Source organism: Python bivittatus, unplaced genomic scaffold (assembly GCF_059951505.1).
Source record: "Python bivittatus isolate LINGU-HERP-01145 unplaced genomic scaffold, Pbiv_v1 ctg000850_np1212, whole genome shotgun sequence".
NCBI lineage: Eukaryota > Metazoa > Chordata > Lepidosauria > Squamata > Pythonidae > Python > Python bivittatus.
The window spans coordinates 6,124,630-6,245,843 of NW_028277112.1; the positions used below are offsets into that span (position 1 = coordinate 6,124,630).

General features: G+C 38.5%; 2 protein-coding genes across 3 annotated transcripts; both read right to left on the reverse strand.

The window, feature by feature from the left end:
- Positions 1-1,214: 1,214 nt before the first annotated feature.
- TMEM171 (transmembrane protein 171) lies at positions 1,215-14,018 on the reverse strand. Its single transcript, XM_088130173.1, has 5 exons — positions 13,898-14,018; positions 12,441-12,763; positions 7,029-7,524; positions 5,270-5,411; positions 1,215-3,012 (listed from the first exon to the last, which is right to left on the reverse strand). Coding segments are annotated over exons 1-5 (1,083 nt in total). The 3' UTR covers positions 1,215-3,011.
- Positions 14,019-15,131: 1,113 nt separating this feature from the next.
- On the reverse strand, positions 15,132-114,484 carry FCHO2 (FCH and mu domain containing endocytic adaptor 2). 2 transcript variants are annotated; one of them, XM_088130116.1, is made up of 25 exons: positions 114,327-114,484; positions 101,113-101,204; positions 88,647-88,721; positions 87,809-87,950; positions 87,570-87,722; positions 86,443-86,547; positions 85,952-86,050; positions 84,086-84,182; positions 78,936-78,980; positions 69,862-69,934; positions 68,053-68,077; positions 55,421-55,477; positions 54,443-54,619; positions 51,741-51,765; positions 48,953-48,995; positions 42,988-43,082; positions 40,537-40,640; positions 40,307-40,436; positions 38,421-38,532; positions 37,330-37,485; positions 30,915-31,047; positions 27,414-27,613; positions 24,233-24,297; positions 20,361-20,525; positions 15,132-18,060 (listed from the first exon to the last, which is right to left on the reverse strand). In XM_088130116.1, exons 1-25 carry the CDS (start codon positions 114,357-114,359, stop codon positions 18,038-18,040), a joined length of 2,424 nt encoding a protein of 807 aa, XP_087986242.1. In that variant the 5' UTR covers positions 114,360-114,484; the 3' UTR covers positions 15,132-18,037. The 2 variants fall into 2 exon arrangements, with proteins under 2 accessions (XP_087986242.1, XP_087986241.1); XM_088130115.1 differs by lacking the exon at positions 15,132-18,060 and having other exon boundaries at positions 20,040-20,525.
- Positions 114,485-121,214: the final 6,730 nt, after the last annotated feature.

The window sequence follows — 121,214 nt, forward strand, 5'->3', positions numbered from 1 at the left end:
CAGGCCAGCAACTGACAGCATGCCTGTTTTGACCTCCTCTGCATGTGCCACTGCTTTTTTCCTTCCTTTTTACAATGTGTTACAGTGCAGTGAAATCAGAAATAAACTTGCTCATCGGCTGAATTCAGCCAACTTCTTGGGAACACAGAACTGGCAGAGTCCTAGGGAAAAGCTTTGGGTTAACTAGATGAAAAGCATTTTCATTGGATTTATGCTAAACACAATCTATACGCAGGCAGGAAGTTAGGAAAAAAACCAGGAGCTTGAAATTCTTAGAAACGGCAGTAATTATACTGTATAAATGTGTATCTTGTCTAGTACCATTTTACTTCTATTGGTGTGTTTGTGAGATTACTCTTAGAGTCTAACCAGTACAGGGAAAGCGGTTGGCATCAAATATGCATAAGGGAAAACACTGAATGTATATACTGTCTCCTTGTTATGCTTGTTTTGTCACTTTGTCAGAAAGATGAGGGGTGTGCACACATGTATTCGGTAATACTTTTATATAGTATGTACTGATATCGAAGCATAGTACAAGACCTGTTTTTCCCCATCATAAGAATGCTGTGAGGTAGGCTGGGCTGAGAGTGAGCGAATGGCCCAAACCGCCCTGCAGATGCACTTTACCAGTTAGCTTCCAGATGTAATTCAAGCTGCTGTCACCTATAAAGCCCTTTACGGCTTGAGGCCTGGAAGGTACCACCATTTCCCCATTGTTTTTGCCTGTCCGGTATGATCTGGCAGGATTGGCACGTTCCAGGTCCCATCAGCAAAGTGGATCATCTTATGGGACCCTGGAGCCACTCTTACCTTCTAGAATAGCTGCTGAAGCACACACGTATTGTAAGAAAGCCTTGAAGACCTGGGTTTTTCAGCAGACTCTGGGGCAGGGAGATTGGTGACTGCACTTGTGATGCATTTGTACATTGTACTGTTATGTTGGTTTCCAGAGGCGATTTATCTTTTTTCTTATTGTTAGATTTGTTTTTAATCTATTTATATCATTGTACACAATCTAGAGTTGGTTTGGTAGCTGAGGCAGTCAGTAATTCAGACTTGAACTTGGATCTCCCCACTCCTGCTCCAACTCCTCAATCCCCACACTATGGCGGCTCTCACAATTATTCTTCATGGCTATGGTGAGGCCCTTAATTCAGCAAGATGAAATGTGTCATTTGATGCACGAAATATTTAAGACACTGTATGCTGTCTATTTTGCATTGTGATATTTAATAAATTAAAACGTCACACAGTATTGGAACATGAGCATCTACCCAGACACCTTCAATATCTTAAGTCTCCTGGGCCTTTACAGAAGGGGAAAAAGAGGAAAAAGTCATATAAGATCTTCAGAATTATTTCTTCCAGTCTATGTTGATCCTAACACTTGTCCAGATAGTGGTTTTCTCTAGGTATTTAAACCTCATGCAGGGGTGTTTACGATGGTTCCCTACTTGAATACCTCTTTGGAAGTAGTAGTTCACCAGTTATAGGCATTCCATCTTGGCTTCTGCCACAGCTTCCTCTATGGTTTGGCCTCTAAAATGAAGGTGTGTGGTCTGTGGTTTATGGGCAGTGTGCTATGCACCCTGAGTAAGGCTTTCAGAGCCACCAAGGGTTGTTGTTGGATGTTGACAGTGGCACTAGCATATCCCAGCACTGTCAACACTTCATGTCAAAGGATTGTCAAGTGCTTCATACTTCTTTGCTGTCCTTTTTCTGTGCCCTCTCCTTGCTGAGAGCCAAACCTTTGAAGCATAGCACAGTAAACCAAGAGACCACAAAATGTACCTGTTCCCTCACCCATTTCCTAATCCTCTATTGCAGCCAAGCCTATCAAGTACCAATTTCTTCAAGCAGCATCACCATAACACCTTTCCACTGCTGCTACCGCTGCACCCCTCTTCTTCCTTACTTTCCATGGAGTAATGCCTCTTTCCCTTTACTTGGCTGCTTATTGAGCAGTCAGGTGACTTTTATGGCAGCTTCCAAGTCACTTGTTTGCTCCCTCAGCAAGTCCTTGTTTGCTCACTCAGCAAATGAAATTTCCAAAACATCTGCACAGCTTTACACTTGCCTCCCCTGACCTTTCTAACACTGATGAACTGCTGGATTCTAACAGCAAGCAATAAGCTTGTAAAACTACTGTGCTGACCACTCCCCCCGCACCCCTCCCCCCCCATTCTGGCTTTCTATTTCAGGCAATGCTTCCAGCCAACTTCCTGGTTCCTTCTAACTCGGGATGCCAAAGCATCCTTCAGCATTTCCTCTGGACTTCTTAGTCAAGGTCAGGCAGCCTCCAAGAAATTGAGCTGCTGCTGCTGGTACTATCCCTGCTATAGGAACAATAAGAAAAATGGATGTGTAAGTTAACAGATATACACTTGTTGTGGAAATGGGCAGGATGGCAATCAAAGTATATTACCAAAAATCAACCTATTTTACAGGTGAAATGGATAACAAATCACTAATATTTCCTTTGCCTTGTAGGAAATAAAGGTAGCCACTTGTTCCTGGACAAGCCCATTTCCCCCATGCATATTCCAGCCACTTTCTTTGTAAAGCCCCCAACATATTCTATATGCCTAAAGGAAGCCTTTGACTTGAAAAGGTTGTACATTCCTGATGTACAACTTACTGTTCTCTTTAATGCATTCTGAGGAAAGGCAGGTATAGCCTTTTTCATTCTCCTTTCAGATTATTTTTATCTGGAATTCCTGTGGTTTTTTCTTTTCTTGTCTTCATTTATACCTACTCCTTCCCCTGTCTTTCTGCTTCGCTCTGAATATTTCTTTCAGTTGGTGATAAGCAGATGGTAATGGATTAGCTAAGTATGGAAGGGAGAGGAAGACAAGACACATTCATTATTTACAGCTGCTTCTTTTGCCTTGTAATTCTGAGATGACTCAGAGGAATGACAGTGAACTGATTACATTTTAGAAGGCAAACTGTTTCCTGATACTGCAGAGCTCATTCTCTTTGTGGGCCTGTTATTCACAATTCAATACTCTGCAAAAACAATAACAAAATAAAAACGTTAGATATAGACATATTACATTTATCATCATCATCAGTGTTAGCCATCTTGGATGACAATACAAACAGTATAATAACTTTATAATGTTAAACTTAATGTTAAGAGCAGTTTGATAGTGAGAAAAGGTGTGAGAAGTTAATGAAAATGTGGTGAGCTACTCTTCCTTGGAACTATTCAGGCAATCACTGACAAGCATTTACCAGGGATGCTCTAATTTGGATTTCTACACAGTGCAGGCAGTTGGACTTCCAACTCTATGATTATATGCACTGTATGGTAGAATTGCATCTGCCACAGATATTGTCATTTTAATACTCCTCTTTTCTAGCATGCAAAGACTAAATATAGTTTTATACATGATACATTTATCCATGTACAACATCATCTATAATTCATATAAAGATGTCTTTTCACCAAGTGAACTTGACTTACACTCATATTTTTCCAGGAAGGTCACAACAGTATTGTATGCAGGTACTGATTAGACTTATAAGTACCTTACATTCTATAAGGAGACTGTAATATTTACTGTATTTATCAGTGTATAACACACACTTCCCCCCCTAAAATTCGGGGCTGAAGTTATACGCTGATATGCATGTTATACGCCAATGTATAAGCCCTGCAGCTTCTCACCTCAAGCAGCAGGGCTGGGATAGCGGAGCCTTCATTTGAGCCAGGGCCATAATTAGAGCTGAAACCGCATACTTCCCATCTCCTCCTCCGATTGATGGCACTTCAACCATGCCTCCTCTGTTTGCAGTCTTTAGTAACATCACCTGCGCGTCTGGCACTGTTGCTTTGCTCTGACTCATTACTACACACCGGACCACACAGGTGATGTCACTAAAGTACCGCAAGCTTCCCTCCTCTCTTTGCAGCGTTCCGCCATGTAGTAATGAGCCAGAGCAAAGCGCTGGTGCTTTGCTCTGACACACTGAGTGCCGGACCGTGTGGGTGATGTGAAACGCTACTTGTTTCAGTTTCTTAAAACTACCGGTATCCCTAATGGAATCAAGACAAAAGCGTTTAGCATATACAGCTGGTTTCAAGTTAAAGGCTGTGGAATATGCCAAGCAACATGGAAACAGGGCTGCAGCAAGGCATTTTGGAGAGCCACCAACAGAATGCACAGTATGAGAGTGGTGAAAAAATGAAGAAAAAACCAAGACATTATCAAAAACAAAATGCAATTTCTGCAGCAGTATTGCCAAATGGCCAAAATTGGAAGAACAGGTAAAAGAATTTGTACTTAATCAAAGAAAAGCTGGCACTGCTTTATCAACAAAAATTATAATTATTCAAGCAGTGAAAATCAGCAAAGAGTTACAAATACATGATTTCAAAAAGACAGCATCTCGGTGCCAAAGATTTATGAAGAGGCATGAGCTTCAGATGCGAACAAGAACCAGGATTGCCCAGCGTATGCCGGACAATTATGAAGAGATGCAGTTAAACAAGATATTGTTATCAAATCTTTTAAGAAATGTGGCATAAGCAATGCTTTGGATGGTAAAGATGACGAACCGGTTTATGAAGACAGTAGCAGTGAAAGTAGCAGTGTTCAGTTTGATTTTGAAGACAGCAGTGAAGACAAAGCGTTTCATGGTTTGCAAGATAGTGATTCTGATTAAAATTTTTGTAAAAACTTATATCTTTCATATTATGTATTTACCTTATAAGTGGTATAAATATTAATAAACAAAAAGTTCAGAGCTCCATTTATTTTGCTTCCAAGTCAAATATTTTAAATTTAAGTTTTTTTTTTACTCAAACTTCCTTCTTAAAATTAAGGTGCGTGTTATATGCCTGTGTGTGTTATACGCCGATAAATATGGTACTTTTGCCTATATCTAACTTTATAATATTAAGACCAAACCAGACATGATGTGAGAGATCCATTAGTAGATATTTCAATAATTTTTAAGACTTGAAAGCAGGTGCACTTAACAAAGATTTAATAAAGAATTGGGGTTGTAATGCTAGAGGAAGGTAGCTACTCTGTGCTAAAATCTCTACATGACTAACAGCTGATCGAGAAATAGATCATAAAGAAATAGGAATTAATAATTACTGCTCACACCAATCTAATCCCAAGCCTCCCCATGGCTTCTTTTAATTGGTAGGGGGAAACATTTGTCTTATTAGGAATCTTCCATGTCATGCCTCCTTTGTTGCTTATTTTTTAAACATTTAAGTATCTAAAATTAAAAGCAGAAGTGCACTTACCAATTCATAAAAATACTGTGGTATGGTGGAGGATTTTCATTTAAAATAAATTCACTTGATACCAAGCTAGGAGTTACGGTCTGTAGTGAACAATCAGAAAAATAAGGTGGTGGTGGTGGAGGAAAAACCATTACAGTATCACCTGCAAACGAAAAGACATGTTTTAAAATCAAAATCTTCTGCAGATTTCTTTGGAGCAGTAAATAAGACAGCCATGCTTCCAAAGTGTATTTCACTAGAAATTAACCATGAGTTGGAATATTTACTATGTATCTTTAAACTCTTTTCAGTTTTTCAAAATAATTACAGTATATTTTATACTGTATATTTTATAATGTATTGAATATTACTGATATATAACCATAAAAATGTTCTACCCACTAGAGATACTATAAGAAGTAATATTTATATAAAAGTATTGTTTATTTATGCTTATAAGATCAAATTATGTCCATGTTTAAAATGCCAACATTATTTTACATTTTAGGTTTTACAGCTTTTTAACTGTACAAATATGGCTACAGATAGAACCTTAATCATCCTATTGAGAGAGCAAGCAGACTTACATTAATTAGGTATAAAATACCTAAAATCAGTGAATATACCCAGCAGAAATATAAAGCAACTTACAAGAGTTTGCCTACAATTGTTAAAAAATAAAACAAGCACACTGTGCTGGTAATTAAATATTGAATAGATCCAATACAGCACTGGTAAACTCCATATGATGGATCACAAATTATAGTGTCTAATATATAGAGATGCAATACCTCATAGAACTGATATAAGGATGTTTGACTGAAAAATAGAATATAGAATTGAGTAATTCTTTCAACATTCCTTAAAAAGTAATTTCAGTGTATTGTTTTTAAAAATACTATTCTTATAAGTCACAACAAACATGCTGACTATTTTATCTCTTATAACTTTAAGCTTATAAGATTCTCATTGCAAAGCACTCTAGGTAGCTGTCATCCAGTTAATGGCATTTTAGTTTATTAATCATATTTTTAGCAAAATAAATATTCAGTTAAATTTCACTATTGTTCTAAAGCAAAATATGGTATCTTTGTGGGAACATCATGTAAAAACAATCTGCATTCTTCCACTCCCTTTTTCTAATTTTCTTCCACCCTTTTCCCAATGCCTGTCCCAATCTTTGAGAGCTGAGAAGAAATGGAATATTTCCCTTAAGTAATTCTTGTGAAGGGACGCTGAAAAGTAAATCTGACACAGAATTTAATTCAAACTGGAAAACAGTCCTAGACTCCAATTCAATATATGGATTTGTATCACTTCTAAAATATGAGTTTCCTTCTTCATAAAGTCTGTATTTTAATGTTATTGGACTTCTAAGTTAGAATAGACTTTTGGTAGCATGGACAGAATTTATTGTAGTTCACAATTTCATTTTTTATGATTTATAGTGTGCTGACCATAGTTCCTGATATTTATGCTTTGGTTAGAGCTTAATGGTGATTTTCAGACTTTTAAAACAGTATAATATATTCAGTTACTCATAATCAATTAATGATATACTGGAAAATGATAATCTCTATGACATTTGTAAATCCTTGGTTTACTTATTTGTATCCTACTCTTTTATCCCTTTCTTTTGTTCTTTTTTCTTCCCTATTCATATATTTTTTCTAAAATGACTAATAAAGATATATTGGAAGGGAAGGGAAGGGAAGGGAAGGACATGATACCGGGAGCTACAGATAACTGATAAAAACATCTGGCTGATTTATTTACTTACCGACTGTAACTTGAAATGATTCAGAGTTTAATTGTTCTTCTTCACTGACAGAAGATTCTTGGATAAGGGTTAAGTTTTGTTTCTTTTTAATGTGAGCTATCACAAAGAAACATAATCCAATAAGCACGATTAAAGGACCCATAGTTTGTACAGAATGAAATCCACAGTCCTGGAGTTCAATACTAGATGTATTGCTATGGTTAAACTGCTGATAGCGCCATCCTGGGCTGCATCCAGGAATCCATATGCCAAGGACACTAATAAGCATCCCACTTGTTAAAAATAAAAACCCAAAGACAAGGAATTGAGCAAACTGACAATTTCCTCGACAAAAAACAAATCCATATACCTGATCGTCTTGCAATTGCACATTTCTGAGATAATCTTTAGCTCTCGATTGTGCCAAAATTATACAAACTAATCCAACAACTGCAAGCAGAGGCCCAATGATTTTGAAAGCTCCTTTACAGTCACCGAAGGCTCCACTTGGACATGTCTGCAAAACAAACATTGATAGCAAAAATCCAGCACATAACAATGTAATGCCAAAAACAAAAAGGAAAGAGATAAATTTCCTAGGATGTCCATTATCTCCTTCCATTCCAGGCAGGGAACGAGGAACTGAATACATTATTATTATGTGAAATCCTCCTTCAAGATGAAGTAGAATATGTTGTCTTCTATGGAGATCAGAATGACATAACTCTTCAGCAGGCCTGGGAATTAAAACAAAAAGATAAATATAATTAACAACTAGAGGGCATAAAAGGAAAACACACTTATTAACTCTATCCTTGACATAGAATTGCAAAGTTGAAATAAGGTTATTCTGTGCCTGCTTGGTTTGGTGGAGACCAAGGATGTTCCAATGGAACATTATTAGCCCAAGAACAAAAACTAAAAAGTAGAAATATAAGATAGGAGAAAAGAAAGTTAGTGGAAACCTTCTGCACATTCTGGAAGTGATCCTGCTTTTAATAGCAGCAATAAAAGGGAGCTCAGATTAAAATAAGTTTTACAGTGAACAGGTACTTCCAAATGACTGCTTCCTTCCCATTCTCAGCCCCACTAGGAAGATCAGACCAGGAAATCAATTTCACAAAGGGAGGCTAAAACCATTTTTATTGAGATTGGCTATAACAAAATCTTTCAACTCTGATTTTTATTAGCAAATTCTTGGGTAATCATACTGAAATTAATCTAACTCAAAGAATTACTACAAGAGTAATATTGGCCAACTAATTAGATACACAGTTAAAATGCAAGTAGGGAAAGAAATCTTCTGGACTGGAAGGGGAAAGAGTTGAAATGAACTTAAATGAGAAGTCAGAGGACCATCATCTTATTTGGACCTATTAAAATAAAATCCAAGAACTTAGTTGTGTGTTAGTCACAACACTGGTTAAAGCCTTTATGTCTTTCAAGATTTCTTATCTGATAAAGACTTCTTTGGGTCAAGCTTGGTAACTGCTCATGTAGTTTTCTTAGCAACAATATGGAAGTAGTCTGATACTGCCTACTTTCTGTGTTGATGGTTTTACTTCCCATTTTACCGTACAGCTCTGATGTTTCCTGGTGGTCTCTTATCCAGGCCAGTCACTCAGTCTGTCAGTCATTCAAGAACTAATCAGTCTGATCCTGCTTAGCTTTTTGAGATGAGCCAAGATCAACTAGATGCTGTCACCTATCTGGGCACCACTGTGTGAAAAAATTAAGAAATCACAGATCTCTTCAGACAGAGAGACCCTTCAGACAGGGTCTATCTGTCTATTTTGTTGGAAAATATAATTTGAACTAAAGGGTTTTTTAACTGGTACTATATAGAATCTCCATTAGCAGTACCAGCTTAGTTAGAGATGGTTACACCCTGTGTTAACTACCAAACATGCTATAAAAGGGGCTGTCCTTAAAAACTGTCCAGAAACTAAAATTGTGCAAAATGCAGCAACAAGGCTCCTAATTGGTGCAAGATTCAGGACTGTATGATTCATTGGTTGGCAATTGTTTAGCAGACATAAATCAAGCTGCTGGCACAATCAGATTACTTTATATGCTATGCAATTCTATGAATATCTCCTCAAAATTAAGTCTGGAGGCATAGGACTGAAGCCTTGAACTATTATAAAAAGTAAAAAATAATACAGACTTCCATCCAGTTTCTTCTAATCTAAACATTTCTTATACTGTACTTTCTCTGTATATTGGCAATTTTTTAGTTCAAAATTGAAAACAAAGCATTCAATGAACTTTTCTACTCCCCCTTATAAAAAGGGATATAAAGACTAAGACAGATTAAAATATAGGTAGTACCCAGTTTAAGAATGAGTTCTGTTCCCAAAGTCTGTTCTTAAATCAAATTTGTATGTAAGCCAGAACAGTATTATATAATATTGTATAAGTAGTATTGTATAATTAACTCAAACCATTTAGTTCAAATCATTGTGTATTTAACTCAAATTTTGCTACAATAGGCTCTGTTCTCAACTATGAGCCATCTGTAAACTGGCTGTTCTTAACCCAGGGACTACCTGTAATAGCAAAATTACCAGAAAATAAAGGAGAAAGCATAGATCTTTTAATTATATTTATAAAATGGTCTTTTCTATGCCAATCTTGTAATGCAATTAAGAAGATAGACAGACAGACAGACAGACAGACACAAACCTGAATCAATCCATTGAAGGATGAAGGCCTCTTCATTGAAGTTTATGAACCATAATCTACCACACTGATTCAGTATGGATTGGTACATAGATGTTTCCAACTTCCCAGTCTAAGTTTGACAGAGACTGGCCACAAATCACCCAGCCAACTTCCATGCCTAAGAGAGGACTACAATCTGGATCACTCTACTCCTAGTCTAGCATTTTAATTGCTACACCACACTGGCTCTCCTACACATACTAATTATCTATCTATCCATCCAATCATATTTTCTTAAACTTTCAAAATTAGGGAAAAAAGAACACAAAGAGCTCTTGGTTGTGGAATGAACTAAACTTCTATGCTTAAAAAACAATGTATATGTTTATTATGAATTTTAAAAGTGAAATCATTGTACAATTAACATTAATTAGTTTGAAGTTCTGTCAAAATGTTAAATATTCACTTTAAGAGTTTAATACCATTCTCAAAGCTATCACCATTTCAAAACAATTAAGTTTCAATAAATCCACTGAAATGATCTGAAATATATTCACAGTTTTAATGGCATTACACCTGTGCAAAGTATTACAGGTGAATTATTAGGTGAATTAATGGTAAAAGGAACAGATAGAAACTTCTTGTGGTAGAATGCCATTGCTTTATCTTGACTGTCACTACATCCCTATACATGGTTATTCAGAAATAAGTCTAGTGCAATTTGCTCCCATGTAGGCAAGTACAAAATTGCAGCTTAATTTAGCTAAGAACTAAAAATATGAAACACTATTATCCTGAAGAATATAAATAAAATTAAACTCAAGCTTTAAAAAACTTGCAGACCATAGTGCCTATACATGCGTAATTGTAATCAAAGGATTTTCAGTTTGCTCAAACTGTCTGAAATATTAAAATAATGTAAGCCAAAGAAAGTATACAACACCCTACAACAATTAAGTATTGAAAAGTGATTTTTATTCCATCTAGCCCCCAAAGTCTAAACAGAAGATTCAAATGACAGAAGGGTTACTATACACTTCTATCTTCAAAGAAAGCAGAAGAAACAGAATGTGTACTTTTCAAAATAGGTAGTAAGTTAGACTTATATTGTCATAAGCAAACTAGTTGTCTAAATCAGGGAGCTATGAATATGATCAAAATGCTACCAGCCACTAGTTGCAACTGTCATATTTAGTAAAGGTAGTTATTAATAAGATCTGAAGGGGAGACTGAACATGGGGGAGAAACAGAGACAGTTGTAACAAGCAGTTGCACACAAACTTAATTTTGTTCTTTAGAAAAATGTGCATGGGTATATGCCTGATAGCATCTGAAGCTATTCTTAGCTACATTTATAATCAAACATATATTTGTTTTATAAGTCAGCAAGAACAAGCCACTTAAGAGAGAATTCCTGCCAGCAGAATTTTTTGTAAACTCACTGACAAGCTTGCATATTTTCCTGCCTAGGTAACATTTTTAATGTAACACTACATACCTCACTTTATCCCATTAAGATGGTAAGGACGTCAAAATTCAATCTGTGTTTGTAGGACATACTGAGCCACTAACTAGCCAACCAAATTTTAGTCTACTATGCTGGATGAATTCAGTCTGTATGTATTTATATGTGTGTGTTTACGGTTCAGTGTGTCATGGAAACTTATAAAACTGGGTTATTCCAGTTAATCATTGTTAGGTTAATCAAATGCAAATATCTGGGAACACAATCTCTTTTGAATAATTTTAGGGTAGTCATGTCAGCTTTATAGAATAAAATGAGGCACCTTGTGGTACTCTATGTAAGTTATTATGACCTACATTTTGAAGGACTGGCATCCATTTCATGAGATGTATAAAAAGCAATCCTAGTGTTTATACTGGCACAAGCAGGAGATCCAGCCTCTGAGTAAGAAAGGCAGCCCTTGCCATAGGTATTGCAGGAAGCAACCATACATACATACAGTGCATACACCACTGGCAGATAGCAGTAGCCCAAAGGCACGGGACAAGCAGATACCACAGCTTCCTGGAATAGTTGGTGCAGGATTTCAGCATGAACGTTTGCAGAGAACTGGATCTGCAAAATGGGGTACTGTATGTTTTGATGTGGGAATTTTTTCCTCACTGGAACATCACCTGTGCTGAACGAGGGTATCCACCCACACAAGAGTGGAAAAACATCCCTAATTTCTGGCAGTCCTATTTAAAAGAACCCATTTTACGAATCCAACCCTACCTCCAAAACATCACATTGACAGCCAACTGCTTTCTCCTTAACTGATGCTCTCCAGATGTGCTGGGCCAAAATTTCAATTTCCATCACCCCCTCCCCTCTCCAGCCTGCATAACCAATGGCTGTCGTAGCTAAGGACGAAAGAGTTATAGTGCAAATGAAATACTTGTGGAGCGGAGATCTGCTTGAAGACTAACTTGCACGTATGGAATAAGCTCCTCACGTTTAGAACAAAACCAAAATAAAAAAACCCACCGGCGTAAACAGGCTTTTCTTTTAGTGGCAGGAAAAGGGATGGCGGCGCCGCGAAGAAGCCGCAATCAAGGAGTTACGCCGACACCGGAGCAAGCATCGGCCTCGGTCTCAGTAAAAATCCTGAGGGGCAGGTCCGAACGGAGAAAAAAAAGCATGTCCGTACCAGCCGCCATTCCTGCCTGCAAAAGCCCAACCGAGCATCCGCTCGTTTCTCCCACCCTCCTTTCCCTGGAGAGGAGTCGCCCCAACACTGGAACCAGAAGCGTGGCTACTACTACCTTACACCAGAGAGCCTCTTCCTTTCTCGGCGGGCTCTGGGTTGGGGGGCCGAGAAGATGGTAGCCTTCCTCGGGCGGCGAGCGCCGGCTTGCTGGCGCCCGGAATGACCTTGAGCCGGAACGCTCCCGTAGTTTTCCTCCCCGCTCAGGTCCTTCCTCCGCAGCCGCTACCCCGCGTTTCCCCAATCGGCGAGCCGCGCCGGGAGAGCAAAGCGCGCGCGCCCTCTGGAGTGAAGCCCCTTCCCGAAAAGGCGCGCAGGGAGGGAGCCGCGGAAATGACAGAAATCGGGCCTTGGAGCCCGCTTCTCCCTCTCTCTGTCTCTCTTAGGACGGGGAAGAAGTTGGCATTTTAAAGCGTGACGCGTACGAGCAGAGTTTGCAGGTGCAAGCTGGCAATTTCATGCCCAGGGGAAAAAAAAACTCTTCAAGAAGGTACATCACTTCCATTAGAAACAGACGCTTCCACATTTTCCTTTTTTTTCTGGAGGGATTAAACGTTCACTACGTTCAGTGCAGCAGGAAAGGATTATATAACAAAATACAAAAATTCTTCCAACTTTTCTTTGCCTCAGGGTAAAATACATAAACCTTTTAATATCAAACAATGGCTAAGCATTAAAACTTGGATAATTGTGGAATCTTGGTTTCTTTGGCTATCATTTTAGAAATATTAAATGTTGGTATGACAGATAAGCATATGCAGATGTGTGCTTGTAATTGTGGCAGGAACTTCTTTACAACTACAGCTGAGGAATCCCAGCAGGAAAAAACCCCAATGGTAGAGCTGAACATAAGGTGAATGTTTTGTCTGTCTATGTGGGCCCCATGAAATTGCTTCTCTGCCTGGAAATTGTAAGCATGGCATTGATGCCTAATTTAGGGGATTTTGTTCTTATGCTTAAAATCATTCAAGCCATAGGTGAACATTCTGTATTTAAGTTTGTGTTCATGGGGAAACTATCAAGACTTCTATAAATCAGAACTGCTGCTTTGAATAATAGATTGAAATATTTTCCTTGAGTTTGGATAGGAAGATATGACATATATTTAATAGATATTAAAAACACAATTCATTAGGAAGATACAAATATCTGATGTTTACCTGACCACTACAGGTCTCCAATTTTACTTCAACAATAATTGTACAGGGTTCACCATCAGGTAAATAATGAACACTTTTCTAATATGACAGGGATATAGATACAGAAACTATTTAGCACTAGGTAAATCTAGAGCACTTTCTGATTGATAGATGTTTTCAGGACAGTTATCGGATCCAATTATTCTCAAGAAGACTGTTTTGGGAACTTGAGTTTAATTTTTCATTTTGCTCTAGTTTTTTGGGAAACTGCAGCAAATTTAGTTTTGAACTGTGAGTGATCCATTTTTCTACTGGAGGTAATTCTTGCCATTCCCCGCTTCCTGTGTTTGTCACTCATTATCCAGAGGCTGCATACCTGCTTCTCTACTTCCAGCATGCTCACAACCTTGCCTAATCCAGCCAGCATAACAGCTTGTATCTATGGCTTCAGTAGTTGGAGAAAGTTCTTGATGGCAAAACTGCTCACATGCTTTCATACCAACTTTGTGGGTCACAAATTTTATGTTACTGGATTACAGTGAGCGTTACAGTGAGCAAAAAAAAGCCTCCCAACAACAAAAAGCCCACCGGGGAATTACAATAATTAGCTTACATTTTAAAAATTTATACTCTATATTCTCTTCATAGCTACACCTCCATTTTTTTCCCCAAATCACAAAGGAACACAAATACACGTAAAGAAAAATATGGGTCAGGAGGGTGGTGGGAGTTTAGCAATTTCTTTCTTTCTGTATGCAATGGGCACGAGGGGACTTTTATTATTCCACAAACCAGCGACAGGGAACAGGAACAGACTGGATGTTTTTTCCCCCCTTACATTCTGATACCAATCAACTGGAAGAGAGAGTGAACACTAATGTGCTTTGGAAGTGCTAGACTCACAAACCTATAGCCATAGTAGTGCTCAACAAATAGCAAAGACAATGGTAGGTTGATAAACAGTTTCATGAGGAACTGGGAGGTGGAAATGCTAATGGCTTAGAAGTGCTCAAAGACTAACAGCATTTTACATCACTTGTATATTTGCTTTAAGGTATCATACACTATATGTATGTTATCATGGTCTCACATGGGCTAGTTAACTGAGTTGCACTTACCTCTACAGTGGCACAAAATAAACTTGTGACAACCAAAAAGAATACTTTTGATTTGCCACAAGATTTCACAAGTAGGTCAATAAAAGCAAATGCTGAACATCAGGGGACTAAAAAAGCATACCTTTAAAACTGGCTATACTGTAATACATATTCCTTTCCAGTTATTTATAATGCTGCTATACAGCACTGATAATGATATGACTACTAGTACTTAAAATTAGTTATTGTGAAAATACTTGCTTTCTAAATCAGCTTTCTCAGAAGTAAGTCTCACTGGTTTCCATAGAATCTACTTGATGGAGATCAGCAGGACTACAACCTCGGAACCTTTTTTGGAAAGTACTTGATATAATATGTGGCCTTGATGGTAGAAAAGGAACCAATTCTAATGGTGAAGCAGAATAAAATGCATCGCCTTATTCATAAAATCTTACATTTTATCTGAAGACTGCCCACAGAATACTTGAGGATAATGTATGATAGCATATAAACAGCAACAACCAGATTGTAAGTTATATATTACATGTTTATTATAGGTGCAATTTTTAAAACATTTTGTAAAAGATCAGATGTATTTACAATTTCTCTAAGATTTATACTGCTCTAATTTACAATTTGTAGAAACTGCAGACCCTTCAGATTTGGGTTTACAAATTCTCCCAAAAGGCAGCTACAAAGGTGATCTCTTTATAAACAAGCAAGATCCAGCTTGCTACATGAAATTTCCATCAGATATGTTTCATTTATATACATCTATATCTATATTTAGATATAGATATTTCTTTTAAAAATTCTATATAAAGTTGCATGGCTTCAAACTGATAACATGCAGCCTTTGTGAATGTGTATTTGAGGATATTTGGTAGTAAGGCTAGAAAGTGCTGAAATTTAGCACTAATTTAGAAAGAACACATGATTAAAATGGAAGATAAAACAGGCTGACTTTCAAAAGTAAGGTATTAAACTGTTCAGACAGTTGTGATTGCATTAGCACATTACAAATAAGAGTCCATTAAAACTCTGTACCATCTGAAATGCCAATTTTAGTTAAAAATTCTAATAATTCCATCAAAACTATCATTCTACAATATAAAAATTCATTGTGTAGTGCTGTAATGGAATCTTAGTTAAGATTTTTCTAAAATAATGCAAACATGTAAAAAGTAATTTTTGATTGCAATTCTATAATCAGTTATTAATGTATGAATTATTCATGCTTTTCAGTATTTGGGTTTATGTATGTGTGACAACATCTACAATTGGATTAATTTTTGGTAAAAAAGTGAGACTGAAGAACTTTGAGCAACAGGCCAGAGTTGACCATCAAAGATAAAAGTGTGTTTTTTTCTTCTTAAAAAGGAAAAAGCTTAGCTGCCATTTTTTTCCCATCCCAATAACGTGCCAGAGAATTATACATCACAATGTAATATCTTTCTGAGAGACATTATATGCCAGTTAGAGAATGAATGTTGCTGGGCTGCTGAGGGCAGCGTATCTGTCACATGAAGTGAAGGAAAAGGTTTTATTTAACTTTTAAAGCAGAGCAGAAGAAAATAATTGATCCTTGTATCTTTAAAAATAAGACAACCACATCTTAGGTCTCTGATTTTGCCCATCCTGAAAGTCACTGATATTTTGTAGGAGATTAATGGTCCCACAAAAGGTGGGAAAGGGCTTTTCCACTTAATCCTGAGTATAAATTCCTTTGATGCCAATAGAACACATATAGCTATATTTGTAGTGTGCTTAGGATGCATCAGAATTTAGTGGCTATATAAAACATATTAATCCACTATTTTACTCATTAGAAGTATTGTACACTGAATTAGTGATTTTAATATATGCTTTTGTTAGGAACTGGATTTCAGAAAAGTACTTAATCTCTGGTACAGCTACTGACTATATAATTCACCAGCCCCAGTAACTTTTGATTTTTGTATTTAATGTCTTAAAAGCATAAGGCATAAATTCTAAAAGCAGGACTTGTATTAAAATTATCTAAATGGGTCACTTTCATTTTTTTAGGGCTATTATCTGCCTCTGTACTAATGTGGCCATAAAATATTTACTGAAATTACTATCAGTAATCGTTTTTGTTTTGCTCAAACCAGACCTTTAAAATAACATTGCCGCTCACAAGCAACACTTACATTCATGCTATATGTTTGAAAGCATGTGAAATTCAGCTTTTTGTAGCTAGCAAAGGAAATGCTGCATTTTAATATATTATTATTATTTTAAAATTTAATACACTTTCAGGATTTTGCACATCTTTGGTGATATTTAAAATTTGTATACTGTAATATTAACTGACAAGAGTTATAAAGTTTCCTTTGTAATGGCTGCATTTATTGCATTTAACCCAACAGAAGTTATTTTAAATGCTATTTTATGCTTCAATTTCCAAATGCCAGGTTATGTCCAATTGTGCCTATCTTCCAGTGAAAGAAATTGTAGTGGCTGATTGGCTTCTCCCTCCCACTTGAAATGCCTCATGCCCCCCCCCCCCAAAATCTACATCAGAAGTCCTGAGGAATCTCCCTAGCAAATTTGAGGGATGCATGGAAGGTAGAACACAAGTGATTCTTCCATTCTGTAAGCAGAAGATCATTTGCATCAAGTTTACTGTTTGGAAGATCTAGATAATGAAAAAAAGGTAAAGAAATGAGAAGCACATAAACATTTGACAGGCACAGTTTTGAAAAGGCACAAATATTACACATTTCATATAAAAATAAATAATCTACAGCATTAATTAAAATTACAACTCCCATCAAGTTAACTAATGGCAGAAGCAAATAACTCTGTTGTACATTGCAATTAAAAAAAAAACATTGCACTTTACATTTTTAAAAACCATCTCCTATAAAACACTGGTCATTTAATTATGTATGATGTATGGAAATAAAGTTATTTTTATAGATATCTCTAACAAGATATGACACATGAATATACAAGAGTGAAAACAAAAAATACTTTGCCACTGTTTTGTTTATGGAATGGCAATATTGGAAACTGAAAAATATACTTCAGTAATATTTATAGAAAGTTAAAATATAGTTTTGTTTAAGGTATCACAAAGCATCACACACTTTAAATACCACACAACTGCTATTTTGGCTCTGAGGCTACATCACTACTAAGTATTTCAGTATCTTGTTTCCCAGTATTGCAACTGATTTTCTATACAGTTGGAGTTCACTTCAGTGCTATTTCAAAATAGAGTATTTTTTAAACTGACTTATTTTCAAAAGTGCATTTTGTTGGGTATAAACTCCAAAAACGATGCAATGTGTTTTCAGAAATTAATGCATGTTAAAATAGTGTTGGAAAGATAGCAAGAGAATGAACAAACTTCTTATTCATTGGAAAGAAAAAAAACTTTCTTAACAGGCTGTTCAGCAGTCTGCCATATATCGTCCTGAAAGACATAAAAAGTTCCACAGTTATTGCCTTAAGAAACATTAATAGAAAAGTAAGTTTTTAAATCAGGCTTCCACATTTTTGGCTATCATGGGCTGTGTGCTTCAGTCCTCTGGTAGAGATGATCCCTGACCTTCCTTCTAAAATTGGGATTTCAAGAATTGCATGAATCCTCCCACTCCCTCCCTAACTCCAAGGATGAAAGACAGACTGGGAACTGCTGGGTTGCAGCCAAGGAACCTGGTGTGCTTTATCGTGCAAGGCCCAACTGCCAAGCTCTTTGCTGCCCTTTCACAGAGGAGGAGAGCTTTCCTGGGTGTAGAACTGTTAAATGAACCAGAAGAATTGGCAGAGAACTACAGTACTTGGCTAGGTCCCAAAAGCCAGACAAAAATTGTGGACTTTTAAAGGCTGAATATATTCCCTCTGTGTGTGTATCTACGCATGCAGTACTGTGCAAAAGTTTTAGGCAGGTGTGAAAAAATGCTGTAAAGTAAGAATGCTTTCAAAAATATATATTGTAATTGTTTATGTTTATCAATTTACAAAATGCAAAGTGAGTGAACAGAAGAGAAATCCAAATCAAATCAATATTTGGTGTGACCGCCCTTTGCCTTCAAAACAGCATCAATTCTTCTAGGTACACTTGCACACAGTTTTTGAAGGAACTCGGCAGGTAGGTTGTTCCAAATGTCTTGGAGAACCAACCACAGATCTCCCGTGGACGTAGGCTGCCTCAAATCCTTCTGTCTCCTCATGTAATCCCAGACAGACTCAATGATGTTGAGATCAGGGCTCTGTGGGGGCAAACCATCACTTCCAGGACTCCTTCTTCTTTACGCTGAAGATAGTTCTTAATGACACTGGCTGTATGTTTGGGGTTGTTGTCCTGCTGCAGAATAAATTTGGGGCCAATCACACAGCTCCCTGATGGTATGGCATGATGGATAAATATCTGCCTGTATTTCTCAGCATTGAGGACACCATTGATCCTGACCAAATCTCCAACTCCATTTGCAGAAATGCAGCCCCAAACTTGCAAGGAACCTCCACCATATTTCACTGTTGCCTGCAGACACTCATTATTGTACCATTCTCCAGCCCCTTGGTGAACAAACTGCCTCCTGCTTCAGCCAAATATTTCAAATTTTGACTCATCAGTCCAGAGCACCTGCTGCCATTTTTCTGCACCCCCGTTCCTATGTTTTCATGCATAATTGAGTCACTTAGCCTTGTTTCCATGTTGGAGGTATGGCTTTTTGGCCGCAATTCTTCCATGAAGACCACTTCTGGCCAGACTGCTCTGGACAGCAGATGGTGTACCTGGGTCCCACTGGTTTCCGCCAGTTCTGTGCTGATGGCACTGCTGGACATCTTCCGATGTCAAAGGAAAGTAAGCATGGTGTGTCTTCCATCTGCTGCATCAAGTTTCCTTGGCTGACCACTGCGTCTATGGTCCTCAGCGTTGCCCATTTCTTTGTGCTTCTTCAAAAGAGCTTGAACAGCACATCTCAAAACCCCAGTTTACTTTGCAATTTTTGCCTGGGAGAGACCTTGCTGATGCAGTATACCTTGTGTCTTGTTGCTGTGCTCTGTCTTGCCATGGTGTATGACCTATGACATGAAACTGTCTTCCACAACCTCACCTTAGTAGCAGAGTTTGGCTGTTCCTCACCCAGTTTTAAGCCTCTTACACAGCTGTTTCTGTTTCAGTTAATGACTATGTTTCAACCTACATATGAAATTGATGATCATTAGCAGCTGCTTGGTATAATTGGTTAATCATACATATGACTCTAATCCTACAAGATCCCTGACTTTGTGCAAGTAAACAAAGTGTGCAAGTGTAAGAATTGATGCTAGTTTAAAGCCAAAGGGTATTCACACCAAATAGTGATTTGATTTGGACTTCTCTTCTGTTCGCTCACTTTGCATTTTGTAAATTGATAAACATATACAATTACAATATATATTTTTGAAAGCATTCTTACTTTACAGCATTTTTTCACATCTGCCTAAAACCTTTGCACAGTACTGTATATAAACATGTCACTATACAACACACACAGAGTGTTTTTAACCAAGATGCAAAATTAGTATACAGATTCTCATTAAAGTAGAACACACTTTAGCAACTGAGGGTTGTTGTTATGGAGGGTTATGGAGGGTTATCGAGTTAATTTGCTGTACACACCCATTACAAAAAGTTTTACACTTATGATTCTGACTGCTATAATGATATACTGAATGTCAGACATTGCACATTATAGGTTATCCTGAAAAGGACATTATCCTTACCAGTGGCAAACCTCTTCTTAATTAAGGAAAGCCGATAGCCAGTGCCTACTAATTCAACATCTACTCCAGAAAGAGTGCTTCCCTCACTGATAAATTGCACTGCAAGTGTTGTTGGCTTACTGGGTCCTTCAGAAAGGTCAAATTTAGCTCTGAGGGAGCCAGAGCCTATTCAGAGGAGAGAGAGAGAAAAAATAAAGGAGTTTGCTTATTAGCATAAGTACAATTGATACTTTGATTACTTGATAATACAGCCAAAACAAAGATCTACAAAAATGTATCCAATAATATTTCTTTTAATGTTCAAAGTGCCACAAAATCCTTCATTATAGTTGCTGCAAAATACTAACACAATCAGCCAATTTTATTATAGCAGGCATAACAGTGGCTGGAGTTTAACATAGACTGTTACTATAAACTGATGATATAGTATGCATTGATAATTATGTATTTTTCTATACCAAAATATATTGTCATTTTACAATAATTTGTTAATTTACTAGGCTATTCGATTAACTGCAGTAATTTCAAATACAGTGGGGCAAAAAAGTATTTAGTCAGCCACCAATTGTGCAAGTTCTCCCACTTAAAAAGATGAGAGAGGCCTGTAATTTTCATCATAGGTATACCTCAACTATGAGAGACAAAATGGGGGGAAAAATCCAGAAAATCACATTGTCTGATTTTTAAAGAATTTATTTGCAAATCATGGTGGAAAATAAGTATTTGGTCAATATCAAAAGTTCATCTCAATACTTTGTTATATATCCTTTGTTGGCAATGACAGAGGTCAAACGTTTTCTGTAAGTCTTCACAAGGTTTTCACACACTGTTGCTGGTATTTTGGCCCATTCCACCATGCAGATCTCCTCTAGAGCAGTGATGTTTTGGGGGCTGTCGCTGGGCAACACGGACTTTCAACTCCCTCCAAAGGTTTTCCATGGGGTTGAGATCTGGAGACTGGCTAGGCCACTCCAGGACCTTGAAATGCTTCTTACGAAGCCACTCCTTCGTTGCCCGGGCGGTGTGTTTGGGATCACTGTGATGCTGAAAGACCCAGCCACGTTTCATCTTCAATGCCCTTGCTGATGGAAGGAGGTGTTCACTCAAAATCTCACGATACATGGCCCCATTCATTCTTTCCTTTACACAGATCAGTCGTCCTGGTCCCTTTGCAGAAAAACAGCCCCAAAGCATGATGTTTCCACCCCCATGCTTCACAGTAGGTATGGTGTTCTTTGGATGCAACTCAGCATTCTCTCTCCTCCAAACACGACGAGTTGAGTTTAGACCAAAACGTTCTACTTTGGTTTCATCTGACCATATGACATTCTCCCAATCCTCTTCTGGATCATCCAAATGCTCTCTAGCAAACTTCAGACGGGCCCAGACATGTACTGGCTTAAGCAGGGGGACACATCTGGCACTGCAGGATTTGGCAGCATAGTGTGTTACTGATGGTAGCCTTTGTTACTTTGGTCCCAGCTCTCTGCAGGTCATTCACTAGGTCCCCCATGTGGTTCTGGGATTTTTGCTCACCATTCTTGTGATCATTTTGACCCCACGGGGTGAGATCTTGCATGGAGCCCCAGATCGAGGGAGATTATCCATTTTCTAATTATTGCTCCCACAGTTGATTTCTTCACACCAAGCTGCTTGCCTATTGCAGATTCAGTCTTCCCAGCCTGGTGCAGGTCTACAATTTTGTTTCTGGTGTCCTTCATCAGCTCTTTGGTCTTGGCCATAGTGGAGTTTGGAGTGTGACTGTTTGAGGTTGTGGACAGGTGTCTTTTATACTGATAACAAGGTCAAACAGGTGCCATTACTACAGGTAACGAGTGGAGGACAGAGGAGCCTCTTAAAGAAGTAGTTACAGGTCTGTGAGAGCCAGACATTTTGCTTGTTTGTAGGTGACCAAATACTTATTTTCCACCATGATTTGCAAATAAATTCTTTAAAAGTCAGACAATGTGATTTTCTGGATTTTTCCCCCCATTTTGTCTCTCATAGTTGAGGTATACCTATGATGAAAATTACAGGCCTCTCTCATCTTTTTAAGTGGGAGAACTTGCACAATTGGTGGCTGACTAAATACTTTTTTGCCTCACTGTATTTCCTATAGGATCTCATGTGTCTATTGGCATTTGTATTAATTGGGGTTGCAATTGTTCTTGAATTCTTTTACGTATCTGAGACTACTTATTTTATTTTATTTTTTATTTATATATCAAATTTGTCACTGCCCATCTCGTTGAAACAACTCCGGGTGGTTTACAAAACAGAATTAATTAAAATTACAAAATTACAATCTACTATTAATAAATAGAAAATAAATAGGTCCAAGAATAATTGGCAGTCACTCAGGGAGCATCATCAAGGCACCAGCCACCCCAGGATTGGGTAAAATTGTTATCACCCCATGCAAGCTGGCAGAGCCAAGGTCTTTAATCCTTTCCGGAAGGCCGGGAGTGTAGGGGCCTGCTGCACCTCTGGGGGGAGAATGTTCCAAAGGGTGGGGGCAACAGCAGAGAAGGCTCTCCTCTTGGGCCCTGCCAGCTGACATTCTCTCGCTGATGGGGTCTGCAACATGCTCTCTCTGCCTGATCAGGTGGGACGGGTTGATGTGACAGGGGCGAGATGGTCCCTCAGGTACCCTGGACCCACGCCATGTAGGGCTTTAAAGGTGATAACCAACACTTTGAATTGGACCCAGAAGCAGACTGGGACCCAATGCAGCTTGCGCAGTAAAGGTGTTATACATGCTGTTCTTGGGGCATTCAAAATTGTCCGCGTGGCTGCATTTTGAACCAGCTGTAGCTTTCGGATACTCTTCAAAGGTAGCCCCATGTAGAGCACATTGCAATAGTCTAGCCGAGAGGTGACCAGGGCGTGAGTGACTGACCGGAGAGCCTCCTGATCTAGGAAAGGGTATAACTGGGGTACCACATGAAGGTGGGCAAAAGCCCTCCTGGCCACGACTGCCACCTGCTCCTCAAGCAGGAGTTGTGAGTCCAGGAGGGCCCCCAGATTATGCACGGGGTCTGTCCGGGGCAGTGCAACCCTATATAAAACCAAAGATGGCAAATCCTTGGATACAGAGGGGCCTCCAATCCATAGCCACTCTGTCTTACCAAGGTTCAGCTGAAGCCTGTTGCACCCCATCCAGACCGCCACAGCCTCCAGGCACCACAAAAGGGTAGTCACAGCATCACTCACCTCACACAGGATGGAGATGTATAACTGGGTATCATCTAAATATTGATGATACCTCATCCCATGGTGGCAGATGATCTCACCCAGTGATTTCATGTAGATGTTAAAAAGGAGCAGAGAAAATACTGAGCCCTGGGGCACCTCACAAAGGAGGGGCCACGAGCTGGACCTCTCGCCCCCCAATCAACACTGATTGGGATCGAGCATTCTAAACTGACGGTAGCTTAAATCGACTTAATTTTTTTCTTGTGTTGTTAAGGCTATTCTGTACTGAGATAAGTTGGCAAAACTATTATTTTTCTGCAACTCAATATAGTATGTACTTTTATTCATAATTTATTATGGTATAATTAAAGCAAAAATTGGATTATATGATTCAATGCCAGTTTTCATATTGCAAAATATGATAGTGTTGATGAGAAAAATCCATCATAAAATATGTTTGGAAAGAAAAACAATTATTTACATTTCCATATACAGAATATATTTGGATATCTTCTTTCTAAAAGGCCCCTCAAATAATAACTTATAATATATATTACAATTTACAAGGGCACCGCAGGATACTCTGTGTTAGTTTTTAATTGATTATTTGTCCAACTTAAAAACACCAGTGGTAGTTTTCTTATCTATAATAGTTAACTTAAAACATTTCTTCTTACCGCCATTTTCTGATTTTTCTGAAATACTAGCTAATTTCCACAAAGCTTTCATCTGCTCTGAGTTCCTGTAAGGAAAAATAAAATCTTCATATATTGGCAGTTCTCCATACTGCTACTCTGGATCTATTCTCTTAGGCAAGTTTTCAAGCAATTAAAAGTGTAATAAGCAAGTATGTATCGGACTCCATTCTCAAACAGATATTAGATATTCCACCTGGAAGAGACAGTCTTAAAGGTAACCTGGAGCCAAGGCATACAGGGCTTTATGGGCGATAAACAAGACTCTGAATTAGATTCAGAAACTAAATGGTAGCCTATGAAGCAGCCAATTAACTGGTATTATATGACAAAAATAGTTCTTATCTGCTAACATCCTGGCTGCTGCATTTTGCCCTAATGCTGTTTCCAAGACATGGTCAAAGGCAGCCCAATATAGTTGATATGGATGGTAATGTGGGTATGGACTTCACGGTCTTAACAGGGCTACAACTGGTTCATCAGGGCTACACTGACCATGACTTCCACCTGTTGTTTTAATAAGAGCCTCAGTCCAGGGTAATTCCCAAGTTGTGGACTTGCTCCTTCAGAGAGAAAGTGATCCCTTCCAAAGCAATCACCAGGACTGCCAATGAGCCAAGATGTTTCTGCACAAACAGTAATTCTGTCTTGCTGGAATGGAGCCTAAACTTGTTTTGGCCCATCCAGGCTCTCACAGCCTCCAGATACCAGCTCAGCATTTCCAAAGCATCTCTGGCTCAGGCTAGAGTGTTGATGTATAATTCAGTGTCATCAGCATGCTGTTGGTATCTGACCCCAAACCAGTGGAAGACCTTTTCCAGCAGCTTCATACATATGTTAAATAGTAATGGGAAGAGTTGAACCCTAAGGAATACCACAGTGGAGTAACCATAAACTCAACTGCTTATCTCCCATTATTATTAAGTGAAACTGCTCACTAAGATAGGAGCAGAACCACTGCAAAACAGTGCCTCCAACTCCTAGTCCTGAAATAAGAACATGGTCAATGGTATCAGAAACTGCTAAGATGTCAAATATGTTCATGGGACCAATGCTGTCTCTGTCCTATGCCTAGACCTAAATCCAGACTGTAGGAATCCAGATAATCGATTTCATCTAGGAACCTCTATAGCTATTTCCCCAATACTTTCTCTAACACCTTTCCCAGAAAAGGAGGGATGGATACTAGGTAAAAAATCTCAAGTATACCGGGATTGAGAGATGACCTCCAAGAGAGAGCACCTCACACTGCCTTTTTCAAGACCAATTGCGCTACACCCTCTCCTCTAAAAAGCATTCAACACCTCTTGGATCCGACCATACAATTCCAACACCCTTCCTCACCCCGCCATTCCCACAACAGCCCAAATTTATTTATTTTTATATTTCAAATTTAGATACCGCCCATCTCACAAAAAGAGCCTGGAGTGGCATGGATTTAGCCTACTCATACTACAAAGAATCCTATTCACTTTCTCAGCTCTACAAGTTCAACTCCCAAATAACATTGCAAGATTACCCCAATCTCCAGTCTCAATTCTGCCCAAGGAGCATTCTGCTCTGAATATGAGAAATTTTATCTGTGAAGAATTTCACAAACATGACACAGCGACCAGCAGAAACACTGTTCCATCAGTTTCTTCGCAAAAGGAAACAAGTAATGAGAACAGGGCCACTGGATGTGAGTTTGTAGGGGCAATAAGAACACTTGACACTCTTATTGTTGTAGTATTGGCCTTAATATGGGTTCATGTCTTGATCAAATTCACTGCTTTTTTCCAACTGTGCTTTAGGAATCTCTTCAACTGTTTCATTTCCTAGAGCTACTTGGTAAACCGAGGAACACCCTGGTACTAACAGTTACAGAGACCATTCAGGAAATATTACACCCAAAGCCCTATTCCAAAAGGTTATAAGCATATGAATTCATCCATTATCCTTGCCGAGATCAAGAATAGCAGTATTTGCAGCTTCACAAAGTCGTGATCTAATCACAGCAAGGGACTGAGGACAATATCCCCCACCTTCCAATTAAGCACCATATGCTCTGAAGTGAACAGAAGGTCTCCCACTTTACCACCCATATGAGTCAGGCTGAGATAACTTAGGACAAGCCCATGGTCACCATGGAATCTTAATCACCTTTAGACCCCACCCAAGGTCAAAGATGTTATACACCCCCAGCATTAACAGCCTGGAAACCTCCACTACCAGTCCTGTGATATGATCCATGAACTCAGAAAGGGCCCTTGCTAGATAGTGAGTTGGCTAGTACACCAAGAGTCACCCTAGCTTGTCCTTACAGCCCAGTGCCACATAAAGGCACTCTCATTCATTGAGAAGAATGGGAATGAGGAAGGAATGATCAAATTTTAAAGGGGTTCTTTCAAAAAAGACTACACAGTCCTGAGAAAGAGTGTGTGAAAGAAACTCAAAATAGCCTGACTGTGAAACCCTGGCAGGCTTTCAAGATTCTGTTCTACCCTACAATAAAAAAGAGATTACTGGAATCCTTGCCATGCCTGTTTCTTGACCCTGCCTACCTCAAAGGGCTGACAACAATCTTGAAAGCCCCCCTTAATGATTTGCTCATTTCTTCTTCATTCCCAAGGCCAGGTCTACATTCTTTCACAGCCCTGGAGCACCCCTGCAGCCCTGGAGCAGCACACCTCATCCCACAAATGTATCAAGAACAATCACTGTCACAAACCTTTTCTACCCTTCATTCCTAGGCTACTGTGAGACCAAAAAGGAAGAAGGGCAAATCTCTGACAGAGCTACATCCCCACCAAGATCCAACCAGGTTTCGGTTATATATATCAGGTAGGGCTGTTCATCCACCACAATACTGTGGATGAATTAAATCTTATTCCAGACAGGCCTGGTATTAACTAGCAGCAGGAGGTGGCCAAGGATCCCACAATCCAATCCAAGGTACCAAGGCAGGGGCTCACCAGAAAATTTCTTCTTATGTATCAGCCCAGCTTCTGTCATACCTCCCCATCATAAAGTCCCCATTGGTTTCCCAAGGTTTCCCTCTTTCATTTCTACGAGAATTGCTTCGAGCATCAATAATCACTGCATTTCAGAAACAGTTTTAGAGGACAGGACAAGTATAAGTATCCTAACATGAATTTAATGCAGTATCAATAAAAAAAGTTACCATTTTGCTGGTGGAAGTGATTGCATGTTTATTACACCTCCATCAACTGGTACGATGACTTGTAGATTGGATAGCGTACTTGGCACTGCCATGGATGCTGGATTGTATTTGTAATCAACTCTTACATCAGTTGTGCTAGCATTGCATTTCCAATATGTGGCAAGATTCAGAGGTGTAGACTGGATACCATTTGACAATACCTTTGAAAACAATAATAATAAAAAAAAAACTTTTAGGATCAGTCTGAAAATCCCGTAATTTCCAAAGTTCATTTTCAACTTCATATACCTTTGGCCTCTAAAAAGCCAATTATTATTAGAGTTAGTTTTACAAAAATACAGATTTTGAAATGTTTTCATTATTGGTATTAATAATTATGAGATAGAGAAGTAGTGTTAACTGCCTCAGGTTGGAATTATCTACATTTAAAAATGTTATGTAATAGGAAATTGTTAAATATTGTAAGTTTCAAAGCAGGATCTTTGGGGTCTAATAGCTTTGATTGCCCTGGGAAATGATTAAACCAGGAACTAGAAAAGAGGAATGCTGATTTTTCTTTTGTTGATTCGGCTGAATCTGTTGGAACGTCTCAGCCACTTTCAGTACTCTTAACTATTGTTGATGCCCTTCTGACCATCTAGCCTGGAAAGGGACTTGAGAGCACTGTTGGTTCTGCTTTTTCTTGAAGTGTTCAAAATGTAGTTCTGAATAACTGCTGTTACCAATGGACTAAAAATGGAAACAAAATGCTGTCAAGGTGGGTGTAGTTTTGGTCAACAGGACTGTACATCTAGTGAAAAGGGATCTACCTGTTTTTATGGGGATTGTATGCTCCATTCAAAAGGTCACATTCATAGACTGGAAATGTTCCTGTACTGAGTTTTGCTTTTGGAAGTCTCCAAGGGCAGCTGTGATTAGGAATGTTTTTGCCCAGCTCATGCTAGTATATTAATTGATCCTTTTCATGTTCACAGATGCTTTAGTTACTCAAGGGTATATTACTGTGAACTGTTGTACATAGGACTATCTGAAAGAATTTAGAAAATTCACCTAGTAAAAAATACAATTGCTTAAGTTTTAACTGGATTCTTTGAGCAGCTGACTTCATTCTCTCTCTCTTTTTAGCAGTTGTTAATCATTTCCAGACTCAATTCAAAATATTGTTTCTTATCTTTAAAACCCTGAACAGCTTAAGATCCCAGGATACCTAAAATAATGTGTACCACATGATCACTTAAATCAGCTGGAGAACCTTTTTTGTGCATTTAGCTTCACTCTGAGGTGTAGTTAGTGCTAGGGTCAAAATCTGCATGCTACAATTAGATTTTTGTTTTGTGGCTTCTAATTAATTTGTCTTTTGTTTCCACCATAGGATTACTGCTTGATAAATACATCCCTGCTAATATTTGCTGAGATTGAATGAAGTGACGGGGATAACTTTGGGGTGCTGGGACAATGTTATGGTTACATAAATATACAACTCAGGGTTGGAGAGCCATTACAGAGTCTGTAAAGTCCTTGGTACCCTCTGAACTTGCTTGTTTGCTTACAGACATTTCATTACCCAACTAGGTATCATCATAGTGAGTGTGCTAGTGAGTGTGGCGTTTGCTCCCTGTTTAGATTCAGTAGCTTGCCCTGTCAATGTTCAACCCTGAGCTACATATATTCTCTTCTAATGGCATTACAGAGTCTACTGCTAATTTAGATTGGGTGTTGTGATCAATCAACTATGACTGCAGTGGATTACTACTGCTATCTGTTAGTATCTGGCTGCCTACCTGTATCAGACAATACTATATACTTATATCCTATTTCCAAAGTCTTCTTTTAGTGTGCTTTTGAATGTAGTTTTAACAGTAGTAACAGTGTACTAGGCAGACTGGTTAGGAAAGAGAGATTCTTCCTCTGCTGCCCTTTTAATTACCCCTTCTTCTTTTACTGTTAAAAAGATATTCTCTTCATTACTACAAAAATATTGTGCTTTCTTATTTGGGAAAAAAAAGTCTTCCAATTACATAGTACTCTATGTGTACAGATACAGATAGTAGTGCTATGCTAGTCTTTTGTTTCAAATTCAGGCTTCCTTTTATAATTCTGCCACTTTATGGTTTTTCCCTGGAGCTTAGGGGGTAGAAAGTTACCTCCATCCTCTCCTCAGTATGGAAATCTCCTTCCCAAACCATGACTGTGGAATATAAAGACATATTACATGTAGGGAGGGCAAGATCTGCTGGTAAAGGGAGCCAGGAGGCTGATGGTATATGGAGCATTTTTTAAGAGGGGTGGTGCTATGAATTGGTATTCCTTCCAGCAGAAGCAGAAGTGGCATGATGCTGACTTTTTGCCAGTCAGCCTACTCTCCTCTTTTAATAATCCAGAGGCTGAGGGTAACAGGAAGAAGAGGAACTGGCCCTTATTGAATCTGAGTTCAGGTGCCAATGTTGGTGGCCCAGAGAAATCAGCAGATAACTCACCACCACCAATGAAGGCATGCTGCAGGCCAGAAGGCAGTGTAGCACATAGGTACTTAAGGATGAAGACCCCTGCTACGCTGCTTGAAGTACAGATCAGGAAGAGTGAGAACACTGAAAACATTTTGATGTTACAGATTCTTAAGCATCTGCTCAGGAATCATCCAACCATTCTTGTTACTTCTGGCAGCAGAAGATAACCCACGCTACTGACTAGCAACAATGCACCTACACCCAAGCACAACAGATACCTGAAGCAGAGGGTAAAGTGGGCAAACAACAGAATATTCCAAAGGTATTGAACATGATGTGAGATATGGTGCTGATGACAGCTTTGGTTGGTAGCTCATCAGTATGCTGGAAGATACTGGCTCCCAGCATACCTCTGGCTGCTTGCTCTTAATGACAGAATCCCCTCTACCTACTTCAGCTGCAGATGAGACCCTCCCTGCTAAGGCTACTTTGATTGTTGTTTGCACCCAGAAGCCCAACATCAGAAAGAACATGCAACGAGTGTGCTCCTACCCAAATTCAATGAAGTAACTTAGGAATCCTCAAAAAGATTTCCAACTTTCTATGCTAGTTAAGTTTGGTTGGTTAAGCTGATTGGTTGATTATGCTGACTAGTTGGTTAAGTAGATTAAGTTTTCAAAGTACATTTAAAAATGCAGACGCTAAGCTATCTGCTTAGTTTTGTGTCAATGTACACTCTGCATACACAACTCTTGTGTTTTTTGAATAGGCTTATTTCTGTAAGGCAGACAGCAAGTTGAGTAAATATCTGCTGCTTTCACATGCTTAGTAGGTGGGGTGGGGTGGTAATTTATGCTGCTACTGAATATTGAAGTATTTTTGAACACGTTTAAAAAATTCCCATAAAAATAGAGGTAAACGTTTCCTATTAATATGTTCAAAAATGTTGAAAGTAACTACATTAATATGATAAATCCTTTTTTTTCTCATAAGAAACAATACAATCTAGGCCTCTTAAAATCATCAACTTCCAACACCAAAGTATAAAAATTACCTGATACTTCAGAACTTCTACATTATAATAAGAAGCAGAAGGATTCTGCTCTGATAGCTTTTTGAGGTAGATTGTGACAGCTTGCATATCCATCCAAAAATCCCTTGTACTGGAATCACTTTGTGATGGATCACTGTGTACAAAATGTAGGAATGAAAACAGATATTTAAACTTATCTTACACATTAGCAATACTTTAAAAGATTAAGAACACATTTTACTACCCAATCCTGCATGCAAAAACACACAATTTTTTATACCATGCAGAACTCTATTTAATATCATAACATTTAAAATGCACTTTTAATAGAAAAATTAATAGAAAAAGCTGCTATAAAACATACCAACTGCTGTGCTACCTAAACTCTTCCACATTTTTTTCCTGTGCCTATTTCTTTGTATCCATTTATATATTTGAATAGCAATTGAAGCCCCACTCTACGCTCTTATGAATATGCTTCTGAGCTGGAAATTACAATTTTGGTATTTAAGATAAAATTAAGAACTGGTACAGAAAATTGATTAAAAGACCAAGCTAAAAATTTGAAGTCCTGCATTTCAATGTTCTTTCTGCCATGAACTCACCATGTGGCCTGTACTTTTGTTCTCCAAAATGAGAATAATGTCAGAGGACCATAATATAGTATATGCAATCCATTTTTAATATCTGAGACCACATTTTAAGTATTATTATGTGCTAATTTTCCATTATTAATGATAATAAAAACTATAAGTACGAATAATCATTTCCAAATACTCTGGTGAAATTTTTCTGGCAATGTATTACTTCTATATTCTTCTATACTATATCTCATTTTAATAGGGACTGCAGTATTAAGTAGCAATATGAGGCTTATTTCCATGTTATTGCATTCACGTAAATAGATATGTACCTATGCCGAACCTATTATCAGGAATCTTCCAAAGCTGAGGATTTTGTTGGAAAAATGCTTCACTGTGCATGTAAAAGGTAATTCTGGCCATTCTCCTCACTTCCTTGGGACCAATGCAGGCCTAAACTTTTTTTGTCATGATAGGACTTGTTGCAGGGAAGAAAAGTGGGCCATATGCATCTATAGATGACTACTTAAAACGATTAGGTGAATAATCTGTTCTTCATCACAGTCCCTGAGCATCACATATATAGATGATTAGTAAGGTTAACTATCAGGAGCATGACAGGTATGCAAAGAAATAGCTACCCATTCAAAGAATGCACCAACTCTGACATGATAAATATGATAAACATACATGGTTGAGAATATGCAGCTGTGTTATTAAGGTTGAGGAAACTCCCAGCTGTAGATAATGCTGTTCTCCATTATGCTGAAGAAGTCCCAGAAATCTCATATGAAAAAGTGATGATTTCTTGAATCTACCTGGCAAACTGTTATGCAGAAGCTGGTATTTCTACCTTCAGTCATGAAAAGCAAAACAATAAATGCAGAGACTGGCAGAGTTTATTTATGACAAAGACCTTACTACAGTCCAGATGGAAAGTTAATATGCAATTGATGTCCGAGACTGGAAAGCTTACTCAATGTCAGAGAAAAGAGAGGGAACAGATGGTAGCATCACTGACTGATTTACATAAAATTCCAAGGCCACTTTGGGCAGAAAGATAATTTCTAGCCTCAATTGTTTTTTTATATATGGAGTTGTAAGTATAGTTGATTTACATGCAAAACCTGTATGTCTCCCAATTCTTGGGATGGCATGACTGCCACCAAAGTCTTTAAAGTCCACTGTCATGACATTCTGCAATGGAATTGTCTGAAATTATCTAAGCTGTACAAGTTCAAGGCTTTCAGCACTGCAGGGAGTGTTAGACAAGTGATTCTAAGGATTGTTGTGTCTTGGGGATTTCTGGTTTGGTATGGCAATGTTCTATCTATGATCTCTGAAGTTTAAGGGTCTTTCTCTAATCTCTGAATGCTTAATTGGTAAGTAGAAAATGTCTTTCTTTGCTTAAATTACTGCTCTCTGGGTCCAAGGAAGATAAAGAAAGCAAGCGTCAACCTCCTCTTTTCCAAGGAGAACAGTTTCTCAGAGCTGAAGAACAGCTGAAACTGAACTTATTCCTGACCCAAAAGGCAAACTAGTCAGACAGATAGAAGGATACACAAAGTTGCTTATAGCTTTAAAAGTTCTAACTCCTGGTTTATAGTCTTTTAAAATGACTGAATGTATTTAGTTAAAACTGCAGTGGATAAGGTAAAACTTTTGGGAGATGAAGCAAGCTTGATGTTCTAAATCAGAAAATTGTAAAGTCAAAAGCTTTAGTGATTGATTCAGATGAAAACAAAAGCAGTACCCAGCTTGGAAATTCTGAGAAAAAACATGCCACAGATGTTGAAACGACGTTAAAATAAATTGAGATGTTCACGACGAAATGACCCATTTACAGGGTTTGCTTTGTAGAAATAATTAACAATTAACAGTCTTTGATCTGGAGGCTGCAGTGATCAATGTTCTTTCTTTTAAAAATTAGTTTTTCTTTCTTTCTCTTTTTTTTAGTATCTGAGAAATATTTTCAGTTAAATTAGAATTCTTTTTCTTCCCTTGACCTACAGAAAGTTTTTTCTAGTGCAGTTTTGTTTTGTTTTTTTAAATTAAGGCATCTTTATTAATTTCCTGGAATGTGAATTGCCTTAGATGTTCTTCTGCAAAGAGACAGATACTTACTAAATTAGGCAACTTAATTATGGTTGAAGTTTTTAATCATATCTTAGATCCTTGTTAGACTATAATACTAATCTAGCTAAAAGGAACACAAAACTGATACAGTGTTGATACCAAAGTGAAGTAATATATGTTGCAGTCAGGTAACAGTCTGAAAATAGGCATCACTGAATGGCAATTTCCATACTGAAGGAGGGGGATGAAAGAGCAGGCATTTGGAATTTCAGTCCTGACAAAAGAATTTAGTCTCAGATTAGGCAGAGACCCTCATTCTCCTCTGATGCTGTGAAATAACAGGTGAACTATCATTTCACGAGAATGTGCTTTTTCATTTCTGAATCCAAGCCTCTTGAGATAAATCAGCAGCACCCAGAAGGACAAAAGAACTTAACTTAGAACCAACTTAATGATAGAACTATAGTCCTCTGATGTTCAACTACTTGTATCTGTTGCTTTGAGAGTAGATATGCTCAATAAGGAATACATTATTTACCTCTTTCTTGTTGTCAAGGAGATAAAAAAGAAATGAAGACATTTTCTCCCACAAAAAATATGTTAATAGCAGGCCATATGGATATGATGACTGGCAATTTTAAAACAAAGTTCAGCCATCCAATTTATGGCTCTCTTTGTCAATTGATGCCAGGTGTGCTCAGGTGAAGACTTACACGGAATTGCTTCAACTACCATAAAATTTAGGGAAAGTTGCTGAAAGATGAAATATTACTCTCTTGTACCTTGTCAATATCCCCAATTATTTGGAAGTAGTTTATAGATGCTGATAGCTGCCAAGTATGCCAGCTTTAAGTAAAACTGGTGGTGGTGGAATGGGTTCAGGAAATTGTCAGAATGTATTCTAACAAAAATGGGGCCATCTATGGTACACTGAAGTTGATAAACCTTTAAGCCTAAAGCACTAGCAGCTCCTCTGCTTAATGCCTAATTTCCTCAGCTGATGGCAGAGTCCTTGGGGTTCTCTGAGCTTGGTTGTTTTCTTGTAAACGTTTTGTTACCTGGCTAGGTAACATGTTACCCAGCCGGGTAATGAAACATTTGCAAAAAAACAACCAAGCTCAGAGAACCCCAAGGACTCCACAGTTCAACCCTGAGCTACACGTATTCTCTTCTATTGATGACAGAGCAGATCAAGCTTCTATAGCAAGAACAGCAAAAGCACTTCTGAGGAATCAGATCAGATCTATTATTTAGCATTTGAGGCCTGTTGTGTGTGCTTGGTGTGAGAGGGAGCAAATGAGATGCTGAAATAATGCCAAGTGCACTGATAATTAGCCATTGAGACACCAGGAACAGATCATGGTGCTTTTGAAGTATTACAGAAATATAGTAATGCTGGAATCATTATAGATATAGGCAGTAACACAGTAATTCTCTGTATCTATTCATGATTTTAGGGGTGTATTGGTTGTGGAGACATGGAAAACCCTGAGCCAAATCTATACACTTGACTATATTATTCTTGAGCATCACAGGAGGAAGGGCAATAAAATATATGATGAGAAGTAAAGTCAGAGTCCACGTGAGATGACAGTGCTGGACCAAGACTGGGGTGTTGGATTAAGTCCATTCTCAGCATAGAAGTTCAGTAGGTGACTTTGCGTTACTCTTTCTCTCAGCTCAACAACCTCACACAGTTGCTGATGTAGGAAAAACTTGAGGGTGGAGTGCTATATATGTTGCCTTGACCTCCAAAAAGAAGGCAGTTCCATTCCCAAGGTCTGTCCTTAAGTAAAATATGTATGTAAGCTGAAACAGTATTATTGTATAATACTGTATAAGTAGTATTGTATAATTAACTCAAACCATTGTGTTTTTAACTCAAACCATTGTGTATTTAACTTGAATTTTGCTACAGTTGGCTCCATTCTTAACCATGGGTCATCCATAAACTGGGCCTTCTTAACCTGGGGACTACCTGTACCAATGAAGCAGTCTACAGTCAAGGAGTAACAGACAAGGGAGGCAGCAGCAAACAGAATGGGGCAAGCATGCTCAGAGCTGGAGACCACCTTTCAGAAGATAGTTTATGGTACTTCTTTTCTTTTGTTCTGGATGTAAAGAAAGGGACTATGTTGAGCACTTTCTATTCTTCTAAGATAGTGACGATGTCATAGATTAGAAAAGGGATGGCAGATGAAAGCCTATCTTAGAGGTCTTGAACAGAATCAACAATTGTGGTGTTAAAATGAAGGAATATCCCTAAGCAGCCTTAGTGTCAAGGCCTATATGTACTAGGCACTGCAGCCCAGAACATTTCCTATGATGGTAAAGCCCAAGAGTAGGGTTGACTGCTTCTTTCCTTTTTAATGAACTTCAGTGCACACAGGAATTCACAAGGCGACCACCTTTTAGGGACAAGAGGCAAAGTGAATGGCCATTAATAGGCAAGAAGTTTCTACTGTGAAACATCTGCGAATGAATGAGCATTCAGCCACAAGCCCAAAGGCTTTATTGGATGGATGCAACTAAAAGCCAAATTGACAATCTTGAAGACCATTTTTTACAATTATAAAAGCAAAAGATAAAGAGGAAGAAACAGTTTTTTCCTCCCAGTCCTATGGAATTTTCCTCAAAGGAAGTTGAATATGGAGAAAGTTCCTAAATCTCTGCTAATGTGTTGGCTCAAACACAACAAAGAGAAGAAGCTGAAACTGCTCTATACAGTCGCAATAAGGGTAGTGCCTTAGCTTTGAAAGGTTCCTGATGTAGGTTCTATATAGGTGTACACCCATTCATGTAATGCCATAGAAGAATCAAATGTACTTCAGAATAAATGCTGTTCAAATTATATTTTACACAATTCCCTTAATATGTTGCCCAGTAACAGAGGCAGCTAGCATAAGGCAGTAGTTTTAATCACTCCCATATGTGGCCACTGCATACTGGTTTCCATCAAATATGAACAGCTCCTCATATTATACCTATTAAGCAGATAAAGCAGAATAAAAAGAGTTTCTGGGACCAAGATATAAGCCTCAGAATTGATTATAGCGAGTCAGGATTTAATGTGTTTTGTGTCAAGCAAATGAATAGAAAAAGGCAATACTGAAGATGGGTCTGCAAGAAGTTACAAAATTAATTTTAAATCAAAGAGCAATAACATTTAGGAACATTACAATTAGAGAATTATATTTGCATTATATACCCAGTTGTTACAAGAAAGAAAAAGAAAAACACTTAAGCATCTAGTCTACATGGTGCTTAAATGTTTTTTTTTTTACCATTTCCTTTTCATCTTACGTTAGATATTTTTGAAACTATAAGCCTGAGATCAGGCATTGTAATGTTCAAATTATTCTGTAAGCGTCTCTAGAAGTATTTCAAGTTGAAGGGCAATGTAATGTAATGTAATATAATGCAATATATAATATAATATAATATAATATAATATAATATAATATAATATAATATAATATAATATAATATAATATAATATAATATAATAATAAACAATATATCAGTCCATGCTTTTCAAAGCTGGATTAAAATTATTTAGAATGGTTTTCTGAAATGTCATGCCTCTATGCAATTAATTAACAAGTTAATTTTAATCAGTCACTTAACCACAAAGTGCATTTTTATTAAATTATGAAACTTAAACAAATGCAAGAAACACAAGGGTATTTATGAAAAAAGCATATTTTGCAGATTGAATAGAATGAAAAAATAGAAAGATAATAGATGTATGGTTTTATAATAGATAAAAGATACAAAACCTGTACACAAGTTGCGCATTTGGAAGAATCTGCTCTAGTTTGCTTGTGTTTTTTACCCTAAAGCAAAGCACAGCAGGAGATGGATTGCTAGTGAAAACTTTAATAATCCCACTTGGGAATGATATCGTCATATCACCAGTGATTTTCACAATACATCTAGAGAAAAATGTGAGAAGACAAATGTTACTTTTACAGCTAATTACTGGATACACAGTAAAATATATGATTGGATTTGAATTGTACATTTACTCATTTATACATTTAAAGTGTAAGCAAGTATTAGCTGCCATTTTTAATCTACTGAGCTTGGTTCCCTGCCTTATCTTGTAGAATTCATGTGAAATAAAATGGGGAGCTGGTGTTCCTCACATAATCCTGCACAGAACAACTTTGCCACCCCTTACTTTCAAGAGATGCTGAGGATCCAAAGCAGAGTCACCGCCTTTGGAAATGTTCCAAATTGAATTCCTGCAAATGCCATTCTGCACCTTTGGAGAAAGGTGTAGACCAGTGTTTTTCAAACTTGGCAAGATGTGTGGACTTCAACTCCCAGAATTCCCCAGCCAGCATGTTGGCTAGGAATTCTGGGAGTTGAAGTCCACACATCTTAAAGTTGCCAAGTTTGAAGAAAACTGTTGTAGATAGCCTACCAATGCTTGCATTAATTCCACTCGAGTATGTGCAAATATATCCTTGTAGATGACAATGGATGACGTCTGGTTAGATTTTTGGGGAGGGGACTGATTAAAATTCCATAGAATGGACAGTCACTTTTCTTGAGGTCCAGTCCAGTCCATGGTAAGTATATAAATAAAATGCATTTGGTGGAAGTTTGTTGAAAAAAATAATTCTTTAAAAGTAAAACTGAAAGACCTATAGAATAACCTAGCAAAAGAGATAAAATACTGCAATTGTCACACAAGCTCAAAATACAATAGCTGTTTAAAAATGTGACACTAGTCACTAATGTATTTATTGAAATATATCAATAAGTGTTGAAGTTTCAAATTTTGTTCTAAACTAAGAGGGAAATCTTAGCTGCCTTTTCAATGCAAAATGTGACATTCAAAATGAATTACTATTTTACTGACTTTGTGGGATCTGCTCCTTTGAAGTAGGCATTTACAGATTCAGTTAGGGCTACTGCAACAGGCAATGTATCTTGACTTCCTAGGCTGACAGGGCTAGGACCACGTGAAGTTCCTAGAATACATAATGTATAGGCTTCAATTAAACAATATTAACTATACATTTGGATGATTTTAGTTATACTTTTCATGACTGCTGTTTTCATGATCTGCTGTTAAGTATTATGTATAAAGTGATGCAGAGTTCAAAATACTGCACTAAGCAACTGAAATTCAACGCATAAAAGTATTTTTTAAAAAATGTTATATCAAAGTTAGATTTAGGGTTACTATGTGCAATTGTGAAAAAGAGCTTAGGATTAATTAATAACTCTAAAATCAAAGTAAGATCAGACATAATATAAACAGGGAAGAAACTATATATAGAAATAGTTTTTTCCTCAAGAAACAATTTTATAATGAAATACAGTGGTTCTCAGTGGATGCTTGTATTAGTTGCAAAACGTGGACCTTTTTCTATTATATGTGATGCAAGTCTCTTTTTAGAGATAGTATTTTCCCTGATGTCATGCTTAAATTTAATTCAGATACATAGTCACTATAATATATAAATAATAGAAAGAAATATATGGCTTTTTAGTGTTAATATGGGTACACACACACACACACACTAACCCATATTAACCCTAAAAAGCCATATATTTCTTTCTATTATTTATTTTATTAGTGAAGTATAACAAACAATACAAAATTGTAATACATCAGTAATATTACAATTAAAAAAAAACTACATACATTAAATGAAACGTAATGGGAAGAAATGGCATCAGGCCTTGCAACACTGGCTGAAAACAAAATCCCTTCTCACATCATGCATAGATAGCTTTGCTGATTTACCTAATGCAAGCACAGCAGAAAACAAGTGGACCCTGCAACTAGGCAGAACAAATGCTAATAACAATAACAAACAAATATAAGAGGGAAAAACAAAGAAAAAAGATCCAAACATTAAATCAATCCTTAGATCTAGAACATATTGCTCCATCTTCTCACTTTTAGAATATAAATACATTTCAACAATTGATAAGGCACACAAATCTTGGATGCAATTTTAAACAACAGGAATGTAGATTTTGAATATTTGTTAGTGTTGCCTATCTTTGCAGTATTCTTATTCTGTACTGTATTGGGGATTAGGTTTTAAAGGATGGAGCTCATTTGTAGCTGGGTTCTCTTTGCCATCTTAAATAAAATTCTGTGAAAAAGCATTCACTTCCTTTTGGAGTTTTTGAATTTTTGCATATGTCTGTCACTAAATGTTATCAGACCTTCATATAGGTTTTACTGATACATAAAGGAAGTCTGATTGATCATGTAACACCTACTCTGAGCCCAAGTGATTGAATTGTTGGGAACCTTTGTGTCTAGCTGCTCCTGGAAAACACCATGTCCATCCACAATAAGGTTGTATATAATCTGGTGATGGTCAGATGGGCAGATTTGGTATGTATCATTGTGATCTAGTTAGGTGGAGACAGAAAAATAGCACTGCCTGAAATCAGCTTGGTTGGGTTTCAGGTCCTGCAATTACTGTTTTGGAAGGCTGGGGAAAAAACAAAACAAAACCAGTCCTGTTTCAACAGGCATTTAGGCATTACGGATAGGAACTGCCTGCCTTTTTATGGGAAACTGATTTTAATTCTGGTGATAATTTTTGATTTATGAGATGTTGGTTTTATTGGGTCGGTGCTTGGCTGTTATGTTATACATTTTATTATAAACCATCCTGAGACATTGTGATTGGGTGGTATATAAATCTTTGTAATAAAGTTTGCTTTTTTCAAAAGCAAAAAAAGATGTGACGGTCATCATGGCAGACTATAACTTACCAACTGTGGGTGTATTTGTTGCACTTAGTGAAGCAGAAGATGATATTGAGGAAGAACTCTCTGTGCGTGCCAAAGGGGCTGATGGAGGTGGACTGGAATTGGAGGTCAAAGGAGGGCTGAATGGTCTTGGCTAACAAACAAAATTCAAAAACATTTATGTATGCATTCAAATTAATAATGCTATGATCAGAGAAGGAACGATAATTAGAGTCAAGATGTAATGCACCTACAATTTCATTAATTCCACTGAGTTTCCCTGAAGTCAACTTTGGTCTAGAAGCTGGTCTTGGGGGAGGTACTAAAGTTCCTACAGAGAGAGGGGTTGTTGGTCTTCCTGGAAGGCAATAACAGAATATTAATCTGTTTCTATAACTAATTAGTAAATAATGGCAAAATGTTCCAACAAAATACTTAAATCCAAGATTAATTTAACAGCATTTTAAGAGTCAGGGAACAGCTGAACTAAAAAATAGTTCAGCCATAGGCACCACACTTATCTCGTTTATAGCTATTGTATATTCAAAGCATCCATAAAACAGTTGTAATGAATCACATAATAAAACTGCAGAAATGGTTACACGTACATAGGATAATATATGTAATGATAAAATGATTAAATTATTGAATTTTGAAATATAGTATACAAAATAATTTATTGTTGAAACTGGTAGAAAAGAATAGTTTAATACAGGGATTCTTCACTTCATTAATAAATATTGTACTATTAACTCTGTCTGACAATTAACAAAGCCTACTGTATATCTGAAATAGTACTTAACGGTGTTATGGCATGTGTCTGAGCTTATCAAAAGACAGGTTTAAAAAGAGAGAATAGCATGTTTAGAAGTTATAGTGAGAACCACCAGCAGTACCTCAACAAATTAGCCAGCAAATGTGTTTCTTAATTACTAGTGAATTTCCTTTATCTGACATACTAATGTCGTTTATTCAATAAACTTAAGACAGGATACAAGGAGATATAGAACTATTTTGTAAAGAAAAGACCTATGCCAAATAATATTGCAGTAGGAGGGAACATAGGGATTATAAACAGAGTAGTGTACTGCCTTCTCAGCAAAAAATAATTAATTCTATAAGTCTTTGCAGAAACATTTCAGTAACATTACAAAATATATAACAAAAAATTGCAATCTACAATTACAGGTAGTCCTCAAGTTACGATGGGAATTGGGACTGGAATTTCTGTCACAAAGTGATGTGGTCATAAAGCGTAAAGTCGATTGCTTAGTGATGGCAATGCTAGCAGTCCCTGTTGTCAGCATTAACTGAATTGCACCGGTCATTAAGTGAGGACCCATTCTGATCCAAGCCATTTCCATCTTGGACCCTCCCAGCTTTTAAAATCATGTGCAGCTTTCTTGCAAGGCTTTAGAAAGCTTCAAAGCCTCATGAGACAGCTGCATGTGATTGTGCCTTGCCTAAATCACGAGGCCTTCTTGTGAGGCTTTGAAGAAAGCCGCACACGGCCTTGGGAAGAATGCCTGGCATGGCCAGCAGCTGCCTCGCAATGGGCCAGGCTGGGTGCACCTCATCAGCAGTGGAAGGAAGAAGATGGTGAAAGTCAGCTGGGGGCAGCAGGGCAGCAGGGCCAGTGGAACCCAAGGTGGCAGGGCTGGCAGAGTGCAAGGTGGACAAAAAGGTAGAGATGGGGAAGAAATAGGTGGGTGGAGAGAGTTGAAGCACCCTGTAGGTGCGGGTAGGCTGCCAAACACTCAAATTTTGATCATGTGATTGCAGGGGTGCTGCAACAGCCATAACTTCGGGGACCAGGTGTAACTATGATTTGTTCAGCTCTGCTTTAACCTAAGTCATTGAATGAATGGTTGTTAAGCAAGGACTACCTGTAGTACCTTTCTCCATGTACTGCCCCATCTATCTCTAATGCTATCAGCTGAGCTCTATCAAATCCCAAACAAACCAAGAATAATCACTGAAACTTAAGGTAGACAGAGTCGAGAAACTTCAACAGAAACCACACCATTTTGCAAAAGACAGCTTTCAGTGTATGAAAGCACAAGATGCTTGATCAATATATACACACTGTAATAGCAAATTAGCTAAATATGATACTTGTGTCCTTCATTTTGCCAACAATCAAGTCTATATAACTTTCACTGCTGGCAGTAAAACTTAAGCATGCATAGGTTGATCCTAGATTATATCTGTTTGTACAAATTACATGCTTTTCAGTTTTTAGAATCATAAAGAAAAATCTCCTTCATGTCAAACTTGATTCCTGTTAACATGAGACACATCCATGTATTTTTCTTGGCAGCGATACAGAAGTGGGCTGCCACTGCGTTTCTCCTGGATTTGTTTTTTTTATTTTTTGACTACCCAGGTAATAAGAAACCAAGTCCTTTTTACCTTTCAAGCCCAGACAAGGTCAGCCAGGTGCCACCACCTGCTAAGGACTGCAATCATTCTCAAAATCCAATAGACAAGAATAAACAGAAAAAAAAACTTTTTGAGGGAAATTGCAAAAAGATTCTTGAAGTTATATTATTCTTCTAAATAACTATGCTATCATGGAAAAATACAAATTTGAATTACTGTAATAGTATATTTTATAATATTTTTACATAGCACACACTACTGAGTACAAGTGTTTATTGAAAAACAAGCATAATTTAAGTTTTTTATTGATTGAAATATGTTACCGGATGAAGAAGAAGACATTGTTGAGGTCAGGGAAGATGAATCACCAGAATTTCTAAAGAGTGGATCCCATGCCAAGAGGTCATTGTTACTCTTCCTAATGGACAAGTTATTAGAAAATAAATTCAAACTATACATATGTATAAAATGCATCTTACTACAATCAATCAATCAATCAATCAATCAATCAATCAGTCAACCAATCATATCTTTGTTATAGTCATAGACCAGCATAAGGAGGGGGGTATAGTCATTAAAAAGCCTACAGGATCTAAAAATATACATCAAGAGTAAAAATAAAATAAAAAAGCAAGAATAAAACATTCATAAATTAAAAACTTAAAAGTATATAAAAAGTGAGAATCTAAAAGAATCTAAAAGAATCTAAAAGAAGGGGTAGAAGCTTTACATGGGTGTAGGGGAGCATAAAAAGTTAGTATGTGGAAAGCTATATCAAGTTGCAAGGTACTCTAATATGGCCGAACTAGGTGTTCATTAAATCTAGTTTATAAAGTTGAGCCCAAGCACAGGTAATCTGACGATACCAACCCTATTGTATCAGGGGTGGTATCTGAAAGCAACTGGGTGGTGTAAAATTGTCCTGTGCACCCTGGGTCATCTTACCATGGTATCCAGTACAATTATAGCTGACTGTGCACGAATTCATTCAATCTACAGAAACTTATTTTTAATTAGCTAGTTAATGTTATTATTATGGTAAGTGACCAAACTTGAGTACAATTTTAAGGCAATTAGAATAAAAATAAAAAGAGTGTTATAAACACCCCATAAGATCTAAACAAATTTTAAATATAGGGAAACAATCTACTGAATTGCTAAGACTATAAAACAAATCACCAATATCAAAGAACAAGAGCAGTAAAATACTTAAATTTTAATTAAATGTCTAAAGAACTCCCACCCCGCCCCTCAATTCACATGAAGAGATAAAAGAAGGAAGAGGGGAAGCACATTCAGATTTGCAAGAATTTGTTACTATAGCCATTCTAATAAAAGTAGTTTTAGATATATGCAGCGTCTGTTTCTTTATCTGGTCTGTAGGGCTGATAGCTACTTATAGGCTGTCATGGCTCTAGGAAGATAAACATCAATAAATTTGTTAACTATAATTGATTGTTGTTCAATACTGTTTTAAAATTTTGCCGTGAAGGTATCAAAGATTCTAAGCAGGGAAAACTAAATTATCTTGTGATGAATAGCAATGAAGTTTAAACAGAATTTAGCTTCTCCTGGAGATCATCTCTGAGGTAACTGCCAAGAGAGAAACAGGAAAATAGGTATCTGTTTTGCTATGTCTGGTTGTTAAGAGATGTAATTGAGTCTTTATGCCAATTTAAATTAAAGGGACAACAAAGAAGGACATGTACTATTGATTTCCAAGGAACTTCAGCATAAATTATCTTATATAAGTATGCTGTTGAACCTCCCTTCCAGAAAAGCTAAAGATAAATGTATCCAGCTAATGTAATGTTCTTCCACATTCTGGACAAAAATTATTGGTAAGGCATTTGACTGCTGTCAGTGGTCTCCTGAGTATGCCCAAATTGTAGACCATAGTAAAGTTTAGGTCCTTTTGTAAATTTAAGTTGAAAATCCAATGTTTTATTTTTGACAGAGCTCAGACTTTCCATAGAAAATCTACAGAATCTCAAATTGGACTTCAATTACCCATGAAGATACAAAGTTATCTCGGAAAGCCAAATAATGTAAAGGGCTAAGAAAGATTAGTCTGAGTCAATATCTCAGATGGCACAGTTGAACTTAGTCTTCTAATGTAGTCAGGACTGTCTCTACTCTGAATGAGGGATTGGCATCTGGATCACATCCCTTAGAGATTTTTACTAGTCCACTTCTATAGCTATGACAGCTGCAGATCTAGGCACCACAGAGAAGATAACCCACTATCTTTGCTCTAAAGATTTTAATTGTGGCCATGATCCGCCTATTATTGTTACAGATTGTGAATCAAAGGATGGTCCTTCTCATATGTTGAGCTTTGCAAGAATATGGATCTTGACTGTTCAGACCAGATCCCTATTTAACATACATGTAGTCCTCACTTAATGACCATTTGTTTAGCAACTGTTCAAAGTTACAACAGCGCTAAAAAAGTAACTTACAACTGGTGCCCAAAGTTACAACCTTTGTAGCTCTCCTGCAGTCACACGATCGTGATCCGGGCTCTTGGCAACCAGCTCGCACTTATGACAGTTGCAGCATCCTGTGGTCACATGATCCCCATTTGTGACCTTCCCAACTGGCTTCCGGCAAGCAAAATCAATGGGAAACTGTGTGATTCATTTAATGACCATGTGATATGCTTAATGACTGCTGTGATTCGCTTAACGACCATTGCAAAAAAGATCGTAAAATCAGGTCTGGTTATGTGATGATTTGCATAACTGCATCACTTAGTGACCTAAATTCCAGTCCCAATTGCGGTCGTTAAGCGAGGACTATTTGTAATGGATGGAAAAGAAAATACTGATAGGTTTTAAAAAATCAAAATGATAGTTTAAAAAAAAAGGAAAATTTGTCTTTATGATCACTGAACATCTGCTTTAGTAAGCTTTGGGGTATGTGTGCAAAATAGACCTAATGTTGTCTCTTCTGCAAATGTTTTCTTCAGAATCTGTGATTATGGTGACAATAAAGAATAAATATTATTTTTTATCTATTATCTTCTCCAGTGCAAGACATGTATATTTATATTCAATATATACACAATACAGGTAGTCCTTGGTTAATTACCATTCAGTCAGCGACTGTTCAAAGTTATGATGGCGCTGAATGAGGAGACCTACAGCCAGTCCTTGAAGTTGCGGCCATCAGTGTCCCCATGGTCACATGATCGTGATTCGGGTGCTTGGCAACTGGCTCGCAATTATGACTTTTGCAGCATCCCAGTCACATGATTGTGATTTCTGACATTCCCTCCTGGCTCCTCATAAGCACAGACAATGGAGGTCACAAATGGCGATCACGTGACATTGTGCTTAATGACTGTGCGGGATTCGCTTAACAACTGCAACTGCCATTGTAAGTCAGCATGGTCATGTGACATTGTGCTTTACAACCACGCCACTTAGCAATGGAGTTCCTGGTCCCGATTACTGTTGTTATCTGGGGACTATCTGTAAAAGTTTCTGAAACTTTCTGATTTAGCATTTCTTTTGTGGTAAGTGTAAATGAGAACAATATCTTTGGGAGAACTACCATGAATCGGAAACCTATTTCCAGGGTGAAACCATCAGGCTGACTTATTTTGACTGACCGAGTTAACAAAGAGAGGAAGAAAGGGGAAAGTTGCTGAATTATTATTGCTGCTGTTTCCTGACTGCTTACTGACTGGCTCTTCTACATATTATCCTAATCATAGAGAACCGCTTGAATAAGTAAAAGTAGTGCAAAATTTGGGAGGAAGTGACCATATAATCATGGTGTTAAAGATACTATAGAAAGCGAAATTGGACCATAATTTTACATCTACACTAGAATCAATTTCAACAAGTTACTAGGAAGATTCCCAGAAGAGAAATCCTCAAGATAAAGGGAATGCAACAGGATTGGGAAGTGCTCTAAAATAAGATAGGGAAGCATATCACTCCAATGAAAAGAAAAACGTAAGCAACCACTGTGGGTACATAAAGAGCTTTTAATTGAGCTAAGAGTTAAATGGGACATGTATAGGAAATGAAAGATGACTGCAATCATCAAAGAAATATACCAGCAAGTAGCTAGTATGTGAAGAATGCACAAAAGGAACTTGGGCTTGTAACAGAAGATAAAAGCAATGAAAAAGGCTCATTTATCTCTGTCCATAGTAGTAGGAAGAAACAGAAAAGGGTGGATCTGCTGTTTGGAGAATATGGCAGGAAAGTAAAGGTAACAGGGAGAGAATAGAGTTCCTTAGCATCTATTTTGTTTCAATCTTCTTCCCAGAGAATTGAGTTCAAATGGATTTAAGCAGAACAAATGACATAAAGACTAAGTAAGTAAAGAGATAATTAGCTACCTGGCTACCATGAACAAATTTAAGTCTCTAAGATCAGACCAGTGACATCTAAGAGTATTTAAAGAGTTTGCGGATATAATCTAAAACCCCTTTCTATGGTCTGAAAAATCACAGAAGGCAGGCATTGTACCAGAAGAGTGGAGAAACACCAATTGTGTCCCTATCTTAAAAAAAAAGGGGGGGGGAGAATCAGGAACTGTAATTATAGACTGGTCAGCCTGACACTGATAATAGGCAAAACTCTGGAAGAAATGATTAAATAGTTGGTTTGTGTACACTTAGAAAAGACTGGTTGGAAGGAATCAGCATGAGTTTATCAAGAACAAGTCACAGTGTACCTTGATTTCAAGAAAGCATTTGACAAAGTCTCCCATGCAATTCTAGAAGAAAAGATAGCAAAATGTGCTATCTTTAGATGGATACAAAACTATCTGAAAAATTGTAACTCCCACATTTATATCAAACAAACATTTTAAACATATCAAATTTCAGAAAGATCTCAACATGCCGGAACAATTGGCATAAACCAAAAAGATGAACTTATCAGAGACAAATGCAAAGTCCTTCATTGAAAAAAGTTGAAAAAGTCAAAGACACAAGTATAGGACTATGGGAAGCAATATGTGCAAAAAAGGATCTGGTTTCTTGGAACCAATGTGATGAAGATACAAAAAAAATCTTAGGATGAATCAATAGAAGCATAGCGCTAAGATCAAAATAAGTCAATATTCTGGATTCTAAACTGCAGAAGATGAGGGAGAATTGTTCTCACTAGCTCCAATAAACAGGACAAGAAACATGTTGAACTGCTGAGACCTTGGTCTGTTGCAAACAGCTCTATTTCCAAGGGAAGAGCTCTTTCCCTATCAGCTGCTTAGTAAAGCAATGACAGAATGAGCCTTCTTTCTCCCAAGTATACAAGAAACTACCAATCCTGGCATGGAAATTTATTCTCCCAAGCAAATTTTGGAAAGGAGCTACTTTCAGAGCCATTGGCTGTGAAAAAAAAAGCAAGTAAAATGCCCTCAGACACATGACATAATAGAAGAAATGGAGAAAAATGCAAAAAAGCTCTAGACATCTGGAAATAATATAAGAGATAAAAAGGATTTGTTTCTCTTTTTTCATTAGTTTAACGAGCAAAAGTAACTAGGAATACTATGCTATGGTGATTTAAAGAAACTGAGTAGGAAAGTTAAAGCCATACTTCCTTGAACATAGACAATGAAACTAAGGATGGAGTGCCACCAAAATGCTAATTTTTTTTCTAGAAAGAGCCAAAGGTAGTATAGATACACATAAAGAATCATATGTGTGACTGCATGGAGATCACAAAGAAGTTATTAAATTCTAGCAATGGCCTGCAGCCATAATATTATATGGCTCTATACAATCTAAGCGTATCTGAAAACAATACTTGTAATTGTTTATAATAAAAAGTTTGCTACTTTACAAAAGCAAGAAAATGATTTACATACATATTCATTTTAAACAGTGTTAAGCTTATATTTTACAAATGTGGAATGCTTAATCACCACAATATAGCTAGTTACTTTTCACTGTGTAACTATTATTATTCTGCTGGTATTATAGTTTCCTGTATTTCACTATGAAAATGATAAGCAAAGGTTAAAAAAACCCAGCAAATGTGAAATGTTACTCAATGTAAAACTACCAAATTCATGCAACAAATGCTTTTTTAAAGTTGAACCAAACCAGTACACAAATATTTATCTATTCTAATATGAGCACAAATTAACAACAAAACAGAATGAAGAAATTAATTTTAAAAATGAAAAATCAAAACACATTTCCCAATGCCTAAGCTGTAATATCAAATCCAACTGTGAACACTGCAATCTGGGGGACCCCCCCCCTGCAAAATAATATTTAATGCCTTTCAAAGCATGAATATCAAAGATGAAACTTACTCATTAGATGAAGCAGAAAACTTCGATTTTGTTAATTCTTCACCTATTTAAAAAGATATCATAATTGTTAAAAATATATTTAATTAACAAAAACAGCTAGGTTTTTATAAAAGGTGCAATCCCAATTGATAAAAGTGGAAACAAAAACCTCACTCAAATGTTGAAGAGAAATTGATATGTACTATAATTTAAATTATCTGGTTTTGCCATATTTTGCTCAGATGTGCTTCCTATCAAATACAAATTATCATATAGGGGATATTCCAGGAACAAGGAGGAGATGACAACAGTACCAGATGTCTGAACCTGCTCCAGCAACATTGTCTCCTCTCTCACCATATGACCATCTTAACACTAACTGTCCTGTTGGAAGGGAGCCCAAAAAATTAAAGATAAAGAATTTGATTTTTCCTCCAGTAGATCTGGTATTGTTTGATCACAATGTTAAATGTAATCATTTATAACTTACCATTATGTGTCATAAATGCAATGTATGTACTGTATATAACTTTAAGAAAAAAAAGTGGGATATAAAACAATGCAATAAATAAATAAAAGTTGTAAAACCTTTACATAACAAGGCAACTTATCCTATATATTAATCTAAACTAAAGCTTTGAATTTTAGGTTGAATCTGTCTTCATATAAGACAGGGACAATCCTCCAGATTGCTGAATCAGTAGTCCCCCCTTCCTTACAAGAACAGAAAGCATCTAAAATCTTTGGCTCTTCAGATATTGCTGAATTACAATGCCAACAGCCCCAACAGCTCCTGAGGAAAGAATCAATTCTTAACAATTCCCTTCCCACATCATATATCAAAATGGCAACAAATTGATTTTTAGCAGTGAAGTAATTAACAGTTAGGAAACTAACATCTGGAAAAGGAAAAAGAATTGTCTTAAATTACTATGTTGAAATAAACTTTTTTTTCCTGGGAATTCAACATATAGGTAATATACTGAACAGGGTGTAAATGAGATGAGATGCAACTTTCCAGAATTTGAATATTTTTAAAAAATGAGCAGAAGTAGGAGAGGGGCATTTAGATTAGGTTTTCCTTTCCTCTTGTGCCATTGTTATTCTTTTCAATCTAACAGAATGCTGGAAATAAATTATATAAAGAAGCTTAGAATTATGTCAGTCCATCAGTACAGTAACTTTCTGAAAACTGAATAGAACTTGATTAAATTTGACTGGGGGAGCAGGGGAGAAGTCAGCAAGAGAAATAGTGAGTTCAAAAATGGGCCAAATCTGATTAGGGATTCTGGAGAAAAAAATTCCCACCCTCTGGACATCCTTATAGGAGACGCACTTGTGGAATGAATTGGAATCTTGTCAAATCTTTCTTTGTAAGCCATCCTCCTTCATCCTTCCTGATCACATGACTCTGAGGGGAGTATTATTAATGAATTGGAAAAAAATTCTGTAAGTCATGCTCTATATGCCTTCCCTACTTAGCCATTCTTTCCAACTCAACAGAATGTTGTAAATAGATTGTGGAAAGGGGCTCAGGACTACAATATGTCTATCAACCAGTAGGATAACTCTCCAAAACCAGAACAAAATGGAACCAAATTTGGTGTCATGGGAGAAACTAACGAAGGAAAGTTTGAGTCTGAAAATGGGCTGGTGATGGAGTTTGAAATGGGGTTATGGAGAAAAGCATTCTAGAAAAAAAAATCCCCAATGCACTCTTATGGGAGAGGTAGTTGGGCAGTGACTTGGAATATTGGCGACTCCTCCATTTTAAGGCCCCTCCCTCCTGCTCATGTATCCCAGAGCAGAGCATATGCAGCCTGCCTTGTGCTTCTCAGTGCACACATACAAAAAACATGACATGAGTGGAGAGTTAGACACTCACACATACAACACACACAGGAAACATGCATGCAAGGCACCTTGCTTAGCCCCTGCAACATGTTACTTGGTTACCTAGGGGGAAAAGAAGATGGCTTCTATGGCCACTGGTGTTAGAAAGAGTTGGAAAGGATTCTAGAAGCCATGCCCTGTATGCTTTCCCTACTTGTTTTAATTAAAAAGTGCTTCCCTTGCCCACCAACTAGGGAAAATAGCAGCAACAAAGAACAATGAAGAAAACAATACAATCCTCTCCCTCAGGCTACACCTTGATCTGAATGTACCATCTCAGCAACAGTTTGGTGATCAAATCATAGATTTCAATGTCCTGTCTAGTTTGGCTGTACACAGGAATGGATTTTTACCCTTTGAGTATGTAGGAATATAGATTTAAAATGTATAGGTTTGTTCTTATCAGTTCTCTCTGCTGTTCTAATGAAGACTAATTCTTTTAGCAGATACAGCCTGCAGGGCTCTAAGAAAACCACTTGAAGAAATACATGTAGTTATCTGCATGTTAAAAGCGCTATAAATATTAATTCATCATAACTTGAAGGCGACTCTCTTTTGATACAGACATAAAAATTTATTGTGCAATATATATTCTAGTGTCAGAATTTTTCTAAGTTCCCTTTACATCACCTAATATGACAGTGCCACTTCATTAACAAATATTGTATTAAGGATACATATTTGTATTTTGGTCAAGTGGCCAAAGATACAGTCTTTTAAAGTTGCTTACTTGGAAAAAAGACTGCTTTGAGTACTTTCAATACAGAAGAAAACAGATTACCTAGTACTCACACTATATATACATTTTTACATAAAAAAACGTGGATTGCACAAGTCTATTTTTATAAAAAGGACATTTAATCTAATGTAAACATAAGAAAAAATCACTGATAGTCAGAAATTCAGACAAACTTACTAGATGCATTCCGGTTCATTTGTGCCTAAATGTAAAGTAATGAAAAGACAAAGTTTAGTAAACACATATTATTTTCTTTGTAAATTAAGGGAGAAGTTGCAGGCAGGAAAATATTCCAAAGACAACTTCAGATATTAGCCGTAGCAAAATGAATGACAGATATAAATAAAATATCTAGGGTAAATGTTTAGGGTCTTAAATTTGGAACATGAGATGGCATCATTACAGTACCTTATAACTGTTTTATGCAATACAATCACCCCAGCCTAGTTGCTTGACATTACTATAGAAGTCCTCCCTGTTTTTCTTATCTGAGTTGGTGAGGCTGGCTAATATACCTTTCTAAATAATAATTAAAAAAATAATCATAGATTATTCAAATAACAGGTGTCACTCTATAGTGGAAGCCAATTATTCAAACAACCTTCATTTATAACAGTAGCTATATAAATGTGGTTTCAAACAGCCTCTGCATGGTGCTCCAAATTCTGAAACTATCATGAAGAATGTGCACCTAGCTAATAAGAAACTAAATGTTTGGAAAAGACCTAGATAAACAAAATAAATCACAACAGTAGTTTATATGAAATTGATACACCAATTCACTCTCTTGATATGAAATATTAATTACTGCATGGCCAATCAAAAATGAATATTGATTACTGGAACCATACTGCCTAAGGTTAGGTGCCTGTCATGACCTCCCGAAAGTAAGGAAAATCACCGCTAAAAGCTGCCTTGGAAATGCAGGTTGTAAACAAGCCCCATCCTAGCTTTAATTTGGGGAAGACCTGGGATTTCTTTTTTTTTTTTTTTTTAGGTTTAGACTTGTTAGGCAGAACTACTTTTCAGCTCTAAGATAAGAAGAATGGCATAATCCACTGTTCAAATCATACTGAGCTTAAAGAGACATCAGGAATGTCACAGAAGGCCAGTGCTATTACACAGATGTTGTTCCATCTTTTATAGGTCGTGCCTGGGAAGAAAATGGTAATTCATCATGGTAGAACACTGACATTAGCAAGAAAATTGTTGGCTTCTGGTGTTAAAGAGGAATACAACCAGATCTTGTTCTTATGGTATGAGGCTAATTAGATTCTAGGTCTGAAAAGGCTGACGACTTCATATTTTAAGGAAATCTGGCAACATGGAAATTTATCACAATATTCCTTTTTCTTTACCTTTTGACAAAATCAGAAACATTTTTTTTTTAATTACACTTAGGATTTTAGTGTCTGTCTTATAGTTAATTGGTTATTGCCAGGCAAACAATTTTACAATTTTCATGGCATAAACTTAACTCGCAGCTTTGAATGAACTGCTATTACAATCACAAAACATTACAGTATATAAAATCAGTTACAATATTCTAGCTGCATCACTTCCTTAATATTAAGCAGTATGATACTGCTAATTAAATATGATTTAGTACTTACAAGACTATGTCTCTGTTAGCATAGGAGATAAAATAAGCAAAACATAATTACACAGTTTTGTACCTGTTATATGTACAAAATGACATTCTTTTTTAACTTCCAAGGCTGAAGTATCAAGCTACAGTGTTAATAAAAATAAAGTTTAAAAATAACTGTATTATTTTAAAGGGCAATTTTTTTAAAAAAAAATCCAATGACCTGATAGTACCACTTTTTGTTTGATTGCATTTTGTAAGTGTCCCCCAGCATAGTGTATGTTTAAAGTTGCAACTATCCATCCAGCAGTAAATTTGGGCCTCTAGAATCTAAACTATCATGATGTTCCCACAATTTATATAAAATTGAACGTTATAATAAAGTAGTCAGCGCCATTTTAAAAAAAAATAATGTTGAGCTTTTATGGAGTTTTTGAATATATTATTGTAAACTACTAGAAATGTTTGATTAGATTGTATACAAGTATTCATCAATCAATCAATCGGAATCTATGGACTAACTTGAAATATCTTCAAACAGACAAGTTAAATCTCTTTCCCCTACACATCTGGGAGAGTTTCTCATAACTGCAACAGAACAAAAGTCAATGGACAATGGGAGTGAAATATGGGAATGATTTCACTTCCACCATCTTGAAACAAATTCAGATTGGGAAAAGATTTGCTGTGTTACTCAGAATTATCCCTACACATTGCAGGCTATCCTTAGTAAACTTTCTGTGACTGGCTATACTGAAGAAACTTTTCTTGTTTCTCACATTTCAGATAGTATGAATAAAGGAGTCCAACAAAAAATATTACTTTGCATCAGACAATGGATAGGACTTAACTGACAAATTTCTAGCTCTCACATGTCACAAATAATTCAAATCTCTCTCTAGCTGAACGTAACTAAAACACCTGATTTCAATGTACAAATGATGCCACTCTGAGCTAAAAATACTATTTGTGCTTACTGAACAGGTATATGATACAGGGCTGCACAGGTTTGTAGAAAATAGCTTCAAATACTAGATTAGGGTACTCCTTTGTAAACTGAAGCTAACCTACTCAGCTGGTTTCTTTCCTTTGATGTTCTGTTTTTCTCACTCCCTATCTGTATTCATATATGTTCCTTGAATGTAACTGCTTCATTCTTTCTCTAAAAAGCTTAATACTACATTCTAAAACATATTAAAAATATTTGTGCTAAATGAGTTAACATTCCTAAGAAAGTATTAATCATGGTATATTGTCCCACTATACTAAAGAGTGTGCAAAGTTTACTTACAGATATAGCTGGTGAAAGTGTGATGTTTCCTATTGATTCTTTTAATTCATCCAAAGAAGGCACTGTATAATGAGAACTACAGTCTGAGTGCACAGGTTTGATTTCTACACGAAACTTTCTTGGTTCATCATCTTCAGAGTCAGAATCACTTGAGGAATAGAAGTGGTTTTCTTTGGCATGTTATTTGCAGTTAAGGAAATGGCTGATTGATCAATTAATGCAGGGTTCTCAAACAGTGCTGTGATAAATATATCCCAATCCAGTGAATGAACGAATCTCATTGGGGTTAGGGCTGAGCAAGAAATAAATATACTCCTTATATTTAATAATTAAATCGCAGTCCATATATCATGGAAAGGAAAGCCTGATATCTTATTACCTTAAATCAGCTTTCCATAAAACTCCTCTTAAAATGCTACAGCTTGAAAAACATTGGCAGGCTGTAAGCTTCTTTTAGCACTCTCACAGTCAGTATAGTTGCACTGAGATAACAGTACAGCACATCTATTCTGTCCCTTCCAGCTTAGCACTGGCTATCCCTCCCAATACTCACGTAATTGCTGCTTCCTCACAGCCCTTCTTCTCTTCCCCAGGCTGTAATAATTGCCTCTGCAGAATGAGAGTCAGAGTTTTGCATAGAAGCCTCACCCCTCTAGGCATAATTACCCTTTTTTAGAAAGGAAAAATGGTGTGTTAAAAAAAAGAAAAAGAAATAACAGGGCTGTGGAACTGTTGGATTGCCTTGCATTCAGAATACTTTTGCATCAAAAGGGCAACCTTGTAAGGAAAGCACTCTTTAGCAACCATCTATCCATTATCTTTCAGCCCTCTTGGAATTGAGACCTACACTCTGAGAATGCTGAGTTAATTAATAATATCATTATACACAATGACTGCAAACAGAATGTTTAAGGTTTATAAAACCACTTTAGTGCTTTATATATTAAAATAATGTATAATAAGTTATCAACAAAGGATATTCTGACAGTCTTTAGGTTTAATGCTATATCCTTCATCATCTACATCTGGAATGTTCTGGAAGAAAAACAACTTATTTTAAAATATTTTTCAGTAAAATTCATACTAGATGGAAACAGTTAAAAATAGTACATGAAAACAGTCAATTAAGTCTGAAAAGCCTTGGCTGAAGACATCTTTCTCAAAGCAGAAAGGACGAGGACTAAGCACAATTCCCAAAATGGGCCCTTCACAACCTTCCCAATGTGCCCATGACCTTTAGTGCATCTTTAAGGCCTCCCTCCTCCTGCTTAATATCCTGGCAGGTTATATTTTAATATGCTTATGAAAGCAGTAAGAGTGGAGACTTTAAAAATAAGAGAGCAGTGCCAGAGACAGTCATTAGTGCAATTTCTTGGGGTTAGCCACCAAAGCCAATCAACCTTTGATCTACAAACTTGCAGGAATAGAATAATCCTGACAAAAGTTATGTATTGCCTCTCCCCAATTACATCTGCCCACCCCATCAGGTCTGGCAGAGAAGGCATGCTATGGGTCCCGTCTGCTGGGGAATTACATTTGGTGGGTCCCAGGAGGTAGGCCTTCTTTGCCGTGGTGCCTACCTTGTGGAATCTTCTCCCCCCAGCAGTGAGATTAGCTCCATCCCTCTTAGTATTCCGTAAGTCCCTCAAGACCTGGCTATGTTGTCAGGCCTGGGGGTCCCAGGGAACTGGATAGATTTTGTGATGGCTCCCTTATTGTGGTTAATATCATTCTCTCTGTTTTGTGTGCTTTTTGTAGTCTTTTTAAATTGCAACTGTTTTTATGTACAGTTTAAGAACGAGTTCCATTCCCAAGGTCTGTCCTTAAATCGAATGTGTATGTAAGCTGGAACAATATTATTGTATAATACTGTATAAGTAGTATTGTGTAATGAACTTGAACCACTGAATATTTAATTCAAATCATTGTGTATTTAACTCAAATTTTGCTGCAATAGACTCTGTTCTTAACTATGGGTCGTCCTTAAACCAGGCATTCTTAACCCAGGGATTACCTGTATTTATTGTTTTTAATTAAGTGCTGTGTACCGCCCAGAGTAATTGTTATGTGAGATGGGCGGCTATATAAATATGATAAAAAATAAAAAATAAAAAGTTTGAAGATCAGAACATTCTAACCCTGAAACCTACTTCAAACTGGCTTCAGAGCAGGCCATGAGATTCAGGCTGCCCTGGACAGCCTGATGATCAGTAGTATGCAAAATATTTTGAACATATGAATTTGAAATGCCCATTCCATACTTATAAAATGTATGTAATATCCTGCTTCAAACATGAAACAAGTTCCAAGTTTTGAGCTCAGAATGGTGTTTTTTAAACTCCAAACAGTACCAGTCTGAAATATTCTGCACACCCTTATGGCTGTTTTCAGATCAACAGAGGAAGTATGACTCCTTGCTGTCTCCATATCATCCGTCGAAGTACCCTTCTAGATCACTTGAGAGATTTGGTAATAAGTTGTATTGTCGAAGGCTTTTACGGCCGGAATATGATGGCTGGTGTGGGTCTTCTGGGCTGTGTGGCCGTGTTGTGGAAGTTTTGTTTCCTAACGTTTCGCCAGCATCTGAGACCGGCATCTTCAGAGGGCAGGAACATGCTAATCACCCTCAGCAGCCACTTGTTAACAACTCAATAGAAAAAAAAAACCCTGCCTAACCCCCAGGAAGATACACACATATTCTGACACCAAAACAAGCAGCCACTCGTTAACCCAAACCCCCCCACCCCACCCCCTTCAGGTACCCTCGCTGATCTCTATAAATACCCACAAAAGGATCACATCATCCTGGGCACAGAGAGAACTGCTCCTGTCTGTGCTCCTGCCCTCTGAAGATGCCGGTCACAGATGCTGGCGAAATGTTAGGAAACAAAACTTCCACAACATGGCCACACAGCCCGGAAGACCCACACCAACCATTGGTAATAAGTTCTTTTTACAGTATTTTTATTCTCATCTGTCAGGAAATCCAATGGTGCTGCTAGGACACCTCAAAATACAGTAACCTCTGTAATATTCCATAAACACAGTAAATCCTATAATTAATCTTCATTCTTGCAAATGTGACTCAATACCTCATTACTATACAGTTAGACCACTGCAACATACTCTATAGGAGTTACCTTCAAAGACCATTTGGAAATTCCAATTGGTACAAAATGTGGTGGCTCAGTTATTGGTGGGTGTTGTTATCTGCTAGGAGCACCTTACATCTATCCTATGGATGCTACATTGGTTACCGATAGGTTTCCAGGTAATGCTGATTTTGACATATAACATCTATAAAAGGTACTTGTTCAGGTACCTGGAGGACTGCTGCCTCCTACCAGAAGTGGCCAATCCAGTATATGCATCCTCAGAGAAGCTGTTGACCACAGTGAATTCATATTAGATTAGGCATTGAATAAATGGAATAAATAAATTCTATCTGTATTCATTAGCATATCCCAATCAGAGTAGCCATGATAGTGACAGTTGGCTCAAGGAAATAATTATCATGAATCTGCACTATTATCCTCAACCCCACAGGACAAAATTTTACATCAGTGTACAATCATCCTTTTCTCCAAATTGCCATTAATATATTACTTAAGATATTAATTATTAAATTAATAATACCGAAGATGTGCTATAAAAGAACAAACGCAGGCTGCCTACCATTTTCTGTTCAGAAGAGCAACAATACTTATTTTTGAAATAATTTTCCAATTATCAAGTCAACACAGTCTGTGTAGCTTGGGTGAATATTATATAATTTTTATGAGCTATTTTGAATGGAAAAAAACCCCTAAAATCAATCACTGATGGAAGCTTCTGACAAAATGTTTATTAGCTTTCCTAAAAGGACTTTGTATACAGTATTTTCTCCTTACATGCTATTAAGTGGCTACCAAGAGTTGTTTTGGATTGTAACATAAAATAATCTCTGAGGAAATAAACTCCATAGATTTTCAGATGATTATAGTTTCTGACTTAGCCTAATTTTATCCATTCCATGTAATTATTCAAAAATAGTATTTTAAATACTTGATTAAATTTTGTTGGTTTAAAATGTTTGGTCTAGCCGTTTTTACCTACTTATTTCACTGCATCTAATTACTTTTATTTCAAAGTATAAAAGACAAGTAGAGACCAACTGATAAAATACCTGACCATAATAGCAACAAAATAACCTAGATGTAAACTTCTTTAAATTTATAACATTCTACTAAGATACAGGTAGTCCCCGGGGTAAGAATGCTTGGGTTACAGACGCCCCATAGTTAAGACAGAGCCTAATGTAGCAAATATTTGAGTTAAATACACAATAATTCGAGTTAAATACACAATGGTTCGAGTTTATTACACAATACCACTTATACAGTATTATACAATAATACTGTTCCGGCTTACATCCAAATTCAACAAGGACAGACCTTGGGAAAAGAACTCGTTCTTAAATCAGGGATTACCTGTATTACTGTTTGAGAAGGCAAAGTTTTATTTGGTTCTATTATAACACCTCTGGGAAATTTGTGGTAGACTGATTAAGAGTTCTAATCCCCAATACTGACCAATAACAACAAAATGAACCTGCCCATTATATGCTGAAATCAAGAAAACATGGACTAAAACAATTAACCTAAACTGCTTGCATTTCTGATAAACAAGACTATATAAATAATATTCTTATATACTTTGCTATGAATCTGAAGCTCTGTCATTTGAAAATGTTTTTTATTCTCATGGAATACTGTTCGTATTAGCTGGTATGCCCACAATTTTACCAAGAGGTCAAAGCATATTACAGTTGTGTGGAATAATAACTTGTCCTGCTAAATCAATTAATACCAGTATAATTTCATTATTTTACAGATTATTCTTTTGTATATATAAATACAGTGCTGGTAGGTAGTACAGATAGTCCTCGAGTAACAACCATTCATTCATAAGTTATGGTGGCATAACTAAATGGTAGTTATGCCCAGTCCCTGAAGTTATGGCCACTGCAGGGGTGCTTCAGTTCCCACCATCCGCCTATCTCCCCCCCATCTCTGCCCTTTTGGCCTGTGTTCTGCTGGCCCTGCCAGCAACACTGGCCATCTGTCCCAGCACCCATGCTGCCCTGCACTTGCTGACCCTGCTGCCCTTGCCACCCTACGTTTGCTGGCCCTGCTTCCCCTACCAGCCTTGCCACCCCAACTGACCTTTGCCATCTTCTTCCTGTCACTGCTGCTAAGGCGTGCCCGGCCTGGCCCTTCATGAAGCAGCTGCTGGCCACACCAGGTGTTCTTCCCAAGGCCGCGCCTGCCCCTTGTCCAAATCATGCATGGCTTTGTCCTTCTTTTGCCCTGGTGTAGCTAGGACCTTCTTTCATGCACCTGCCTTCTAAAACCTTGTGAGAAGACCGCACACAATTTGGATAAAGCCAAGGACAAGGGGTGGGCACAGCCTTGGGAAGAAAGCCTGACATGGCCAGCAGTTGCCTCACGAAAAGCCAGGCTGGGTGTGCCTTGTCAGCAGCAGCAGGAAGACAGCAAAAGTCAGCTGGGGGCGGCAAGACCGGCAGGGCCAGTGAGTGCAGGGTAACAAGGCCCACAGGGACAGCAGGCCCAGCAAACACAGGGCAGCAAGGCCAGCAGAGATGGTGGAGTGCAAGTCCAAAAGGGCAGAAATGGGAGGGAGATAGGCGAGTGGGGGGAGTTGAAGAGGAGGCAATCCCTTACTTTACCAAGACTCAGGGCTGGGAGGGACCAAGCCAGGAGTGGCTTGGATCGGGGTAGGTCCTTGGCTAATGACTGATGGGATTCAGTTAACACAGCAACCGGAACTGCTGGGATTGCTCTCACTAAGCAATGCAGTTAAGTGATGTTGCACTTTACAACCGCACTGCTTAGCAGTGGAAATTCTGCTCCCAACTGCAGTTGTAACTTGAGGACTACCTGTAGTGGATAAGCTTTCTTTAAAGTAGATTATTTATCATTACAGTTTTTAATTAAACAATTGTCTAATAAACTTTCAGAGAACTGTTTTTTCTTAGAATAGAAACCACTATTTAAAGTCATTTGTATAAATGTCAGCCTTCCCAGGTAGACCAGACAGGAAACATGACCAGATGAGCTAATTCTACTTTACTGTAAGGCTATGTTAATAGAATCTTGCAAGTCTGAAAGTACAAATCTCCCGCCATCTCTTCTACAGCCTGATAAGTTAGAGAGGTTTCTAAGTTTTTTTCTCTTCCCGGTAACCAGCTGTGGGCTATACCTTCTCTTATCTGATTGTTCTCTAGGCAGCATCTCTTCCCTCCATCTCCCAAGGTCATTCCCACATACCATTACATCACCCTCCCCTTCAGATTCATCCCTCCCGAGTTCCCAGGGGAATCAGGTTGTGGGCTGTGAGAATGAAATGCAACTGTGTTGCTCCCCACTTCTCCTGGTAACTCCCCAAGATCACGAGGTGCCTGGTAAATCATCTGCTCCAGTTCAGGTGACAACTGCCCCTCCACTGGGAATCTGTTGGTTTCCCCCACTCATATCCTGTATGCCTGGTGTGGAAGCTGTTCATTTCCCCATCCAGTCTCTTGCTATTCCCGAGGCTCCCTCCACCCCATAGAAGAACTCCTCCTGCTCATCTTGGTCAGCGCGAGACTCCTACAAGGCTGGTAGTTGGTGAGGATGGAGTTTGTTGGAGTATTGGTTGTGAAAGCGGTGCACCAATTGTGTCCCATGCACGTCCATGGCTGCCTCCCATGACCTTTCTGACTCTGGGTAGCCTTTCCAGTGTATCAAGTACTCGACTCAACTCTCCATTAGCCTCCGGATGGTGCAAAGAAGACAAATTTTAATATTTAATAAGTGCAAGAGGGCCTTCCAAAATTTGGAAGTGAATTGACTTCTTTGGTCTGTGATCACATGACTGACCAAGCCTCTATATCTAAAGACATATTTCTTGGGCCATTGGGAGGCTGTTGCAAGGAGTAAAATGGGCCAATTTGGTACATAAATCCACTACCACCAGTATGGTAGTATATTCCCACACTGGGGGAAGACCACTGATGACATCTAGAGAAACAGTGTCCCAGGACTGCGACAGGATCTCTAGCAGTTGCAATAACCCAGCTGGCTTACCAGGGAGTAGTTTTGCTCTATGACAGACATGACAAGAGAACATAATCCTTAATGTCAGCATGGATGCAGGGGCACCAAAATTCTCAGAAGGCTGTAAGTTGGGTTCTAAATATCCCCCCATGGCCTGCTGTTTTGCTGTCATGACACAGCTGTAGTAGCTCCCTTAGGGGAAGAGGCACATATAAACGTCCATTGTGAAACAGCTGCCCTCCCTCCACTGTGAAAGGCGTAGCAGTACCTTGTTGGGTCCCTAGAGGTCATCCATCCAGGCTGTGGAATATGCATCCTGCTGCTGCTGTGCCCTAATCCAATCCAAGAGATCACCAGTGTGTCTTCTTGGTCCCAGCTTTTCCTGTTGGTCTGATTTACAGTGTGACTCAAAGTTGGATGGCTGGAGTATCGTTGCAAGGGAGGGTATGACTGGGGGACCTCATGCTCTGGCTTATGTGAGAGGGCGTCTGGAAGTTTGTTCTGGGACCCTGGAATGTATGAGATGTAAAAATCGAAGCAGGAGAAAAATTGTGCCCATCTGATTTGCCGAGGGGTGAGAGATTGGGTGTTTTGTAGAACCTCTACATTCTTATGTTCGTATGAACTTGCATAGGGTGGGCTACTCCTTCCAGCAGATATCTCCATTGTTGAAAGGCATTTTTTACCACCAGCAACTCTTTATTGAAAATATCATAGTTCCTTTCTGCTGGGAGGAACACTCTGGATCAAAAGGCACACAGTAGTAAATCTGCTCCCCCTTCCTTCTGTGCCTGGAGTAGAACTGCTTCTACCACCACATCTGAGGCATCTGTCTGCATAACAAAGGGACAGGAGGGGGTGGGGTGGCAGAGGAGAGGCTGAGAAGCAAAGAGCTGTTTTAACTCTTGAAACGCTGCTTGCTCTTGGGTTGACCAGGAGAATCACCGACCCTTTCTTAGGAGCTGGGACAGCCGTTTTACAAGGTCAGCAAAATCAGGGATGAATTTCCTGTAGAAGTCAGCAAAGCCCAGAAAGCATTGCACATCTTTCACGTAACCAGCAGTGTGTGTGTGTGTGATGACAGAATAGCTTGTACCTTTGCTGGATCCATCTGTATGCCTTCTGTGAAAATTCTGTAGCCCAAATAGTCCAATTGAGGCAGGTCAAATGTGTATTTTTTTAGTTTGGCAAAGAGCTTGTTCTATAATTTTTGCAATACATTTCTGACGTGTGACGTGCAAGGAGGGACCTTCGGAATAAACTAATATGTCATCAGACACTACAACATATTTGTCTAGAATTTCTGAAAATATGTCGTTCATGAATCTAGAAAAAAACAGCTCCACCAGAGCTGTTAACCAGGCCTGACGTCATCACTGTGTATTCAAACTTGCTGTACCTTGTATCAAAGGCTAAATACTTGTGCCTTTCATTCTGATTAGGTTGTAAGCACTTCTCAAGTCTAGTTTTGTAAAGACGTGTGCCTTTTGTAGCCGGTCTAGCATATCTGAGATAAGTGGGAGTGGATAATGATCTCTTTCACCCTTTTCAGGTTTTTGTAGTCATGAGCAGTATGCATGGGGGCTCCCTCCTTTCCCTTCAGAATGGCTACTGCTTCTCCTTCTTGTTTTTTGCACACAAAAAACATTGGTGCTAATACTGGTGAGTTGGAAGGGCAAATGAATCCCTTTTTGATGTTAATATCCAGATTAACTGATACTTGAGGATGGCTAACTCATGGGTAGACATGGGATACTGCCTGTTTGCTGGGATCTGGGCTCCTGGCTTCAAACTGATGGTGCAATCACAAGCCCAGTGTGGGGGTAACATGGCTGCTTCTTCCTCCCCAAACACATCTGCAAAGTCTGCATATTTTTCTGGCAACGCAGATCCTCCCTTGTTCTGCACTGCAGTGGCAGAGTAAACTTTCACTGCTTGTAAGTGATGTTGCTGGCATTTAGGGGAGGGGAATGAGTGTCCCTTGCTCCCAACTTATACCTGGATTGTGCATCTGTAGCCACTCTACTCCCAAAATTATGGGCACTTGCAAGGAGGCAGACACATAGAGCGTTATGATTTCTGTGTGATCTTTGATTGTCAACTGCAAAGGAGCCATGCACTGCAGAATTGGTCCTGCTCTTAGTGGCTGTCTGTTGATTGTCTTGACTATCAGTGAGCTTTCTAGAGCTTGAGTAGGCAACTTTAGTTTCTGTATTGTTTTTATATCTATGAAATTACTGGTGGTCCCAGAATCTACAAGAGCAGAAAGTTCCACCTTCTGCCTGGAATCTAAGGTAACAATAACAGGAATAATTAAGTATGCTTGCCTTTTTTCTGCTGTCTGAGCTCTCCTCAAATGGAGGGCCCCCCCTTTGGAGCTCCTGGGATGGGGGGCCTGCAAAATTTCCCTGGGGCACTGCTTGGAAGCAAGCTGGGCATTTGCTGGCTCAATGCTCTGTTGATCTACAAGTTCTGCATTTCACTGCTGTGTCAGACACTGGTGCTTTTATCGGGCATGATCTGGCTATGTGTCCTGGGGTCTCATAGTAAAAGCACTGCCCCTGATCCCCTCTTCTTTGCCTCTCTCCTGATGACAGGGATCTCTTGGCTGCTCCGATCTGCATGGATTCTCCCACGCTGGATTCTGAGGTGGTCATTGGGAGGGGTGATATGGGGGAAAACAGATTGTAGGACCTTTTCTCCTTACTCTTCCTTCCCTGCCTCAACTCTTCCAGTCGGGTGTCTATTATTACACAGTGCTGATGTAGTTCCCCCAGGGTATCTGGGGTGCCTTGCCTCACCAGCTCATCTCTTAGGTCTTCAGTCAGCTCTTCTCTGGTCAATCAGGGCTAAGTCATTCTACCCTACATCGCCAGTAAGTAATTTGAAGTCCGAAATATATCACTTTACTCTCCTCTGTCCCTGCTGAGCTTCCAGATGTCGACTAGCTATGATTCTCTGAATGGGATCCCCAAAGTGTCCTCTGAGTTCATGCATGAAGTCTTGCTAGTTGTCCACCACCGGATTGTTCCCCTCAACAAATAGTATTGCCCACTTAGCTGCTGCTTCCTTCAGCAAGCTCAGCACAAAAGTAACTTTGGTGCAATCAGTGAAAAACTCCACCTGCCTGCCTGCCTGCCATAAACATTTTATACCGAGCAATGAATGTCTGGAATTGATCCTGATCCCCTCTGAACTTCTCCAGCAAACTCCCATGGGAACACAGGAACATTGACTGGGCTGCCATCCGTTGTGTTGCTGCAGGTTGAGGCAAATTCTGCCCCAGTTGTTGTGTTAGTTGTATCATGGCATTTTGCAAATTGGTCATCTGTGCATCTACCTGCTGCTGGTGTTGCAACAACGCTGCTGCCAGATGCTCAGCAGACAGCAGAGTTCCTTGAGGATCCGAAGCCATTCCTGAAATTCCTCTCTTTGGAAGAGAGTAAGATAATGCAAGATTGATGTCAGCTTTCCCAGGTAGACAAGACAGGAAACATGACCAGATGAGCTAATTCTACTTTATTGTAAGGCTACATTAACAGAATCTTGCAAGTCTGAAAGTACAAATCTCCTGCTGTTTCTTTTATTGCCTGATAAGTTAGGGAGGTTCCTTTCTGAATTTCTTTCTCTGCCCGTTATCCAGCTGCAGGCTATACCCTCTTTTATCTGATCATTTCCTAAGCAGCAACTCTTTTCCCCATCTCCCAAGGTCATTCCCACATGCCATTACAATAAAAATATAGAAACTGGGCATAGCAATTCACAGCTTACCTCAGTGACGTTCAGATATTTCAATAATATTTACAAAATGTTTGGTTATAAATTGTACAGAATGAATCATGGCTTACTAAAACTGACCTCAGAGAAGACTGAATTTATGGAAAATATCTTGAAAATGATGACTTTTGGGGGAGGCATGTCAAACTGAAGACATCTCCGCAAAAGCGGAGCCGATGACTGTGGCAAAGACCAAAGAACTGGTGAATAGATTGATTCTTCAGAACCTCTCTGGATAAGGAGGATGGGAGATTGCCTACATGTGCTCTGGACAGCTGTTCCTCACAAGGAGACCACAGGACAGTGTTCTTCTGTGGGGTTAAGCACTCGGAGACAAAGGGATTAGCCATCTTGCTCAAACCATGGCAGAGCCTTTTAAAGGACACTAAGTTTGCAAGCCTCACTTTCTAATCACTTTTGGAAATTACCCATTAACCATCTTAAAGCTATTAGAGGCCTTCAGAACAACAAGTCTGAAAAGTTGCCTGGTGAGTTTAGCTTCAACTCTGAACAAAAGAATAATTTACTACAAGCTTAAGAACTTAAGTTACAAATGCATTAAGGGTCCAGTTAAATTTGGAATATTAACTTTTACTGCAAGATTTTGGAACTAACTATAAAAAGCAAATAGTTTCTCATGGGAACTAGAGTATTTTGGCTATCTTGGCTCATAATAAAGGTAAGTGACTTTATGATTTTAGAAACTGGACACTAGAGGGGAAATAAAAATGACAAATTAAGAGAATGGCCTGGAAAATGATTTCTTATTGGATCTACAAAAGAGGCTTGTTAAACCCTTGAAGAAGTCTGTGCAATGAGATAAAGAAGAAATGAAGAAAAATCAAATCCTATGACAATATTTGAATGAACTAAAGATTAAGACTGTTAGAAGTAAAAGAAAGGAATATAAAGTTGGTTTATTTGATCAAGGTTAAAATAAGACATTTTTTTATTTTAAGACATTATTTGCAAAGAATTATCTGGCAACCCTTTATGAACTTTTTGCTAACACCAGGATTGAAAAGTTGATGTTTTATGGATTTGCTTATAAATAAGGGATGGGATGGGGGATGAAGAGATATTTGTTTGTAACCTTATGGGGGCGAAGAGTCACTAAATTTGTCTATACTTGTTGTAATGAAGGTTGGAAGTCACTTCTTTATATATTTCTTTTCTTTATCTTTGTCATATTCTTTCTTTTCTCTTTTTTCTTGCACTTTTTATTCTTTCTTAGTATTTTTTTCTTTAGTTTGTATTAGTTTTTACTATTGTAATCAAAATCCTTAATAAAAAATTATATACAAAAAAAGAAAGAAAATATCTTTAAAATGATATAGAAAATAATTGTTCTTATATTCTGAAACTGTGATGCAGAATTAATCTATGGGGTAGATGGGAAATAAAATATAAAGCTTACTGTAGCATGAGCGCATTTACATGTGAATTTTTTTTTACTAATTATTAAACAAGGAATAACAAAACATCCAAATAAGAAAGTAAATACTGTAGGTTAATCCAATACATAGTTCATGACATTAGTTGTCGAACCACTAACTGCATGAATGACATAATTCCATCAGTGTAAAGCCATGCAAAAAACATTCTCTTCAAACTTCAAGCAATGATTTAAAAATCAACCTTAAAGATTAGAGATAGTTTCACTTTTTAATATTCTGTTACTCCTTAAACAAAATAAACCAAACCCATTAATTTTTCAGAAATAATATTAGAAGACCTAGTAATTAGACAGAAAACAACTTTGCCTACAATTTTTCAGGACATTCTGGAAAGTTATACAGGTAGTTCTTGATTAACAATGGTAATTGGAACTGGAATTTCTGTACTAAGCAATGCGGACATAAAGCGCAATGTTATGTGATCGCATTGCTCAGCAACAGCAATCCCAGAAGTCCCCACTACCATTGTTAAGTGAAGACCATGTGGGTCATTAAGTGAGGAACTCACATGACTGCAACATGGGAAGAGGCAGGGATCCATAACTGCTTGCTTACACTGCTGGAACTGTGTCCCAGGCAAGCAGACCGGTGGGCGAGAGCTATGTCTGGGTGTGTCAGTGCTACAGAATACGGGCAGCGAGTGGGCGGGTGCCGTGGGCAGTTGCTATGAAGTGCAAGCAGGCGCTGCAGGTGGGCACTAAGGAGTATGGGTGGGTGGGCACTACAGAATACAAGATCCTCATGCCACCCAGGGGCTTCTCAGGAGAAAAAATGGCAGGAGCAGGAGCAACTTGCGACCTCTTGCCAGCTTCCCCATTGATGTTGCTTGGGGGAGCAGGTAAGGTCACAAATGACGATTGTGTAACTGCAGGGTGCTGCAACTATCATAATTGTGAGCCAGTTGCCAAACACCTGAATCATGATCATGGGACCATTGGGATGCTATAACAGTAGCAACCGTGACACCGCCCAGAGTCGCTTTGTGTGAGATGGGTAGCTATATAAATGTGATATATAAATAAATAAAATAAACTTTGAGGACTGGTTTTAAGTCCCCCTTGTTCAACACTGTCATAACTTTGAACAGCTGCCGAACAAGTGGCTGTAACCTGAGAACTACCTGTAATTTCATTTTAGCCACAGAAAGTTCTGCCTTTCTGCCATCTTGGATTAAATTCTGATAAAATGGCCAAAGAAAGTTAGACATAAACTGATGAAGGACATACACCTCCTTGAAACTTTAACATTATTCATATATATTTCAATTAAAACTACTTACTACTGAATCTGCATCTGGACATTCTCTGTAAAAAAACACCAATAAATCAGATAATTGTTGTAATTATTGCATGAATCTTCTGAATTTATCTTGCTATATACATAACCTCTTTCTACCATCTTTGAAATCAGTGAATCAGTGTATATGACATTAATTCAGTAATGAAAAGATTTACATCTTTCAATTTCAGTTAAAAATTGTTAAGACTACATATATATAAACACAACAATAGCATACTTAATGTAGAAGATGCAGATAAAAATCATACTGGTAATAAAATACGAGAGGTTTTAAAGTGTTGCTGGAATTAAAATTGTTCCATTTCCTATAAAAACATATTAGAGAAGTAGACAGGAACTCTTGGGCAAATGAATTCCATAATTTTGATTTTCCACAATTTTTTTAACTAGCTGGCAATTGCACTTTAGAAAATGGTAAAAGAAACAGTTGCATCCTTAAAAAATATATAGTTGATCAAAACTTTATTTTATACCAGATATAATGTTACTGAAAGGGTATGTGGTTAATTTTACATAGCTGAGAGAGCACATGTGCTTCCTTCACTGTTGGAACTACAAAATAAATACATTTTGAAACTTCCCAGAAATTGGTAAAATTGATATGCTAACCCAAGTTAAGAAGAAACTGTTGTGCCAACCCCTTCCAAAATAGAAAAATCCCCAAGAGAAGGTCAGCAGTAGTGATTAAAAACATTTTCGCTTGGTTGGTATTACAATATAATATCAGCTCAGTTTGGAAAATATTCACAAGATTCATATTTGTTTGTCTATATTTGATTTTTAATGGATTAATTTATTTTAACTATTTATGGGGGATTTTTAATTGTTGATGGGGTTTCTGATTTTAACTGTGAGCCGCCCAGAGTCACCTGTTGGGGGGAGATGGGCGGCATACTAAATAAACAAACAAACAAACAAACAAATAAATATACATATCAAATATATCTTGTAAAATCACTGCTTTGTTTTTAAGGTTATCCTTTGCCAAATCAGTTTCAGTTGTTTATCCTCCCTTTAAAGATACAACTAATGTTAGTGTCAGCTGGTTGTGGAAAACAAACATTCTAACTCATAGTAAATTGCCATTCTGAAGAAAAGCCAGAGAGTAATTTCTATTTCTGTTAGTGAAGGCAAAGGCTGACAGATGGGGATTAGAGTTCATTGCTATTCCAGATTGTATGGGACAGCAGAATTCCCTCCATCCGGACACTGTTAAACTAATTAAAAACAGCACTTACACTAATGCAAAAGTGAAAGCAGAATGGAGTGAATATAGTGCTGAGAGATTCCTGAGAAACCTTATCAATCACTCCCACATAAAGTGATGACCAGGACTTAAAACAAAGGGGTTAGCAAACTGTCCTTTGATTTTTATGATTGATCAAATTCCCCTTTCCTCTCCTTGACAGCAAAGGGCATACTTTAGGATACATATTTTAAGTCCCATAAATACATATTTTAAGTCCCATAAACAAAGTTTGCAGCTCTAAGAGGATTATTGTTGGAATATACTTACAGTTTGAACTGGCAAGTAATCTTATCTTGCACAAAATAACTAATATAAAAGCACATGTTTAGAGACTAGATATGTGAAATTCATTAATTCAGTAACATTATTATTAAAAATGGGCACCTATGTTTCAGGTTTAGAAGAGCATAAATCTGAAATTTATTAACAATCTTAAAAAAAAGAAGCTCATGACATTTTACAGTAAGAATTATAAAATTATTTTTGTGCTTTTATTATATTTGTACATTATTTTTATATTTTTGTTTGAAACATACTTACGTAGATTCTGGATCTTTTTCCTTCTTAATAATCCCTGATAATCCAAAATGCTTTCTTTTTCTTGGCTTTACTCCTACAAGTAAATTATTATTAGATGAAAATTAAAATTCATATGTTATTCAGCATATATTGAAATAATGCACAAGTACAGTAAATATGAAAATACTTTATTTCATGAGACTACTGTACGTCATACAAAAGTACTGCCAATAAACTGGAATACTTCTACATTGGATTAAGCTTCATTTTTTTTTTATTCTTAAACTTAGCTCTGAATCAAGATTTCTGGTTACATTGGGGTTCTCAAACATTGTTGTGCCATGGCCCCTAAAATTACAAATGAGTTGTGTGACGCCTCTCTACTCTGTTAAACCTGCCCTGGTCTGCTTGGTCAAGTTGAAAGGCAGCTTATCCAGGCAAACACAGTGTACCTCCACCCCTTCAAATTTGCTCACAACCTTCCTAGGGAACCAAAACCCAGAGTTAGGTCTATGGGTAGGCCCCTTAATATTTTCTTGTTTCTGTTCAAAAGAAAATTGAGTTAAATGACATCAACAGGCTTTGGGCTAGGCTGGCTGGAGCCCCTTGTTGGGTGTATGACATGTTGTTGATCAGATCTGCCATCTTGTTTATTATTATAAGTTTTATTTTATTTTTTGCTTGCATTTTGTTGTTTCATTTTTTATGCTGTGAGCTGCCCAGAGCCAACTGGAATTGGATGGCATCTACATTGAATATATAATTATAATAACAGCAATGTAACACACTAATGTCACATCATCCTAGCCTCTACCTAACTTTCCTAATTGTGACAGAACTCACAGTTCAAGAAAATATTTCTCACAGGTAAGAAGATAGTTTAAAAAAAAAAAAAAACTACCTACTTTAAGTCAATAATAAATCACCAGAGAATCCCAGGATGCTAAAAAAAAGTCTGTAGGTAATATTTTATTTCCATGTATATATTCTTCAAGAACTCTTACAGACTAAACGGAGAGCCAGAGAACTACAGTAAGTGTTCTACACATACAGTTGCAAGAAAAAGTATGTGAACTTTTTGGAATTTCAGGGCGTTCTGCATTAATTTGTCATAAAATGTGATCTGATTGGCATCTAAGTCAAGAGTATTGACAAATATAATGTGCCTAAAATAACAACACAAAAACAATTCTGATCCTTCATGTCTTTATTGAACATACTCATTCAACATTCAAAATGCTAGTGGAAAAAGTAAGTCAACCCTTAGAATCAATAACTGGTTGACCCCCCCTTGACAGCAATAACCTCAACCAGGCACTTCTTGTAGCTGTGGATCAGACCTGCACATCGTTCAGGAGGGATTTTAGCCCATTCTTCCTGGCAGAACTGCTTTAGCTTTGTTATATTCTTTGGACATCTCATGTGTATGGCTCTCTTCAAGTCATTCCATAGCATCTCTATTGGGTTGAGGTCTGGGCTCTGACTTGGCCACTCCAAAAGGTGGATTTAGTTTTTCTGAAGCCATTCTGTTGTGGACTTGCTCTGGTATTTTGGGTCATTGTCCTGTTGCATCACCCAACTTCTACAGAGTTTCAGCTGACGTACAGACATTCTCACATTATCCTGAAGAATTTTTTGATACGCTTGGGAATTCATCTTCCCCTCAATGACTGCAAGCTGGCCAGGCCAATGCAGCAAAGCAGGCCCAAATCATAATGTTTCCTCCACCATACTTTACGGTTGGGATGATGTTTTCATTGTAAGATTTGCCCCGTTCGACAGAGAAACTCTCGTGACACGTGTGGTTCACAAAGAAGGTTTACTCATGCGTAACGTAGTAGTCACAAGCAAAGCCAGGACTGGCTTGGTACAATTGCATCACTTGTTATATTCCCCCCTTCCCGCGCTTTTTCCCGCCTCGTGATCGCGTTGCGGCTGTGGGCTATTAGGCCCCCAATGTCCCCCCTGATCGTTCATGATGGCAGGGTCGGTCAGAGTCCATTGTCCTTGATTGCCAGTCCCCCTCCGGCTGGGTTGGTCCCTCCCTGCTACGTGCAGACCCGCGGGTTCTGTGCTGCGTTGCGATCTTGTTTCGCTGCCCTGCGGCCCCGTTCCTTGCATGCTCGCGCCGTTATCAGTTCATAGTTAAAAGCTTCCGCTGTGGTTTTCCTGTTTAGCTGGCCGCAGGTGGCTCGTTAATTAGCGGTGCTTTCGGTTCCTCTTTTCCCCGCTAGCTACCGCCGGTGGATTCCGCGTGGTCTGGTTGCGAGCTTCCCTGCAGCCCCGTGCTTCCCTGAAGCCTCGTGCTGACCGAACCTGACATGCCGCCCCCCTGAAGACAACTCCCCCCCCTCGGTCCTATTTCGGCTTCCCGGGGTATTTACTGTAAAAGTCCCGCACTAGGTCCGGCGCCCTTATGTGGGTTTTACTCACCCATTCGCTGTGGGACTTGGGGAAATGTTTCCATTGCACTAGGAGCTGGGTCTGCCCCTTGTGCCTCCGGGCGTCCAGTATCCGGTTGATTTCGAAATGCTGCTCCCCCCCCGACCATGATGGGTGGTGGTACTCCCTCCGCCTTGTGCCAGGCGTTCCCCGGCTGGTGCAACTTTAGCAGGCTGCAATGGAACACCGGGTGGATCTTCCCGAGGCTTTTCGGGAGCGTCAGCCTGACGGTCACCGGATTGATGACCTCCGAAATGGGGAACGGCCCCACAAACCTCGGGCTGAGTTTTTTCGATGCTTGGTGCGTCTTTAGGTTTTTGGTTGACAGATACACCTGGTCCCCCACTTTCCACTTTTCCTCGGGGAGCCTCTTGCGGTCCGCGTGCTTCTTGTAGTCGGCTTTGGCTCTTTGCAATGCCGCGTGCGCCGCTCGCCGGGTCTCGTCGATTTGGGCGAACCAGGCGTCCAGGGAGTTGATCTGGGATTCCGGCTGAGGCAGCTCCGGCATGGGGACGAAATCTCTCCCGGTGGCTACTTTGAACGGAGAGAACCCGGTGCTCTTGTGGACGGCGTTGTTGTATGCCACCTCCGCGAATGGTAGTAGCTCCGCCCAATCGTCCTGTTGGTGCCCCACGTAGCAGCGCAGGTACTGTTCGAGCCCCCCGTTCAGGCGTTCCGTGGCTCCATCCGTCTGCGGGTGCGCCGCGGAGGATAGGACTTGTTTCGTCCCCACCCGCTTCAGGAACTCCCGCCAGAACCGCGCGATGAAGTTGCCGCCCCGATCACTGACGATACGTCGAGGTGCGCCGTGGAGTCGGTAGACATGTTGCACGAACAGTCTCGCCAGCCCCTCGGCCGTGGGGACTCGCCGGCACACTACAAAGTGTGCTTGTTTGGAGAATAAGTCCGTGACCACCCAAATGGCGGTCTTCCCCTTACTCTCCGGGAGCTCCACTATGAAGTCCATGGCGACCTCTTGCCAAGGGCCGTCGGGTTCCGCTACCGACTGGAGTAGGCCTCTAGGTTTGCCTTTGGCTCCTTTCGCTGTTGCGCACACCGGGCAACCCCCCGAGTACGCCTCCACGTCCTTCCGGAGCGTGGGCCACCAAAACTGCCGCCGGATTAAGTGGAGTGTCTTTACGAAGCCGTAATGCCCCGCGCTCCGGCTGTCGTGGGCTCTCTCCATGACCTCCCGTCGGCAACCCTCGGGCACGTACAGCTTTCCTTCGTGCCACCACAACCCCTCTTGGCCGGTTAGCGCCTCTCGGTTCTGCTTGAGCCAAGCGTCCCGCTCCGCCGCCTCCGCGAACCCTTGCCTTACTTCAGACGCCGCGTCCCGTCGCTCCCCCTTGGTCTGGCTTCGGGTCACCGCCTTTGCAGCCAGCCTGCTGGCGGGGATGACGGAGTCCACGATCTCCTCCCGTAGGCTGGCGTGTTGGGGCATGCGAGACAGTCCATCCACTAGGAAGTTGCGCTTCCCGGGGATGTGTTTCAGTGTGAACCTGAACCTCCCGAAGTATTGGGACCACCGTGCCTGTTTGGGGGATAGCTTACGCGGGGTCTTCAGGGCCTCAAGGTTCTTATGGTCCGTCCACACCTCGAACGGTTCAGTTGCCCCCTCCAGTAGATGCCTCCACGTGGCCAGCGCCCCCTTGACCGCGTACGCCTCTTTCTCCCACACCATCCACCTCCTCTCCGTCTCGGTGAATTTGCGGGAGGCGTAGGCGCACGGGTGGATGGCCCCCTCCGGGCTGGGTTGGAGCAGGACTGCTCCCGTTGCCACGTCTGATGCATCCACTTGGATTATAAACCGCCGCTCTGGGTCGGGATGGCGCAGGATCGGCTCCGCGGTGAACCGCCGTTTTAGTTCCTCAAACGCCCCCTGGCATTCTGCAGTCCACGCGAGTGCCATGCTGGGCTTGGGGGGTTTCCCAGTGCCCTTGGTTTTTAGCAGGTCGGTTAGGGGAAGGGCGATTTGGGCGAAGTTCGGGATGAACTGACGATAGAAGTTCGCAAACCCTAGGAAGCTTTGGAGTTGCCTCCGGGTTCGCGGCGCTTCCCAGCCCAGGACATCCCTTACTTTCGCCGGGTCCATCTCAATTTCCCGGCTGGATATTCGGTAGCCGAGGTAGTCTAGTTGCTCTCGATGGAACTCGCATTTCGAGAGCTTTGCGTACAGCTGTGCCTTCAGCAGTCTCTGGAGCACCGTGCGCACCAGGCTCACGTGCTCCGCCAGGGTCTCGGTGTAGATGAGGATGTCGTCCAGGTAGACCAGGACGCCCCGGTAGAGTAGGTCGTGCAGCACCTCATTTATTAGCTGCATAAATACCCCGGGGCCCCTTTTAATCCGAACGGCATCACGGAAAACTGGTAGCTTCCGAGCGGGGTGTTGAACGCCGTCTTCCACTCATCTTTTGCGCGGATCCTAACTCTGAAATAGGCTTCGCGCAAGTCCAGTTTTGTGAACACCCTCCCCTTCGACAGATGCGACATCAAGTCCTTCATCAGGGGAGGGGGTATTTGTACTCCGTGCTGATTGCGTTCAGCCCCCGGTAGTCTACGCACATACGGAGCGAGCCGTCCTTCTTCTCCCGGAATAACACCGGGGCCGCTAATGGTGACTTCGCGGGTTGGATGAATCCCCGCGCTAGGTTCTTGTCTATGAACTCGCGCAGGGCCCCCATCTCCCTCCTCGACAGGGAGTACATTTTCGGCTTAGGCAGGGTCGCTCCTGGCTCTAGCTCGATGGCGCAATCACTGGGCCGGTGTGGTGGGAGCTGGTCGGACTCCTTCTCCCCGAACGCTGCCGCCAGGTCTCGATACTGCCTCGGGATTCCGCCGCCCGTCGGGGGTTCCCCGGGTCCGGCCCCTCGCTTTGCGGTCGCCTCGCCAGTCGCCGCTGCCTCCCCTCGCCTCGGGATCGTGGCGGGTCTCCGGGGTCCTGGCGCTGCTGCTGCTGCTGTTGCCGCCTGGGTCTCGGGCCCCATCTGCTCTCGCCCCGTCTCCCGGTGTCCCGGACCCTCCGCTTGCCCGCCGGTGGTTGCGGCTGCCTCCGTCTCCACGGCTCGGTCCCCTCTGCTCTCGCCCCTCGCCGGTCTGTCGACCCCGAACCGCACTGCCTCCGCCGTCCAGTCGACTCGTGGATTCCGCCGCCGCAGCCACGCCAAGCCGAGTACCACCGCGTAGTCGGCCACCGGGACCACCACGAACCTCAGTTCTTCCCGGTGACTCCCGATCGTCATCTGGACCGGCTCGGTGTAATACTGAGCTGGCCCCCCCCCTGCCAGCGTGCCATCTAACTGGCTGAATGAAATGGGCTCCCGGAGGCGCCTCAGCTGTAGCCCGAGCCCCGAGACCACCGCTGGGTGCATCAAGCAGTGGGTACAGCCCGAGTCCAGTAGCGCCCGTAGCTGCGCCTCCCCTCCGGATCTCACCCCCCGGACGTGTATCCTCACCCGGAACGGTGGGCAGTCCTCGTCTCCTATTGGGTCCGCGCGCCTCGACTCCCCTGCTCGCACTGGGACGCCGTTCAGTGCGAGCGCGCCTCGTTTCCCGCCGGCTCCGAGTCCTCTCCGGAGGATGCTGTCTCCGGGGTCGACCACCCCCCGCGTCCTTTCTCGGTCACCGCCGCCACTGCCCCCTTCCGCGGTCGGTCACCGGTCCTTTTCCCGTTCGCACGCGGGGTTTTGACTTCGGGCCGTGGTGGGGCGCCTTCCCGCTCCGTCGGGCACTGCGCCGCTCGGTGGCCTCTGCCTCCGCATCGGAAGCACAGATTCGGGGCTCTGGTCGCCTCTCGCCTCCCGGTGGACTGCCGTCGACCGCTCCGTCTCTCCTCGGGGGTCCTCTCCCTCGGCCGGTCCCTCGTCTGGTCCCATCGTCTTGTGCTCTGTTGGATCTGCCGCCACGCCGATTCTGCCGTTCCGGCCAGCCAGATCCAATCCTTCACTGTGGACGGGTCGTCCCGCCCCAGTGCCCGTTCCAGGATCTCTGGGTTGAGTCCCCTCTTAAAATACTTCACCTTCAGGGACTCCGGCCAGTCCGCGAGCTTCTCGGCCAACCTCCGGAACTCCAGGGCATATTCCGATACCGATTTGCCCCGCTGTCTGAACTGTAGGATGTCGTCCTCCGCCCGCTTGGCGCTCAATGTGTCCTCGAATCTGTCCCGGAGCGCCTGCATGAAGTCCGGGAAACTCCGTAGTTCCGCCGCGTTGGCATCGTACAGCCCGATCACCCAGCTGGCTGCTTGGCCATCTAGCAGCTCGGCCACGTAGGATACCCTGTCCTCGTCTCTAGCGAATAGGTGACCACCCCTCTGCATGAACCCCCTGACGTGCGTCAGAAAGTGCGGCAGCTGTTCGGGGTCCCCTGAGAACTTCCCAGTGATACCTCGAAGTCTCAGGGCGTCTGCCGCCCGTTGGTCCTCCGACCGGGGCGCCGTGGGTGGTGCCAGCGGGGGTGTCGGACCGCCCCCCCTGTCGCTCGCCTCCTCGTTCACCGCCGGTGGCCCCACTCTCTGTAGTAGGGTCTGGAGCATCGCCTCCACGGCGTCTAGGCGTCGCTCGACTCTCTCCTCTAGTCGGGCGAATTTCTCGCTCCACTCACGGTTCCGGAACCCCGAACCCCGGGTCATTGTAACGCCTGAATCGTCTGGTCCTTGGTTCACGCCCATCGACCACCGCTCGGATGGAGTGCGCCCGGCCCTGGCCGCTGCCCCGTCGCTCCCGGGCGGCTCCGACCGCCCTTCCGCGAGCCTGGATCCCTCGCGCTCCAGCTGACCCACGGATTCCTCGTCGCTGGTCATGCCTGTATTGAGAAAGAAAACGCTCCTCGGTGGTACCGGGTAGCGCTGACGGTGAGTCCTGGCTTTATGTAAGATTTGCCCCGTTCGACAGAGAAACTCTCGTGACACGTGTGGTTCACAAAGAAGGTTTACTCATGCGTAACGTAGTAGTCACAAGCAAAGCCAGGACTGGCTTGGTACAATTGCATCACTTGTTATATTCCCCCCTTCCTGCGCTTTTTCCCGCCTCGTGATCGCGTTGCGGCTGTGGGCTATTAATGTCCCCCCTGATCGTTCATGATGGCAGGGTCGGTCAGAGTCCATTGTCCTTGATTGCCAGTCCCCCTCCGGCTGGGTTGGTCCCTCCCTGCTACGTGCAGACCCGCGGGTTCTGTGCTGCGTTGCGATCTTGTTTCGCTGCCCTGCGGCCCCGTTCCTTGCATGCTCGCGCCGTTATCAGTTCATAGTTAAAAGCTTCCGCTGTGGTTTTCCTGTTTAGCTGGCCGCAGGTGGCTCGTTAATTAGCGGCGCTTTCGGTTCCTCTTTTCCCCGCTAGCTACCGCCGATGGATTCCGCGTGGTCTGGTTGCGAGCTTCCCTGCAGCCCCGTGCTTCCCTGAAGCCTCGTGCTGACCGAACCTGACATTCATGATCATATGCAGTGCCCTTTTTACGCCAGATGTAGTGCTGCATGTTCTTTTCAAATAGTTCAATCTTTGTTTCATCAGTCCACAAAACATTTTGCCAATACCGCTGTGGAGTGTCAATGTGCTCTTTCGCAAACTTCAGGCGTGCAGCAATGTTCTTTGTAGTTAGCAGCGGCATCCTTCGTGGTGTCCTGCCATAGACACTCTGCTTGTTCAATGTTTTACGTACTGTAGACTCATGAACACAGATGTTAGCCAGTTCCAATGATGCCTTCAAATCTTTGACTGTCACTCAGGGTTGTTTCTTTACCTCATTGATGAGTCTTCGTTGTGCTCTTGGGGTCATTTTGACTGGGTGCCCACTTCTTGGTAGAATAGCCACAGTCCCAAAGTGTCTCCATTTGTAGATTGTTTGTCTAACTGTAGACTGGTGAATTTCTAAGGTCTCTGAAATCATTTTGTAGCCCTTTCCAGCTTTATGTAATCAACAATTCTTAATCGTAGATCCTCTGAAAGCTCTTTTTGGCAAGGCATGGCTCACATAAGCATATTCTTCTTGTGCAGCGCAAACTCAAAAAGTTTGAGTGGTTTTTATCAGTCAACATAGCTCTAGTCCATACCTCCAAACTCATTTTCTTAACAAAACTCCAGATAGGCTAGCACCTGACTCCAATTAGCTTTTTTGAGGTCAACTCAAGGGTTCACATACTTTTTCTACTAGCACTATGAGGTTTTTATGGTTGTTCTCAATAAAGACATGAAGGATCAGAATTGTTTTTGTGTTATTATTTTAGGCACATTATATTTGTCAATACTCTTGACTTAGATGACAGTCAGATCACATTTTATGACAAATTAATGCAGAACACCATGAAATTCCAAAAGGTTCACATACTTTTTCTTGCAACTGTATTTCAAAATGGGAAAAGGACAGATGCAAAAACCTAAAGTCTTAAACTGAAGATACTTATGGGAATGCTGAGAAATTGTGTGCTTCTTATTCAGGGAAATTTTAATTATGAGGATGGAAAAGTGCATATTTTTCTGTTGCTTCTATGATGCAACTATATAAAGCAGGGTCTGGCTCACAAATGATCCTGTTACCTCAGAAACATAGTATTTTCATCTTCACTTATTTAATATTTTAACACACATTATTTGTAATGATTACCAAAAAGAGCCTAAGCTGCATGTCTTAAATCATTTTTACAGTGAAGAAAAACTTACCCTCAACTGCGCTAGCTGTATTACATTCTTCAAATTCAATCAATCCTGAAAGCAAGAAAACATGTTATTCTTTAATTAACTCTTTATGTTATGCAGCAATATATTATTGCTTGTCCTATGGTGCAACTTAGCATAATGATATTCATGTAGCTATCTTGGGGACAGAGTTCTTGTTGTGGGAAGGATATCTTTAAAGATCAAAAGTAACATTCATGTGTGTGCACAGCCCCCACCAACTCTTGTGTCAAGGCTACAGAGGAATCCAAAATCTGGGGCAAATCTCAGAGACAGTCTGAGCCAGATTTTGGTAATACATGCCTGTATGTTTATCCACTACCAGATCATGCATACATGAGAACTTGTTCACAGACCTGGCATTTTACCATCAAGAACCTAAGGCCAAGTTCACCAGTGATCCTTCTACTAGGATTTGGAATAAGGCCACTGGATGTGAAGTGATGAAATGCTGACAACCCCCCACTTCCTTTTCTACCAGGCCCGAAACAGGAATGAAAAAAAAAAAGACCTTTTTTCCTGCTTGTATTTATGAGAAGCCCCAGAATTCACTGAATTCTGCCGAAAAGTATAATCAGATCACTCCACAATTAATACATTTATAACAATAACTGCTGACATATTATACATTAACATGTAAAAGAATATTATACACTGTATTTAAACTTTTTTAAAGATTGCTAGGCTATTGACAAGGGTCACTGATTACACAACTCCATACAGATTTAAAAAGGTAGATACCCTTCAAATTGAGCTTGATTCCTGGTGACTACATAGACAGATCAATGTTGTTTTTTCATTAATAATATGACATGGCCTTCTTCTAGGATGTTTTTCCTACTTCCCAGTCTGGTCTACAGCCCTGGGATTTCTTGGTAGTCTTCCATTCAAGTATTAACCCAACTTTACTTTGCTTCCCAGCACAGACAACGTTAGCCACATGCTGCCACCTACTGAGTGCTCAGACAGATTTTTTTTTTTTTGGTCTGCGCTCAGTCATTGCTGACCCTGCAGTGACTGCTTGGACGAGTCCTTGCAGTTTTTAAGGCAATTGTTTTTCGGAAATGGTTTGCCAGAGCCTCCTTCCTAGAGCAGAGCCCAGCTGGTGAGCGCAGGAGGCGGGGTTTCCGTTGCTTTGCGCCCTACGCATTCAAATTCAATCATATATATAAACAAAAGCAAATTTGTAATTTAAATGGGGAAAATTAGATGGCTAGACTATAATAAGGGTTTTCAAAGGGATAAACAAACACAAATTAAGTCACCGACCCACCACCATCATCATCATCCTCCATCTAAATAGGAACCTACTAATTATTTTAAATATGGGGACAGAGCTAATTCTACTTTGAGGTTCTGATATGTACACCAGAAATTTACGGCACTAAAGGGAGAATAAGAAGTCTTGAAAATTCAGAGATTTCATAAGTCACCTGTCACTTAATCAGTAACAGCTCTGAAACAGTTCAGGGTCCCACCAATCAGTATGAAAATGGGGTCATGGCAGGTCAACTGATACTACTGAAATACTCAATTTAAATTAAAGACCAGTTAGAACATGTATCAAATATATAAATACAAAGAGAGAGAACAGAATGGATGCTGAAAAAATTTAGTAAGTAACAGTACCTGAATATTCTTAAAATACATCATAATTGAAAATTAAAGCAGGAAAAATTAGGCTTTCTAAACAATCACAAACCAAAGTATAATACATATAGCAAATATCAACATGTGGGAGCATTTTCAAAAGCAACCCCTACCACATTACTATTAAAGCTACTTCTTCATACAGATAACATAGAAGACAAAATGGCTGGTTTTAGAGGAAAACAAAAGATTCCCTTCCCTGCCCTCTATCTCCCAGTAGGAATTCATGCATGAAAGGAGGACAATTTTCTCAAAACTACATATGCCTCACATGCTGCTTCAAAACAGCAAAGCTTTGCGTGTCTGGCTCAGTGCCAGCTGACAGCTCAGCTGGAAATCAATGCACATTCTATCCCTCTTGCAACATGTCACTTCTGAATTTTTCTGCAGTAAAAAGTTTATTCAACCTCTTTCTCAAATGCAGTGGACCGACCATCATTCTGCTATTTAATCATAGTAGAACAAGTTATTTTTTTGACAGCACTAAAGCCAGAGTGCAATTCCTGATGAACAGCTTGATACAAGTGGAATTTCAACTGCTTTAGCCTCAATTAATTTTGCTGTCAAAACAAATAACTGTTCCTAGTGTTTAGATGTAAAAGCTCAATCACAAAGGTTAATTTTGTATTACAAACACACACACAAACTTTCTGTTGCTAACTCCTGATGCCATTTCATATTTAACATCAATACAAATATTGAAAACTGAATTTAAGAAAAATACATACTAAACTATAAGTCTTCATATTCTTTAACAATCATATTTATACTCACTGCTAAGTGAAAACCAAGTTATTTTATATAATTTTACAAATTTATCACAATATTTATTATTCACATAATCACTACACAACTAGTTATTGAAAAAGTTAGCATATGAAGAATATTTATACAGTATTTTAAAATATTTAATATGAGAAGACAATTGATCCTATCGGTACAGCATATAGTAAAGTCATTAACATTTCTTCAAGATTTTTCTTTTTGGAATAAGTCACTGATTTTTACTATTTGTTTCGGAAACCTTAAAACTCACGTTCATTTTATATAATTTCTTAACATGAAAAGTTTTATTTACAAAAACGTTTACAGAGAAGTTGGGACAGGAGTTGTATTAGTCAGTACACTGCACCAAGTATTTTTGTGAAATCCTGTATTAAAAACACATATTGAACTTGGGCGAAATAGAATACTCTAATGCAGGCCTGTACAACATGCTTGTGTGGCTCGCTGGCATTTTTTGAAAAGCCAGCAAATCTACTGCTGCCAAATGTCACCACCAGAAAGGATCCACTGCTGCTGCCTAGTTTTTCACAGCCACCTCTGTCCCAAAAGACACTCTACCAAGTCCCCCTAACACCTCCAGGACTCACCAACCCTGCCAGCTCCATCATAGCCGCCGAACAGCTATTCACCAAATAGGTGATCAGTGTGCCAGATACTCCTTTATGGCCCACAATTATTTTTAATATATCAATGTGGCCCTTTTACCTTTTTTTAAGTTGTGTCAGCCTGCTCTGTGTTTTAGATGAGAAAACACATCTGGCTTCCCACTAAGTTTTTATCTTCACCCCCACTCCAAGAAATTGGATTTAAACTGAAATGGTTTAGATTAGTCCATTAGCATTTCACTTGTAGTTGCCAGCTTCAAAACAAACAACCTCCCCCAAACTCAGCAGTCCTTACTACTTACTGGTTTTGAAACACTCTCCATGCATCATTAATTCCATAGGCATACCTACTCTGCCTATTTGGAGGAGAAGAATTCATGGTGGAATGTATTCTGAATTCAGCTTCAACAGAATATAGAGATATAAATGTGATGTAGTTTTATTAACTTTTGAAAGTTGGCATTAGCTCTGACTAACTCTGACAATCAATAATAAATTAACTGGCAAATTCTTGTATTTTATTTTTATACAGTTTTTAAGAGTAACCATGTTGCTTTTCTTGCTCTGCTTTGGAAACCCCTCAGCTATTTTCCTCCAAGACTTGTACTATGGGAGTAGGCTGAGAGGAATCTTCTTCCACAGCACTGTCAAAGTGCTTCCAGGCTGGGCAGATTCTGCAAACACTGAAGGCAATACCGCAATTAGTAAAAAAGCTAAAGCTGCTTAGCATAGAGGATCTTTGGTCCTCCCATCAAAAGCTTTGGCTGGAAAATACTGCAGAGGAAGCACCACCCAACTCTGGCAGCCTGGAAAAAACTTCATACTGAAGGTCTTCCACAATGGACAGCTCTGGTAAGCACTGTAGGCCATCTCACAACATGTGCCAGTGCATGCTGAAAGTCTTCTAGGTTGGGCTGCTTCTGCACACATGGCAGGCAATCCCAAAACTGAGGAGTCTAGAAACACTTGGACCAATGCTGGGAAAGATAACTGAGAGGAGTCTTCTCCTGCAGTGGAGGACCAAAGCAGTTGAAGACCACCTGAATTGCTTTGTTGAGGCAAATCAGGTTACCTCTGTAAGACTGTGTACAATCTCAGGTATGAAAAGTATCCAAAAAAAAGAAAAGAAAAGAAAAGAAAAGAAAAGAAAAGAAAAGAAAAGAAAAGAAAAGAAAAGAAAAGAAAAGAAAAGAAAAGAAAAGAAAAGAAAAGAAAAGAAAAGAAAAGAAAAGAAAAGAAAAGCATAATACACTTGAAAACTATTTTTCTACAACATAAATGCTATTTTAGGGAATTATCATTAGTTTTCAGGCTCAATAAAATATGTTTAAATTAAAGGTGAACGTAAACTGGATTTTTAAAAAATAAATGTAAATGTTAATTTTATCTGGCTGGCCTAATTAGTCTGGATATACAGGTAGTCCTTGCTTAAAAACAATTCATTTAATGACGGTTCAAAGCTATGACAGCCTTGAAAAAGTGCTTTACAACCTGTACTCGCACTTATGACCTTGCAAATCGTCACACTACTCCCTGTGGTTACAATGGCAGTAAAGTGAATTACCACAGTTGTTAAGCAAATCATGTGGTCATTAGGCGAATTCCAGCAAAAAATGTCCATTCGGGAAGCAGGATTCATTTAACGACTGTGGTGATTAGCTTTATGACTATTGTAAAAATAGTCCTAAAACAGGGTCTGGTCGTGTGGTGACTCACTCAATGATCACCCCGCTTGACAACCAATTTTCCAGTCCCTATTGTGGTCATTAAACAAGAATTACCTGTAAGTACATTAGAAGTTAATCTCAAGACTGAGTCAATTTCACTTGAAGTACATTGAATTGAAGGAGGACTTGAAGGCACATGAATGAATGAATGAATGAATGAATGAATGAATGAATGAATGAACAGAGTGATAAAAAAAAACCCCATGTAACACCATCAGCAGTCGAGGTATAAGAAACCAACAACAACAATCAATATAATCACTAAACAGACTCATCTGGATCCAAGCCTGATGGCAGAACCATGTCTTTATGGCCTTATGAAAGCTATTAAGAGTTTCCAGTAGATTAAAAACAAAAAACAACTCACCAGGTCTGTCTTTGCCTGTGCCTTTTAACTCAGCAAATTTTTGTATCAGACTTTCAACTGTTGTGTTTGCCATGTTATTTACAAATTCTTCATGGACCTTTGAGGAAAAAATAGTACAACAGAAGATGATTGAGGGATTTCAATATTTCAAAACCCTCTGAAGATGTTTTCAGGGGATATAGGAGGAAAGATGAAAGAGAAAGACAGATTGTGTTGATTTCCACTTGTGCAAGTATTAAATACAAGTATTTTTTAATATAACTACCGAGTTCATGGAGACTTATTTCTTATCTGGAAATGTCAGCATATGAAAGGCTTTAGAGCAAACCAATTTTGAAGGATTTATTCAGAGAAATGCTCTCTGCATCAGCTCAAATATTTTGTATTTAAAGTATTTAATACTCTCTGTTTCTTGCAGCCTCTGTGAAAGACAGAGCCAGGCAACTTCATTCTCCAATTTTTCTTAATATTTTTTCTTTTTACCATAAACTTTTGTTTCCTCTTCTAACTTTGATCATATAAGAAATGGCTTCCATTCTGTACCTTTTTCTGTATCCTTGCTGTTTAACTTAGTTCAAACAGAGTTCTTTTTTTCCCAGTTGTTATTTCTCTCATCATCTTTATAAACCTTTTTGATTTGTCCCTTAGTGGAAGTTTTATTTTTCAATTTCTCTGAGTACACCTGAATTCTTACTTACTGAATATTTTATGTTTGGGAACTTTTCACTTGATGTTGAAATCTAAGAATCCTGAACAATATGCTATAGTATTTGATCGAAGTAATTCTTAGGCTTACATATTTAGAAAGCTTAATTTAGCTAATTAGATATGGACTAAATAAAGTTAGGACTTAATATATTTTTACTTATTTGCCACTTTAATGTTATAATTAATATGAGGCAGCAGCTTCATTTCCCATACTTGAATGATTGTCTATATGATGAAAATTTATTTTATGCCATATTTTCACTTTTTGAATAGTCCTTTTGTAAATAGATTTTCAATAAAATGTAAATCTATTTTTCTTTTGGTATAGTTCTAGTATAATGTAATTCTGCATATGCTTGCTACAACAATTCAAAATAAAAAACACACCTTTAATCAATAATAAATATAAAAAGAGGATTGGGAAGATTTGTGAAGATTTACCATATTTACAATGGATTTAAATCTAGTTCCTTATGAACTAAAGGGAGGGGTATATGTTAATTTATCACTTGTTTTTATCTAGCTTTTTTCTTACAGTGGTTTCCTACATCTCCAGATTATTCTTGTACAGAATAATAGATTAAAGCAGATGTTTGCATAACATGGATTAATTTTCTGAGGTATAGAATGCAGCAATCCTGCATGAAGTAAAGATTTTTTCTAAAATGCACAATTACAGGAAAGGAGATATAGGCTGAAACACACACACACACACACACGCACACACACACAGAGCATAGGAAAACTTCCCAGTGATCCAAAGGGAAGAACCACATGCTGGTTTCCGTCTTAGATATTAGCTAAACATAATCAAGAGCCAACCACTAGTATTACAAACTACCAGAAACATGAAAGTTTGATTATGCCTTTGAGAAAAATGTATTATTCATATTTTACTATTATTTATTGATAAAATATTTGCTCTCTATATAAACTTTTTGTTGTTACTCGAGATATGAAAATATTTAAATTAAAAATATTATATTATATAATAAAAGTAATATAATACAATATTTAAAAACTGTATTACAGTTATCCCATTATATCCTCCCAAATGATTTCAAATATTAAATACAAGTCTTGATAGGATGGCAGTTCAGATGCAAAAGACTCCCCAATTCAGGGCACAATTAATAAAAGACTCTATCACTAACTCACCTCTCCAATCTGTAAATGAATTTCATTCACTGTACTTGAAAAACATTCTATAATTTCTTTCATATGGAAGAGATGCATTTCTTCAATATCTTGAAATTTCTGTAGTATAAAAAGATTTTAATTCAATGCCAATGACAAAAGAGGCTTATGTTTAACAATTCTTCTCAAAAGGAACATTAATGCATATAAGGAACAAAGTGGCCCAGATTAAAAAATGTCCCGAGCTAGGACTTATGCACAAACGTTTCCTCTGAAACCCAGTTACAAATATTCATATTCAACCAGGATTTTGTATTCTCTTCTATCAAACTCCTTGCAAAATGGTACAAAACAAAAGGAAGACTGTCTATAAGAGGGGAATTAAAAATTAAATAAGGTTTTAGATATTTCATATGTAATGGGTTGAATTCAGACTTAGATATGCTTAAAGTAGACATTCTAGTGAATCTGCTTCATAACTTTTATTCTAACAAATAGGAGATAAAGCTTACCTGGGAAGTTTCATTCATCTTCTGTTCAAACTCAGATTTTGCTGCAGCGTATTTTTCTACATATAATTTGTACATTTCAGTAGCTTTCTTGGATTTTACTGCCGCCTAGACAAATTATAGAGAAGGAAGATATTTTTACAATAAATTTAGTTCTGGCAGCAGATATGGCTGGGCTTGGGAGCAGAATTAGCCAGGATTGGTTGAAGAACCTGGTTAATGCTTGAAAAGGAGACAGTGAGGGGATCCCAGAGTTACAGACTACTCTGGGAAGTCAAATACAAAACAACATTCTGGAAGAAGGCAGTCACAAGCAACTTCTGTACTATTACCAAGAAAATTGCATGAACAGTTGAGTTCAAGCAACATTTAACTTTTTTTTTACATGCAATAGTTTGCTTTCAGAATAAATATCAGTTCTTACCACACATAACTCATATAAAAAATGAACAGAACATCTAATAAGTTTTACTACATTAAAAATAAAATATATGAAACAACTCATTTTTTTCTATAACAGCCTGCATAACAGTTTCATTATAACGTATGTGAGAAAATACTTGTTCAATCTAACTATATTTTTGGATTCCCATTAAAAATCCATAATCTCGAACTACAAAAATAGGACAGCACTACACTTTAGGAAAAATACTAAGGAAAGTACTGAGAGTGAATTTAAGTAACTTCTGTTCCTCTTTCAGATTTCAGATGAATAATGGCTCCAAACAAAAATAAGATCTGCAAAGGGTAACTGCATGAGGAAAACAAACATTTCTACAATTTGTCAAAGCTGAACAAAATCTTGCTTTTTTAAAGAATCACAGACTATTGAATACAGGACACTTTAAGACATTTGCCTTATATAATCACCAGAATGGATAGTATACATGTTCAGCAGTCCAGGACAAAATGTTTATTCCAGTATATGTACCTTTGCGGAAAAAAGAAAATTTAGCAAAAATTATACATTTCTGCTAAAATGTTTGCCAATGTACATGCACATGGAAACTATTCCAGTAAGCAAACAAGTTGTTACATGGTTAATACTACTGTCTCACCTAGAAAAAAAAATCTATTGGTTATTTTTCATGGTGAAAAATGCAAAAAGAAAAGAAGGCTTAAAAAGTTACCTTGTCTATTTCTCTCTGCGTTGCGCCTTCTTTTTTCAAACGTTCTTGTTCCACGCATTTTGAATTGTAGTTTTCTTTTGCTTTTTGGAGCGCCTGGGTAATGCTCTGAAAGTTTTGCACTGCTTCCAAAGTTCCTGAAACTTCTTCCTTGGTCTGTTAAACATTGCATGGGTGTTAAATGCTACCGATTAACTATTTTATATAAAATAATTAAAGTAGGTTTAAGGAGTATACATAACCTTTTTATGAGCTTTTATTTGCTCGTCTCCATACTTCTGTACTTCCTTTATTAGTTCTTGCAACTTTCGAACAAGTTCTAGGTGACAGCTTGCTAGTTTTTCAGTTGACAATTTGAAAACATCCCAGACTGGTGCAAATGTCCTAAGAAGTGAAAATTTCAGTACTGAAATCATGTGAACGTTAGGCAATATATTAAGTAATGTTTTCATACAGCGTAGCATGTATTTTTAAGAGTCTTATTTAATTATTCCAGAAGCAAATATTGTGTTTACAGTTAGCCATGTAAATGTGTGTAAGGTTAGGTTTAGGATCTAAGCCCAAAGAATAACTGCCACAGCTACTTACTGCAATTCAATATAAATGAATATTCCGACCTTATTATAAAAATGAAAAAATATCATTCATAGGATTTTCAAATGTCTTTACATTTATAGAACAGAAGCCACAATAGTTACACGGCTTAAATTCAGCAACCTACTATAGATACAATAGTTCTGATGTTGAAAGTAGTTCAAATACAGTTGAGGAAAGGATCCCGTTCACTTCATAAGGTTTAGTTCAACCTCAAGAATGACTGAGAATTAAATGTTTTTCCTTGTGGAAATAATACAAATAGCACTATATTCCTAGCCAAAGTTCCAGCACTTGTATATTCTCTCTCTTCCAAGGCCTCAGAGAACCACTGTACATAATCACTGAAATTAGAAATACTAATGTGATTATGTTGGGAAAAGCAGAGAAGCCACCCCAATGCTTTTAATTTGCTTTTCAAGCATTTTTAATACTTAAAAGAGAATCTGAATGAAGCTATATTGCTATTAGACTCCATCAACTTACCCAATCTGTGAATAATTGCTTGCTGATTTGGCGAGCTTTGTCATTGACCTTGAATATGCCTCCTCTATTGTCGCCCTATTAAAAAAACAACAACTCTAACACTCAGCAAATACATGCAAAATCTATATAGTCCTTAGAATAATTAATTGAAACATTAGTCACTAATTATATTAACCTAATACCTAATTGAGCTCAACATCTCCAAGACTATAAACTTTGAAAGTATTGATATGCTAGAACAGTGTCACAGGCATGAAAAAAAAAAACCCTCAGCTGTTGCTTGTGATGTGTAAAGAAAATAAGCTCTGCCTCAGAACTTGGATATTAAAAAACTTCATTTGCTTGCAAACAAAACAACACACTCTCATTTGCATGTACAAAGCAATGAATGATCTACAAAGCCTGAGTGTCTATTTATAAAACAAAGAGCAAAATAGAACTAATCCAACTGTTGTTATGTTGGCGTAAGAAAACTAATACTCTGAAAATCAGATCAAGCTCAAATACTTATAGGAAAAGGAGGGATTTTTCATTCAAAGAATGAGGACTCAGTTTAGATTTCCATTTTCCCTCCTAATCTTTGTTATTATAATATCAGTTTTTCTCATGAAATTAGACTTAGTTTGCATCATTACTGTTGGTCACATAGCCAGTTTAGACTGGATTTGGCATTTTTATCCACCTATCGAGTCCTTCCCAAAGACCTGGGATAGGCATATGTTGTTGTCCGATGCTATTAAAGATGTCATCGCAGGATGTAAGTTGTTTCAAGTAAAGCTGCTTTTTGCAATTGACTGATGGTGATTTTGTCAATGCCAATGGTCTTCAAGTGGTACTCCAGATATTTTGGGATTGAACCCAAGGCACCTATTACTATTGGTATTATCTTTGCTTTCTTTTGCCACAGTCATTCTACTTCTATTTGCAGGTCTTTGTATTTTGTGATTTTCTCCAGTTCTTTCTCTTCTATTCTGCTCCACATATTGCAAGGTCTCCAGGTATTGCAATGTCTACTATCCAGACTTTTTTTTGTCTTTCTTATCAACAATTGTTAAGTCTGGGGTGTTATGTGGCAGGAGCTTGTCTGTTTGAATTCTAAAGTTCCAGAGTACTTTCGCTTCTTCATTTTCTATTACTTTGTTTTGTGGTCCCACCAGTTCTTCTTTGCAGGCAAATGGTATTTCTTGCAGATATTCCAGTGCACCTTTGTCATGCCGTTGTTGGTAGTCAGCCTGTGCTTTTGTTGCAGCAGCTAACTAGGTGGTCCACTGTTTCTTCAGCTTCTTTGCACAGGCGGCATTTGCTGTCTGTTGCTGTCTTCTCAATCATGGCTTTTATGCATTTGTTCTTAAGGCTTGGTCTTATGCAGCCAGAATTAGCCCCTCTGTCTCTTTCTTCAACTCTCTTGCTCTTAGCCATTGCCAGGTCTTTTTGCTATCTGCTGTGCCTGCTAGTTTTTTTGTGTACTGGCCATGTAATACTTTGCCTTGCCATGTCTCTTTTCTATTCTTCATTTGGTCTTTCTTGTAGGCCAGTTTAGTCTCTTCAATAAGTTTTCATGGTGTACTAGCTTCACTGCATCTTCTTCACTATCCTTCTGATATTTTTCTAACGCCCATTTTTCTTCTTCAACTGTCTGGTGAACTTGCAACATTCCACGACCACCTATACTCCTTGGTAAGCAGAGTCTGTCAACATTGCTGTGTGGATGAAGGGCATGATTCATCGTCATTATTTTTCTGGTCTTCCTATCCAGGGCTTCTAGTTCTGTTTGAGTCCAGTCCACTATTCCAGCTGTGTATCTAATGACTGGAATTGCCCAGGTGTTAATTGCTTTGATGGCATTTCCTCCACTGAGTTTGGACTTTAAGATCTTCTTCACTCTCATGATGTATTCACTACTAACCTTCTTCTTGACTTTAGTGTGTTTGATGTTGTCAGCTTGAAGGATGACCAGGTATTTGTAGTGATTTTCTTCATCCAGACTCTTGATGTTATTTCCATAAGACATCTTGATTCCTTCAGTTTTCACTATTTTTCCCCTGCTGATTGTAAGGATGGCACAGCCTTGTAGAGCCTTGCAGTGGAGTTTGTACAGCCCAACTCCACTGCAATAACTTGGCTGTATATTTGGACAGCACTGTGCAGCAACTACTACTACTTCTTCTTCTTCTTCTTCTTCTTCTTCTTCTTCTTCTTCTTCTTCTTCTTCTTCTTCTTCTTCTTCTTCTTCTTCTTCTTCTTCTTCTTCTTCTTCTTCTTCTTCTTCTTCTTCTTCTTCTTCTTCTTCTTCTTCTTCTTCTTGTCAACTCAAGGCAGTGAACATACCTGATACTCCTGCCCATCTATTCCCCCCCCCCCACACCAACCCTGTGAGGTTGGTTGGGCTGAGAGAGAGTGACTGGCCCAAAATCACTCAGCTGGCTTTCATGCCTAAGGCAGGCCTAGAACTCAGAGTCTCTTAGCACCTTAACCAGTATACCAAACTGGCTTTCTATTCATATTATCTATTAACAGATAAAATATCATGCAAAACTTGAAAAATGGCATAGAAGTATAATAGATCAAAAGTTCTATTTTATAAACAGAATACAATCTATTTCACTAGTTATAAACTTCACTGATTCCTAAAAGATATTTCAGATTTCCTCCAGCAATGTATCTATCCTAGATGGGTGACAACACATATACTGCCTTTTCAGTAGCGGTGTGCTATCTGTGAAATATTTATCCAGATAAACCTATTTATTATAGATCACTCATAAGTTATTTTTTAAATAGTTCCATTGTTTTTTTTTCCAACTCTCCAAATCATGTAGGTGGTGCTTCAGAACTACTGTTACTAATTTTTAAAAATATTTTACTGATAGTAGATGTTACTGTCAATACTGATTTTATTTCTGAACTAATCTTTTTGCAATTTTTTTACATAGATAAATAAAAATTAGCAAACTATTTTAAAAACTGTACCACAGAGCTAGAAGGCATTTTACATCTTTTATGCCCCAGAGGGCTGCAAAATATATTCATGCCAGGATGGCATCATGTCTTTTAATTATATTAGGTACCTTTTATTAGCTACAATCAAGTTCTAAATAAACTGAGTTGAACATTTTCCAAACTTTTACTCTGTACAATCTGTTCTGATAGAAAAACATACTTCTTGAATAAACTAATTTGACATTTGACATTTCAATGTAAGTTACTCCAAAGATGGAAGACATTTGTTTTGAGAGATGACTGAAATCCCTCAAAATCAATTTCAAGTTCTAAATGTCTAATAACCAAAATACAAAGTATGTCATATGTATGGGATAAACTGATAAGGCAGTAGGATACTACTGATAAATTCAAAAAGACAGATATTCTTTATTCAAATAACAGCATTCAAGGCAAACACACTGCACAAGCTAATATACAATACTGAAAACAGCATTTCAGAAAAAGATAATCAAATATGGTCTCTGGTGACTGTGACAAACCCCTAGTTTTTCTTTTGGCCCAGTAACACTTCCTAAAGAATCTGATAAATTTAGTTCATTAAGAACCAAACAGATGGAATTTGGCTTTCATTCCCCCCTTTTTTCAAGCCTCTGCCATGTAATCATTTATATACTACCACAGCTGTGGAAAATTATACTCCCTTTTTAATTCCACAAAAGGCTGCTAAGGTGAGTTTAAGCAGTTGTTCAGTCGTTAAGTCGTGTCTGACTCTTCGTGACCCCATGAACCATATTGCGCCAGGCCTTCCTGTCCTTCACTGCCTCCCTGAGTTTGCTCAGTTTCATGCTCATTGCTTCAGTGATGCTATCTAACCATCTCATCCTCTGCCGTCCTCTTCTCCTTTTGCCTTCAATCTTTCCCAGCATCAGGGTCTTTTCCAAAGACTCCTCTCTTCGCATTAGGTGACCAAAGTATCTGAGCTTGAGCTTCATTATCAATCCTTCCAATGAGCAATCAGGGTTGATTTCCTTTAAGATTGACTGGTTTGACCTCCTAGCAGTCCAGGGGACTCTTAAGAGTCTTCTCCAGCACCACAGCTCAAAGGCATCAATTCTTCAGCGCTCAGCCTTCTTTATGGTCCAGCTCTCACAGCCATACATTACTACTGGAAAAACCATAGCTTTGACTATGTGGATCTTTGTCGGCAAGGTGATGTCTCTGCTTTTTAATATGCTATCTAGGTTTGCCATAGCTTTCCTCCCAAGGAGCAAGCGTCTTTTAATTTCATGGCTGCAGTCTCCGTCTGCAGTGATCTTGGAGCCCAAATAAATAAAGTCTGCTTCCATTTCTACCCCTTCTATTTGCCAGGAATTGATGGGTCCAGATGCCATGTTCTTAGTTTTTTTAATGTTGAGTTTCAAGCCAGCTTTTGCACTCTCCTCTTTCACCCTCATCAAGAGGCTCTTTAGTTCTTTTTCACTTTCTGCCATTAGGGTGGTATCGTCTGCATATCTGAGGTTATTTATGTTTCTCCCTGCAATCTTAATTCCGGTTTGTGATTCTTCCAGCCTGGCATTTCTCATGATGTACTCTGCATATAGGTTAAATAAGGAGGGTGACAGTATACAGTCTTGTCGTACTCCTTTCCCTATTTTGAACCAATCGGTTGTTCCGTGACCGGTTCTAACTGTTGCTTCTTGGCCCGCATACAGATTTCTCAGGAGACAGGTAAGATGGTCTGGTACCCCCATCTCTTTAAGAATTTGCCACAGTTTGTTGTGATCCACACAATCAAAGGCTTTTGCATAGTCAATGAAGCAGAAGTAGATGTTTTTCTGGAACTCTCGTGCTTTCTCCATGATCAAGCAGTAGGTAGTAAAAACTGAGACGAGTACCAAAAAAAGAAAAAGACCAGCAGCAGAACACCTAAATATCTTTTTCCATCTATACATTCTGAAATCCAAGATCATATTCAAAGAAGGGTAATTAAATAACAAGTTTAGCTTGATTGACAGCATTAATTTTATTTAGAATTCTATGTGTGAGAATTCTGTTACCTTCTCCTGTTTTTCCTATAGTTCTTTTTTTACTAATAAATATATCTTTATAACTAAAAAGTAAGCTTCATTAGATCATTAAAACCTTCCCCACTTGCAAGACTGTGCATTCTTCTACAGCTACCCCTTATGTTTTCAGATAGGCACAATTTGCTAAGTTATGTAATTCTGGGCTTTGGGCAGGACAATCCTTTCTTTCTACTGAGCTAAAGAGGGAAGTGTTTGGTGGAAAGGTGGAGAACTCAGCTGACAGATAGACTGAGGTATGACCAATATGTTCAAAATCCAGGTTTCAGGTTTTGCATCAGCCAAGAATTTAGGGGCGGGTGCACTTGGTTTTTCGAGAAACTCCAGATGAAGCAGAAGAAGAGATGCCTGGACTACTGCTGGAGGAAGAAAAAGTGAATCCAAACAAATATGAGTAAAAACTCACATTCAGGATTACGTTGTGGCAATGTGGCAAACGCTGATTATTTCTCCTCCCTTACAGAGTGCCAACAGCCACCTGATGGACTTATTTAGGGTGACCTGTTTCCTGTTAGAGAGGGATGGGACACATCTATAGGGCCACTGTGAGGAATATTCATGCTATCTGTGGATGAAGCCAGTTGTATCTGCTCAGAGTTGGACTCCAACTGGGCAGGTTCACCTGAGATGTTTGGGCACACATGCACAAACACATCCACACCTTCCTCTTTTCAGCAGAAACAGCAAGCAAGTAAAAAAAAAAACAGGACAGAGATGCAAAAGGAGTATTTACATTTAGAACGGAAGGGAAAAATGACAAAACAAAACTGAATAATAATTAGGCATGGCAATGAGGTAACTACACAGAGAATGAAAGATAAGACAGTGAAGTTCTATCTAGGCATTACAGAAAGGGCAAAATTCATCAAACTAATTCACTATCCCCCTCCAAAACATAGGCCACTCTTTAAAATCATCCCACCTCAGCAGATATTTGTGGTCACTCATATTTTCTGCCCATGCCTTTGATGTCAATGGGTGCTTCAATTTTTAGCAGATAAGAATTAGTTAGCCAGTTAAATGCCATTGAATTGGTTACTTCCTTTATGCTTTCCTAGAAATGTATTTTGTCTTCCCCTTCTTCTACTTGTCTCAGCTTTGCCAAGCCATTTTCTTTAATATTTCCATCTTTCACTCACATCACCTGCCCAAGTATGTTTTTCTTCTGCTTGCTGATGTTGCCTCAAGGAAAGAGTTACCCTTATTTGGTCTAAGCTAATTGAATGGTTCTTTCTGCAGTCCACCGTATCTTTAATAACCATCTCCTAATTCATAATTTGAAGACATTTATCTTCTTTCTCATTGTCCAGTTTTCACAGCCATATGTAAGACCATTGTTTTAAGTATTCTGATCTTTCTCAATGAAACCTAGGATTGACATTCCCTTGAATTCTTAATACTGAACATTAACCTGGATTTTTAACTTAACAATGAGCTCCTCTAAGTCTTCTTTATTTTTGGCTAATAAAATGTTATAACCTGCATATCTCAAATTCTTACGCATTTCAACCTCCAATATTGATTCCAGCTGTCATCTCCTCCATTCCCATAATTTTTTATAATATATTCACTGTCTTATTCTCTCCCCTAGAGGGGCTTTGAGACATAGTGAAGGTTGAGCTAGGAAAAATGTTGAAATTGAGAATAAGAGAATCTTCCAATAACAAACAGTGTTTACCTACTGCCCTGGCTCTAAAACCTATGGGGCAAGTAATAGGGTTTTGTGTTAATCTAAAGGAAATGAACAACATTGCTAAATGTGATAGTTAATGATTGCCCAAGATAGAGGATTTGATTAACTGGTTCAATATTTGTGTGTGTGAGTGTGTGTTTGTCCATCCACCCACTCATCTTAATGAATACTGACAGAGTCTTCTTGAAGAGAAAATCAGACTGCCTTTTCTACCCCACTTCTTTCACAAAAATTCTTTGTCGACTCCATGGGTCTTCTGAAATGTTTCTGAGGCTTATCTATCAGTTGTTGCCTGGTCAAGGATAGTGGCATGGAAAGTATACAGATGATTTGATTATTTGTAGTTGCAGCTCAGAGAAGCATCTGGAACATCTAAAGCATGAGGCTGGAAGTCTCCACAAAGCTCATCTAATAGTTAAGCCCTCTAGGTGTGTCCTTGGTTTCCAAGAGACAAAATACCTGGGATTTAGAGCAGGCAAGGGAGAAGTTAGACCAGATTCATTAATCTAAAATAGAGGTGATTCACCAGGTTAGACTTCCTGAAATGAAGAAGTTAAAGCCTTCTTAACTTTAATTTAGTATTACTATAGATTGTTCCCATAATTGTCTGTACTAGGGCACAAGCCCTTACAGCAGAAGTTCCCAAACTTTCTCAATTTGCTATGCCCTTAGTAATTCTTTCATAGTGCCCCTAGACCAAATGCAACACCTAACAGTTCTGTTTATTAAGTAGTTAGGTCCAAACAATAAGTATTTATGACCTAACAACCAGTTCAAAAAACAGTACACATAAATTGAAATTTAAAAAATAATTTAATTTCATTCTTAAATAACCACAATTACTTACTAATGGGATATGTGCACCTGTGGTTTCTCATTCTTAAACCTTGGAATCAGAGTGGACACTGCCACCCTCATTTCCTATTCCATACTGATTTTTATCACAGCAATTGAAAACCCAGCTTCACAAAAATATGACATCATAAAACCCAGCTTCGCAAGCAGATGCCACAAAAATTTTAAATATCCCACAGTTGCCCCTGTGAGTTTGTTGCAGTGCTCCAGGGCACTGTGCCGCAGTTTAGGAATCATAGTCTTCCAGATTTAATAATGAATCTGGGTAGTTCAATTGACTGAGGAATGTTAAAAGGTATCTGAGGGCTTGAAAACTACATTGTGTAGAGATCCTGGGTTGAAAGGTCCCAGATTCAATTTACCTTTTGTTTTATAAATAGATGCCTCAGAAGTTGGGCCAAGTGCAGCAATCATTAGCCAGACTCTGATGTAGAAAGTTCTGTCCTATACATTTTAGGGAAATTATACCCTTGAGAGATTATATACAACTGAGAAAGAGGCTACAGAAGCCCTGCAATGGACTACTAAAGTGGAAGTGTATTCAAGAGTAAAGTCTCCACAAAACATGGTCTGCTCAAGCTACAGATTCTACATGCAAGTACAACTCTAAAGAGAAAACAGCTGGGACAGTTATTTCTGCACTATCCACTTGTGTCAATTTTTGTAATAAACATAGCCACACTTAGTTTTTGAACATTTGCAAAACATGTTTGTGATTTCTTTAACAATCCAAGAGAGATAAAACATTTCAAACCTCTAATTCCCTTTATTTATACAATGTTATTTGGGGGAGAACTGTTCTAAGCAACTTCAGTGCTATCCATCATAATTAATATAAAAGTCTATGACTCCCATTTCTTCAAATCTTAAAAAATCTACACATTTATAAAACATTCCTGAGGACATAGTGTGATGGAAATAATTCCCTAATACTTATACTAATTTCTTGTACACTGGAATTTAATTAAGGATTACTAGTCTATACTTGCCTACAAAATTCTTCTTTGTCCTTTCAAAATTCTTTGCAACTATGGGAGCAGATATATTGGCCTACACCAGTATATTTATACAGGGATATTTTAACTAACTCATTTCAGTTCCCATCAATCATTTAATTTTGGGGGGAAGGCTACCTTTGAGTCAGTTTTCACTCCTGGCAACTGCCTGGACAAAACCCTGCAGTTTTCCTGTCAAGATTTCAGAAGTGGTTTGCCATTGCCTGCTTCCTAGGGCTGAGACAGAGTGACTGGCCCAAGGCCACCCAGCTGGCTTTGTGCCTAAGGTGGGACTAGAACTCAGTCTCCCAGTTTCTAGCCTGATGCCTTAACCACTACACCAAACTAGCTCTCTCAATTATTTAAATACATTGTATGAAAACTCATTCTTATGCAATAAAAGAAATAAGGGTATTGATAATATCATAGCTGAAACTATAAAGACGGACAGCATTGGCTTGGAAGGGTATTCTACAGGGGAAAAAACTTCCCTCTATCATATCTGTTATTTCCTGTCTTACTAACTGCAATTGTTTGGGAACTCTCAACATATTCTAAGATGACAGTTGTTTTTTCATCAGGAAGTCCAATGATAGAAGACTGAAAGTCTCATCAGGAAGAATTAGGCATTCACTCTTTGAGTTTAAAATAAATTGTTATGAAATACTTCATGGCAGAGACCTAAATTATATTTTTAAAAGCATTGACAAAACCTGTTCAGTATTTGTAATTTAGCAGAAAAGGGCACAGAGATTACAAAAGCTAGCAATCAGTGGACAGTTATGTGGCTCTGCTTGTTTTGAAGAGATGGAAATCAGTTTCTGTTGAGAACTATTCTCCTGCCTCACCCCAAATTTCTTACTTGGCATTAGTGTTTCAACATTTAGCAAACAATAACTCTGTGAGCTATGTTATATACATTTGAAATCCCTTTACATTTTCTATAACAGATTTAAATTTAAAGAAAAACAAGCAATACTAAAACTTGCCACTGTTACCCACATGTGCCTATCATATGATTTTAGTAATGTCTTTAAAACAGAAAATACTGACAAATACTATCTATTTGTATATCTATGTTGGCCCATATTTTTATTATTGTACATTTAATGATTCCACTTGTCTATCAGTATCCTATGCATCTTTTGTTGAAGAAAAAATGCTATAAAATGCATTAAGGTAAATGAAATCTGGATTAATAAACTAAGAAAACAACCAAGCACCTAAACTACTAAGACTTTAATCTAGTATGTTATGCCAAATATTTCTGAAACAAAGGTTAAACACATAAAACATACAGAAATCTAGGCAATGAAAAATATGTTTCAAAGAATATTTCACTTGTAGCTTGTTCTTTTAAGCCCAAGCTTGCTTGCTTGCTTGCTTGATTTAGCCACCTATCTCACGAAACAGTGACTCTGGGCAGCATACAACACTCAATTAAATACCCATAAATACATATAACTATAAAAACTATAAAAAACACACAAAACAGGAGAGGATGATATTAACCATAGTAAGGGAGCCATTGCAAAAACTCCCAGGTCCCCTGGGACCCCCAGACCTTGTAGAAAGATACCCATTAGGTATATATTGTTTCATTAATGCTGTAATCCTTCATACTTTCTACTTGGGAAGAACCCACTGAATTAAACAGACCTCATTTTTTAGCTGATATGTTTAAAATTGCACTGCAAGACTGTCAATCTTAATATAAAATTAACTGATAAATTATTAAGACACAGACACTATTCCTATAATATGCTGCACTGAGTCAATGGGGACAGAGTTAAGCAATTGTAAGAACAACAAAAGCAAGTTATTGATCCAGTTAATTTAGACAGTGTTAAATGTAAGCCCAAAGAAAACCAGTTGGTCCTGTACTGTAATGAGATTATGGTAATGTAATCTAAACTTAGTTAACCTAGTTTGCATATCTAGGCATCCAAGAAAAAGAGGTGGAGAGAGAAAAGGCCCTAGTCACCATTGGAAGTGCAGTGCTCATATCCTGGTAGCCAGTGAATTTCTTTTCCCAGTACTTACTGGATGCCAGAGAACCAAGCTTTCTCTGCTCATCAGGATGCTCGCAGAATGTGTCTCTTACGAGTATTTGTATCCAGTAATGAAATAAAATAGTTAAAAACACTCAAGTGGGGCCCCTCACTACAAAGTAACAAAATGAGCTCACACACTCCCAAAAGTGAACAAATAGCAACATTTGGAGAGACACTGCCACAATTCACAAGTACTAAAACATCCCCAAGCTTATCTATAGAAATCATGCCAATAACTGTCAATCTTACCTGAGATCAGCCTGACCCCAAAAAGCCACATTCATCAAATGCGTCAAACAAAGGGGCCTATCCCGCTAGTCCTATGACATAACACCAGAAAAAACTCACTCTCCTCCAGGTCAAGTACAGGAAGGGCTCCCTCTTATACACTGCACAGAAAAAATGTCGGAAGACCTGGGAAGAGTTGAGACCACCTCTCATATCAAATTTCAACAGATGCAGACAAGATGAAAACCATGAAGCAGTTCAAAGACGTCATCATGTATTAACCATTCCACAGTCCAGTCAGTTGACTATCAACTCCTGGAGCAGAGAGATGTTGTTCTGCAATACACAACTGAAAGATCCTGAGAATACCACCAAAGACACCATTTCTGTGGGTGGTAGGAAGGAGGGTGGATTCCTTACTACCTCCCAAACTTCCAGGCTGTTAGACCCACACACTAAGAGGCAACTGTGATCAACTGCTGGCTGGCAGAGTGCATTTGGAAACGAGCATGCATGTCAGGCATAGTTTACGCAGGAGGGGTCTTGTGTCTGATGTCCTGTTTATTGGTCATGTGTTCTTCTTTTACACTTCTCCCAACACCCCCAGATTGACATATGCTCACTATTGAGACTGTTATGGTTTGGGATGGCGGAGTCGTTTAGTGTAATTTTTCACTTTCATTAAAGGCTTTATTTTTCTTGCAAGGCATACAGGTGAGCATATTATCCCATAGACTATTTCTGGATGCTGGCTATGACAGGTAGATTATTGGGAAAACAGTGTAATTCTGGGGTGGGGTGGGTGGCTATCTGTAGAGATGTTATCTAAAGAGACAGGGGAAGTGAGTTGTGATTATTCTTTTTGATTGGGATTGGTGCTTTAAGTGCTGATTCTTCCCCCCGCCCCTTTCTAAATCCAATTTTCCCACCCACCCTGTTCACTCCTGCCTGCCTGGCTACTGGTGTAATTTCATGAAGCCTTACCAATACTTCCTATGCAAAGATTCATGAGATACTGGGAACTTCTGTCTCCTGTGGGTAGGACTTCACTAACTCATATGATTCACTGAGTTATATATATATATATAGGCATCATACACATTTATAATAAAAAACAAATAACTGAGAATTTTAACTCAACGTGATTGCAAATGGACTCACCAGCAAAGAAAGCTGACTAGATTAATTACTGAAAGGTGAGGCATGTCACAGAAACAGGACCATATATTAATTTCTAGAAAACTTTAAAATAATAAACATTAAATAATACAATTATTAATTAAATAGTAATTAAATTAAATAATTAAATAATGTACAACAGTACGTTAAATAATTGTATTTAAATAATTGTATTAATTAATACAATTTAAAATAATACAACGTGAGATGTATTTAAAGAAAAAACACAAAACTATACCTGGAATCTGATGTGTACATTTCAACAACTAGAATTTCTCTGCCAGCATTGTTGTTACTGAATATTTTGGGAGTTGGTCTGGAAAGCATCCAAACTAAACATAGCTGCTTTAAGGAATGTGGTCTTTAACGTAAGAAGTACAATACATAAATCAAGATTATTATATATCAGAATAATGAGCTAACAAAGACACTTACCTTTCTCTTATAAAATCTGCTAATTCTTTTGTAGATGTATGGCCATGTTTCATATTATGATAAAGGACATCAAAGCCATTGTTCCTTTCACCCTAGATTAAAATAAAAACACTACAGTTCAGACAAGGCACAAAAGAAATAATTAAACCATTAAAGAATTATGAGAACTAATTAATATTAGTGTTATTATGATTACTGCCATTCTAAAACGGTTGCTCAAGCTGTAGATCAGGGTTTTCAAACGTTTTCAGGCTGCAAAACCAGAATGCGGAGGTGCCCTGAAACATGACAACTATTTTTAGGGTTCATCCAGTGTAAATAAAACTGAACCCCTGATCAAGAGGCAAAGTTCTAATGATAGAAAATTGGCTGTCCTAGTGAATTTTTCTGATTTGCCCTTAGCCTCTCATAGAACCCCATCAAGTTCTCACAGATCCCCTGAGTTCTATGAAACAGTGTGAAAAACCCTGCTATAGAAGAATACAGTATCTAGAAGAATACAGCAACTTGAAGAATACAGTATCTAGAGTATTACCACATATAAAGGAAACTTTATTTTTCAATAGAGTTTATTTGCATTCCAACCACTGGGGCTTGATTTGCATACATATAAGGAAACTGAAGTATAAATAGCTAAAGTTGCAAACCTATGGGCAATTATATGCAATCTTGTGCATTCTTTGAAAAGGACATGTTTGGATTTATTTATTTATTATATTTATATATTTATTTGAGGTCGCTTTTCTTGTATAATGCCTTTTTGCTCAATTTAAACCAGCTCTTCTCTGAGTAGAAGTCACTTTCTGTTTATGTAAGGATTCCTACCAGCTATAAAGAATGAAGTCAAGAATACCCATGCACTTATCAAGAACTTTAAAATCAAATTGTTTTATCTACCTACATGGTTTTATCTACCATTGCCATACATCTATCTTTTTTTTAACCTTCATTTCCTTCTTTTTTGTTCCTTAATAATTTGGTTGGTCAGTTGCTTCCTCCAAATCAAAATACTTATTTTCATAATCCTGTACAGGTAGTCCTTGTTTAGCGACTGTCTCATTTAGCGACTGTTCAGTTATGATGCTGATGAAAAGGTAGCTTTATGACCAATCCTCACATCTACGACCTTCAGAGATTTGTAAAGCAAACGACAGCTGAAGGTAAGATCATAAGCACAGGTGCAGTTTCACTTAGCAACTGCTTTGCCTAACGACCAAGTTGCCAGTCCCAATTGTGGTTGCTAAACAAGGACTACCTGTACATGGTTCTTTATACAGCTGTACTGAGAGAAAAATAACTTAGGAAACTTATATTTTAAATATGCGTTTTAAAAAAATAAACAAAGCTTTATTAAATACTCATTAAATAAGATTACATCTGTAGGCTCCATTTCTTAATAAAGATACAACCACCACCTAGTGCTTCAGAGTTCTTTTCCTTCCTCATATATACAAGGCATATTACCTCTTCATACAATATAAGTCAAAATTAAATCATCGTGAATGCTGCATGAGGATTGGTTAGTTTGCCCAATGTCCACAACACTGAAGCCTTTTCATACATTGATAGAAAAGGCTCTAGTGAATCAAAGATGAAGAAAATGAAAACTACTGTAATATCCCATGAAATATAAATGTACATACATTTTATTGTGAAACAGAGCTAATTTTTTACCATTTTACTTTGACTACTTAGGCTATGGAGATGGTTGCACAGTGACGAGACTGCTACTGGCAGTAGCTTGGGTGTATGGTGGATGATTTGTGTGCAAAGAATAGCTACAAGCAGAAGTCTCCACTAAATGTGGAAGTGCTGAAACTGCAGGCAGAAGTACCTTCACCCACACTTCACCGGAGTTGAATCCTAGGTATTTATCTGTCTTTTGTGGATCCTGCCATTGTTCCCCTATTAAGATCTTCCCTCTGCCTGAGGTGCCCAAAATAAGCAAGGCCATCACAGCTTGGTCTATTCTTCATTTGCCTGCTCCCCATATCACAACTTCTCCTTGCTACAAGGACGCTTGATCATAAGGGTTTTTTTGTGGTTGTTTTTGTTTTTGCATGTTGCACAGTGCTAGCACTCAGAGTGTTTGAATTTTTATATACCATGTCTCAGCTGCTGGACTGCTGTTTTTCTATGGGTTCTGCAAAAGATCACTAAAAAATATCAATGCAAGGCTAGCTGTAGATATGATTTTTATGCAGGGTTTCCTCAGGACCTGAAAATTATTTCAAGGATTCTTTCAGGATAATGATGTTAAGAAAGCTGGGCTATAGGTTAAGAAGAAACAGCTTTGTATCCAGACAGAGCAAGTTGAGGAGGGGCTGTACTCAGAGCCACACACTAAGGGCCATAGCCAGGGTCTGCTCTTTCCCACTTGCCTGTTCCCACTACTGCTGCTGCAGCTCCTCACTATCAGAGGTGGTTGACAGCCCAAGGGAGGATCTGTACTGTACTACCTAGCTGAATTCAGCAAGCTGCACAGTGATTCTGAATGTGAGTTATGTACATTTGAGTATTCAGGGCCACTGATGAGCAGGTACCCTTTTTCCTTCTTTGTCTCTCCACCTAGTTTGCTCTTGCCTTACTTGTTACACCCAATGAAATGAGCAGGGAGCAATGGTGCTCTCTTTTGGGGTACTCCTTACTGAGGGTCACCTGCCCTGCAAGGTTTTCTCTTTCCTAAGTATTGTTTTGGGCTTGAAAATTATTTGGAGGGCTGCACTTGGTCTGCGGATTTGAGGCCCCTGGCATTAATCATGCTATTATTGCCAATGCTTACCTTAAGAAGCATCTAGGTTCATTTGCTGTTTGCATATAACCAGAAGCAGTGAATGTATAGATCACTCATTTGTGCAGTTATGAATTTGGATCCCAAAGCTAATCCAAGAAACCAGGCTTTCATTTAATGAAACTGCCACTGATGTAGACCATAAATAGCAGAAAATATAGCACAGAATCTTCACTGAAGACCCGATTTTTAGTTATTCTCACATTCAAATTACATAGCAAGGTAGCAAGTACATCTTCCCCAGGTTCCTACACCATAGTGATTAAAGATTTAATGAGAGAGTCGGAAGATGTGTTTGAGTAAATTATTTTTCTCTAATGTTATTTCCTGTGTTTGTATAGATATGAAAGACTAAAGCTACACACACACACACAAACACACAGCATACAAGATCTTAAAGTCCTGTAATTCACTTTCTTCTGTAATGGGACTTAAGTTTCTTCAATAAAAATTTTGCATTGAAATTAATTGACTGTCTTCTCAGTAATGATAGATCACTTGGATTAGTTTTTGTTTTGCAATGTAGCTTAGGTTGCTCAGTTGCTGGATCAGAAAAATGTAGGTTCAAAGAAATGTTTTCTGGATCACCCAAATATCCCTACTATGAACAGCAACTGTGGATTCAAAAGACTCTTTTGCATATTGTTAGGCGGGTCTGTCCCGTCTACCATAAAATGTCATGATGCTGTAATTATTTTTCCAAGATGGGTTTCATTTATTTATTCATTGATAATCTAAAGTTTTTACCCAACACTTTAGCAAAACAAAGCAAAAAACAAACAAAACCAGAACAGAAAAAATGCTTTGAAAGCGCTTGATTCAAGCTTACAACCCACAAGAGATCAGAAGGAAAAAGAGAAGAGGGGAAGATAAAAAGCTTACTGTGCTTACACAAGCTCGTTTCTGTACATTCTAATGCTGAACTCAATATATATGGTGTAATTAAGCATCTCTTACAACATAAAGATGGAGTAATAGGTAACTAGTTGATTCTTCTTACTATGATCCTTTAATTTCATCTAGCTAGCTTTCCTCTACTCCATTAGTGCCAGCTACTGATACAACTTTGTGTATTTAAAAAAATAAGAACAAGCCAAAAATGTCATTTGAAATCTAATATTTTTCCACAATCTATAATAGGGCTCTTTTCATGAAAACATAGTGAAAAGTTTAAACAAGTCATGGAAAATTATCAAGTAATTAAAGTAGGAGTGAAAACAAGCAACGGTGAAGCAATTCTCTGTTATCTGTTGGAGTTTCCTTCTAACAATAGTGACTGATTACTGTGGGGAAGTCTGTATGAAAATTTCAGAAGAAATGGAGTACCCACAAAGAAAAACATATTCCTATGTTTAAGTGAAACAATTTGGACTGCTATGCAGTCTTCCTAAGGAGAACCAAAAGCAAAAATAACCTGATATTATTTGCTCTTTCCATCACATCCTACACTCTACCTTGCCTTTCAAAGTCATTAAGAGGTTGCATATAGAGAATCCTGAGTATTGATTAAATAGTTTAATATATTACAAATTCAGAAAAAATATATATTATGGTATATTATATTATATCACATTATATTCACACACAGTATGGGAATGCATAGCTCAATGTACCTATGTGTGTTATACAGCCAAACACTATGAATTGAACTCCATGTAGTCTTTGAAAATCATATTTATAGCACGAACTTACATACAAAGATCTATTTCCAATCCTTTTTGGCCATTATGTTAGGAACAGGTAGGTACAAATGCAAACTTAATGAATCTTTATCAATTAATTGCTTCATCAGTTTAGTTAAATCTGATCCTAGCATGGAAATGAAAGTAGCTATGTAAGCATTAACAAGAAAACAGCATTATCAAGTGACAAGAGCATTTCCACACTGATATTCTCAGTACAAAACAGGAAACGTATTACAGGAACTCCTTGTTTTGTTCATATACTAAATATATCCAAAATTCTGCAGAATAGATAGAAAGCATTACCTTATTTTCCCAAAGTATCTGAATGAATACTGTTTAACAAGGCAGCAACTTGATAGCAATATTTTTATACACACACATGAAACAATTCAATTCTTGTACTAATAAAAATAGAAACATAGCCTTTTGCAGATACATTAGCATTAATGTATTTGCTACATTTGCCTTGGAAAAAAGTTAGAAAATCATAAAATGACAAATAGTATTGTATTTTCATATATCTAATATAAACTATAACAAAAAGATTTGGTCTAGAAAGAGAAATGCAACACTTTAAAATTATTTGTAACTTCTTCCATTTTGGACAACTTTCCATGCATCTCACTGCCACTAACATACAGGGATCACAATAACATATTTAAGTGATAGAATGAAATAGAATAAGCAATTTAGACTAAAGAGTGCAAAGATCTGAGCTTAAATAAAATTCATTAATCATACGACAATTCAGTCATATAATGCTTTCTGTAATACAGCTATGCATGTTTTGAAACCTCACACAAGCATAATCAAACTTTCTTTAGGCTTCCACAAACCTGAAAAAAATAAATCCTTATTAAAGTTAATCTGATTCGTAAAGGCTTCAAGTACCCAGACCATAAGCTTTAAGGACCACAGTGTTGCTAACTGTTAACTCTTGGTAGCCACAGAGTGGACGTAGTGGATCACCCAAATCTACAGGTGAAACTCGAAAAATTAGAATATCGTGCAAATGTTCATTTATGTCAGTAAGGCAACTCAAAAGGTGAAACCAATATATGAGATAGACGCATTACATGCAAAGCGAGATATGTCAAGCCTTACTTTGGTATAATTGTGATGATTATGGCGTACAGCTTATGAAAACCCCAAATTCACAATCTCAGAAAATTAGAATATTACATGACATCAATAACACAAGGATTGGAAATAGAACAATATCGGACCTCTGCAAAGTATAAGCATGCATATGTACTCAGTACTTGGTTTGGGCCCCTTTTGCAGCAATGACTGCCGCAATGCGGCGTGGCATGGATGCTATCAGCCTGTGGCACTGCTGAGGTGTTATGGAAGACCAGGATGCTTCAATAGAGGCCTTCAGCTCCGCTGCATTGTTCGGTCTCATGTCCCTCATCTTTCTCTTGGCAATGCCTTGGCAATAATCATCATAATTATACCAAAGTAAGGCTTGACATATCTTGCTTTGCATGTAATGCATCTATCTCATATATTGGTTTCACCTTTTGAGTTGCCTTACTGATATAAATGAACATTTGCACGATATTCTAATTTTTCAAGTTTCACCTGTATATCACAACTCTGGTCCATTGTGTATATAGTTAGAAGACAGCTGTAATAAGTGAACTTGCTGCATAGTCAAAGTCCCTTTCAAAGGAAGTAATGTAATTCATTTTCCCTTCTATTTCATCCCTATAGCAGAAAACAGTCACTTCTTCAAATTTCAGAAAATCCTATATAGCAGGGAGTTCCATGCAAGCAAATGTTTTTTCTTTCCAAAAATTTTATAAAAATAAATAATATAAGTAATATAAAACTATTTTATATTATACTATAATATAAAACACAAAAACTATGCTTCAGGAAAAAATTATATGCAGCATTGATATAGGAAATCTTTTCCTTGACACCTTTGATGGTTACCCAGGATTCTATCATCAAGACAGGTCAGTGTAACTGAAGCCACAGGGAATCTCAGTTGCAATAGAGTAAGAACTTCTACAATAAGGAGACACTAAATGCATTCCCTTATGACTTGGCTAACACGGTTCTAACTTAAATCTTTTCTGAAAAAGATATAAAGTAGTTATTTAACTATTTTTTGAAAAAATAATGATTATTCCCAACCCAAAGGAACAATCTCCAAAATTACTGGAATTGGAGGTGGGTGATGCCCTGTAGGTTTAAAAGAAGTATGGATACAGATTTAGGGAAACGAATAGAAAAGATGAAATGGCAAATACTATGGAAATCAGATGGTTTTCTATCAGCTTCCATACAAGAGATGCGGTAGAAGATAATCATTAGCATTTAACTCCAACCAGTAGAACACAAATATCTCATAATTACTCATCATAACAAAGTCAGTTACCATTCTTGACAAATTTACTGATAAAATTTGATTATTAACTTCACAGAGAGATGAATCATCTTTTTATCAGATCTGGAAAGATTATATAAGTTACCCTAATAATAACTCTTCTTTTAATAAATGTAGTGATATATGGAAACTATGATTGAATGTTGAGATATTGTTCTTGGATGTTATCTTGTATTCTTGTTTCTTTCTTGCCTTACAGAATGTTAAAAATTAAAAAAAATAGAAAAGTTAAAATTCAGAGAGTCTAAAAGGAGGAAAATACTTCCTCACAAAACTGCATGTGATCCACATTAACTTGACAGAATCCTTACATTGTAATATAAACGTTGTCTAGGTTGAGCTGAGTGCTGGGTTACCCTAGCCTACCTATATTATATTCTTTTTAAGTACAATATATGATAAAATAGCTCATTCTGTAACAATGCCAACATATTTAAACTTACTGCCTCATATCCTATTTCTTCATGATCAAGAAAGGAAACTTACGAAGCAAAATTTGTTAGACATAGTTGTAAGTATAAACATTAATATCTACCCAACACAGAAACTTCATAGAGAATAAAAAAGGCCTATTTTCTTTTGATCCATTGGGCAAGACTAGAATTAATGGGTAGTAATGACTAAGCATAAGATTTCAGCTAAACATAAGAAGAAAAGTCCAAATAGTACAAGTGGAATTGTTCAGACTTTTACTACTTTGCTGAAAATGTCTTACTAACATATTTCCATTGTATTGCTCCAATCCTTTCCTCTGGACAACAGAAAATAAACCTGCTATAATTTCTGTGCAGCAGCCCTTCACATATCTAAAGACATGTTCAATATAGTCTCTTTTCCAAATTGAACATAACACCTGATCTTAATTTCAAGAGCCCTGTCATAGCTGTCTACTATTGGACAAGTGTGGCATGTTGTCAATATCCTTCCTAAAATCAGAAGCTGAGAACATAACAAAACACCTCATATGCAGCCTAATAAGGACAAAGTAAAGCTGAACAATTATTTCTCATTATGGTATCTTTTTTCAATGTAGTCCAAGAATGTTTTTAAGCAACTCAGTTTATAGTCCACTAGGAGATCCAGATAATTCCGCATTTCCAACTGTCAAGTCAATCTCCTTCATCCTATACCTGTTCCTTTAATTTTATTTACTTGGTATCTAAATATTGGACTTTATGTTTATCTCCACTGAATTTCTTCAAGTTTCTTTTAAGTTTGCCTTCTTCCTTATTGCCAGTTATTCTCTATCTTATGTTAGCTTTGTGTTTTAGGCATGCTTAATAACCATTTCCTTCACTCTCATCCAAATAATTCACAAAAATGATGAATACCACAAGGACTAAGAAAGATACTTTTGCTATCAAGAACTGTCTCCAAAATAACAGACATTCATTAATGAACATTTGTTTCATATGACTGTAATCTGCTGTGGATCTCCCTTTACTAGTATCATCTAGCCCTTACATTACTTTGTAGTCAACAAAAGTAATTGCCAAATACTTTGCTGAAATTCATACTATGTCCATAACATTTGTATTATCTAACAAGCCAACAGTTTATCTAAATACCCTTTGAGTCCCAACAATTGTTCCAAGTCTGAAAATGAAGAGGTGAAGAAGCTACTGTCTCTTTTTATTTCTCTGTATAAATAGGTAATTTTGTGTTACAGTATATCAGCCTTTTTATACCTATCTCAGAATCATCCAAGAAGCAATCTCTCTTCCAAGATCCTACTCCAGCTACTATTTGTAGCTATCTGTTCCACAGTTTTGATCTTATTTTTTTAAAAAATGGTTTTATACCTTGTGAGATTACTTTAGCCCACCTGAGAGGACGGAGAGTTGAATCCCTAGCCACATGCTTCTAAGTGATATGGCCAGGAGGTTGAATTATATACTATTTCTTAAATACACACACACCTGCAATTCCACCTTTTAAACATCAGAACAAATTGTGAAAGTTATATCTCTTACAAATACCCTGGAATTAGGAAGATGGATTCCACATGAGGTTTCCCCTGGAAGATCGGTGTTGGCAGCTGTAATGGTCAAAGCAATTACCCCCAAGATGGAAGGTGAAGCCAGGGAATAAAGTCCCAGAGGCTTCTGGAACAAGAGGTTTAAGATCTCCTGCCTTTACTCTATAGGCTCTTCTGTACTCTATATGTTCTTCTACAACATATCTGAATGATCCTACATATTACAGTTTCTCTCTGAATTAAAAAAAAATGTGGTATAGAAAACATGTATATACAGCAGAAACTACACTTTTGTCTTTACATAAATTTTAAGCAGATACAGTTCAAAAGATTGCATCTGATGCATTAGACATAAAATATCCAAAGAATAATTTTTCTTTACCAGAGAAAAGTTCTTTTCTGATTACCTAAACTGACTGTGATTTATCATAGCAGGTGTGACTTAATTGATAAGCAAAAGTAAAAAAATAAATAAATCCCATATTCATTATACATGTTAAGAGAACCCACAAAGCTTGGCAAAGAAAAGAGTACATTTCAAAATATAACTAACAAACATTTCCATTTATCTCTTAAAAGTGGCATTGGTCTTTCAGTTAAGGAATCTGGGAGGAAGAAGTTCAAATAACTCATAAAGTCCAACCTTAATATATTCACTGATAAATGAGGGCTGGAGTTATACTTATTCAGTTTCCAAGATTCTGTATCCTAACCCCATTTTTCTTGCCATTAAATGTGATTATTAAACTCCGTGTAAATCTTGTTACCTTGATTGTTATGTTGCTGTTCAGGGGCTTGACACATACGTTAAATAGATCTCAAAAGTATATTGGACAGTCAAAGGTAGCTGAATTGAAAACTGATTATGGGAAGAAAAGAGGGTATCAATAAAGCACTTGTAGATTTATGAAATCATGGAATGTTCAAATCACTTGAACAGCTTTGGTTCAGATCTGATTTATAGTTCAACAAATTCATAAAACAGTCCAAATTATATACATACTTGTGTGTTATCCCTACCGCCTATTTATGAAAAATACGGAATAAACTTAATTGAATGGATCCAAACATCCGCATTCCTCAAAGAAGGTTCCTCACATCTATAGAAGGCTTTTAATTCTACAGAAGGATCTTGCTGAAAAAATAGGAAGACCCAGCTTTTACCAGGCAGGCCCATACTGTCATGGTAGGTTTCTCATTTTTCATAACAGATTTTTTTTTTCCTGAGGGAACAAAGCGCTGCAGGAAGAAGGGATTACTGGCAAAAGTAGCAGTTCCCTGTTCCAACTCCAAGAATCAAATTCAAACCCATAATTTGGTTTAGCTGGGATCAGCTTTAGCAGGTTTAATATAATTGATAAACAAAATTTTAAAAAGTATTAGTGCTCATTATATGTTTAAATAAGTCTTAAAAATATTAGGCAGCCAATTACTGGCTCTTCAAGTATTTAATAATAGGAAGCTGATGTTACAACTTTGAAACTGTCCAGCTGAATAATAGTGAATCTATACTCATTAATTTTAAGAATGAACATAGTAGCTGTACATCTTAAACAGCAGTTCTATTCATAGCTCTCAATAAACTGGAATAGGACCCTAGATATATTTTTTAGGTTGGGGGAGCCTGAATTTAGGGGTGTCAACACCAAACATGAATATTTTGTAGCTACTGCATGTAGCATAGAGAAGACAATTCTGGAAATAGTAAAAGCATTCCCACAATGTTAATATTCCTTTCTCAAATTTTCAAACTACTGCTAGAGAATAGGAAGATCTTAATTTTTTTTCCTCTCTTCTCTTTTTCTTCCCAATTTAAGTTGTTTTGGAAAGTTTAAACAGTATTTTAAACTCTATAAGAAAAAATTAAAAATTTAAAAAAATTAATGACTTAAAATTAATTCAAGTCCTATTTGCACATTCTGCTTATGGTTTAAAAAATGCAAATGGACCATATAATTCTAATCCCAACACTTGCACACTGCCCTCTCACCCAATCATAGTAACTTTTTATACAAACAGAATACTTTTCACCAGTTAATTCACCCATTCTGTTGAAGTCACTTTCACAATACCTGTTCATCCATGAAGAGGCTTATATTTATTTTTTAAATATGAATATCAGGATTAAAAGCTTAAAAGTAAAGACTGTCTCAAGTCAAACTTGGCTTCTGGTAAAGATCTAAAGATGTCTATTATGTTTGTTTTTTCAGCAATAATACAGAAATGGTTTGCCACTGCCTTCTTCCAGAATGTTTTGGGGGTTTTGATGTTATTGTTGTTGTTGAAATTTCCTGGTCCAGATAATAACCCTGGAAGTTCCTAACCACTGCCCATCCAATATAAGCTAAGGTCAGTAATGCTGCTGAGGTAAAACCTGAGTTAAGAACTTTCCTGAGAGATACCAGTATTACTGTTTATTGAGAATAAGCAGGAAAAATATGTCTTACATATTATTGACAATGCCTTCTAAATATTTTTCTACAGGAACAGTTGCAGTAGTTGCCAAATCAAAGGCAGTTAAAAAAAAATACAGGAACAGTCCATATTCATAAAGCAAAAACATAATAAATGACAGTGAATAAATGGAGTATTTACACCCCAACTTTCACAAGGTCTAGATTCTGGAAATATAACCCCACTTCACTATATCAGTGCCAGCAGAATTACCACAAATGTTGCAGTGACCTCTAATAAAGCTACCTTCTCTTCAAGAAAGTAACCTTTAGTACTTTTAATATGTTGATAGCAGCAGAAGCAGCAGCAGCAGTCATTTTGTGGATGCTGATATAACTTTTGCATCACTACTGACAAAATAGAAAGATAGCCAAGTTATAGTTACTAGGGAGTGTATCTCATTGATTTCAATGGGAGTAGTTTCTGAATAAGCATCATTATGTAATAGATTTGAGAATGTAAATGTCATTTCTATGGAAGGAAAATATTCTCAAGAATCTTCAAAGCTCAACTATTTATATATAAGACTTGGAAATAAAAAAATTGATGAAATTTCACTTTTCAGCATTTGTAGTGTAATGGACATGTCTATTCAGTTAAAAATTTCATTAGATTCCTTATATTTTGATGGGTTTAATTCTATTTGCAATCTTAACCAGCATAAGCCCCACAAAAGTTTCAAACTACTTGTTTTCAGAGAAAAGCAAATTCAGCTGGTAACTAAACATACACAGTCCTCCTTTTGAAATTCTACAGAGACATTTCTATTATAATTTTAAGATAGTAATTAACACTAAACCAGTGTTAATGTCTATGTTAGCAGACTGTTCATAGTTTTAAGATTATGGTATGCCCTGATGACTAATAACTACCTTGTAAGTTTTCCTCCTAAATTCTGAAGTTGGGAAGAGAGAAAGAGGGCAAAAAGCATGCCCTTGTATAGTTTCACTCCTGGCCAATATGCACACACAAATAAGTATGGAGTCTGGTAAGTGTACAATTTCCTAAAGTTTTCTTTCAGAGTGCTTCATTTTAAGCACCAACTTGCCTTTATTTTTGAAACAAAATGCCTCTTAATCCTTCCAAGTGTGTAATTCAAGTACTCAATGTACTTAAAAATAAATTCTCAACTGGTAACTTCAGCTTGCCATTCATTTCCTTTATTTTCTTGCTTTGTTTGCAGTTACAGTATTTATTTCAAAAACACTTACCAATGATAAATGTAAGAAAAAGAACCGAGAAGGGCAACGGGCTAAGCGTACGCTACGGAGTAGTTATTCCAAAAAGCATTAGCGAAGTATCGGTGGCATTTGGAAACCTGGGAGGGGGGAAGGATTCTGAATCCTGAATCCACTTCCATTAACCGAAGCTCTCGTGTTTCGTTCCTGGGAGCGCAGGAAGGAAAAGTAAACAATCCCAGCCCACCAGGCCAAGTCGCCTCTTAAACCTCCCTCGCCGATCGCCGTCCGCAAGCCCCCGGCGGACCCAGAGGCGGGTGCGAGAGCGACCGAGCAGGTGCTCTCCTTCCTCCCAGCCCAGGACACTTTAGGCACGAGTCCTGCAAGAAAGTGGCCTAAGGAAGGAGCACGTCCCTGGAGCTGCCCTTAGCTCCGGTCGGTCTGCCGCTCGCAACGACGAGCCCCGACGTTTCTCCGGCCGCTCCCGCGAAGTTCCTACGCGAACAAAAAGCCCCGTCCCAACGGGCGCCTTCCCTGCCGCAGCAACCGACCCAACGGCAGGCCCCAGCCCTGCTCCGAAGTGGCGCAGGGGCCGCGAAGGGACACCGCCGGCTGCTGCTTGCCCAGCTGCCTGCCCGGATCTCGCTGCCTTCCCTGCTATTGTGAGTGACAGAACCCAGCCCTCCAAGAAAACAAAAGGCTGCCCCCTCCCAAGCAAAGCAGCCCCTACCCAAAAACTTTCCACGAAGTACTCCATGACCATCTCGCCGCCTCGGCCCGGCTCCCTCCGTCACCGGGGGCCTCCCTGGAAAGAGGAAACTGGCTCCGAACGCCGCCCTTCCCCTCACGGCACAACCGCGGCTCCCTCCGCCTTCCAACTCCCTCCCGAGCCCAGCCAGGCACTTGCGCAGGCGCCAGATTGCCGGCCAAGGCGCAGGCACCAAAGTTCGAAACAACACAGACGCTGGAACGCGCCTGCCCGCCTTCCCCAGGGAAGGGATTGAGCAGGCGCGGTAGGGCGGGCGGGATCGAGGGCGGGTAAGGCCGAGCCGCGGAGCCGCTGGAGTCTCTGGATTTCGGGGGTAGGCCGGGGGAGGTTGGACCGGGCCCAGGATCCTGCCGGATGGAAAGGCGAGAGAAATCCCGAACACCCAAGAGTCCACCCGCTGATCCCTTGTTAGTGGGTTACAGGCATAAACCTGGCTGCGGCCTTTTCAAACACTGCCTGGTAACGAGATACCCCGTCGTTTCATCCTGTGTAGTTCACCTTTCGTCTGAAGAGCTGGAGAAGATACTCAGTTGAGGGAGTGAATTTTAGCACAGTTCATAATTCACTAGGTTAAGATGATGCAGAGGATGAATGCAGCTCATGGGATTACGTTAAATAATGGGGGGGGAACATAATATTCACCCTGTTGTATTTACAAAATTTGACAGGAGACCTGACATTATCTATTTTTCCTTTGTAACTCACGTATTGCCTATAGTTTCTTCATCTTTTTGTTAGAATAAAAACGGAGAGAGGGAATATTATTAAGCATTTTGAATGGTAAAAGCACCATTGGTTCTGGATTAAATGCCGAGCATGATTCTTGCAATTTCTCAATGCAGTGCAACATCCCGAAAGTATCCCTAACCCTTACAAAGAGGTGTGATACTTAATTCTGCCTTGTGGATAAAAACACCAGAAAACTATGGTACAGTTCTTTATGTTAGCGATACAGATAAGATACAGAAACTGGTTGGAGTAGGTTAAGATTGCAGGGTATTTCTAAGTACTTTTTCAGGGTCATGCTCTTTGTATTTCAAGTAAAGTTCAAATAAAAGAATGGCAACTGTTTAGTTAATATAAGCTACTCTGATGCATATAGATTGCATTTACATGCATGGTTCAGTGTAATCTGCAAATCCAGAAAGTTGGGTTGAGTAAGCCACAATGTGAACACAACTATAAATTTTACAACGGTATTAAAAAAAAAAACTTCAAGGTCTGTGTAAAGCCGCCTTCTCCAACTTGGCAACTTCCTGGCATGTTGAAACTGCAACTCCCAGAATTTCCTAACCTGTGTGTGCTATAGAGGTAGTCTTTGTTTAGTGACCACAGCTGGGATCAGCAACTTGCTCATTAAGCAAACCAATTGCTAAGAGAAACTCTGACCATTTACTTTAGCTTTCCTTTGCTTTACAGACCTGCAAAGGTCGTAAATGCAAGGATTGAGTTACTTTTTCATCACTGTCATAACTCTGAATGGTTGCTAAATGAGGCAGACACTAAATGAGGACTACCTGTATTTAGGGCAATGGCTAGCAATTCCATACTACTGTTTTAGATCTCTGGGGCAGTGAAGATTTCAGTTGATTTCCGAATGCCATAACAACTATGCTAAAAGTTAAGTTCCATGTAACTGGGAAGTTTTTATTTAATTCCTGTTTTTCAGGACTCCCTGAGGCAGTCCTTTTTGGGGAATACTCCTTCACCAAACTCAGTAGGAGTGGAGAACAATCTGTTACATTCTTCTGCAAAAGAACCCCACATCTAGGTTAAACTAGATTAAACTGCACATCTGCCCTTTACCAAGAGAAGGCAGCTGGAATGACCAATCTCCATCATGCTGTATGGTTAAAGCAGAGAAGGAGATTAAGTAATCACTTACTGATAGTCAATCTTGAGGGGAGGAGGTGATGATTATAAAAGTATGTTCTGTCTTGTTTTCCTCTTGGTATAGGCCCCAGGCTATTAAGCCATAAGGGAGGGCAGAGATGGAGAATCCTTCAATTATTATTTTTAAAGAAGAGGCGTGCCTGTGTTCAACAAGGATTTTGTTATTTTGCTAGGAGGGATATAGCTGGAATAACATTGATATCCCTCAAAAGATGCACAACAATCCTTTTGGTCCTAAAGGGGAAGCCCTGAAAAATGTGTTTTATAGGGAGTTGTATATACTTCTAAGTTCTGGGCTGGTTGTCCTCACCAAGATAAGGTTTCCTTGGCCTTAGCTTATAGTTTCAGTAGGCGTACTCATCACTGTCTTGTCTTTTGGGGTAAGCTATATTAAGCAAAGTACAAAAAGGGAGTAAGAAATAGAAAAAGGCATGAAATAAAAAGAAATACAGGTAAATTTTGTTTAAACAGGCACTTGCTCTCATTTTCTTCATGCAGTTTTTCTCTGGGATGATTTTTCCCCCTGGGATGGTGGTGGTTGGTTTTATCAGGTCATGCCGTATTACTGATTTTTATTGGTTGTTTTTATTGTAAGCCACTCAACTGATTGAATTAGATGGCTCTGTAAACTTATAAAACAAACTTGTCATTAATCATCATGGAAATACTTGATCTTCATGAACATTAGACCAGATTTTTGCTCATATTGCTTGAAGCTCATTAAAATTCTTATTCAGATTTGAGACTATTTATGAAAAAGCGTTGACAGCTGTGATCCAGAACTACTTTACTGAACTTCAGATGTGCCCAAATTTAGAGTTGTTTAATGTATAGGAGGGACACTACAATCATCCAGCTCTCCTTTAACTTCCGTCAACCTTGACCATTCAACATACTGGGTGATATTGATGAGAATTAAAACCCATACTGTTCAGCGGGCTGCCAGTTTCCTTTTCTTGGTTTATTTTCTTCAGCTCCATTCCACATATCTCCCTGGTTGTTTGGAGAATCCATTCAGCTTCTGGTCATCTGACCACCTGATTTATTCAGCTTTTTCTCCAGTGATGTTAATAAAGATAAGCTCTAATATGGGGTGCTGTGTTTTATTTTCATGATTCCTTGAATATAATTACCCAGTTTTTGAGAATACTTCTCTGTCTCATTCTCAAGATAGGTGATTGCATTTTGATCAAACCATCTTGTACTGAACTTCCTTAGTTAAAAACATGCCAACTACTTTCTGAACCACTTCCATTCACCACTATCACTTGTTTCTTTATTACTACCTTCAGCAGTTTGAAATTGATACAAATCTTACATTTTAGGCCATTTACTTTTAAGAACTTTCTATACATCTGCTTGAAAATATCTGAAGAAATGAACTTTAATCTGTGAAATCTTACACCACAGAAATATGTTTAAGGAATTATAAGACTATGCCCTATTACATAAATCCAGTTGGTAAAAAGGAATTGGCTTTTTCTCCTGTACCAGTTATAGAAAAGCCAAAATAATCAACCAAAGCTTTTGAAAAAGCCTGGGAAGATTAGCTAATTGAAGGGGGAGAGATGTCCTTTACTATCTTGGCCTTTTTATGCAAAATCATAACTAGTACTATGTGTTTTTGAACAGTGATTAATGTGAGTGGTTTATTCTAGAATTAATGAATTTTTCTTAGTCAAAGTGAAAATCCTGTTCGCTAAACTGCAATCTTTTCATACCACATTAACAAAAAATATATTGGGTAATGTATCTTTTATGTCTCTATTTTCCAACATTTTATTTCATAAAATGAACATTCTCTTCAATTTCCTGCACAAAGTTACCATCACATCCTGCAAACAAGAGTTGTCACTCATAAGTGTAGAATACAGTACCTGTTTCCTGTAGCTCTCACTCACCCTTTCTTGTTCTCTTGGTCAACTGCACTGTTCTTGTCTTTAACTTTACTACCATAATTCTATTACTTGTCTCCAAGAAACTAGTATCCACCTGATTTTTATTTTTTTGCTATACAACTAGTTTTACCACTGGAAAATTACTAATCTCACACATACATTCTTGCTTCATTGAAATTGGGATCTTGCCTCTAACATGACTATAGGTCTTTGTCTTCCAAAAATCTGATGCCAAGTCATAACGTATTTGGTTTTCTTGTCAAATCTTGCTAAGTTTTGCAGTTCTTGCTCTTTCCACCCCACAATATTACTCTATTTTTAAATCAATTTGAAAGGCTCTACTCCCTTTTATATTTCAATATGCTTTAGGAGATGGATATCTAGTTGTAGTCCGTATTATCCTGTTTGAGGCCATTATCTCCTTATTTAAAATATCTCATTTTGCACATCTGCATTTCCTTCATACTACACATATAGAAATATGTTCTACCACTAAAATATGAGTTTTAGAATAGAAACAATAATTTATATATAATCAGTGAAAGATCATCCTGGTCATAAAGTAGTTGCAGTCAACACTGAGATTAGAATTATTTCTTCTGTTAGAAATAAGACACTTTTAATACCATCTCATCATTGTATCACCTTTCAGGGCAGAACCAAGCCCTACAGAGATTAGGGGCTGTCTATGTGCAAGATCTAGCACTGAATGGGAATCCCCATCAAATACCCATGTCCAGAGCAGCCCTTTCTCTTTCCTATTCTCTTCTATACATTTAAAATAACTAGCCTTCAGTTATTGTTTGGGGGCTTGTTTTTCCTGTATGTGATACCTATAAAGAAAAACAGAAGTTTTAAAATTATGTCCAAAGATGATGTACTAAGTGAATACTCAGTGACTTCCAACGTTTCCATAGCAGTTGTTTTAAAAAGTGTCCTCCAAATGTGTAATCAGTTTTTTTTTGTTCTTGAGGCTTAGTAAGGCATCTGAAATGAACATCAGCAGTGATGCATTATTGCACTGATCAGTCTTGAGAGGCAAGTGTTGCTGTTTTAAATCTCTGGCATTTGTGTGAAAGCTTGTTTTATGGACACAGTGAGGTAGAAAAAACTATAGCTCAGTCCCATGCCCCACCATTTATTCTGTTTGGTACTAATGCTTTTAGTCACTGTTTCAGGGGGCAGCTGATTTAAATACTAAGATATGTTTTTAATTTTTTTTTAAAAAAAGATTGAGATTCCAGAGAGAAAGAGTTACCACAAATGATTAGTAGGAGAAATAAAAGTTCTACCTCTCCCTTGTGTATAGATCAGGCCCTCACTCGTTTTCTTTAAATATATATTTCTTTAACCTATCATCAGTTGCCTTTTTTGGGAGCGATGTTTTTATTGGAACAGCAACTGTAGATACAACCCTTTCTGCACTGTATACAGCGTATTATGTTCAAATTAATTTTAGTTTGACTTATCCGTAAAAGGTAACAGTATACTGAAAACTATGGGTTAAAAGTGTCATTTATGTCCTGGCAGTTGCATTTCCCTGGTTTCATCTACTATGAACTCAGCCTATTGTTACCCATAACCCATCTATTCAATGCTCTGCACCACCAGCCCCAATTGCCATTCTATTAGGCCCTAATAGCCTTCCATAAGCTTTTTTATACATCTTGTTATAACAATTTCCAGTTTAAATTGTATTGTTTTGCTTTTGCTGAACTGCATCTTCTACTGAAGAGGCAAAGTAAGAACCAGATTAATAGACATCACCAGCTCAGATACTTTTTTGACAGCACTCTTTCAAAATCAAGTACCATATTTCACATGACATTTAAAAGCCAACAGAAATCACAAATGTAGACAAGCACTTAATCCAATAAAAACTAATCTACTTATAAAAAACTTCATATTCAGTACAATTATATCACCATCTTTTAATAGATTTTTCTGGTGCTATATATTTTCTCTATTATGTCTTTACACTGTTAACTTTTGTAGCTTGAAACTATAGAAAGATGCCAAAGAACTGCTATACTAAGTGGTTATTTGATTATTTTTCACTTGCATGTATTTTAATTTGTGCAATTCCTTTTGGTCAATTTTCATTTGTTAATCAGTCACTTAAATGACAAGATAAACTTTTATATATCCACTGATTTCCATCTCAATGGATTTTGCAAACCAGAATTCATAATTATCCCAATATTCCTGGATGTGTGCCTGTTTCAAATTCCATTCTTCTCACTGCCCATTAAAAAGATTTAGCCTTATATTCCAATTTCTAAATAACTCATCAATTCATCAACCAAAGGACAGGCCCTTGTAAGGATGACCAATTAAGCTACTCTGGAATTATTTTTTTCTTTTTGCATTCATTAGAATATTCAGGAGAGGCATGTTACAGGTCCCATCTATTAAAGAGAGTCATCTGGCGGGACCCAGGAAGAAAGCCTTTTCTTCTATGGCACCCACCCTTTGGAACATCATTCCTCTAGATCTTAGATTGGCCCCGACCCTGCTGGCCTTTAGGAAGGCACTGAAGACATGGCTCTGCCACTGTTCTTGGGGGTCTGGCAATGGTGGGGACTTTTACAATGACTGTGCTGAGTTTGACATAAGGATGGATTTTGCTGCTGCTGTTTTGGTTTTAAAGTGGTTATTTGATGGTTATTTTGTATATTGGGTTTTAATTCATTTTTTTATTGTGTTTAACTGTTGTGAGCCTCCCAGAGTCACTTAGGTGAGATGGTTGGTCAAATTGAATAAATAAATAAAAATAATATTGCAGTGAGTTCTGTATTTCTAAGAAAATGGCTAGGAACACTTAACAGGTTGAAAATCAGTAAGATCAGATTATGTACAATGTTACCAATGTATTTTCAGATTCAAACAAAGATGCTAGCTTGGATCTATACAGCCCTAACATGACTTGGATCATGACCTCAGGAAGTACCAACTTGGATATGCAATCTGTGATAACTGAAGAGCTCCTTTATAAATTCCAATTCATTGGGAAGCCAGGCTAGCTAGCTATAGAAACACCACCTTTTTTCAAATGCCC

Coding starts and splice junctions, on each gene's coding strand:
- TMEM171 (XM_088130173.1), bottom strand. CDS start 14,018: ATGAAAGCATGTGAGCAGTTTTGCCATCAAGAACTTTCTCCAACTACT. Junction 7,525..12,440: donor AAGAGGCTCTCTGGTGTAAG/GTAGTAGTAGCC, acceptor TTTGTTTTGCAG/ACATGTCCAAGTGGAGCCTT. Junction 5,412..7,028: donor ATCATTTCAAGTTACAGTCG/GTAAGTAAATAA, acceptor TTTCGTTTGCAG/GTGATACTGTAATGGTTTTT.
- FCHO2 (XM_088130115.1), bottom strand. CDS start 114,359: ATGGTCATGGAGTACTTCGTGGAAAGTTTTTGG. Junction 78,981..84,085: donor CACAGGCAAAGACAGACCTG/GTGAGTTGTTTT, acceptor TCTTGCTTTCAG/GATTGATTGAATTTGAAGAA. Junction 31,048..37,329: donor AATGCGCAACTTGTGTACAG/GTTTTGTATCTT, acceptor TTTTGTACACAG/TGATCCATCACAAAGTGATT.